Source organism: Heteronotia binoei, chromosome 1 (genome assembly GCF_032191835.1).
Source record: "Heteronotia binoei isolate CCM8104 ecotype False Entrance Well chromosome 1, APGP_CSIRO_Hbin_v1, whole genome shotgun sequence".
Taxonomy (NCBI): domain Eukaryota; kingdom Metazoa; phylum Chordata; class Lepidosauria; order Squamata; family Gekkonidae; genus Heteronotia; species Heteronotia binoei.
Genome location: NC_083223.1, coordinates 254,069,998 through 254,191,893, shown reverse-complemented (window position 1 = coordinate 254,191,893; position 121,896 = coordinate 254,069,998). Strand labels below are relative to the sequence as shown.

General features: G+C 45.4%; 4 protein-coding genes across 7 annotated transcripts in view; all 4 read left to right on the top strand.

Annotated features, from left to right (window-relative positions):
• The first annotated feature begins 1,374 nt into the window (after nt 1-1,374).
• On the top strand, nt 1,375-10,658 carry TSTD1 (thiosulfate sulfurtransferase like domain containing 1). The gene is made up of 4 exons (XM_060253484.1): nt 1,375-1,580; nt 4,246-4,368; nt 5,321-5,483; nt 10,257-10,658. The coding sequence occupies exons 1-4, from the start codon at nt 1,514-1,516 to the stop codon at nt 10,309-10,311; spliced, it is 408 nt and encodes a 135-aa protein (XP_060109467.1). The 5' UTR covers nt 1,375-1,513; the 3' UTR covers nt 10,312-10,658.
• A 9,974-nt stretch (nt 10,659-20,632) lies between these two features.
• F11R (F11 receptor) lies at nt 20,633-67,605 on the top strand. Of its 2 annotated transcripts, XM_060253445.1 has the most exons (10): nt 20,633-20,916; nt 52,963-53,016; nt 55,637-55,750; nt 56,299-56,439; nt 58,396-58,598; nt 59,717-59,819; nt 63,872-63,976; nt 65,000-65,009; nt 65,357-65,405; nt 66,746-67,605. In XM_060253445.1, exons 1-10 carry the CDS (start codon nt 20,841-20,843, stop codon nt 66,779-66,781), a joined length of 891 nt encoding a protein of 296 aa, XP_060109428.1. In that variant the 5' UTR covers nt 20,633-20,840; the 3' UTR covers nt 66,782-67,605. The 2 variants fall into 2 exon arrangements, with proteins under 2 accessions (XP_060109428.1, XP_060109420.1); XM_060253437.1 differs by lacking the exons at nt 65,000-65,009; nt 66,746-67,605 and having other exon boundaries at nt 20,800-20,916; nt 63,872-63,991; nt 65,357-65,409.
• Nucleotides 67,606-99,004: 31,399 nt separating this feature from the next.
• On the top strand, nt 99,005-106,813 carry LOC132581934 (intelectin-1-like). Its single transcript, XM_060253425.1, has 8 exons — nt 99,005-99,078; nt 100,445-100,511; nt 102,378-102,521; nt 102,698-102,945; nt 103,623-103,781; nt 105,241-105,361; nt 105,619-105,722; nt 106,556-106,813. The coding sequence occupies exons 2-8, from the start codon at nt 100,451-100,453 to the stop codon at nt 106,706-106,708; spliced, it is 990 nt and encodes a 329-aa protein (XP_060109408.1). The 5' UTR covers nt 99,005-99,078; nt 100,445-100,450; the 3' UTR covers nt 106,709-106,813.
• A 14,438-nt stretch (nt 106,814-121,251) lies between these two features.
• Nucleotides 121,252-121,896, top strand: part of LOC132581749 (intelectin-1-like) — a 12,898-nt gene continuing 12,253 nt past the window's right edge. Inside the window, exon 1 of one of the 3 annotated variants that reach the window (XM_060253151.1) lies at nt 121,252-121,370. The gene's annotated coding sequence lies outside the window, so the exon portion shown is untranslated. The remainder of the gene's footprint in view (nt 121,371-121,896) is intronic. The other 2 variants (XM_060253167.1, XM_060253159.1) reach the window with 2 other exon arrangements.

Below are 121,896 nucleotides of genomic sequence, written 5' to 3'. Positions count from 1 at the left end.
TGTCACCAAGTCACATGGGGGGGTGCTCGTTTGGTGCCCCCAGAAGGCTGGCACCCTAGGCAACCATCTAGTTTGCCTACTGGGTCAGCCCTGAATACTCCGCTCGCCTAGCTGGGACTACGCCCATTGAAATCTGCGGCGTTTATTCAGTACAGTCGGGTTTGACTTCAAGAGCAACATCAAAGGAGACCTGCCACCAGTGTGGTTTTTTTCCTATCACAGGTAGGAGGGAGAAACTGCAATCGCTGACATTCCCTCCTTCAATAGAATTGTTTTTTAAAAAATCTGTTGTGCTTAATTTATACAAAATCTGCGCTGTACACAACGCACCAGCCAACTTAATTTACTTCTACATTTTTCATATTGTATTCCCAAGCAACTCTCCCACCCAGCTGTATTCTTCCACATTTCGGGGCTTTTCCTCTTAAGCGGGGGGGGGGGGGGAGAGACACTTCTTTGCATCTTCAAAAAAGAATTTGTAACGCAGCTCTTCAAAAGCTAGCCCAACTCCGTCTACGGAACAGCCCGATTCTCTGCTCTTCCCAACACCCACCCACTCCGCCCCCAGCAGCAACTCCGGTGATTCTGATAGGAAGGGACACATGTGTACGTCACTCCTTCAATTTAGGGAATATGGCTCAATTCCCATTCCCCCTCAGAAACGTTTCTTTTCCCCGTCTTTGAGGAAGTTTCTAAACGTGTAAAATTTGCTGGTTTCCTCCACGGGATGCTGCTACTTGCAGCCTCCCCTCTTCTTTCTGTGTGTTAAATAAAACTCGGAGGAGTTAACAAATTTTGCAAAATGGGTTGAGAAGCGGCCGCAGCCTATCTTGAGAAATTAAGGCTGAGCCAGTTTAAGTCATTCCTTTTATTATCCCTCTCCCTAAAGGGGAAAGAAAGCCTCCCGGGTTTTTGCATATTTATTTCTGAGGCTCAAACTTCTCGTTCACTGGCACAGGTGAAGAATACATTTTTAAAACTCTTAATTTATTTTCCTTTTCAAAAAAGTTTTTGCAATTCCTCCCGCCTCCAAAATAGGAAAATGGGAGCCTTTGTAAAGAGAGGGAGGGGATCAAAGGGGCTTCCTCGTATGCCCCTCCTCGTTATTTGCTGTAGATCGCTACTGCTATTGTTTGTGCAGGATTCTTGACTTTTGTCATCAACGTCCATGAACTAAAATTTAGCTGGTGCGCTTTTTCCCCTCCAACCTGCCCTGTACAAAGTTTTTTTTTTTGGGGGGGGGGGGTGTTGTTACTTTGAATTAAGCGGAGGCTGTTGAAAAGCACTGCAGAAGAGCCGGAGGGGTGGGGGGGGGGGGAGTTGGCAAGGCCTGTTTGGGATGAAGCCCTAAAAGGAGACCCGCCAGCCTCGTCTCAAGGTTGAGAAATCCTGTGGCGTCTCGGAGCTTGCTTTGCTTTCGCGGTCTTTGGAGACGGTGCCTTGCAAGTGCAAGTGATTCTTTCGAATCCGATCTCCTTTACGAGGACAGTAAGGAAGCCGGCCCCTGCTGCCAATGAAAGCCTTGCGGAAGCTGCTGGGTGCGAATATTGCGCGGGTGAACATGAGCAGCGTGGAGAGAGGTAGGATCAAGATCGCCGTGGGAAAGTTACAAAAAAAAAATCAAACCCTAAACCCCTCTTGTATAGCCTCTGCAGAGGAGGTAGAAAATCAGCAGTTAAGCGTAGCTTTTAATATTTTACTTTGCAACTTTTTGTGTTGCCAAGTCTCCTTGCACCTTGAGACTTGCAGGCGGGGCCAAGGGGTGGCGCGGAGCTGTCTGTTCCCTACTGTCTCCAAGTCAAATCTGTTTCTTAACGTCTCAGCCAAATAGCATTCACAGCACATACCTACAGCTGCGTTTACTCCCCATTTCCTACATCCCACTAAGATCCTATACACCTCTTTCCATAACAACCGTTCTCTTAAAGAAATATATATATCCACACCACAGTGTGGTGGATGCTGAAGTTGCTTGGTGTCTTGTGAAAAGCTTCAACTTCCTTCTTCTGCACATTATGCCTCTGTTCAAGAGATGGGACATTTTTCTCCAGGTCTGTTAACATCCCTAGTGTTATCCTGTGAATCTCTTTTGATGACAGAAGAGCATTCCTTTGGTTCAAAGAGCCCTCCTTGTTAGAAAAGGCAACGTCTGGTGTACAAAGAGGAAGAGAAGAGAACCCTCAAGGGGACAGCAAGAAGACAATTAGATAGAATAGTGTGGACAGCACCTTCTCCCTCCTGTTACGTGTCATTCCGTGCCTGTCTCCATTTCTCGACTCTTAGGGCAATTTCTTTCTTCTCAAAAGCTCCACACTTAGTGTCTCTCTCTTGCTCTCTGTCTTTCTCAGCTACATATGGAGTAGGAACCTATCTCTCTCCTATCAAGTATGTTAGTTGCTAAATAAACCTTTTATCTGTTCTTCAGTCAGGTTGTGCACTATTGCTGTTAATTACTCTACCAGCACTCCTTTGGCAGAGAAGAATGTGCTGGTGAGTCACAACCGACTCATGGTGACCCCATAAACAGGGCAGTCTAGGCAAGAGGGGCCATGACTCATGGGTGAAGAATCTGCTTGGCATGCAGAAGGTTCCAGGTTCAATGCCTAGCATCTCCAGTTGAAAGGATCAGGTAGGAGATGATGGTGAAAGACCTTTCTGCTTAAGAACCTGGAGAACTGCTGCCAGTCAGAGTAGAAAATACTGACCTTGATGGATGAAGGATCTGATTCAGTATAAGGGGCTTAATGTGCTCAATAAGTGAGCAGAGATGGTTTGCCATTGCCTTCTTCTGAGTGGTGACTTGTCTTCTTTGGTGGTCTCCCATTCAAGTGCTGGCCATGGCTGACCTTGCTTAGCTCCCAAGCTCTGAGCTGGTGGAAGAGGAATATTTTTATGAAGGTGTTGGAACAGGCAATCTCTGTTACATGAAGAAGAAAAGAAGAAGGCCCTACAGGAGACCCAGCAAGGAGACCATTAGATAGGATAGTAATGACAGACTCCTCTCTCCTGTTAAGTTCTATTTCTTTCCTATCTCCAGATTGCTACTCTCTGGGCAATATCCTTTTTCTAAGTTCAGCACTTAGGGTGCATTCACACTACACTTAATGTGTTTTGCAACTGGATTTTTACTGTGTTAAGAATGAAGTAAATTTTACTGATTTAAGAATAGCAAAAATCCAATTGCAAAATATATTGTTTAGTATAGTGTGAATGCACTACACTAAATTGTCCCCCCCCCACTAGTGATATAGTAGAGCCTATCTCCATCTTTGCTTTTCACTATCAAGTATGTTAGTTCCTGAATAAACTTTTATCTACACTTTAATCAGGTTGTACACCTTTGCTGTGTTAATTACTCTGCCAACAGAATGGATCCCTAAGATCTAACACATTAATACAAAGCAGCTGTTAAAAGACACAAGAATGTGGCTGCTGGTAAAAAAACAAGTGGCAACTTTCTTGGCTCTAGATAGAAGTGCTTGGAAATCAAAGGAATTTCCAGGGCAGTTTGAATTCTGGAATCTCTTGTCTTGCAAAGGATCCCATTACCTAACACATTCCATCATGGTACCATGTTGCAGAGTGGTAAGCTGCAGTACTGCAGTCCAAGCTCTGCTCATGACCTGAGTTCGATTTCGGTGGAAGCTGGGTTCAGGTAGCCAGCTCATGGTTGCCTCAGCCTTCCATCCTTCTGAGGTCAGTAAAATGAGTACCCAGCTTGCTGGGGGTAAGGTGTAAAAAGTCTGCCATGAGAACGTGAAAGCAAAGTCACCCGAGTCGGAAATGACTGGTGCTTGCGCTGGGGATTACCTTTACCTTTTTACCTTTTAAAGTAGTATCACTTTCTCATGGAATGGCCAACTTTAACCCCAGCCCTCTACCTTGGCAATTTAATAGGGGAAGCCTTTTCCTGGGTAATGAGGTGTTGTGATGTGGCACAGGTTTCCGAACAAAAATTCTGTGGGCTACCTGCTGTTTGAAAACAGCGAAAAAGAGCTTGTAAAAAGAAAAAGAATGGGAGAGGAAGTATATCTGCAGGTGTAAATTTTACTATTTACACATGGTCATGGTTATTTCATTGGTTTTATGTCCTCCAGATGTACTGTGTTAATCCCATCCTTTGCATATATAAATAAATCAGAACTTGGAAGAAGTTCAGGGTTTTTAAATCTCAGGATAACTACGTATGTCGAGAAGACCCTGAGAAACAGGCAAACATGTTTGTTTTTTCTCCCTTTCTACAAGCAAAAGTGATTTCCTATGAGGATGTAAAGAAGCTGGTGGCCAAAGGGGAGGCCCAGATTTTTGACGTCCGGTCACCAGAAGAAGTAGCCAATGGAAAAATTGTAAATGCTGTTAATATTCCAGGTGAGAACAATATGCTACAATGTCTGTGGTGCAGGATGTTTGATGCAAAGTTGCATAGAATTGCAAGTGGGAAAGAACATTTCTGCAATGCGCAGGGCTGAGCTGTTCCTAAAGGACCAGGCCCCTTACCATTTTGGAAACCCACCCAACCCTTCCAAGGCTAATATATAAGGCAGGGGCAGCCAAACTTGCTTAACATGAGTCATATAGAATAAATGTCAGATCTTTGAAAGCAGCAAGATATGACCGTCAGATGTTTGAGAGCTGGAAGGAAGGAAGGAAAAATGGAAAGAGCAAATAGATGAGATGGGAGGGAGAGGTGGAAAGAAAACATATTTAACTGCATTCTCCAAGCTGACAGCTAGCTTGGCTTGGAGAAGTGATATAAAGAAACAAAAGCCTTCTCCAAGCTGGCCTATGCGACGATGGGGGCTTTGAAAGCCACACAATATGTGTGAAAGAGCCACAGTGGCTCCCGAGCCATAGTTTGGCTACCCCTGATATAAGGGAAGTTTGCTTGTCCCATTCTCTTGATGGAGCCTTCCATGTCAAACTCATTTCCTGGTACTACTTCAGTTTGAGAATTTGGAGCATGAAAGCTCCGTTTTGACCTGGGCAGGTTTCAGGACCTTTGGCGAGATGCTGCTTTCTCCTTCCAATGCTATGATTGCTGCTGCCCAGAGAGGAGAGGGCAAGCTGCAACTGCTGCAGGGGTGAGCCCACTCAAGGCTGTGAGCTGCATGCAGCAACTGCCCAGCCGTGTCACCCCTAATACTGCCCTTGGTTTTGGCGTTCTCTTGCTCAGTCCTCTCCCTCGTGCTGTAAACAGGAACAGGTTTAACTGCTCTTATTTTTACAAGCAGCAGTAGGCTTTTAATGGAACAAACAAGAGACACAGTTGCTCATGTGGAGGGTTTGCCTGACGTCTTTTAACCCTGACTCTTTTGTGCAGTGGCAGAGGTTGAAGAAGCTTTGAAAATGGACCCGGAAACATTTAAAATGAAGTATGGGGTGAACAAGCCACGGCTGGATGATGAAAACTTGGTTTTCCACTGCCAGATAGGCAAAAGAGGGGCCCGAGCTGCAGAAATAGCCTTGGCACTTGGCTATACCAAGTGAGTCTTGGTTTCCACAGTACCGTTTCTCCCACAAGGCCAACTGGTAAACTTGGGATTCAGGGGTGTGTGCAGTAGGGAGTGATAAAAGGAAGTACTTCTTCACCCAAAGGGTGATTAACCCATGGAATTCACTGCTACAGGAGGTGGTGGCGGCTGCAAGCATAGACAGCTTCAAGAGGGGATTGGATAAACATATGGAGTAGGGGTCTATCAGTGGCTATTAGCCACAGCATATTGTTGGAACTCTCTGTCTGGGACAGTGATGCTCTTTATTCTTGGTGCTTTGGTGGGGGGAACAGTGGGAAGGCTTCTAGTGTCCTGGCCCCACTGATGGACCTCCTGATGGTACCTAGGTTTTTTTTGCCACTGTGTGACATAGAGTGTTGGACTGGATGGGCCATTGGCCTGATCCAACATGGCTTCTCTTATGTTCTAGGCATTGGCTCCTTTTTGAACTGGTTTCTGCTGCAGCAAATAAATCAGTTAAGATGGCTGTTTATTTAAAAAAAGCCATTTTACAGGGGATGGGGATACACATAGGCTGCTGTTTTCCTTTTTAGGGTTGCCAAACCCACCCATCCTGGCCACAAGCAAGGGATGTGGGAGGTAGGGTTGCCAGACCCAGGTTGGGAAATTCCTGGAGGTTTGGGGATGGATCCTAGGGGGGATGACAGGAATCTCAGTGGGGTACAATGCCATAAAGCCCACCCTACAAATCATCTGTTTTCACCAGGGGAATTGATCTCTATAGTCTGTGGATGGACTGTAATTCCAGGGGATCCCCAGGTCTTACCTGGAATCTGGCATCCCCATTAGCTTTGAGCTCTGTTTCGACAAGAAAAGGTGGTTTCCACACAGGGATGGGCTTGTCTGGTTTCCTGTTGTGGCTGCCAATACAGCACAGCAGCAACGGAACTTCTACGTAGCAGGTTTCCTGCCCCAGTTAGCAGTAGAACAGAAGGGAGGGTTTGGTTTGTTTTCTTTCCTATGTGCCAGTGGGAAAGGCTGGCATTTTGCCACCTCTTCCATCCACAGGGAAGGGAAAATTGGTTGGGCAGGATATGAGGCTTCCACAAGCCTTCTTAGCACAAACAGACACATCCATTCAAAACTGCCCTCAATTGGCCACCTTTCCTCCAGGCCTAACCCACAAGTATACAGAGTCCAATGGTCCTGACAGAAATAAAGAAATATCTGTTTGGTTAAGCACAGGTCCCTACTTTTTCTCTCAGCTGGCCAGCATCTGGCCTAGGGAACCCTCAGGGTTCAATTTCTGTTTGTAGGACGACCTCCCAGGATACCAATATACAATTACACTATCACAACAAAAACCTCACCCTTTCAACAGAATCCCTCCACTTTCCTACTAAACTGAGAGCTTCCTGACCATTAGAGCAGTTTCTCTGTGGAACAGGCTTCCTCAGGAGGTGGTGGGCTCTCCTTCCTTGGAGATTTTTAAATCGAGGCTAGATGGCCATCTGACAGTGATGAGGATCCTTTGAATTTAAAAAGGTAAAGGTAGTCCCCTGTGCAAGCACCAGTTGTTTCTGACTCTGGGGTGACATTGCTTTCACAATGTTTTTGTGGCAGATTTTTTACAGGGTGGTTTGCCATTGCCTTCCCCAGTCATCTATACTTCCCCCCCAGCAAATTGGGTACTCATTTTACCAACCCCGGAAGGATGGAAGGCTGAGTCAACCTCGTGCTTGCTACCTGAACGCAGCTTCCTCTGGGATTGAACTCAGGTCATGAGCAGAGAGCTCAGAGGGCAGTACTGCGGCTTTCCCACTCTGCGCCATGAGGCCTGTGAATTTAGGGGGAGGTATTTGTGAGTTTCCTGCATTGTGCAGGGGGTTGGACTAAATGACCCTGGAGATTCCTTCCAACTCTTTGATTCTAAACACACAGTATCCCACCAATCACTTATAGTGCCTAAAACAGAATCCCTCCATATTTCCACCCTTTTCAGCATTCAGAATTTCACCAAGAGCCAATGCAGAGCTTTTCACAAAAACAGTACTTCATATATTTATATGCACACATTTATATGCATACACACTCTCTCTCTTAGGATTTTTTCAGTGTAAACACAGTTTTGAACACCTTCACCCAAAGCCTTTGACCTCTGAGGAGCAATGCTCCCTCTAAGCTGTGGAGTCTTGTGAGCAAAAATTCTACTTTGTGAGCTTCTGGCATTGAAGTTGTGAGCGACTGCATAAATTAGCTTGCTCTGAGGCAATCCTTTCTGAGCTAAGACAAAAATGTGTGAGCTGGAGGCTAAAAAACTGTGAGCTAGCTCACACTAACTCAGCTTAGAGGGAACACTGCTGGGGAGGGGAAATCCCCTTTCAAGGTGGGTGATTCACCTGCCAGATGCTCTGATTTCCATTGCATGGTTTCAGGATGGATTTACTGAGCAAACTGCCATTTCATGCACTCCACTTGAGTCTTTAACCTTTAGGGAAAAGATCCCTACAAGGCAGGCAGCTGCTTTCCTGAAAACGAACAAGTGCCCCTGTGGAGTTTGCTGATCGATTCATCTTACTCCCAGAGCTGACAATAAAACTCAAACACAAACATACCATTACACAATCTTTCATGCAAAAACTCAGCTTGCAAACACTTTCCCATAGACTGCCTCTTCTGTCAGCCTTGCAAACACACTATTAAATTTAGAAGGCAGCAAAAACTTTCTGGAGCCTAAAGCAGTGGGAGGATGGGATGAGGAAGAAAAACTCACCTTAGCCAGCAGTTGAGTCCTGGATCCTCTGCTCCAGTCCTGCTTTTGTAGATAAGGATGGCACTGACTCTTGGCTAAGATATGTTTGCTTAGAAATCAGAGGGTTAAAAAACAGATGTATGGGGGGGGGGAGGGTTTAGAGAGGAATATAACGCCTTTGAAATTTAACAAATCAGTCCACAAGATAAGAGGCCAGTCTTCAGGCTCACTAGGCTGATCCAGCATTTTATTTATTTATTGGATTTATATCCCGCCCTCCCCACTGAAGCAGGCTCAGGGTGGTGTTGGATAAAGAATCTATCTTAACCCAGCTTTGACAGCTCTGTAATGACAGCTGGTGATCTAGCCGGCATGCTAGGTCACAGTGACCTTATCAGCAGGCTGGTTTGAGCCGGCTGAGGACAGGTGAAGGAACCTGCTGAGTCAGCATGACAATGCACTGCCAGGATTGGCTGACTGGACTATAAATGAACTGTGTCTGCAATGCACAGGTCTCTTTCTGAGAATTGAATTGCTGGCGGAGCGTTTTGTTCCTGTGATCAATATATTGGACTGCACTAGTGAGCACGTATTGTATATACTGTAAATACACTACTTTGGCACTAGTTGCAGGTGTCTGGCTGATTTCTTTCCTGGAGCTCAGTGTCGGGCTCATCACACCGCTCACTCTGCTAGCGTCCGCACCGACAGGTGGCTCACAGCAAAACATTTAAAAGAATCAATCAATTCTAGAATTTGACAGTTAAAATACTGAACAAAAAACAATAAATAATTTAAAACAATTTTGGTGCTAGTGTCATTAATTTCAGGTGTCTTTAGCCCTCTTGGGTATCCTCTTATACTACTATAAATTCATTTGAAGGCAAGCCAAAATAGTGTTATCTTACAGCCTTGTGGAACTAGACAACGTCCCACAAGGCTCTTACTTTTGAGCAGGGGGTTGAACTAGATGACCTCTCTGGCCCCTTCCAACTCTGTGATTCTATCTTAAGGCTTTGCTAAATGTTTAATGGTGGAAAAAAAAGTTTTAACATAGTCTTATGGAATTCACTTTCACAAAATGCAGTAACGGCAGCTGGCTTAAATTATTTTACGAAGGTGTTGGACAAACTCACGAAGTAATCTGTTTCTGGCTGCTAGCCTGGATGTCTCTGTGGGGGGGAACCTTCATGACCTTTTTGTGGTATTTCCATCAATGTTTGGTTGGCCACTGTGAGAAACAGGATGCTGGCCTATGTGACTTTGGTCTGGTTCTGCAGGGTGCTTGTGGCCTGTTATTCGTAAGAGAGAAACTGATCTTTAAACTGATATTTCCCCCTGCCCCACAAGCTTCAGTTTAAGTGATACTTACTGTTTGAATCAAACATCAGTATATCTAATTCTTTACATGGCCGTATCTGTGGATACTTAAATCCAGAGAGTGACACCATAAACAGACAGAACATATCTTTCTATGAGCCTGAGAAAAGCCCCAAGCTTGCAGAAAAATCTGAAATCTAAAGTGAAAAATATACATTAGAGAGCCAGTTTGGTATAGTGGTTAAGTGTGCAGATTCTTATCTGGCCGAACCGGATTTGATTCCCCACTCCTCCACTTGCAGCTGCTGGAATGGCATTGGGTCAGCCATAGCTCTCTCAGAGCTGTCCTTGAAAGGGCTGCTTCTGTGAGAGTTCACTCAGCCCCACCCACCTCACAGGGTGTCTGTTGTGGGGGAGGAAAATAAAGGAGATTGTAAGCCACTCTGAGATTCAGAGTGTAGTGCAGGGTATAAATCAAATATCTTCATCTTCTTCTTAATCTACATTAGGGGGTGAAAAGCTCCCAAAATAGTAGAACCAGTGACTGTAGCTTTAAATAATGAATGTCCTCAGTGGCAGTTAAGCAACAACATTCTGTTTTTAAAAAGTCTGATGTGGCACTTCCAGAGCTGTTTTGGCCTTTGAGGGAGAACTTGTAACGTCCAAATTCTTTGTTTTGCCAATTTTTCAGCCTCATATATGGGAACTCTTTTTTTTTTTTGCCTCCTCAGGGCTCGCAACTATGCTGGAGGCTACAAGGAGTGGTCAGAGAAAGAAGGAAAGTGAGGTGTGAAGGAATCCAGGCTTCTTTGCAGCAGACTTCAGTCTCCAGGAAAGCTGGTGGCGTGCCGTGTCCTGAAGATTCATCTGCTGCTCTTTCAATTTTCTCATGCCAAAACAATGTCAAAGATTTTGCTGGGGCCCTTGACGGAACTGCAAAGCCTCATTGGAGTTAGAGCCCCCCACCCCGCCCAAAGAAATTATGCTTGGGATTACATAGGCCAAGACTTGAGCATTTTCAGTTGTAGCTCCATGGCTAGGAACACTCCCCGGGAGGGTGGGCCACCACAGAAAGATATTATGGAGTGTGAAATTCTTCCAGTAGATTATTTAATGACAGAAGATGAAATTCAGTATGCAATGATGTTTTTCTTTTTGTATTTTATGTGTGTTTGTATACACCTAGAAGTCATGGAGAACCAGTTTGGTGTAGTGGTTAAGTGTGCAGACTCTTATCTGGGAAGACTGGGTTTGATTCCCCACTCCTCCACTTGCACCTGCTGGAATGGCCTTGGGTCAGCCATAGCTATTTCAGAGCTGTCCTTGAAAGGGCAGCTTCTGGGAGAGCTCTCTCAGCCCCACCCACCCACCTCACAGGGTGTCTGTTGTGGGAGGAGGGGGAAGGTAAAGGAGATTGTAAGCCCATCTGAGACTCTGAGATTCAGAGTGTAAGGTGTGGTATAAATCCTATATCTTCTTATCTATCTTCTTGGTGACTGATCTTTGCTGGGGGCCTGGAGGATATTCAGAGAGGTGGCTGAATAGAGCCTGCCCCTGCCCTCCTGATTGCTGGAGGTCTCTCATCCAAGTACTTGCCAGAGTCAATCCTGCTTAGCTTCCAAGATTTGATGAGATCAGGCTTGCCTAGGCTGTCAAGGTCAGGGCTAGTATGAATTGATCTTTATTATAATTATGTCTGCTGTCACTTGATTTTTATTTTAAACACGCTAACATTCTTCTTTTGGAATTTCTGCACTATACAAGTGGGGACCTGCAAGACTCAAAGGAATTCTCCCCAAGTCCACCCAGCCACTGCTTGGTCTCAGTTGCAAGGCACTCTCCCTATCCCACCCAAATGCAACTGAACCGTGGCTGCATATCATGGTCCTCACCACTGTCATCACTGCTACTGAGGTGGCAAACCTGGTGATGGGCGGAATGGGGGAGAGAGCTGCTGCAAAGCTGGGGAACTGCATCATGTCTGGTTTGGGTTGCCAGTCCCAGTGCAGCTCTCGGCCCAGCGTGTCCTGTGGGTACAGATGCAGCTCCCAGCCTGCACTGCCAGCCCCACTGAACTATGGGCCATCGCAGGACCTTATGGGAGCTGCTGTGTACTGGCTGTTGGCTCCTGTAGACCAGTATGATTTTTGCCTCACCAGCAGTGGCTTTTCAGGGTCTCAAGCAGGGAAAGGCCTTTCCCAGCACCTGCTGCCTTGAGATCCTTTATCTGGGGATGCCAGGGATTGCATACTGAACATCTGCTCTACTACTGGATTATAGCTAGGGTTGCTAGCAACACTCCCTCTAAGCTGTGGAGTTTTGTGAGCAAAAATTCTACTTCATGAGCTACTGGAACTAAAGTTGTGAGCTACTGCATAAATTAGTTTGCTCTGGGGCCATTTCTCCTGAGTAAGACAAAGATGTGTGAGCTGGAAGATATAAAACTGTGAGCTAGCTCACACTAACTCATCTTAGAGGGAACATAGGTTGCTAGGGTTCCCTGGCCATTAGCTGGGGGATGGAGTTGCCAGCTCCAGGTTGGGAAACTCTGGGGAGTTTAGGAGGTTGAACCTGAAGAGGACAGGGACAATATCATTAAGTCCACCCTCCAAAGCATCTGTTTTCTCCAGAGGAACTGATTTCTGTAGTCTGGAGATGAGCTGTGATTTCAGAAGATCCCCAAGTTCCACCTGAAAGCTGGCATCCCTCTTAAGCCCAGATAAAGGCTGGGTGCATCACAGAAAGCCCAACTCCTTTGCTGAAGCTAGGACCTCAATCTCCCCCTTCTGGTGTTGAACTCAGCAGTAGCTGCTTTGGTGGTTTTCATGGTTGACAAATGATGTCTTAAAACACAATAGGTTTTTTAAAGAGCCAAAAGTGGTTTTGCTTCCCATGATGTAAATGTATATATCTTTTGTCCTGCTGTTTCAGCCTCTGGCCAAAAAGATCTGGTGTTGTTTTTTTTAAATCCCAAAACCTGCTGCACCTATTTTCAACACAGAGATGAAAGCAGAATTTGCCTACAACCTCACAAGCAGCAATTCTTGCCTGAACCACCTTTTAACTGGGGGGAGGGGGCAGACAAAACAAGGGAGGGGCCATGGCTCAATGGTAGAGCATCTGCTTGGCATGCAGAAGGTCCCTAGTTCAATCCCCAGCATCTCCCATTTAAAGGACTAACATAAGAGAAGCCATGTTGGATCAGGCCAGTGGCCCATCCAGTCCAACACTCTGTGTCACACAGTGGCCAAAAACCCAGGTGCCATCAGGAGGTCCATCAGTAAGGCCAGGACATTAGAAGCCCTCCCACTGTTGCTCCTCCCAAGCACCAAGAATACAGAGCATCACTTGCCCTGGACAGAAAGTTCCAACAATACGCTGTGGCTAATAGCCACTGATGGATCTCTGCTCCATATGTTGATCCAATACCCTCTTGAAGCTGGCTATGCTTGTAGTCGCCAGCTAGGTAGTAAGTGATGTGAAACACCTCTTGCCTGAGACCCTGGAGAGCTGCTGCTGGTCTTGAGTAGTCAATACTGACCTTGAGGGACCATGGTCTGATTCAAGATAAGGTAGTTTCATATGTTCACTTATCTGTATGAAAAACATACAAAGCTGAGTCAGAGTAGTCAAGCTAGCCCAGTATTGGTAGCAAACACCAGGTAGCAATACTCTGAAGTCTGAGATAGAGAGGTTATTCCTAGCTTCCATATGTGAGAGCCTATAATTGGAGAGGCCCCAAAGGATTGAACTCGGAATGGAACTAAGGAAATCTCCCTTTCTTCTTGGGAGAAGCACTGGCAGATGAGCAGGCAAGTGGCACTAAAGAGCACCAGTTGATCCCGCACACCTCCATCTGTTTCAAACTGTGCCATCTGGGGCTGCTCCTGTTCCTTGGCACCTGTTGCTTGCATAGTTACCCTCCTGGGTAGATGTTACCTGGCAGCAGCAATGTCCTCTTCTCCTTCCAAGGGATGCAGGGACAGTTCCCAGCCTCTGCTGCTTCAAAACAATGAGCAAGCTGGGAAGAGCAGCCAATGCCTACTCAAGCTGCATCATAATTGATGAGAGGGAAAAGGAGAAGAAGGTGGGGTGCATTTGTAAGCAGGACTTTTTTGTGTGCAGGAATGCAGTTCTGACTGCTTTGATGGCAGGGGGTGTGGCCTAATATGCCAATGAGTTCCTGCAAAGTCCTGGCTGTAAGGATGGGACAGACCTGAAGAAGGATAATCCCTTCAGGAGGTGAAATTGGGGAAAGGGTCGCTGAAAGCCATTTCCTGGGGTAGGTGGGTTGAATAAAAGTGACCATGAGTGGTGGGTCTTCGGCAAGTACTTGGGGATGCTGACTTCAGGCCTGATGTGAAGATGGTTCTGAAGCAGAAAGGGAACAGCTGGGAACGGCAGCTGATGACTCCCAAGGTGTGTGGAGGGAATTTCATGTAACAGAAACAACATAGTGCACACATTTCAGCAGGGGAATGTTTGCAACTGTGAATATATTTACATCTAGCTGTAAACGTAAGATTGATGGTTATGCAGAAGGACTGCCAAATGTTCCTTCTCATAGGGTTTGTCAGATTTCACACGCCTTGCATTTCTGCATGGATTCTAAATTGAAATAGGGGTGCCAATCCCCAGCTCGGGCAGGGGAACTCCTGGTCTGGAGTCCCCCCTCTCAAGGTTATCAGAAAGTGTAGAGGTGGGGAGGAAATGTCTGCTGGGCACTCCGTTATACCCTATGGAGACCAGTTCCCATAAAGTATAATGGAGAATTTATCTGGGGGGGCTGTTTTTTAAGATAGTGGCACCAAAATTTCAACATAACGTTCAGCGCTTCTCCCCAAATTACCTTCCAAGTTTCAAAAGGATTGGACCAGGGGATCCAATTCTATGAGCCCCAAAAGAAGGTGCCCCTATCTTTCATTATTTCCAAATGGAGGGAAGGTATTTAAAAGGTGTGTAACCTCTTTAAATGCGATGGCCAGAGCTCCCTTCAGAGTTCAATCATGCTTGTCACACCCTTGGTCCTGGCTCCACTGCCAAGGTCCCCAGATATTTTTTGAGTCAGATCTGGAAATCCTAAATTGGAAAGTGCACCATAATTGTTGTTATGGCTTTGCATTTTAGATGCCATTTTAGGTGAGGAAAATGATCTAACCGATAGCGCCCAAACTTTTCTGATGTAGAAATTATCTCCTGCCCAAATGGAAACGTAAGGAAGGGACTTTGGATTATGGTAGTGGCATGGCAAAAACAGTCCCCCCCCCCCCCCCCTATCTAAACAGCTTCAAGTACTCTGGAAGAGGAGTGAGGAAGGATGGCTCCACCTCAGTTGAATTTGGCTCACCAATTGCTGTGTCTTGCTAAAAAATTTCAAAGCAAGTTCCAACCAACATTGACCGCCAGAGGTCAGCACACTCTCATGGCTCCATCTGACACATGAAACCATTGTTTACTGCTTTGGTAACTTGTTGCAAATTGTGAAAGGATGGCTTTTTGTGCTAAACGTCTCAATGAGACATAACATATATTTCACAATATACGGTACCTGAAGAGAGGTGGGGGAGATGACATTACATGAACTTTTAGGGCCCAGCTGGTGATTAACCAGAAAAGAGAGCTTGGGGTTACAGTGACTAAATCAATGGAAATGTCAGTTCTTGGTGAGTCAGCAGCTATGGGGAAAAGTCTAGTTTCATGCCAGGGATTGCTAGGGAAATGCATCAGTTGGTCTCGTCTTGCTCTTGTATAGACCTATGGCATTTGTGCCGTTTGGAACATTGCATACAAAATTCTGGTCACCATTTCCCAAAGGAAGTGGAGGATGGCTATCATTTCATCCTCTGATTTCAGGCTTTCAAAGGTATCCGGGTGGTTACTGCAGAAAAGCAAGATGTTGGAATAAGTAGACTCTTGGTGTGATGCAGCAAAGCTCTTACGTTCTTAAGGATGGCAAGGTTTCTGCACCGTCTAAAAACTCAGAAAATGAGCATCACGTCACTTCTGCGCAGAGAAACCCAACAGGCAAGACGGACCAAGAATGTCAGAGCCCTCAAGGAACAGACCAATGGTCAACCTAGTCCAGCATCCTGTCTCACGGTGGCCAACCAGTTCCTCCATTGGTCCAACAACAGTACACAGAGGCTTTCTTTGGTTATGACAGCTGCCTATTTTCTTGTTCAGGACAAAAATTTTACCCTCTTGGCTTTTTGCCAGGTGGGAGGGTTCCCAAACAAAATAGACTAAGATGTGCCTTGCTGGATCAGACCGCTGGTTCATCTAGTCCAGCATTCTGTCTCACACAGCAGCCAATATGTTGCTCTGGAGGGCCAACAAACAGGCCAGAGGCCAAAGCCTGCCCCTGATATTGCCTGCTTTCTCTTATGTCACCCATGACTAGAAGCCACTGATGGGACTTCTTGCTATGAAGCTCTCTAATCCATTTTTAAAACTGTCTGTGTTCATGGCCATCACTCCTCCTATAATGTAATCCCTCATGGATTAATCAAGAAGCGTTTCCATTTGTTCCTCCTAATTTACTGTCTATGAACTTCATTGCACGCCCCGAATCCTAGCATTATGGGAGAGGGAGGGAAAGTGCTCTCTATCCGCTTTTCCCACTTCATGCATAATTATATAAAGCTTTATCATATCATATCTCTTTTGCCTCCCAGCAGAAGTATTTTTGTGTAAGACTGTGAACATATACATACTAGAAGACCTGTGCCTTAATAAAATCATAAACCATTACAATCAGTGGGGCGGATATTGAAGGAAACTTTGTTATGGGCAATGGAGAAAGGAACTGAGCTTATGAGAAATGATCTGTACAGTCAGGTACACAAAGATGACATGCCATGTCCATATGAGAATTCCCTCCCCCCATGTGTGGAAATTCCTTCCAGAAAGTATACAATACCTTGACCTGTACTTTACGATTGCATAACAATCCAAAGCAATCTGTGTGGGCTGCTCAGTTAAACTCCCAACTCGGATGTGCAAGGCTGCAATCTGAGGCATGCTTAACCTGGGAGTAAATCCTTTTGCGTGCAATGTCAGTGATTTGCTTCTGAGTAGACCTATCTACGATTGCTCCTTCAGTAAGCACTCCTAAGCAGATGTTCTTACTCAGAATCTTCCTCACGTCTATTCAATGGGGTTTACTATCAGGAAAATATTCTTAGGGTTGTGCTATAAATCCAGCATGTCTTGATGAACCTCCCATGATATGTGGTGATGGTTTTGAAAAGCATTTTAACATCATAATCTCCTATCCTTGAAATAATGCTGCACTGGGAACATATGAACACACCTTATTTGGTACAAAAGGAATGGTTTCAGGAAAGACCCTAAAACCTTAGCAATCAGCATTTAATAGCCTGAACTCACCATCTGGGTCTGCTGGTAAGTGAATAATAGAGTTGGAAGGTCATCTAGTTCAACTACCCACACAATGCAGGAAATTCACAAATACCTCCCCTCCCACACACACACCCAGTGATCCCTGCTCCAAGCTCAGAAGATGGCAAAAAACCTCCAGGGTGCCTGGCCAAACTGGCCCAGAGACAAATCGCTGCCTGAACCCAAAGTGGCAAACAGCATTTCTCTGGGCATATAAGAAAGGGCCATGAGAACTAAACAGTGATGCAACCCTTCCTGCCCTCCTTCCCATGATTTACATAAGTTCACAGAATCAGCATTTCTGTCAGACGGCCAACTAGCCTCTCTTTAAAAAATCTCCAAAAAAGGAGAGCCCACCATCTCCAGAGGAAGCCTGTTCCACTGAGGAACTGCTCTGTCAGGAAGTTCTTAATGTTTAGCTGAAAACTTTGATTTAATTTCACCTGTTGATTCTGGTTCGACCTTCTGGGACTGAAGGCTTCCCAAACCAGATTGAATCCCAGTTGGTGAATTCTTGCACATGAATGTGAATGCACATATCCTGCATCTGGAACTTAATAGATGTGCTTAATGTGCAGGTTGCTGGATTCCAGGCCACCATTAAGTTAAATTTGCTTCTTTTTTGGAAGAACGTGGGAAGGAAATCTACACCTGCTCAGATATCAAAGATAACACACCGTAACTGCTCTTTCCCCCTCCCCAACAGTGTGCAGAAGTTCTGTTCAACATGTTGACTTACAACAATCAGATGCTGCTTAGATAATTCCAAACGGAGACAATCTAAAACCAGAATATGAACATGCTTTAATTTGGTAGTGCACTCCCTAATCATGAGCAGTTGTATCTGTTATTCTTACTAGGTAAGATTATTTGTTTTGTTTTTTTTAAATAAATTGTGCCTGGTGAAATGTACAATCGCAACACCTAAGGAACTGGTGGCAAAATCCTAAACAGAGTTACACTCTTATTAAATCCATGGAAATGAATGAGGGGTCTGGAGAACAAGTCCTATGAGGAAAGGTTGAAGGAGCTGGGGATGTTTAGCCTGGAGAGGAGGTGGCTGAGAGGTGATATGATCACCATCTTCAAGTACTTGAAGGGCTGTCATATAGAGGATGGTATGTAATTGTTTTCTGTGGCCCCGGAAGGTAGGACCAGAACCAATGGGTTGAAATTAAATCAAAAGAGTTTCCGGCTCAACATTAGGAAGAATTTCCTGACCGTTAGAGTGATTCCTCAGTGGAACAGGCTGTCTTGGGAGGTGGTGGGCTCTCCTTCCTTGGAGGTTTTTAAACAAAGGCTAGATGGTCATCTGACAGCAATGAAGATCCTGTGAATTTAGGGGGAAGTGTTTGTGAGTTTCCTGCATTGTGCAGGGGGTTGGACTAGATGACCCTAGAGGTCCCTTCCAACTCTATGATTCTATGATTCAATAGGTGTGTTTCTGTTTAGGATCGTTACTGTGAAATACAAATTAGGAAGCCTATGAATTAAAGCCTATGAATTGTGAGGAACTCCAAAGGGATCTGTTGAGGCTGGGTGAGTGGGCGTCAACGTGGCAGATGCGGTTCAATGTGGCCAAGTGCAAAGTAATGCACATTGGGGCCAAGAATCCCAGCTACAAATACAAGTTGATGGGGTGTGAACTGGCAGAGACAGACCAAGAGAGAGATCTTGGGGTCATGGTAGATAATTCACTGAAAATGTCAAGACAGTGTGCGTTTGCAATAAAAAAGGCCAACGCCATGCTGGGAATTATTAGGAAGGGAATTGAAAACAAATCAGCCAGTATCATAATGCCTCTGTATAAATCGATGGTGCGGTCTCATTTGGAGTACTGTGTGCAGTTCTGGTCGCCGCACCTCAAAAAGGTTATTATAGCATTGGAGAAAGTTCAGAAAAGGGCAACTAAAATGATTAAAGGGCTGGAACACCTTCCCTATGAAGAAAGGTTGAAACGCTTAGGGCTCTTTAGCTTGGAGAAACGTCGACTGAGGGGTGACATGATAGAAGTTTACAAGATAATGCATGGGATGGAGAAAGTAGAGAAAGAAGTACTTTTCTCCCTTTCTCACAATACAAGAACTCGTGGGCATTCGATGAAATTGCTGAGCAGACAGGTTAAAACGGATAAAAGGAAGTACTTCTTCACCCAAAGGGTGATTAACATGTGGAATTCACTGCCACAGGAGGTGGTGGCGTCCACAAGCATAGCCACCTTCAAGAAGGGGTTAGATAAAAATATGGAGCAGAGGTCCATCAGTGGCTATTAGCCACAGTGTGTGTGTGTGTATATATATATATATATTTGGCCGCTGTGTGACACAGAATGTTGGACTGGATGGGCCATTGGCCTGATCTAGCATGGCTTCTCTTATGTTCTCTTATGTTCTTAAAGCTCTCAGGAACTAAACTACTTTCTCTGTCTCACCAGTCTCCTTCTGCAAGTATGCAAGATGGGGATAATGTTCTACCCAGCAGGATTGTTGTAAAATTATTAAAATGTATCTGTAGTGATCTAAAAAAATAGAGTATAAATACCATATATGTGTTAAAAATCCGTAATCCCTAGCTAAACACCTAGAAGATAAACTTATATTGGGACTGTACTATTGATTTAAAAAACAAACAAACCTGAATGCAAAAATATATCCCTCCAAGTGGAAAAGTAGCACCTGGAGGAAAGGATCTTCATCTTGACCAGCTACTTTTCTGGATGCAGGGAAAATATTTTGTCCTATTCAGGCCTCATTTTGGGCAGGAGCTCACAGACACGGAGCTCCAGAACTTCTAAATTTTATTGTGCTCTTTTTTTCTTAACCCCACCCCCCATACTTGCTTCTGGGCTTCATTGATCACAGTGCCAGATTAAACCCTGTGGAGGCCCCTAGGCAGTCGAAATCTTGGAGGGCCCCTCACAAATTATCTCAGAGACTGAGCACCTGCCCCACTGCCCAAGGCCCTCGCTGCAGCCTGCAGGCACCTTCTTAAAAGCCCCTTTTACTAAGCTGTGGGGGAAAGGCAAACTTGGAGACAACGGCAGCAGCTGCGCTAGACCAGTCAGGCAAAGAGCAGCTCAGTTGCTGACTGAGCATGCAGGCTAGGAGGGCTGCAAGCAGGGGGGAAACGGTGGGGGGGGGCGGGGAGCTGGCCTGGGGGCCCTAAAGGCGTAGGGGCCCGTAGGCCAGTGCCTACTTGGCCTAATCGTTATTCTGGCTCTAATTGTTCAAGCCCTCTGTGTGAATTTTGCTGAACTCTTAAGAATATTTCCCCCGGGGAAAAAATGGGAAAAGAACCAAAACATATAAAGCAGACAGATGGAAATCTTCATCATGCCAGTGGCACGATGCCACATAGGTGAAAGTAATTTTAAAAGTATGACGGGAGTAAGGTTTTATTATAATTCAAGAAGCGTTTTAAGGTAGATGCTGAGCAGATATAATTTGATTCACCTTCCAGTGATGTCAGGGCTGTGTGGTATATGCAAATCAGTTGTTAATTCACCTTCCAGTGATGTCAGGGCTGTGTGGTATATGCAAATCAGCTGTGCTAATGAGCTCCGGCACCTCTTTTTCCTACCAACACGGTCCCATTCTAGACTATAATGCGCGCAGCGCCCCCTGCCCACGAAAGGGCACGGCCTGACCACCACTCCAACACCGCCCGCCTTCCCTGCCCTCCTAGCAGCAAGCCTGGGAAGTTCCCCGGCCAGGAAGCCGCGAGAGAGCAACGGGCGCGGCCGAAGGTTTTCCTCCCGCCCCCGTCTTGCGTCGCTACACCTGTGCAAGGGCGGGGAAAAGGCAGCGACGGGCGGCTCGGGGAGCCAATCGGGAGCGGCCGCCTTCTCACCTGCGCGCTGAGCCCTCTCGCCTCGGCTGGCTCAGTTGGACCAAGGAGAGCGGGCCGGGTAGGACATGGCGGAGGCTGCTGCGCGGGGATCCCGACGCCGGCATCGGTGCTGCTTCTGGGTGTTGCTCTGCGCCGGATCCTGTGAGTTGGCGGGATGGGGGGAGGCATGAGGAGGGAGGGGAAAGGGGAAGCAGAGGCGAGAGGGGACCTAGAAGAGGAGGGGGAGAAAAAAGGGAAGGGGGCGGGGGACAGAAATCGAGAGAAACCTGAAAGCAGGAGTGGCAAATAAAAGCAAGAGGAGAGAAAGAGGTTAAAGGGAAGGGGGGGGGGAGGACAGGAAGCCCCCATTGCCCTAGACGGGAAGACGGTCTTTGGAAGGGTGCAAAGGAACTTCCCTCTAGAGGGTAGTAGGGGTCAATACGCCCTCTAAGCTGTGGAGTCTTGTGAGCAAATATTCTACTTTGTGAGCTACTGGCATTAAAGTGGTGAGCTTCTCCATAAATTAGTTTGCTCTGGGGCCATTTTTCCTGAGCTAAGGCAAAAATGTGTGAGCAGGAGGCTAAAAAACTGAGCTAGCTCACACCAACTCAGCGTAAAGGGAACACTGGTAGGGTGTGTGAGAAAGGGGACAAAGTAGGCGGCGCTGTGGCTTTCTGAGGGGGGCGGGGTTCCCCTTTAATGGTGTTCTGGGGGTCCCCTCCCAAGCCAGTGCTTTATTTTTCTGCTTCGACAGCCTTGGCTCAGTGCAGTGTATGAAAGCCAACCGAACAACTGTGCTTCTTACCTAACAGAGCAAATGCTTGAAAGTGGAAATGGCTGAAGTCCCTGCAAAAGCTGTCCCCTGGCACAGTAGCCAACATCTTGTCTTTCCAAAGAGTGTGAGAGAAAGTTCCCCAATTGTATGTTATAAAGATCGAGAGCCTAGTAAAATCTTGAAGACTAACAAAATTTGTGGCAGCTTTTGTGAGTCACTGTCCACTTCTTCAAATATCTGAACATATCTTGCTCTTTTCTGCTGTCACGGACAGACTAACACGGCTCCCCATCCTGATCTGTATGTTATAATAACAGAGTCCAGTGGCACTTTTAAGACCAGCAGAGTTTCATTCAGGGTATAAGCATGCACTCAAAAGTTTGAGCCATTGAACTCAAACTTTTTTCTGCTGCTTCAGATCAAAATGGCTACCCACCTGAAAGTATTTTTTTAAGTTAACTGAGAGGTATCAGTTCTTCATTTTGGCTCAAGTACATTCTCCTGTGTGAGAGAGTTTTGGGCAAACCTGCACAGATTTTCTGAAGGGAAAAGCAAAGGTTTCAGGTATGTTTCTGTTGTGTGTATCACTCTGCTTGACAAAGTATTGTCCAAAATGTTTTCTTTATCAAAGTTGTTTCTGTTTATTGTTGGCTTACTAGAGCAGTTTATTGACCCAGTTGTCTAGAACTTTGACTTCAGATAAGCAGAGCGTTTACATAGGTGTATGCTTATGTAGTATTGCTATGTGGCTGAAAAGGACTTTCCGTTTCTGTTCTTTCCTGTAGGTTGATTGATGTCCTGCAATGGCTCCAGTTGGAAAGAGTGATTTTAATTAAACTGTTTCCTTGTTGAAATCTTGCTCAATGCTCTGACTCTGCTAGTTGGTTTGCTTTTTAATAAAAATCTCCATTTAGTTACTTAAAAGTTTTTCCCAGCATGTGGTTGGCCAGTACGTGTGAGTACCTTGAAATAATTCTCAAAGTTAGTGTTGGATTTTGAAGCTGTTTGTTTGAGAGAAGGTAGCCATTTATTTTGGTCTTGACTTCCAGCTCTGTACAAATGTGCCAGTTCTCCTAAGCAACTGCTAACGTCACAACTTGGAGTTGCAGGTCTAGATTATTTTATATATATATATAGCTTTACTTAGAACTTAATCAGATTCTGCTGAATTTTCACAACTTTTTGTTGTTGTTGTTGTTGGAGCAGCTGCAAGCTAGATTTGGCAGTTGTTGTTCTCATGAGCCTCGAACCTGTGCTGCATTTGCCTCCAGATAGTTGAGAGAGGGCTTTTCAGATAAACCAAAGGCAAGCAGGATCGTGTTTCTGTACCCTTTTCAACCACACCTTAGGATTACTTGAACGAGAGCTGGCAGACTGCCCCGTACCTTGATCTATTTATGCCAAGCTGTCCAAACAGGTCTGCATTGGACGAGGATTCTAGAAGCCTAGTAAATAATATTTTTGTTCTTAGGACGTGATACCCATTATCTGCAGTCTCTTATCTCCCTTAACGGTTCTGAGAGAGAGGAGTATGGGAAAAAGCAAGCAGAGACAGTATTATTATGGTCCTATAAACTCAGGTGATGTGGCCGAGACTGACTCCAATAGTTGGGCTATCAGGCAACGAAACAACCGTCCTTCCTTTTCAATCTAGACAAGACAAAGTGGGAACAAACTGAATACTGCACTTTTGTCCCACCTTCTCTTCAAAAAGTCGGAGCAATGTATGTGGTTTTCACATCCTCTGTTTTATCTTCAAATCAGCCCTGTGAGGGTGAGAGAGAGTATGACTTGCCTAAAGTCATATAGTAAACTTTGTGGTTGAGCAGGGCATGGAACTCGAGTCTTCCTTTAATTTCAGTGACACGATGCCTGCTGATGTGTTTCCTGGTTCCTGCTTGGTTGCCTCCCAGCTGTCCAGATTTCCTCCCATGCTCCTTCCTTATCTCTTTTCAGATTTCCTCCTCTGTCACTTTTCCTTTCATCACCTTCTGCTGTTCTGCTTTTCCCAAGGCTCTCTCTTTGACCTGAATCTCTATCCTGCACCACTTCTCCAGCCAGCTTCAAGGTGTGATGGCAGGATGTGGAAGTTGCAGTGGGAGCTGTGGAATTAGGTATGGGGGGAGCCCAAACTCTGGCCATCTCCTCCAAAGTGTTTAATGTAGATGGTACCTAACTTGTAGGGTGGCCAGCTGCAGGTAGGAAAACACGTGGAGCCTGAGGAGGGTGGGGCTTGCATAGAACAGTGGTTCCCAACCTTTTTGGCTTCAGGGACCGGCCCTAGGGCTGGCCTGCCGATTACAGCCCCAGGGCCAGCAGGGTGAGGACACCTAATTCGGCGTGCCCCCCCCCCGCGGCGCCTCCCCCGTTTCGTCCTTCCTCCTTTGCCCTCTTGCGCGACCTCACCAACTCCTCTTCTCCCCGTTTTCCTCCTTCCTCATTTGTTGCCCCTCCTGTACAGCCTTGCTGCCGCTGCCTCCCCCCCCATTTTCACCATTTTAAAGCTGGGGAAGGGGCCGTGAAGTGCCTCCCAGGCCAACCCCCCTAGCCTATCAGCTGATCGGTGGGAAAACCGCAGTAGCAGTGGTGAACGACCTGCCCTTGCCTCCTTCCCTTCCCTGGCCTTAAAATGGTTGAAATGGGGGGGGGAGGCACCATGGGGGGGGCAGCAAGGCTGCACAGCCCATTGCAGCCTGGTACCGGTCCTGGCCCTGGGGTTGGGAACCCCTGGAATAGAATACCACCTTCCAAATAGCCATTTTTTCCCAGGTGATCTCTGATTAATCCCAGGAGATCTCTAGCCACCACCTGGAGGTTGGCAACCCTATGGTTACTCACTGCAGTTCTTCCCAATGTAATAACTGTTTTTAGCATTACATTGTTATTTGAACATTTTCTTGAAATCCCCCCATTGCAAATGTGAAATCCTTCCATTGCCCTCTGAACATTTTATCTAATTGAAAAGCTATTTTTATAATATGCATGGAAAGTGCTAAGGCTCCCCATGGCAAGCATTTTGTAACAGCTCCCACTATCTCAGAATCCAAGAAGCGCCTGCTGACTCACCAGGTTTGGGGACCCCAGCTGTAACTGCTACAATGCAGTGGTGATTCTTTTTGTATTTATGTGGTGGGTGGGTGTGCACACACCTGGAAGTCATGGCAACCTCTGGTGACTGACTCGTACTGGGGGACTGGAAAATATTCAGGGAAGTGACTGAATAAAACCTGCCCCGGCCCTCCTGACTGCTGGTATTCTAAGGAGGTCTCTCCCCCCCCCCCACCCCCATCCAAGTACTTGCCAGAGTCAACCCTGCTTAGCTTCTGAGATCTGACAAGACCGGGCTTGCCTGTGCTACCCAGGTCCTGGCTATACAGTGATGATTCAATGTGCCAAGTAGGAATGATGGTTTGCCTGTCTTGGGATATCAGCAAATACTTCCAACATCCCCAGAAGCCAGTGTTGACCACTCTCACTTTTAATGAGAACCAAGTTGTGGTAGCCGCCTTTGGCTCTGGGTGTGCCAATCACAAAGATATAAAGTAATTTCTGTGAGTTGTGTTTCGGGCTAGCTGAAGTTCCTTGGAAAAAGAGCAGGATTTTTTGTTTAGAACAGGGGTGGCTAAACTTGCTTAATATAAGAGCCACATAGAATAAATGTCAGTTGTTTGAGAGCCTTAAGACATGAACATCAGATGAAGGAAAGAAGGAAAACAGATGGGGAGGGAGAGGTGGAAAGAAAGCAACTTTAGATGCATTCTGCAAGCTGCCAGCTTGCTTGGCTTGGTGAAGTGATTTAAAGAGACAAATGCTTTCTCCAAACTAGCTGACAGGGCAGTGGGGGCTTCAAGAGCCACAGTTTGGTGTGAAAGAGCCACAGTTTGGCCACCCTTGGTTTAGAGCCTTTAATCTTGCTCTCTAGGAGTCAGGTTGTCTCCCAAAGTAGCAGGGAAGACACAAAACAATGCAGCAGGCAGGTGTGTAATAAATGGAAAGGCATGTGGGCCCCACCCTCAGGTTTATAAACTGCTCTCAGGTTTACCAGTCTGCAAGGACTGCAAAGGAAGGTGGTAGTTTGGGCTTGACAGAATGGTGGTTAGTGGGCATTTGGGCCTAGTTGGAGATGGACAGGTATGGGTATGGGATATGATGGACAAAAATACACTTCATAGGCATGATTTGAATCTTCACCTCAACCCTGTAAAAAATAGGTTAGTTTGATTTCTCTTCCTCCTTCAATGAAGAACAATAGCCTCTATGGGGTGGTTCTTTTAAAATCCTGTAATGTCAGGGCTTTGGTAGTTCTGATGACAGAAAGAAGAAGAGTTGGATTTATACCCTGCTCTTCACTCAAGAGTTTCAAAGCGACTTACAGTGTCCTTCCCTTCCTCTCCCCACAATAGACACCCTGTGAGTTAGGTGAGGTTAAGAGAGTTCTGAGAGAACAGCTCAGAGAGAACTTTTGACTGGCTTGAGGTCACTCATCAGCTGCATGTGGAGGAGTGGAGAATCAAACCCGGTTCTCCAGATTAGAGTCCGTGCTGTTAAACACTACACCAAACTGGCTCCCTCAAAAGCTGTCTTTTGAAGAGGTAGGTTCTAGGAACACGGCAGCGGCAGCGCCTAACTCTGTTTCCCAGCATCTAATATATGCTAAATTCAGAATTACAGTAAATTCTTCTATGTTTGGGCCTTCCATCCTATGCCTGTGGGCCATCCTAAAATGACCTACAGGTTCACTACAGTTTTGTGTCAAATGCCTCTTCTGAATTCCCCTGCTCTTTCAAGGCTTTAGGCGAAATACTTCCTTTTTAAAAAACAACAGATAAAGGTTAAAAGGACAAAAAGGAAGCTTCTTTTCAAACAGGATCTTCTGGAAATACAACTTGAATATTCTAAACAGGTTTCCCTAGAATCCATCCTGTTGACCACGCCTCTGGAATAGTGAGTTAACAACTGTGTCCTGGAAGTTCCTGCCCTTCATTGCGGGAGGAAGAGAGGTTGAACCTTAGTGGAGAGCTGTCTGTGGAAGAATGTCCCAAAATGCAGTTCTCTATCTATGTTCTGAGGTGGCACAGTGTGGCTTATCACTGCATATCCTGGCAACAAATCTGCACGCTTTCTGGATGGTGCTCCAGAGATTATCTGGAATCTTAGCATCTGTGCGTGGTAGTGCAAACTCTGAGCTTTTGAAAGAGTGGAGAACAGGATCCATCCCCTTCCCTCGTGCCAGCCCCTTTCCCATTCCTAGTGAATGGAGAGAGCTCCCTAGAGCACTTACAGACCCACTGGAGTGCCCTTGGTGGTGGGGGAAAGATTCATCAAGTCACCACCAATTTATGGTGACCCCTGATGGTTTTCAGGGTAAGAGACATTCTGATCTCATTGCCTGCCTCTGCATAGCATTTCTGGGCTTTCCTTGGTTATCATCTATCCAAGTACTAACCTACTTAGCTTCTGAGTTCTGATGAGATCAAGCTAGCCTGGGCTATCTTCTAGAAGAAGATGATGACTGCAGATTTATACCCCACCCATCTCTCTGAATCAGAGTCTCAGAGCTGCTTACAATGTCCTTTGTCTTCTTCCCCCACAACAGACACCCTGTAAGGTAGGTGAGGCTGAGAGAGCCCTGTCAGAAGCTGCCCTTTCAAGGACAACTCCTACGAGTGCTATGGCTGATCCAAGGCCATTCCAGCAGCTGCGAGGATCAGATCTAGATCAGGGCAGCATACCCTTACTGGATACCAGTTCATGAAAGCTTACGCCACAAAAAAATTGTAGACGCGACTGGAAAAAAATGCAATTCTTCCCCTCTTTTCTTTTGTTGTTTCCCATATGTCAAATTTTAGATTATGGCTAGTTCAAATGCTGCCAGTGACATTTTTGCTAGAGTTTTCCTTGCCTCCTTGCTTACTTTATACAACTTAAAGGTAAAGGTAATCCCCTGTGCAAGCACCAGTCATTTTCAACTCTGGGGTGACGTTGCTTTCACAACGGTTTCACGGCAGACTTTTTATGAGGTGGTTTGCCATTGCCTTCCACAGTCATCTACGCTTTCCTCCCAGCAAGCTGGGTACTCATTTTACCAACCTCAGAAAGATGGAAGGCTAGGTCAACCTTGAGCCGGCTACTTGAACCCAGCTTCTGCCGGGATTGAACTCTGGTCATGAGCAGAGAGCTCAGACTGCAGTATTGCAGCTTTACCACTCTGTGCCATGGGATACTTGCACAACTTAGAGGACAATTTATGGGCAGGTTCTGTGCTGAAGGTGTCAGTTGCGTCTGCTTGCCTATGGGTGGTTTTGGATTGATCTCCATGACTGATTTCCACAGGGTGCTCATTGTTGTGAATGCCACCACCCATAAATTGGATCTCTGCCCAGTTACGGTTGGTTAAAATATCCTGTGGAAAGGTGAGAGGCCCTTAAATAAAACTGATTATGTGTTTGATGTAAGGGATATTTCCTCAGCAGCTGAAATTAGATCTCTTTTTAAGCTTTCTTTAGCTAACGGATATGGGCAATTGTAGATCTCTGCCGAGTCTCCTTTCTTTGGGTGTGAGTGGACAACAGTTTGGCAAATGAAGTTCAGTGTTGGTAAGTGTAAGCTGATGCACACTGGGACAAAAAAAAATCCCATATTTTTGGCATAGGCTAATGGGGCCTGAACTTGCTGAGATTGAGAGGAGACAAGATCTTGGGGTTGTAATGGATACTTCAGAATTACCATTCCTTAGAGATTATTAGTGGAAAGCTCGAAGAAAGTGTCAACCCAGTGTTCTGCATTGGTGAAAAAGGCAAACTCCATGTGGGATTATTACGAAAGGGATTGAGACATGTCTCATTTTTACACATCTGTCTCTATATAAGTGTTATTACAGTCATGTAATAAATAAGCAATAGATAATGGTGAGTTTAAAAAAAAAAGGGGGAATTGAGAATGTAATGGCCAAGATTGTAATGCCCCTGTATAGACCTGTGGTGTGGCCTCATTTGGAATATTATTCACAGTTTTTGTCACCATATCAACAAAAGGACATTGTAGAGCTGGGAAAAGTACATAGTAATATAATAATAATAATAAATTTTATTTGTACCCCGCCCTCCCCCGCCGAAGCAGGCTCAGGGCGGCTAACAACACAGTGACCAATGGTACATTAATAAATAAAACATTAATAAACAACATAGTAACCAATGGTGCATTAATTAAAACCATTACATTAAGAACATTAAATTAAGCATTAACTTAACCTTAAAAACCAGTAGAACATTAATTAAAACAAACTATAACATTATCATTGACGCTATTCTAGTTAGTGCTAATGGCGGATATTCTTCGTTGTAAAATTGTACTTCAGCTGTTCATAAAAGCTAATTTTAAAAGAGTGGTCTTGCAGGCCCTGCGGAACTGATCAAGGTTCCGCAGGGCCCGCACCTCTTCTGGAAGTTGGTTCCAGAGATATGGGGCCGCAGCCGAGAAGGCCCGTGAGCGGGTGTTCTGTAGTTTAACTTCTCTTGGCCCAGGGGTAGTCAGTCTGTTTTTTCCTACTGACCTCAGTGCTCTCTGGGGCTCGTACGGGGAGAGGCGGTCCTTCAGGTAGGCCGGTCCTCGGCCATATAGGGCTTTAAAGGTAATAACCAGTACTTTGTACTGGACCCGGTATACAATCGGCAACCAGTGCAGCTCGCGTAGCCCCGGCCGTACATGTTCCCATCTTGGGAGACCAAGCAGCAGCCTGGCCGCCGCGTTCTGCACTAGTTGTAATTTCCGGGTCCGGCACAGAGGCAGCCCCATGTAGAGGGCGTTACAGTAGTCCAGTCGTGAGGTGACCATCGCATGGACATAGGAGGGCAGCCAACATGAATAGGGGGACTAGATCACAGGGACATGTCCTGCGATTTTGTTCCATCTGTTTCCAGGACCAAACTGAGGTGTTGGTGTCACCTTTAAAGTCATACGTGGCTTGGGACCTGCATATGTTAAGGACCATTTAACCCCCATATAAATTTATTCTACTGTCATGATCATTGTCAGGTGCCCCTGTCAACAAATGTTAGACGGATTGCAACCCAAGAAAGGACTGTCTTGACCATGGCACCAGAACTGTGGAAATGCAGTCTCTCACCCTCCCACCCCTGGAGATTAACCCGTTCCCTTCTATTACCAGCATGTGAAGACTTTTTTTTGTTACAGTGTTCCCTAGTACTCAGTTTTTGTTTAATTGTTGTTTTTACTTATATACCACTTTTAAAGTTGATTCTAATGTCTTTGAGTGTTTGCTTCCTTGAGGGCCCCAATTGGCATAAAGGCAGGATGTGAATGTTTTAAATAATAACAGTGATTCTCAAGGACTATTTATGTAGTTCAGGGCAATGTGTCTGTTGATTTTTTGTTAAATATGTTGGCTGCTTTTGACACTGTCAGCCACAAGATTTGCTGGATCATTTAGGGTCTGTGGTAGGCATGCAAAGGACATCTCCTAGTGTTGTTCCCTTATGGGAATAGGAGTGAAAATTTCTACTGGAGAAGCAGTTAGCAGCTGCAGACCCATTGCCGCAATAATTCAACTTGTTCCCTGTGCACCTTAGCACTAGTTAAGCCTTTGAATGAAGTTTTCTGTAGCTTTGGTACTGGTTATCCTCAATATACAGAGAGCTCTCAGCTTTGTTTCTTGGCTTCAGTCCTCCCAAAGCCGTCGAGACTGTCCTAAACCCAGTGTCTTGAAGATAAGAGCAACAAGATGAAATAGAATCCAGACGAGATGACACTGATGTTGGCTAGAAAGATAGATACTTGTGGGGATTAATTTGACAGCTCTAGATTGGGTTAAATTGTCTGTCACAGTTCAAGTAAAGAGCCTGGGGATGATGTTGGACCCAGACGAGTTGACAGAAAAACATTTTGATGCTGTTGCTCAGAGCACCTTCTTTCCATTAAATCTTGCTTGTTAGTTTGAATGCTGTAGACTCGGCTGACTTAGCTATGTTGATCCGCACAGCTTCAGCCTCCAGACTGGATTTCGCTGCATGGGGCTGCCCTTGAAGATGACCTGGAAGTTTCTGTTGATACAAACTGCAGCAAGCCAAGCTTTTGTCAGGAGCTAACTGGCTACTGGCTTCAAAGCCCCATTTAAGGTGCTAGTTCTCATCCTTAAAACCCTTCGTGAGCTGGGACCGTCATACCTACCAAAAGACATCTTCTCATCCACATGTGTGTACTACATCTACATGTATTCCTCAGTTGACTTGCTCATTACTGTAATCTCTGTCAGATTGCTTTGCTCCAGTCACAGTCTGGGGGAAAAGGCATTTTCAGTTGTGGTTACTTAAAGGCAAGAAAGTTGTAGAGGGCACCATCTTTTCTGATTATTCTGTAGGCTATGTAAGGACACTCAATTTAAGAAAGCTTTTTTTTTTTTTAAGGCTGATGAAGTATTAGACTTTGTGGTAGATGGCTATAATGAGTTTCTGTGTATCTTCAGCATGTTTTAGAATTGATGGAATATTTGTTGATTTTTAAATCATATTTTAACCTATTGCATTTGCAAGCAGCCTTGGGTCTTCGGAGAAAGGCAGTGTGTGTGTTCCTTGAGGTTGTCTTCTCTGTAAAGCAGAAGTCTGTTAGTCTTCAAGGAGCCACAAGATTTTTTTTTTTTTGCTTCTTTGTTTTAAGTGTGAATAGAATCCTTGGGGGAGGGGAGAAAAATTTAATTTGTCATCTTCTAGTCTGGACTGGTGGTATTGGCTATTTAATGACAAAAAAACCTTGAGCTCAGAAATTGCTCAGCAGGTGGCATTGAACTTTCTGACCCAGATATCTCTTAGCCAAAAACCTGGTTTTGGTCTAAATTCAGGAAACCATCTTTCCATTCTGAAGATGAGGCCTAACATTAGCTTGATTAACACCATACCTTGATCTCAATCGATGTCGTTCATGCTGTAGTACAGTTTCCCAATGTGGTGTTTGTGGTACCACTACTTCCCTTGGAATCTGCCAAGCTTTTTAGAAAATTGATGGGGACATTGTAAAGCAGGACTTCTTGTTGGCTGTTTTCATTCCAATGAAAGGGTTTTCCCACAGATCAGGAGGACTGGTAAGCAGGACTTTTTATTTCTGGGGGAACGTGGTGAAATGGAGTTCTGGAACATCTTTGTGGAAACAAAATTATTTTAAAATGTCTAAAAGTTCATGAGAGGCATCCATGTGTTTCTCCACGTCGCTCTTGAGAGTTCTAGCACCTCTTTTTCCAGAAAAAAAGTCCTGCTGGTAAGCATCTGGGCTTCCTTTTGTCATTGGGTGGTTCCATTTTCCCTCCAGGCTTCCTTCTTCCCAGAGAGTATGAGGGGGGTGTTCTATTCATCCCTGCCTCCTGTGGCAACCATTTTGGAGTGGCTTTTACCACACCTCTCAAAATTCCAAATGTGCCTACGGGCTTAAAAAGGTCCAGGACCCCTGCTGTAGTACACCACAGAGTTGGAACACTCTGTCCTTGTTCCAGGGTTCACTGCTCTCTGCTCTATTCACTTACTCTGCAACAGCTTGTTCTGTTTTTAAAACCAAGGTGCTTGTTCCTTAGGTGTTTCTATTGTGTTTCTACACAATATTATTATTTGAAATGAATCTCTCTACTGTGTGAAATGGCAGACTATGGGACACTTATATGTTCATGCATGTAAATCGGGGTCGCCAGAGAGCTTGGAAGATGACTATGCTGGTAACTCACATGATTTTAACAAGGCATTCCCCAAAGGAGAAAACAAGGGCAAGAGTTTACTTGTAGAAGGTGTCGGAAATAGTGTTGGCTGTTGATAAACATGTGCAGTTGGAGTGTGTAGCGTGGCTATAGGTTATCTTGATATGCTAAATGTAGGGAGTTAACAGATATACAGCCTCCCTTTGTATCAAGCACACCAGTACTATAGAAGGAGCAAAAAAGCTAGTAAGGCAGATAGGCCAGTTTCCTTTGTATGCTTCCTCTGGTCTGTTCTGCTGCTGTGTCTTTGTTTGCCCAGAATGCTATTTTTAGGAACTTTCTTTCTCTTGGCTACGTCCTTCTAGTTGTGCTTCTTTTCCTCCTGGCTACCTCTTTTTCTTCCTGCTTCCCTGCCAAACCTCCATGAGGGCATGATGTCTTTTCAGCATTTCTCTCCATCCTAGCTTAGAAGGCTGTTCTTCCTTTCCTATCACAAATTGCACATTCTTCTGTGTAAACCAGCTTTAAAGCTGATGACAATACTATTTTCAAATGGGTCGGTTGGTAGCAGCAAGATAAAATGGGTAACAGAACTTACTCTAGCACAAGATGACCCAACATCTTTATTTGGGTTAGGGTTGCCAGCCCCAGGTGGTAAATACCTAAAAAAAACCCCGCTTCCTTGTAAACACAGCCTTGAAACGCTCAGAGTATGAAACTCAGTAAGTTTAAAAATCTCTTCTAATCATGTTTCATACAAAAGTGAATGTCTTAGAACACGATAGGAAATCAATGGAAACAGCTCATCAAACAAAGAAGCATAGGATTGCCTGGTCTTACCTGACTGTCGGTGGGGTGAAGTGCGTAAGGTGCGATTACATCACCCGGAAGTGACATGATCACACTGGGCACATCGTGTGGGGACACTTTAGCATTTTGGTTAAAAACTCTATTGTGACTTAGAGTTTTTTACCAAAATGCTAGAGCATCCCCACACAATGGGCCTTTTCACACTTACCGGTGGAAACCAGAAGGGAGTCGGTATTGTGCCGCCTTGCAGTAATCCGAGACAGGGATGGGAGTTTTCAGACACATGTTTTTTTCCCCGGTAGGGTTCCGTGATTGAAGCAAGCCATTTCACACTGTTCCGCTTTTATCTCGCTTCCACCAGCGCTAGCCGTTTTTGCCTGCTGGCGCGCAATCTCCAGCTTATTTTTTTTTTGGGAACGTCAGGCAAAGATTGCTATAGCGTTATAGCGACATATCACAACAGCACCACCATAGAGATGGCTAGGCTCCATTGAGATAAGTTACCAAGTTTCAGTGGCGGCAATCTTTGGCATCTTAATGAAACCCAGGCATCCCTATGGTGATGCTGTTGTGATACGTCGCTATAGCGCTATGGCGATCTTAGCCCGATGTTCCAAAAAACGCACGCCGGCAGGCGAATAAGGGCGCGAAAACTGCTCCCGGATTAGATACTGGACATTTCACACAGTGCCCCATACCGATTTCAACCCGGAAGGAGGGGTTGAAAACTAGAAGAAGCTGCTCTTTGTTAGTAACGACTCAGGCATGCCTCACTACCGGGACAGTCGTGGGACTGTGTGAAAAGGTGACAGTATTCCAGTAGCAGCCAGTTACTGAGTCGGGTCTGTCTGAAATGCCAGCAGAAACCCATTACTGTTCAGTAACTGACCAGCTTCCATACTGGAATACATAGGCTGTGTGAAAAAGTTCAATGTCATGCCATAATCACGTTGGGCAAGTCATGCACCAAAGGAACTCTTCAGGGTCAGGGCTCCCCCATCTATCCTGTGCTGGCAGGTTCGAGGACCCCAGATTGGAGGGAAACCCACCCCCAGTGAAAGGGTGGGAACCCTAAAGGAGCAGAGAATCCCAATAGCCTCTGTAATTCAGTATAGGATGAATACAGTCTGTAAGATGAATACAGAGGCGTAAGCATTCCTCTTGTAAACTGTGAACTGATTTTCTGATCTTTGATAATCCTTGAAAAAGCATCAGCAAAACAAGACATTGTATTCCGGATTTTCTTGTCTCTGTCATTTGGAAATCATGGTGAACTAAATTGGGAGGGGTCGCAAATACGGTAGAAGACAGAAACATGGTGAACCATATATTGGAATAATAGAATCATAGAGTTGGAAGGGACCTCCAGAGTCATCTATTCCAACCCCCTAAATTCACAGGATCTTCATTGCTGTCAGATAGCCATCTAGCCTCTGTTTAAAAACCTCCAAGGAAGGAGAGCCCACCACCTTCTGAGGAAGCCTGTTCCACTAAGAAACTGTTCTAATGGTCAGGAAGTTCTTCCTAATGTTGAGCCAGAAACTCTTTTGATTTAATTTCAATCCATTGATTCTGGTCCTATCTTCTGGGCCACAGAAAACAATTCCACACCATCCTTTAGATGTCAGCTCTTCAAGTACTTGAAGTTGGTGTTCATATCACCTCTCAGTCGCCTCCTCTCCAGGCTAAACATGCCCAGCTCCTTCAACCTTTCTTCATAGGACTTGGTCTCCAGACCCCTCACCATCTTCGTTGCCCTCCTCTGTCCTCGTTCTAGCTTGTCTATGTCCTTCTTAAAATGTGGTGCCCAAAACTGAACACAATACTCCAGGTGAGGTCTTACCAGAGCAGAGTAAAGTGAAACCATCACTTCACGTGATCTGGACCCTATGCTTCTGTTGATACAGCCCAAAATTGCATTTGCCTTTTTAGCTACTGCATCACATCGTTGACTCATGTTCAGTGTATGGTCCACTAGGACCCCAAGATCCTTTCTGCACATACTACTCCTAAGACAGGTCTCCCCCATCCTATAACCATGCATTGGATTTTTCCTACCTAAATGCAGAACTTTACATTTATCCCTGTTAAAATTTGTTTTATTGATTTTAGCCCAGTTTTCCAGCCTGTCAAGGTCATCCTGTATCCTGTTTCTTTCTTCTACTGTATTTGCGACCCCTCCCAATTTAGTATCATCTGCAAGTTTAATAAGCATTCACTCTATTCCTTCATCCAAATCATTGATAAAGATGTTGAACAAAACAGGTCCCAGGACAGATCCTTAAGGCACTCCACTTGTCACTTCTCTCCAAAAGGATGAGGAACCATTCACAAGCACTCTTTGGGTGTAATCTGTCAATCAGTTACAATCCACGTAACAGTAACCGGATCTAAACCACATTTTACCAACTTGTCAACAAGGATATTATGTTGAATCTTATCAAAAACAATACTGAAATCAAGATAAATGATGTCTACGGCATTCCCCTGATCCAGCAAGGTAGTCACTTTCTCAAAAAAAGAGATCAGGTTAGTCTGACATGACTTGTTCTTGAGAAACCCATGCTGGCTCTTAGTAATCACATCCATTCTTTCTAAATGTTCCAGGACTGACTGACTGATGATTTGTTCCAAAACTTTTCCAAGTATAGACGTCAAGCTGACAGGTCGGTAGTTACCCGGATCCTCCTTTTTCCCCTTCTTGAAGATGGGGACAACATTCGCCCACCTTCAATCTTCTGGCACCTCTCCTGTTCTCCAAAAATTCTCAAAAATAATACCCAGAGGCTCAGAAATTACATCCACAAACTCTTTTAGAACCCTTGGGTGCAATTCATCTGGCCCTGAGGATTTAGTTTCATTTAAAGAAACCAGGTGCTTATGTACTACCCCTATGCTCATCCTAGGTTGAAACTTCATACCCTCCTTATATGTTCTGTTTTTGCCATGTTGAGCACTGTTTCCCTTAGAAGAGAAGACTGAGGAAAAGTAGGAATTGAGCAGTTCTGCCCTCTCTTCATTACCTGTTACAGTTTCACTTTCGTGCCCTTGCAATAGGCCTACCATGTCTTTGCTCTTTTTCTTACTCGGAACATAAAAAAGAACCCTTTTTTGTTGTTTTTATCATCTTTGACCAACCTAAGCTCATACTGAGCTTTAGCTTTCCTAATGTTTTCTCTACAAGCGCTGGTGATTTGTTTATATTCATCCTTGGATACAAGGCCCTCCTTCCAATTCCTTAAAGAGTTGGAATCATATTGGAATCATTTGGACTAATTGTGCACTTGGAACAGAAGAAATCCTTACCATAATAAAAGGATGCACCCAGCATTGCACTAGAGATTGTCTAAAGCCAGTTTGGGAAGAATAAAATTGTACGGCTGGCTTTCTCTTGCCTAGCCCTGTTCCTGGGAGGCTGTTTTGTTTTCCTTTTTTCATAGCACATGCAGAAAAGAAGCTCCGTATCTATGAGCTGGCGTTTACAATGCAAGTTGACCTATTCTCTTGAGAGTGTGACCGTGACAGCACACATACAATTGTTGAGTCACCATTCTCGGGGCGGAGTTCTTTGTGTTTCATGCCTCAATTGCTGATCAAATATTTGAGGATCTAGGAAAGTTTATGCTAGAGTTTCGCTCCTCTTGCACTGCCCTTCCCACTGAGCCAGTAATGCTAACAGATCAGTGTATTCACAGGACCCTGGGGGATGTTTTTATTTTCTTAGGTTGCAAGCACCTTGGGGCAGGGACCTGTGGTGTGTTTGATCAAGCACTATGTCTATTGAAACCATGAATAACAGCATTGCTGTGGATATAGATCTCTAACGTGGTTTTAAAATCTTGCTGGCTCTGCAGCTGGTTTAGTCTGTTCCGTTTTATTCAATCTAGGTTTTTAAAAATGAGATATTCCATGTTGTCCGTTTTCCTTCTAACATTTGGTTGCTTGGTGATATAAATTTCTGACAGCTCATCAGGATTTTTCTTCTTAAGTGGCCCCTCAAACACCCAATTATTACATTTTTAAAATTCCTCAATTGCATGTTTTTGCCATGAGCAACAAACCCCATTCCAGTATAGCTACAGCAGGAAGATTTTAAATATTTCTAAATTTATTAAATTACATTGTAAAGCACTTGCTGTTTGAATTGTTTGAATCAGGGCCTCAGGTCCTATGATACCTATTCTGCCAGTGTATTTAATAAGGGTTGCAATAGCTTCTCAGTTTGCCTCACAGCGAGCATTGAAAGGGTGTGTCTTAAGGGGTCATTAATTTACTTGGAACACTATTACCTCGGAGCCTCAATAGTTAAGAAGCCAGTCGAGCATGAAGATAGTTTCACAGCACGAAAGGATCTTTGTTCCACCCAAAGAAACAACAGCCTTGTTTATCTTGCTGCATTTTTTAGGAAACCATTTCCACTTGGATTCAGAGCTGTTTGTTCTGGTTCTGTTTCTTCCTTAAGTTCCAGGTATTTCCATGCTTGGATGACATAAACAGAGATCTGATTCCTGCTCTTAGTTGGTGTGATATTTATTGACCCTGATTGGACCCATATTGCTTCTTGAATATGGGGACCAGATTGGTTCTGAGATAAAAGCATTCCCTTCAGTTACAAGATGTTCTTAAGGTAGCAAGTGTAACAGCTTTGAGTTGCTGCTGTGAGGTAAATTTTGTATGGCGCCTGAAGAGTACAGAGATCACTGAAGCAGGAGGAATAATAAAACAACAAAGATTTATTTATGTACTGGTTCATGGAATCATAAAGTTGGAAGGGACCTCCAGGGTCATCTAGTCCAACCCCATGGTTTTGTGGTAGATTCTCTTTAAAGCTTGTCGTTACTAGGTCTGTTCATCAACAGTGAAAGGCCTCATAATTCTTTATGTTATGACTCAGGTAAAGTTTATCTCCTTCCACTCTGCCGCATTACCCATGGAGTTAGATCAAGATGGGTAGCTGTGTTAAGTCTGTCTGTAGCAGCATAGAAGAGCAGGAATCCAGTAGCATCTTAAAGACTAACATAATTTGTGGCAGTGTGAGCTTTATGAAAGCCACAATTTTTGTTAGTCTTTAAGCTGCTACTGGACTCTTGCTCTTTTCTAACACTGCCCATGAAATTGTCCAGTCTGTTACTAATACACTTCCAAAAGTTCAGATGTGCAACAGCCGAGTGGCTGGACAGGACAGTCTCCTGTCTGTCACACTCAGCCTTCTATTGGGTATGGAGCTGGAAGACCTCCAAGGTTGCAGTGAAATCATTACCTGTGACCAGAACAAGCCAGACAGCCCTTGGCCTTTCTCCTTCCATTGCAAGACTTCCATTTTTTGGGAGATCCAGACCGGTGATTTAAAAATCTGTGGTTTCTTTCTTGTCCAGAAATCAAAAAGTTAAACAAAAATTTAAAATCCTGGTTTGTAGGAAAATCCCTGACTAATGTTTGTCCAGCTGCTGCTTAAAGACTGCCAGTGAAAGTGCACAGTTTGGAAGTCATGACAAATTGCAGTTGGTTTTAAATTCCTTGATCTTGTCATAGGGGAGGAAGCCTGAAACTGACCACAGTTTGTTGTGAATAAATTGTGGTCTGTTTGTTACATCTGAATACAGCCGCCAAGTAGACATGATTGATCCTCTTGTCTTTTTTTGATCTTGCTGAAAATGGTGTGATTTTTGTGGACTTAGGGGTTGCTATGACTTTTTTTAATGTCTGACATATAAATGGCATTGGGCAAGGGTTGTATGCTGAACCTCATACTCACATCTACAAGCAGAGGCTAATGATCTTGACTTACTTTATAGGGTTGTTGTAAGGAACACATCAAGATAATGCATGTAGGTATCTTAATTAAAGTGCTACATAAATATTTAGGGTTGCCAGCTTCCCAGTACTTTCAACTACCTCTGCCTTGCCCTGTCTTGCCCTTTCTCCATCAAAGGTACTTGACGCAGTATAAATGATACCTCCTGTCAAAATGGTGGAGGCAAGTGCTGTCAAGTCACAGCTGACTTAATAGTGACCCCGTAGGGCTTTCAAGGCAGGAGACATTCAGAGGTGGCTTGCTGTTGCCTGCCTCCTCATCACAACTCTGGTATTTTTTGGAGGTCTCCGATCCTAATAATGGCTAGGGCTGACCCTGCTTCACTTCTGAGATCTGATAAGGTTGCGCTAGCCTGGACTATCCAGGTGAGACCTGCTAAAATAGGAGCAGCAAAATAGTAATCGTCATCCGTTAAATAGTGGTAGTGGCATTAAAAAATTGTTCTGCAGCCTCAACAACAGCAGCAATAAGCTGTTAAAAATGGCAATACAATTAAAAATTGAAACTAAAATAGTCAGCCTCAACAATTAAAATAGAGGCCAAATGTTGAAAACAAACACAGAGATGTAAACATAGAATAATTTTTTGCAGGGGGTATGTAAAACTGAGAGCTCAAGCAAACAAATATACATATTTTAAGCGCTGTCAGCAGTATAGCAAGCTTGGTGTCAGCTAAGCATTTTTGTAGAGGATTGCTCAAAACCGAGATGCTACCACAGAAAAATGCCCTGTCTTCTGTGGCCACTGGCCTTTTTTCAGGTAACTGTGGTACAATGTAGAGCTTCACTTGAAGATGACAGAAATTGGAATGGTACTATGGAGGTCATCATACAGAGATAAAATTATATCTGAAGAAACCCTGAATTTCAGGAGGGGGGGGAGTTCATCAAAATATGTTATAACAGTAGAATTTTGTTATATGAATGTTATATGAACATATGAAGCTGCCTTATACTGAATCAGACTCTCAGTCCATCAAAGTCAGTATTGTCTACTCAGAGTGGCAGCAGCTCTCCAGGGCCTCAAGCTGAGGTTTTTCCACACCTACTTGGCCTCGACCCTTTTTACTTGGAGATGCCAGGGATTGAACCTGGGACCTTCTGCTTACCAAGCAAATGATCTGCCACTGAGCCACCGTCCCTCCCCATAACATTTAATGGCTCTTCCTCCTAACTGATCTCTATTCAGACAAATGTTCTCTGCAGTTCCTTTGTGGCTAGTCCCCATTAAGATTCTGCCACAAAGAGGGATCACTTGTGTCCCTTTGTTGTTTGTACAAGTTTGAGGAAAAATAAGAATTCTAACTAGAAGAATATGAGGTTATTATACACCGCCCGGTGTGCTGAGTTATGCTAGCAATTTTTTGGGAGCAATGAAGTTTATTTTAGCTTGGTTGTAGACCCTGAAGCTTCCTCTGTGTGTGTGTGTTAAGTGCAAGTCACTTCCAGTTTTCGACAACCCTTTGAATTAAGATTCTCCAAAATGTCCTATTGGTAACAACCTTACTCAGATATAACTTCCTTTATAGAGTCCTTTATAGATTTTTTTTTTTACACTATGGCTGTAGATCCAATATGACACTGGACTGTGAGAAGATACTGAAATTCCTTGCCCTTAACCAATCAGAAGGAAATCACTTCAGTGTTCGTTACCTTGGTATGTGTGGGACTCTAAAGACGGCGTCAAAAGGAACTAAAAATCTTGGAAAACCAGTTGTGAAGGCTGAACAAGCTTCCTGTGACGTCCAGTCAGGCAGAGGTGTTCCCTTGTTCTTAGCCTCCTTAATCCTGGATGTTTTTGACTCTGTCAAAAAATCTTCAGTTTAGCACTGTAGGGCAGTAGGCAAAAGTCATGGCTGCTGATTTCTGGTGTTCCCCTGACCCAAACTGAGGGGGTTTCTAGGGTTCTTGCAAAGATGTTGATGCCTACTATCATGGCCTGAAGACAGCTGTATTTTTCCAGCCTCTGGTGTTCAGAGGATGCTGTCCCTGGATGCTGAGGATCCATTTAGCTGTCATGGCTAACAGTGATTGATAGACATCCCTCTTCCATGAACTGGTCTTTTGAACATAAGAACATAAGAGAAGCCATGTTGGATCAGGCCAATGGCCCATCCAGTCCAACACTCTGTGTCACACAGTGGCAGCCCCCTCCTGGTGGAACCAATCGCCGGAAGAGGTTAGGGCCTTGCGGGACATCGCTCAGTTCCGCAAGGCCTGTAAGACCGTTCTCTTCCGGCAAGCCTTCAGTCGACTGTAGGAGAATCCTGGAACAACCGTCGCCTTTTGAAGCCTTCTAAACCAGTGGCAGTGAGTTCCACAAGTGTATTTTGTAAAGTGGTCAGCAAGAATTCACAGGGATTGCATTTTTCTTTTACTAATTGCACAGAATTGAATTTGGCCCACCACTGACATGCAGGGAGGACACAGAACTGGCCCAAATAGCTTGCTTTAACTTGGTGCTTTAGACAGTGCATATTGTTCTTGAATCTCTAACACCAGTCCTGTGAGGTAGGCAACATCTTGAGATGACCAGAGAAAGGGAAGCTGAAGTGGAGGGATGAGGTTTGTATAGGTGGCACCCCCATGCACACTTTTAGCCCTTTGCACCGCAGACTTCAATAAGGAAAGGAAAAAGTTGGGCATGGAGATCTGCGAGCAATAGCCTCCTCCCGGTTAAAGGACTGAAATTCAGGCAATGCCATCAGCTGAAGTGGGTGGAAGCAAACCTGCAGGCTTTGTGGTGACAAAAGCAACCCTGTACTTTGCCTCTCTCCTGACTTTTTGACTGATGTTTCTGACATAGGAATGGAAAGGGTTAGTCACTGCCCCAGGAGCTGTGGCAATGACCCAGATCTCCTCTTCTTTCTCCCCTCCCCTTCCCCATCCTGCCTTCTCTGGTTTTTGACATTGAAATAATCCATTTGGAGATCCAAACCTGGATCTCTTCACACAACAAGTAGTTTGATTTAGTGACTAGGGAATGTGAGGCTGGTATGGCCGAGAATTGTTCCAAAGCAGGGGTGTCTTCAACCAGTGGCTTGACAGCTGCTGTGATGAAGCTCATGGATCTCCTAGAACCAGTGCAGGGTGTCAAACATGTGGCCTGCAGGATGGAACCAGCCCGTCAAGGATTTCTATCCGGCCCATGAACAAACTGGTCATTACCTTTATTGCCAGGTGACAGAGGTTGTGCATCACATCCCTGTATACTGTCCTAGTGCTAATGCGTAACAGGCGGTGGAAGTGGGAGGGTAGTCTTTAGGGAGATACACTAAGGAAATATGGTAAGAGTGTTAATGTTTTAAGCATGTTTGTATTTTGTGTTAAAAATGCTATTGGGTTTGTCTGTGCCCTTTATAAAGTAACTGGCATTGCATTCCATGGTGCACATGGCCCTGCTCACAAAGTGACGCATCAGATCCGCTGGTCCCTAACAAATGTTCTGGGTCCAGGGTGGCCAAACTTATTTAATGTAAGAGCCACAAAGAATAAAAATCAGATGGTCAAGAGCTGCAAGACATGAACATCAGATGGTTGAGAGCTGCAAGACAAGGAAGGAAGGAAGATGGGGGAGTGAGGTGGAGGTGGAAAGAAAGCAACTTTAACTTCAAATGCATTCTCCAAGCTGCTAGCTGGTTTGGCTTGGAGAAGTGATTTAAAAAGACAAATGCCTTCTCCAAGCCAGCCAACGGAGCAATGAAGGCCTCAAGAGCCACACAATATGTGTGAAAGAGCCACATGTGGCTCCTGAGCTTCAGTTAGGCCACCCCTGCTCTAGTTTTTTTTCTCCTAAACTTTCATAGGGGTTTTCTCTCTGTGCTGCTCCGGCTACATTTCTAGTGCTTTTCCTAGTCCCCTGTTTCATGGCAAAAGCTGGTATTTGAACCTCGTTTTCCCAGGCTCTAATGTTCTAAATGCTTCTCTATGCCAGCTTTCTGTGGTTCTGCACCAAGTGCTTATTTTAATTTGTAGAAATGGAATATATTCACTTGCCTACCAGTTTGGTCTATTCAGACTGATATCTGGTCTAAAAGGCAAAAAGGTCTCCATGATGTAGAAACAGAGGCTGTAGGAAAGTGAGGAAGGTTTTTTCCCCAAGACCATCTGAAATCCTTTCGTGGGACCTGAGGATTTTTGGCATGCAAAACAATGGCCCCTCCCTAAAGTTCACACAGTGAAGCAAGCTGTAGAGTGTTCACAGTTTGTCTCAACCTGTGTGCAATTCTGATTTTTTTTTTTTTTTGCATATGCCAAAATGCTTTCAATGTCTAATGGTTAAGGGGGTTTATTTTTCCAGTGTGGGGAAGAAAGATAGCAACCTTGGATGTCCATTGCATTTGTAAGAACAAATCCAGATTTGGGGAAACTGCAGTTCCTTATCCCTGCTAGTTAATATGTAGCTTCTTCTTAGTGCTTCTATAGCTCAGAGGTCCAAAGTTAAACAGCTGCAGGAGTGCTTTGTCATGAAATTCCTGGGACTGATCTAGAGTCTAGGGTGCAGGGTTTGTGTCAGTTCTTCTGAACTTTGGTGGCATAGTTTTGGTGTGTAGATGGAACTGTTGGTTGCTTATGATGTGCTGTGGACCTGCCGCGTTATGTGACTTGGATGCAAGGGAAATGTTTACTTTGGGGCCCAGCTACATGTATGTGGTTTTTAAAAAGTTCCCCGTGGCCACACAGCAGCTGTGGGAAATTGATTTCTTTTTTAAAGTCAGGAAAGCCCAGAGGGGCTCAGAACACCACCATGAGGGAAAGTAGGGCTCCTGCCCCCCCAACTGTTAATCGCCATGTGGAAATAGCATTGTGGAGAAGCAGCAAAGGGTTGCCAGCCTCCAGGTGGCGACTGGGGTTCTTTTAGAACAGGGGTGGCCAAACTGGGGCTCGGGAGTCAAATGTGGCTCTTTCACACATACTATGCAGCTCTTGAAGCCACTACCCCATCGGCCAACTTGGAGGAGGCATTTCTCTCTCTAAATTAGTTCTCCAAGCCATCTGGCATTCTAAGTTAAAGTTGCTTTCTTTCCACCTCTCCCTCCCCTCCCCATCTATTTGCATTCTCCCTTCCTTTGGCGTTTGTGTCCTGCAGCTCTCAAACATCTGACATTCATGTCCTGCGGCTCTCAAGCATCTGATGTTTGTTCTGCGTGGCTCTTATATTAAGCAAGTTTGGCCACCCCTGTTCTAGAAGCACAGCTGATCTCCAAGCAACAGGGATCAGTTCCCCTGGAGAAATTGGCTGCTTTGGAGGGTGGACTGTATGGCATTGTACCTTGCTGAATTCCCTCCCCTCGACTCCACCCCACCCTCCAGTCTCCTGGAATTTACCAACCTAGAGATGGCAACCCTAACAGGAATCTCCCCACCCCCCATTCAGCTACTGGGTGGTTGCAGGGAAATCCAAGTTGAGTCCTGAGAACTGGACCCAGCTCTTACAAGCTCAAGTGTGTAGTCTGACTCTTAGATGTGGAGGAGGAGGAGAGATGTTTAGATCAGGGCTGGATTGAATTCAAGTTTGCATAGTTTCCTGCTTTCAAATACTAGAAACCTGTGGTGTACAGATAAATGTTACATTTACAAAACAAGAATGTAATTGGAATCTCAATAGCTAAGGAATGACTAATTTGTGACTAAACCTCTTGCTTAAAAATTCAGGAAGTGCCTTTCTGTGTTAACACATCCACCTAGTCTGTCTGCATTTCCAAGAATTCTAGGAACAAATCATGTGTTGGGTGGTCTACCAGAGATTGATACCATTCAGTGGTGGGCCATGGTTTCCCTTCCCTCGTCTTCAGGGATGGCTTCAAGTTCTGGGAGAGGGGCAAACTGACCTCCTGTGGGCACACCTGCATATATCCCTCTCTTCTGGGATGGAACAGGCTAGCAGCTCCTTCCAGCCCCACCGATTCTGCCAGGGTTTCCTTTCCTTAGTTCTGCTCACGAATGGAAGTGGGGGATTGCTCCCAGAGACCACTGCAATATCAGCTGCAGTGGTGCTTGAACTATGGCGAAAGAACTGATCTCTGCTGGTTCCTCCTGGGTGACTCTCATGTGTGCCGTTTCTGGGTGGGTGGGTTGGAATGCACTGGATCATACACACTATGGATCACCTCACCACAATCACATTATGGGTAAGAAATCATGTTGGGGTCTCATCTTCCTGTAACCAGAGGCCAGTGGTGGAAATTAGGGTTGCCAACCTCCATATGGCACCTGGAGATCTCTTGCTATTACAGTTGATCACCAGACAACAGATATCAGTTTCCCTGGAGAATATGGCCGCTTTGGAGGATGGATTCTATAGCATTCTGTCCTGCTGAGGCCCCTCCCTAGGATCTACTCCCAGAATCTGCAGGTATTTTCCACCCCAGAGTTGGCAACCCTACTGTGGATCGTCCTGTGGCCTTGGAGCTGCGACAAGCCAGGATGGTCAAATGTTGGCCTGTAGCTCTGGCTTAGATTAGTCTTGCCTTGTTGTGTTCTCAGCAGGCTAGGCTGCTTAAATGTTCTCAGTACAAAAGGAGCATAACCTCACACCAAGAGCAAGTAGAGAGGAAACAAGGTGACCCCGTCGGGTGTACGGTGTGTTTCTATCCTAAGTAACCATCTGGGAGTTTAAGTGGAAGCTTGGTACTGGAACAACGTTTGCTTTGGTGTTGTCACTCTGTACTTAGCAAACCACCAAAAGGCAGAACCCCTCCTTGATGATTCTACAGCGAAAACATTTTCAACTTCTATCTTAGCCCTGGGATGCACTTAAAATTCCCAGAATCCTGTCTCTCTCTTTTGCATTTTTTCCTTGCCCTTTCTCCAAGGGGCTCTTTGTTTTCAATTCTGACCATTTTAATCTTCTAAGAATCCAGTGAGATAGGTGAAAATAAAAGAAAGCCACTGGTCCAAGCTCACACAGTAGACGCCACGGCAGGAGGTGGGGGTGGCAGACAGGCTTCCCCAGTTCTAGTGCCTCATCTTAACCACTAAACTCATCTGCTGCAGACACACATCATTGTCCACATTAAGGTGTTCATCAGCTTGAAGTGGCAAATGATAGACTTGTGTGTTTGGTTTTTCTCTGTAAGCTGTCACTGTGGAGCTTTCTTTGATAGATTCAGTTGTTGGGACTTTCTTCTTTTTTGTATTAACTTCTGACTTAGAAAATTGTATTTTTAAAGCTACTTTCTTGACGAAACTGCTGGGGTTACAGAAGACCATTGATAGGTTTACTCCAGAAATGTGGTGGTGGTAGAAAATACCATCGAGTTGCAGCTGACATGGCAACCTGGGGTTTTTTTCAAAGCAAGTGACCTTCAGGGGTGGTTTGCGATTGCCTGTGACCCTGGACTCCCTTGATGATCTCCCAACCAAATACTAAACAGGGCCAACTCTGCTTAGCTTCTTAGTTCTGACAAGATTGTGCCAGCCAGGTCAAAGTTACTATGAAAATAGGTGACATCAAAGTATGGTAGTATGTGATTTCTTTATTTCATGTTGTCGTTTGATAGGCCAGAAAGGGTTATCCTCTCTCTCCACAAATGATCTTGGGCTGCCTCACTCCTCTTGCTTGGATACACAAGTCTTTTTTAAAAGTCCTCCAGGCGTACAACTTATTTTGAAGACATTGTCTCAAAGTTTAGCCGCAGAGATTAGCTTGGCGGCAGTTTGTCAGGTAGAGAAGATGATGCTGTAAAGTCTCCGGGTGGGGCCTGGAGTTTACCTGGAATTTCTATTGATCTCCAGATTAGTTCCAGATAGTTCCTCTGGAGAAAGTGGCTGTTTTGGAGGGTATTATGGCTTGCTGAGATCTTTCCCCTCCCCTAACCCCACCATCCCCAGCTCCATCCCAAATCTTCAAGAATTTCTTAACCCAGAGTTAACAAGCATACTTTTTTTTTGCTTTTATATATATCCTTATTGGAGAAAGAATGTTATGATTTAACTATGCAAACACAATTATTTATATTATAACAAACATAATTTTACAAAAGCATTTTTCTTCACCCCCCATCTTCTTACTTCTCCCCACAATCACTTAAAGTTAATTTAGTAATCAAGCTACTCCTAGGGTTGCCAAGACCAATTCAAGAAATATCTGGGGACTTTGGGGGTGGAGCCAGGAGCAAGCTTGTGACAAGCATATTAGAACTCCAAAGGGAGTGCTGGCCATCACATTTAAAGGGACTGCACACCTTTTAAAAACCTTCCCTCCATTGGAAATAATGAAGGATAGGGGCACCTTCTTTGGGGGCTGATAGAATTGGGCCCCTGATCCAATCTTTTTGAAACTTGGAGGGTGTTTTGAGGAGAGGCACCGGATGCTATACTGCAAATTTGGTGCTTCTACCTCAAAAAACAGCTCCCCCAGAGCCCTAGATACCCACGGATCAATTCTCCATTATCCCCTAAGGGAATCAGTCTCCATAAGGAATAATGGAGTGCCCAGGAGACATTCCCTGAGAGCCAGTTTGGTGTAGTGGTTGTGTGCGGACTCTTATCTGGGAGAACCGGGTTTGATTCCCCCCTCCTCCACTTGCACCTGCTGGAATGGCCTTGGGTCAGCCATAGCCCTGGCAGAGGTTGTCCTTGAAAGGGCAGCTGCTGTGAGAGCCCTCTCCAGCCCCACCCACCTCACAGGGTGTCTGTTGTGGGGGAGGAAGGTAAAGGAGATTGTGAGCCGCTCTGAGACTCTTCGGAGTGGAGGGCGGGATATAAATCCAATATCTTCTTCATCTCCCCCCCCCCCCCGCTTTCTGATGACCCTGAAGCAGGGGGAGGGCCTCCAAACCGGAGGGTCCCCTGCCTGGGGATGGACATCCTTAGAGGAAACCCTCAAAATCATTTTAATGTCATATTGCTATAACAGTATTGTGGCCAAGAAAAACAAAAATGAGGAAGCCCCCCTGGTAGGGTTGGGAAAGAAACGGGCTCTCTAGAGAACATGGCTGTCATGTGTCTGAACTTCCCAACCCACATGAGAGCCATCCAGCCTTTTCTGCTGTCTTTCCCAGAACTTTGGCAGCAAAGCAGGCTTGGGAAAGATCGGGGTGGGGGAGAATCCTGGAAGTTGTATCAGAACACCAGGAGCCTGCATGGAAGCAAGGAAAACATCCACTTTCCAACAGCCTTCAACCTGTGGCATACAACCTGTGTGAAAATAGCCCTGTAATGGAAGTAAGACCAACTGAAGATAAGAATCTAAGAACTCTGCTGGGTCAGACCAGTGGTCCATCTGGTCCAGCATCCTGTCTCACACAGTGACCCACCAGTTATTCTGGAGGCCAACAACAGGGCATAGAAGCAAAAGCTTTCCCCTGATGTTGCTTTCTGGCTCTGAGATGCAAAGGTTTAGTGCTTCTGAATGTGGAAGTTCTCTTCAGTTGCCATGGCTAATAGCTACTAGTAGGGGCATGCTGTTTTTTTAACAATATTTTTTCAGTGTGGGTCTATTGGGCCTGAAAATAATTTCAGGATTTCCAAAAAATCCCAGATCCCAATACCAGTATTGTATTATGGTCTAGGTTTTCCCAGCAATCTCATTTTTTTCCGGTCCAGCAGACTTGAGAAGAAAAAAAGGGTTTTTTAAAAATAAAATAAAATGTAGCAGCAAAGCTACACACATGCACATGCGCGCGCGCACACACACAGCTGACAGGTGGAGCAGATTGCTTCCCAGTCAGCTGTTTGTTGGACTTTTTATTGCAGTCCAATGAAACAGGGAGCATTTAAAGGGATTGCAGAAAACAGCCTTGACAAACATCTGAGCCATCTCCCGTGGGCTCAACTGATCTGAGGGCTGGATTCTCCTGCTGCCTGGTTTAAAGGGGGCTGCACAAAAAGCCAACCAGCCCAAAGCTGACCCAGCTGAGAATACTCAGCTTCCAGCCAGCTCAGCTGATCTTAGGGATGGCTTCCTGTGCTGCCTCCAAGCCTGCACAAGAAGCCAGCCAGCCAGCCCAAAGCTAACCCAGCCGGAAGTTCTCTAATTGAAGCTGCTTCCCATCAGCTCAGCTGATCCTCAAGTTGGCTTCTGCAGTCTCTTTAAAGGGACTGCAGAAAGCCTGACAAACAGCTGAGAGCCAGGTGCATAAAATGCTTTAAATAAAACAAATACCAGAGAAGGAAAGCAAGATTCTAGTTTACTGGCACCTTAGAGACCAACAAGCTTTCAAGAGTCAATGCTCCCTTCATCGGACTCTCAAAAGCTCATAGCCTGGAAATTTTGTTGGCCTTTAAGACACCACTGGACTTGAATCTTGCTCTTCTACTAACATAGCTGCCCTCTGAAACCAGAAAGGGAGATTTGGGGGTGGGGGGAGCCATTTGTAAATTTCCTACATTGTGCAGGGGTTTGGACTAGATGACCCTGGAGGTTCCTTCCAACTCTGATTTATTGGTTACCTTCATTGTCTGTCTGTTGAAGCACTCCCTTTAAAAACTGGATTCTTAGGATTTGTTTTTCCTGTAAAGCAAGATTATGATGTTACTTAGCATTGTGCCTTGCTTACAACAGTCTTGAAAGGTAGGCCAGTATGGGCCCTAAATTACAAGCAGGGGCTGAGACAGAGAAATAGTGGCTTATCACAATTGTATGCTGTGATCTGCCCTGACCCCATTTATGGGAAAGGGCAGAATATGAGCCTCCTAAATAAATAAAATAAATACCTAAGAAGGCCAAGTGAGTTTGTAGCAGAGGTGAGATTGGAACCAGATTTTGGGGCAGTGACGCTCTGTATTCTTGGTTCTGAGGGGGACAACAGTGGGAGAGCTTCTAGTGTCCTGGCCCCACTAGTGGAGCTCCTGATGGCACTTGTTTTTTTTGCCCACTGTGTGACACAATGTTGGACTGGATGGGCCATTGGCCTGATCCAACATGGCTTCTCTTATGTTCCCCTCATTCATAGTTCAGTATGGCTGTCAACTTTGGGTTGGGAAATTCCTGGAGATTTGGGGGGGGGGGGGTTGTGGGAGGGACCTCACTGGGGTATAATGCCCTAGAGTCCACCTTCCAAAGCAGCCATTTTTTTTTAGCAAACCTGATCTGGAACCTAGTCTGGAATTCAGTTGTAATTCCAGGAGACGTCCAGGCACCATCTGGAGACTGGCAACCCTGTTTTCAGTTGCTTAGCCAATATTCCACCAGTCACATTTCTTGAAGCAGGAGAGATGTGTGTTGTTTAAGAGGTACAGTCCATCCCTGCCACACAATACGGCCAGTCAACAGAATGAAGTTTTCCTTTGGCTGGCTTTCAAGAGACTGCAGACAATCAAATGCAAATGCATAAAGAAAGGGTCAGCCTGCAGCAAGTGGTGCCCAGTGGGAAGCCCCCATGAGCAGTTGTACGATAAAGCCCTGTTGAAGTCATCTTCCGCTGGTGAGGTCACGCTATAAATCCCTGGCTTGAAGAGTGGAGAATAATCTTTTCTTGACCAGAAGAGGAAGTAACTTGCAAAGTGTGGAGGTGGGAAGGGAGGGGGGATGGAGCTTTCCATTAGCTTAGTTTCACTGACGAGTTTCTTCTGCCGCTCCCACTGGGTGCGTGGGAGGGAGGTGAGGCAGACCTTGGAAGTACAGGGAATTCTACCAGGTGGGCCAGAGGTAAACAGTCCCGTACCTCTTCTTGCCCCTTTCTGCTTCCATAGTCTTCCCTGCTAGACTGCTCTCTTTGGTAGCATCTTTGACCTGATGGCACAAGCCCATCTGATTATGCTGCTGGCAGTGCGCACAGTCCAACAGGTATGGTTTAGCGTTCACACACACAGTTGTTGCAGAGCTTTCTGGGACATGGTTCCTCAGATCCTGCGGTACAGCAACTTTCATGGTGGCTGCATGACTGGTCCCGCTCTCCGTTCTTGTAGATTATTAATATGTATTTTTATTGCTTATTGCTCAGAGCCCAGAGGAATAAGCCACAGATGCAGTTACATGCTGCCATAAGTTTTCTGCTTTTAGGCATCCGTCTCCCTTCTGATTTCACTAATCCGTGCAGTTATTAAAACGTTTGAGTCATAGTTTTTACTTGAGGGCCCTTCCTGGTTCTCGAAAGCTTGCACAAGGTTCAGGTCAATTTGGTTAGACTGAATAAAAGGTATTACATGGGTTTCCTTCCTGGCGCTGAATAAAGGCACATGAAAGAGGGGTGGGGGTGGAGGGAGAGAGGATCTACTCTTTGTTTTTCATGTCGGTGATGCGGTTCTTCTTGCCCCCGTGCCAATGCAAAATAGGTGCCTGCCAGTTGTTTGCAAGGCAGTGAGGTATTGGGTGTACTGCACATCAGAGTAACCTTGGTGGGATCAGGCCAAGGGCAGGCATATTCCGCTTTCAACAGTGGCCAGCTGGATGCTTGCAAACAGGTTACGTAATGGTCATGTCAATGAAGAAATGTCTAGTTTCTCTATAGAAGGGCTATTTTGAAGCCTCCTCTTGTGGTTTCGGGTAGTGAGGTTTTTGTCTAGCCAAACACTTGCCTGACATGCCTTATGGAAGGGGAGAGCAATTCCTACCTGTGTGTAGCTAAAATGTGCAATAGAGCATGAGTTCTGTTCTGCTTATTTCCCTTCATACTATAAAGTTTCACCCCATGGACCTTGCAGTGTGCCTGACTCGGCGCATGTGCAGAAGCACATAAAAGCAAACAAATCTGATAGTGATTGGCTGCCGCTTGTGTAGGTTCTGAAGCCAGCACTGCTTGTGGTAGGGAATAGCAGGGGTTAATATTTAACATGTGATTGGTGCGTCCAGCATCTAAAATGCTTCATGAACATGATCACAGCGATCCTTACAGCATCCTGGTAAGGTTGGCTAGTGCCAGCTCCATAATGCAGAGTTCATATGGTTGCCAATTTCCAGGTAGACCCCAGAGATCTTGCGGAATTACATCTGATATCTAGACAATAGGGGACAATGGCTGCTTTGGAGGTTAAACTCTGGGGCATTATACCCTGTGGAGCTCCTTCTAGTGTTGCCACCTTCTAAGGAGCACCTAGGAATCCCCTGGAATTACAGTTTATCTCCAGACTACAGAGATCAGTTCCCAAGGGGAAAAGGGATGCTTTGGAGAGTGGGCTCTAAGGCATTGTGCCCTGCTGAAGTCCTTCCCCCCCCTAACCCCACGCTGTCCAGGGGCCATTGCCAGATCTTTAGGAATTTCCCAAGCTGGAGTTGGCAACTGTACAGATGGGAGGCTGCACTTGGCCTGGTGGTTCCAAAGGGGTAGCCATGTTATGTTATTGCAGCAAAATGAACCGGGAGTCAAGTGGCACTTTAGGCTTAACATGTATTATAGCTTGAGCTTGTTTGAGCCAGAGCTCACTTGCTTAGCTGGCACAGTGAGTTTGCATTTCAGCTTGTTCTTAGCCTAGGTCTGAGGTCCAAGAAAAGGAGCTGCAGGGAGACAATAAAATTCTCAGCACCCTGGTCATATGGTGTTTGGGTTGTGAGGGTAACTTTTCTAGGGGAAGGGGTCCTTGGTAACTTTGACAAGTTCCCATTGTATGTGTGTGAGAGAAGGGTGATTGGGGAACTGTTTGCAAATCCGTCTCCAAATGATGCCAGTCTGTAACATGGTAGTCAGCCTCCTTGGTGAAACAGGTTGTATGAGCTACCCTGTTAATTGGCTGTCTTTTTATTTCTAGGTGGAGGGCAGGTAGAACTTTTTCAAAGGACTGTTGAGTAATTACAGTTGATTGATGGAGCCATGCTTCAGTAGAGAATGGAAGATGTTGCTTTAGGAATTAGTTACAAGGCAGGTTGGTGCGTTTTAAAAGAATGTTTATAGTAGCTTGGGTATATTTTTAAATGTTTATCTCTGGCTGCATTCAGTAGAATATTTGTATTTTAAAATTGTGTTATGGGCCAATGTGTTAAAAGAACCAACTTTTCTAAAGCTTCCCCGGCTAGTGGCTGTTAACCTCCTCGTTGTCAGGGTTGGCGAGTCACTGGAGTCATAGGCCTTTCTTTCCAGAAACATCTCTTCAAGATGCTGATCGATCTATATGACTCTCTGCAGGGCCCTTATATGCTTGTTGCTGTGTTCAAGCGCTGAAGGGAGTCTCCTTCTCTGTCACTCGTCTGCAAAGTGAGGTCTCTTGAAAGCCCTTTGTTTTCTCTTTCTCTCCACAGGGTCCTTGATATCAGGCCAGACCCATCAGGTGGTACAAGTTCCTGAGAATCAGTGTAAGTCCTGGGAACAAAAGTCTGCTTAACACATGAAGCTGCCTTATATCTTCTAGCCCACCACTGTCTACCCTCACAGACAGAGCTTTCGAAGGTCTTAGTCAGAGAGAGGTATCTTTCATAGCTCTTCTGCCTGGAGGTGATTTCGGGAGAGGACAAGTATTGAAATATTGTACAGGGGTTTTCCAGGTACTTTCAAACTGTTGCCCCCCCCCCCCCCCCCCCCGGCTTTGTTTCCACACATACTACTGGAAGGGTATTTTCAAGCTTTTTAAAAAAAATTAGTAATTGCTAGACTTCTGTAGTGGTATAACATTATATTGATCTATTGCCACAATTTACTGGCCCCTATAAATTTCCAGCTTTCATTCTAAAAAGTCTCTAAAGGTTAAAAAAACCCAAAACGATAAAGATAGTCCCCTGTGCAAGAACCAACTCATTACCAACCCATGGGGTTACGTCACATCACAACATTTTCTTGGCAGACTTTTTACAGGGTGGTTTGCCATTGCCTTCCCCAGTCGTCTACACTTTCCCCTAGCAAGCTGGATACTCATTTTACCAACCTCGGAAGGATGGAAGGCTGAGTCAACCCTGAGCCGGCTAACTGAACCCAGCTTCCGCTGGGATCGAACTCAGGTCGTGAGCAGAGCTTGGACTGCAGTGCTGCAGCTTACCACTCTGCATCTTTAGCCACTTCTAATTATAGATAATCATATCTCCAAAACAAAAGGATGGGAGATTTGCTTTTTGTAAATAAGAGGAAAGCTAGTACCCAGCTTGCTGGGGGGAAAGTGTAGATGACTGGGGAAGGCAATGGCAAACCACCCCGTAAAAAATCTGCTGTGAAAACATCTTGATGTGACATCAACCCAGAGTTGGAAATGACTGGTGCTTGCACAGGGGACTACCTTTACCTTTAGAATTCAGAGGGGCTAGTGTTGTTCTGCCATAGCAAGTGCACAATTAACTTAAAAAAACAACAACTTGGAAATAGCCCTCTGGTGGCCTGATGAGGGAAAACATGGTAGCTGTGAGGGCCTCAGGAGGGAAGTGGTGCCAATTTGAGCAGAACCTTGGATAATGGAGGACAGGGCAGTGCAACCACCTACTCATGCACTTATGTTGGTCTTCCCCAAAAGATCAGAGAAAAGAAGACTTGGGAATCAGAGCACTAAGGAAAGGGAAAGAATGGTTAGAGCTGGGGTCCTCCACAACCTTTTTGAGCCTGTGGGCACCTTTGCAATTCTGACACAGCCTAGTGGGCACAATTACAAAATGGATGCTATGGGAGATGTAGCCAACTGCAAAATGTCAGGGAGCGAGAGCACCATGTTGGGGACATCTGGGTTAGAGCATAATTATACTATGACATTTTGTGGATGTTCCCAGACAAGCAAAAAAAGCACTGCAGCTTGTTAGCTTGAAGATGAGGAACAAAACCTGTGCGTGAAGCAGCTTTTGACTCTGCTGTAGTGGAGAGCTGTGCTGTTCCTGCTTCATCTTGGCCTTTTAGAACCTCCACAGCCTACTCTAGTCTATCCTTTTTGGCCCTGAAGTACAGAAGCAAAAGTTAACTCGGCATGTTCCAGGTGTATACCTTATTCCACTAGCATGAACAGGGCTCTTCTGGCCATGGAGTACCATAAAACATTCTCTTTCCCGCCATCCTGGTCTCCAGAGTTTCCCTTGTTTGATTAATGCAGCTGGCTTTCCCTGGATGATCCTTTTCCTTCAACAGGAAATGTTCTTTGAAGCTGAAGTGGGGGGAAACAGTTCAACACTTCCTCTTCCTGCTTGATTATTCTTGGAAGCTTCGTGGGCTATTATGCTCCAATTTGTGGGTCTCTTCCCCACCCCCCTAAAAATTCTTTTTAGAAAACTCTTTGCCAGTGGTGGTAGCATAGTATTCAAGCAAGGGGGTAAGGAAAATAATAATGATGCCTTTGCTGTTGCATCTAATCATCAGAACAAAAAACCCCCCCAGCCTTCCATGCGCATAATGTATGTAATCAGAATCTAGAGACTGTATCAGGATTCATGTTAATTCTTTAAGGAAACAAGCTGTTTCATGCTGGTTTCCTGCTCTTCCAGTGCTTTTGTTATAACGAGTCAATTTATGATGCTTCCTCCCAGATACTGCTTTTAACCCCAGAAAGGGGGCGGGGGGCAGGGAGAGACCATGTTTTGCAGATTGTTCTTTCCATGTCTTAATATCTGTCCTTAAATCAGGATCCAACCTAGTGCTTCATGGCTACCACTGTGGTTTTCCCCTAGTCAGCTCAGTGAGCCTTGAACCCTGGGAAATCCCTAAAAACAGTAAAAAAAATCATTGCTTGTTCCACAGAATTGATATATACTTAGATGCATTTTTTGTGCTTGTTCCTATAGCTCGGAGGCACCTAGACCTGTCTCCTCCTTCCCTTCCAACATTATTGCCTCGTGCTAACACTTTGTGCTTGGGAACTCTGATGGAGTCATCATTCCACAGTTACTTCTGCAGAGCTTCATGCCAAATTATTATTTTGTTTACATTAATTTCTGCAATACGGTGTCCTACTTCAATGCCTCCCCTCATGCCATTTTGTTCTCATTCTTCTTTCCCTTTGTACATTTCTAGCGGTCAAACTGCCATGTAAAGCCATAGCTGGACAGGGTACACCAACACGCCTGGAGTGGAAATTCCAGCGTTCCGGTGCCACAGAATTTGTGTACTATCAAGGGCAGCTGACAGGTAAGTGGCTGTTTTGGTGGGTTGTAAAAGACTCAGCTTTCTAAAATGGGAGGACTTTCTAAACTGTGTCTTGGCTTTGGATTAAAAGACTTTTACCCAGCATGGCAGCCCCCACTGTCTTTCCTATTACCCACTTGTTTCTCCCTGATGTTTTTGTTCTCCAGATCAAAGAGTCAGCCCTAGCTTTCTTCTACCTTAATGGAGTAGGAGATGCCTCCAGGAGGCATCACCTTTGGATCTGCCAGTAATGTCCATTTGGAAATAGCTCCCCCCGCCTCAGTAGAGGATGCTTAGCGGTCTTTTCCGAAATGTTCCAAATGTCAAAATTCCGAAATGTCTGCCCATAAACTAAAGTTCGGAGAATCCTGTTTTGGAAGATGTATCTTCTCAACCTAGAAACCTTTTCCTCTGTTCCCTGATATAGAACAACAACCAGTCGTGATTCTCTGAGCATGTGTAGATTCCTTTACACCACTTATAAATTCTGGGGTTAGGCCATGAGCCCTGACTGAGGCCACACTTTAATAGAAGACCTTCTTTTTCTGCAGATCTCTACAAGAGCCGTGCTGAATTCAGTGGCAGTGACATTCGTCTCAAGTCGGTCACCCGCAAAGATATGGGGCAGTACACCTGTCAGGTTGTTGGCAACAACGGGGTTGCTGAAAGTGTAGTGGACCTTATTGTCCAAGGTAAAAGCAATGGAGGCCTCTGATGCTCACCCTTTGGTAAACCACTCTCTTGCAATACTCCCTCTAAGCTGTGGAGTCTTGTGAGCAAAAATTCTATTTCATGAGCTACTGACATTAAAGTTGTGAGCTACTAAGAACATAAGAGAAGCCATGTTGGATCAGGCCAATGGCCCATCTAGTCCAACACTCTGTATCACACAGTGGCCAACATACACACACACAGAGGCTAATAGCTACTGATGGACCTCTACTCCATATTTTTATCCAATATCCTCTTGAAGCTGGCTATGCTTGTAGCCACCACCACCTCCTGTGGCAGTGAATTCCACATTTTAATCACGCTTTGGGTGAAGAAGTACTTCCTTTTATCCGTTTTAACCTGACTGCTCAGCAATTTCATCGAATGCCCACTAGTTCTTGTATTGTGAGAAAGGGAGAAAAGTACTTCTTTCTCTACTTTCTCCATCCCATGCATAATCTTGTAAACCTCTATCATGTCACCCCACAGTCGACGTTTCTTCAAGCTAAAGAGCCCCAAGCGTTTTAACCTGTCTTCATAGGGAAAGTGTTCCAACCCTTTAATCATTCTAGTTGCCCTTTTCTGAACTTTTTCCAATGCTATAATATCCTTTTTGCTCTGGGGTCATAAATTACTTTGCTCTGGGGTCATTTTTCCTGAGCTAAGACAAAAATGTGTGAGCTAGAGGCTAAAAAACTGAGCTAGCTCACATTAACTCAGCTTAGAGGAAACACTGCTCTCTTGTGAAGGTTTCCCAGTATTCTTGTCTCTGGCAATAATATCTACCATGAATAGACTGTCCTTCAAGATGCCATAGATGACAATGGAGACTTTCTCATAATACCCTGAATTTCATACAAGAGGAGCTTCCTCAGCCTGCATACCTCTCCCACTCATTCATATTGCTGGAGGCTGTTGTCTGCTGTATTAATTAACTTGCAATTGCCACAGCCTTAACAGCTACTATGATTTAGGGAAGGAGATCCTAGGAAAACAGAATAGCTGCATTGACTTGTTTACTTCAGTTATACCTTGCTTTTTTCCCTAATGGAGACTCAAAGTGGCTTGCATCATTCCCTGTTCTCCATTTTACCTTGTGAGATAGGTTAGGCTGAGAGTGTGGGGCTGGCCCAAGGTCACCTAGCAACCCAGAGTGGGGATTTGGGCCTGGGTCCTTAGTCTGACAGTGCGACAGCCAGATCATGGCTTGACTATGCTAGCAAGTTCAAATTATATACCTCAGGAGCTGCAGCGTGTAAGGTGATGGGCTGTGAATTAGTGCTCATGTGCAGAAACTAGCATGCATGTGTGGTAGAGGCCAGATACATCTTGTTTCTCCATTTGGAGGTTTTCATGTCTCAAGATTCAGGCAAAGGAGCAGAGCTCTCAAAAATGGCAATGCTACAAGCTCCTGTTAGTGGAGCTGCTACAGGATAGCTCCAAAAAGGCCATGGTCATGGATTTATTTGCTGGGGACTAGACTAGGAAACCAGGACACTTTTTGACAAATAGGTACAGTTGGGGCTTACATTTAAAAATGATTAAAATCTGAAATTTGTTGCTGGAGCATGTAGTGAATGGTCACTGGAATAAACAGCTTTAAAGGGGGACTGTCTTCCATGAATCTATCAGTGGCTACTAGCTACGGTGACTGAGGGGAACCTCCATGTTCAGAGGCAGTCAGTCTCTGAATTCCAGAGTTGGGAAGCAACATCAGGGGAAGGGCTTGGCCTCTTTGCCCTGTTTTTGGCCCTCCGGAGGAACTGGTGAGCGACTATGTGAGGAAGGATGCTGGACTAGATGGACTATTAGGTCTGATCCAGCAAGGCTGCTCTTATGTTCTTAAAGTTGCTCACAGCTGCTGTGAGCCACCTCTGTTTGGAGAAGCATTCCTCCAATGTCCCTAGTTCCTGTAATGGCATCTCTTTCCCTTCTAGTTCCTCCCTCCAAGCCCAAGGCTGAAGTACCCTCCTCTGTAACCATTGGCAACAGGGCAGTCCTATCTTGCGTGGAGACGGACGGTTCCCCGCGGCCCACCTTCAGGTGGTACAAGAATGACATCCTTATGCCCGTGGACCCCAAAACGGACGTCCTCTTCAAGAATTCCTCCTACACGCTCGACTCCAGTACGGGGATTCTGGTACGGTCTCAAGCGAGGGCCTTTGGCTAGAGGGCAAAAGGCAACTCCATGTTTGGTAGTCACAGAAAGTGTGATCCTATAAAGGGGGTGTGGGGAGGGCGAGGCAGTAGGATATGTCTAACTCAGCAAGTGCAAATTCTTACAAATCATCTTGAAGCCATATATGTGGCTGTCTGGTCTGTTGAGTTCACTGTTGCCTGACTGCAGATGGTGAGGGCTTCCCAGCATCCTCAGCCTGAGAGAGGTTCTCATGCTAGCAGTGATGGGCATAGTGGGAGAAAAGGCAGGCAATAGAAGCACCATCTGAGTGAAGAAAAGGGGTGGCCCAGTAGTGTATAAAAGAGCCCCGTGGCGTAGAGTGGTAAAGCTGCAGTACTGCAGTCTGAGCTCCCTGCTCATGACCTAAGTTCAATCCCAGCGGAAGCTGGGTTCAGGTAGCTGGCTCCAGGTTGACTCAACCTTCCATCCTTCTGAAGTCAGTAAAATGAGTGCCCAGCTTGCTGGGGGGAAAGTGTAGATGACTGGGGAAGGCAATGGCAAACCACCCCGTAAAAAGTCTGCCGTGAAACGTTGTGAAAGCAAAGTCACCCCAGAGTCGGAAACGACTGGTGCTTGAACAGGGTGCTTGCACCGTTACCTTTAGTAGTGTACAGTGTATTTTGTGTGGCATGGAGCATTATTTTCTGTGCGCAGCAGTCCTGTTGCCTGGGTGGAAATGTGGATTAGGGGTTTTAGCATTTCATATCCTGCATCTTTTCAGGAAAATCCCTCAGGATCCAAATCTTGATCCTTAGAAATCACAAGCTGATTGCAGCTGTGTTCATAAAATGAAATTTGACAGTCAAGTTGTGTGTTCTGTGATAGAACAAGAAAAAAAATACTTTAAAACCATTGCAGGGACTGAATGGAGTCTAGTGTGGTTCCCTTTTCTCAATATTTCCTTTTGGCCCGCTTTATCCAGAGAGATCATTACAACAGCCATGTAAATCTTGAGGTTTCTGCTAATGCAGAAGTCAAAGGGACATGTGAAAGAGCATAGGTCATAGGATTGGATATGTGAGATCTATCCCAATTCCTGGGAATCTACTTGTGTTAACTGCTTTTCTTCTCTCTGTCAGACGTTTGAACCTGCAACTTCCTTTGATGCTGGTGACTACTCTTGCGAGGCTGATAACAGTATTGGGTCTTCCCAGAAGTCAGAAGCTGTCCACTTGGAGCCCAGTAAGTATGCCTCAGCTGGGGTCACCAGCCTCAAGGTGGGGCCTGGAGTTCTCCTGGAATTACAGCTGATCCCCATACATACAGACACTAGTTCCCCTGGAGGAAGTGGCATCTTCAGAAGGTGAAGTCTGTGGCATCACATCCCTGCTGAACTCCTTCTCCAGGCACTGCCCCAAATCGCCAGGAATTTCCCAAGCTGGAGCTGGCAACCCAGCATCTGAGGTTGCTTAGAGCCAACTGAGGCCAAGGTAGCCTTGGTGGATAGTTTTGCAGTTGGCAAGGACTAGAACGTGTGAGAAGAGATATTTGCAATGAAGGCAGGAGCTGTCATAAGAACATGAGTGGAATCTTGCTGGATCAGACTAACGGTCCAGGAGTGGCCAAACTGTAGTTCGGGAGCCACATGCGGCTCTTTCACACAGATTGTGTGGCTCTCAAAGCCTCCACTGCCCCTTTGGCCAGCTTGGAGAAGGCATTTCTCTCTTTAAATCATCTCGCCAAGCCAGACAGCTTAGAGAATGCATATAATGTTAAATTTGCTTTCTTTCCACCTCTTTCTTCCTCCCCCATCTGTTTGCCTTCCTGTCTTGAAACTCTCAAACATCTGACATTCATGTCTTGTGGCTCTCAAACATCTGCCGTTTATTCTATGTGGTTCTTACATTAAGCAAGTTTGACCACCCCGATCTAGTCCAACATCCTGTCTCACACAATGGCCAACCAGTTCCTCTGGATGGCCAACAACAGAGCATAGAGGCCAAGGCCTTTCCCTGAGAAGGACCTCAGAAGATCCCTGCTGAATCAGACCAGTGATCTGTCTAGTAGGCCAGCATCCTGTCTCAAACAGTGGCCAACTGGTTCCTCTAAAAGTCCATCAGCAGGCATAGAGATCTTATGGAGAACATCTGTTTGAGAAGAGAACCTAGATTACTGGTTCTTACATCACACGAGCAAACTTCTGGATCACTGTCCCCACCAGAGATTTCAGAAGCCATGCAAGTTTCAAGAAGCCTTCATGGCCAAACAGCTGGCGTTGAAATTTTAACAAAAGTAGAAAAGTGGGAGTCAAGAGTCCAGGGCAAGTCTGAACAGTGGCTGAAAGAAGTTCTAATAGCCAAAGCACGAACAAACACACACAACCCCCTCCCTCTCCTGTTTGTTTTAAATCTTCCTTTCCTGCAGCCCATTTTAATGCTATACTTATATATGTAACCATGAAGTTATGCTTTTGCCCTACAACTTAATGCTATGTGTCTGTGCCATGTTGTAAGCAGAAGCTCCTAAAGGGATGTTTATTGGGGAAGCTGTGATTGTGAAGAAGGGGTGATTGTACAACAGGTTTGATTCTAAAATGGATGCTGACAGAGGAGAGGCAATGTCAGCAATACTGGGCCAAAGTAGAAGGGGCGTTCCAGCATAGGATGACCTGATCCAGCAATGTTGTGGGGGAGGGTTGGTTGGTTGGGGGAAACCCAGAAAGCTCATGCATGTTTTTCATGACCGTATGAGAATTTCTGCGAAAATAGCCTGTCATCAAATTGGTAAAGATCTAAGAGTAGTTGTAAAATCCTGACTGGGTTAGGAGAATGGACAGATGAGCCGAATGAGGTAGAAAGATCGAGGGGTCTCTGGCAGGAAGTTAGAGAGAGGGGATTCAAGCCTCTCTCCCTCATTCCCTGTCATTCAGGTATCCATCTGAAGGAAGACCCCTCGCAAGAGGTAAGGCCTTTTTTCACCAAGTCATCTTTGGCCATCTTTTGGTACCCCTCTCCAGGGCTTTTTTGTAGAAATGTCCAGCAGGAACTGTGGAGAAACGCCATCTTGGTTGGGAGGGAACATGAAACTGCTAGGCAGGCTTTGGGGCCTAGCCGGCCCCAAACTCCCCCCTCCCTACCAGAGCCAAACCAGCAACTCTAGGGGGAAAGCCTCCTAGAGCGGCAGGAAGTTCTTTTGTTCTCTGTATTTGAGTTAGGCAGGAAGTGAGGGGGTCTGCAGCTGGCCTTCGAAGGAAGAGGTTGTGAGTTTGTGGGCTCCTGACTGGGAGAGGCCTACTCAGGATGAGAAGAACCCCAGGCAATCAGACCACGTAAGTCAACCACAAGGCAGGGCACGTTTAGACCAGGGACAGTAGGATGCGTTTATAACCACCTTTTCTTTGTCATGCTGCTTGCTGTGCGGGTGCTGTGCTGTGTTAACCTTTTACATGCAACTGTTTTTGTTTTGTTCTTCTTTTTTCTTTTCTTCTTTCCTTTTATTTAAATATTTTTATTGTTTTGAATGCTGGCAGTCAAATTCTGTACCACATAGATCCCCAACCGTTTTAGACCACGCTGCTTTAAGAAGGGGGCCCTGGGGAAGGGGGAAGGCATGCAGTTGGATAAAGTGCCAATCCTCCAGGGGTTCCCCAAAGAAGTGCTGTGGTCTCTGTGATACCCAAGTACAGAGTGGCAGAGGACTTTGAGGCCTGGCCTCAGAGCTGTAGAGGGGGATTGGGAGTCCTGTTTCTCTCAATCTGAACCCCTAGACTGAGCAGGTGGTGGCAGCGGGCCCAAGTGGCCGGAGGAGAAATAGCTCCCTCCAGGAGTTCGCGACTCAGCAGGGAGTTGACGGGACTGGGTCTGAAGGCAGAATCGGGCCGGTTCCGTCACAGGAACTAATTTGCATATTAGGCCACACCCCCGACATCGTCATTATTACCCGCATGAATTTTTGGTAGAAAAAGCCCACTGGGAACTCATTTGCCTATTAGGCCACACCCCTGCCATCACCATTGTTCCATACAGGGATTTTTTGTAGAAGCCCAGCAGGGGCTCATCTGCATATTAGGCCCCACCCCCTGATGCCAAGCCAGCAGGAACTGTGTTCCTGGGCGTTTCTGCTCAAAAAAAGCCCTGCCCCTCACTATGCTAGAGGATAAATTCATGCTTATGTACAAATAAAATCCCATGTAACTAGATAACTTGGTATCCAAGCCATTTCTTTTCCTGGAATTGTTATTCCTTGCACAAGATTGAAAAGATCCTTCTTCTAGCCAAGTTTAACCTGGAAATAATGCCGGTTAACAGAACCACAGGTTTATGTGCTCTGACTTCCCACCCACCCACCCCCTTCCTCTTTTTGTGACAAACTGTAGTTCTCTTTGGCCAGTGGTCTGCATTCTGGTTTGGAAGGGAACCAAAACTGTTCTTTGCCATTTTGGATATGAGAGGAAGCTTTATGATCTGCAAGCAAAAGAGGGAAGCACAGGAGCCAAAGGCTCACTCATGTAATTGTGGGCAGAGGAGCTGGCTGCAGTGGAGAATAAAAACATAGAATGAAAAGAGGCACTTCAGATTACTGGAACTGTGTTCTGGATTGCTCACCGCACTCCAGAATATGTATATCCTTGCTAATACTAGCTTCTTAGTTTAAGGGAGGCTTTTCAATAATGTTCTTCTCCTCTGTCATAAAAATTGCTAGGTGGTATTCGGCAAGCTGCTATTCTCTCAGCTTTGTGCAGAAACTCCTTTGCATATTAGGCCACACACCCCTGATGTAGCCAGTCCTCCTGGAGCTTACAGGGCTTACTGTAAACTCCAGGAGGATTGGCTACATCAGGGGTGTGTGGCCTAATATGCAAAGGAGTTCCTGCTACAAAAATAGCCCTGCCTTTTTGTATACAGGATGGGAATAACAGTGGCCTTACCTGGAAGGGTGGATATTGCAGGAATGTTTACCTTATTCATTTTGAGCATCTGTCATATTTTAAGGCTGGTGTATGGGAATGTTCTAAAGTGCTATAGAGATGGGTGGCATTAGTAGTTACATACTTTTTTGAGCATAGATGAAAAGGCTGAAGCTGGGAGGAGAGAGTGGGCTTCCAAAGGCTAGACAATGAATTTGGTGGCAGAGACAAGGTCTGAACTGGGAACTTTCTAACGGTATGGTGTGCATAGGGTGGAGGTCAGTATTGTCAGAGGGGACAGTCTTTACTGTTTGCTAGAGTGTGGAGGTTCTCGCAATATGCCAGGCTCCCTTTAAGAAGTGCCCTCCCAATCTTCCTTTGTCTGCAGGTGAGGTCAATGTGGGTGGCATCGTGGCAGCTGTGGTGTTGCTTCTGATTGTCTTCGGGCTAGCAGGCTTTGGCATCTGGTTCGCCTACAGCAGAGGGTTCTTCAGTAGTAAGTAGCTGAGTGGCTGGTTCCATTTCAGAGTTGAGGGTTTTGTGGCTTCCTCCTCAAGGGCTGCTGTGGAAAGAGTTCTGGGGAAAGCAACTGGGTTTGTTTTGTCCTGTTCTTCTTCCAAGTTGGATCCCACAGATGCATTTTGCTAATGGCAGTGTCTTCATCTCGACACTACTGTTAGTATGTGCCAGTCTGTGGTGGACCTTCCTCCTCTAATCTTGTGTTTTAAAATTAAACTGAATTTCCCCAGAATCTCAAAACTTAAGAAGTCAAAAACAGAGGTGCTTAATTTTCTAAAATTACCCAAAAGAGAGTATTTCTATACCCCCCTTGAATCTTTCAAAGGCATGGCTTTCCTAGCAACCCCATGCATGTCATTCCAGCAGTTTCGGTGCCGCCACCATAAGGGCCCTGTTCCTAGCTACCACTGTCTGGACCTGAAGTAAGACCAGGACAGCAAGTAGTGTCCTGTGACTTGATCTTAAAGGACATGTGGACTTGTATAGAAATAAGTAATCATTAAAGTTTGTGTAGATTAAAGCCAGCTCCTTGATTTGGACTTCGAAGCAGACAGATGTAGCTGTCATAGCGCTGCTCAAATGTAGCGCTGTTCAGCTTTCAGCTCATGTTAAGAGATGCACCTTCTTTATAGTTGAAGCTCCTGAGACCCCATTTGTTCTTGCAGTATTCTTGTGAAGTGGGCTAAGTTGAAATACTGACCTTAGTATTTCCACCTGGTGGGCCTAATGGTTGGGAATGGGAGCAGGAAGATCTGAACCCAGATCTCCTTGGTCCAAGTCCAGCATTCCTGGAATACCACACACAGTTTCTGCATGTGGGTCAGCAGGTTCAAATCCCCACTAGAATCATCCACAATGTCCTTGGGCCACAGCCGTGGATTCTCAGCCTAGCCTGTTTCCTGATGTGGTGAGAAGAGAAACAAAATGGTGTGGAGCGCTTTGGGCAAGGTTCTCCTCACTTGGCTAATCATCGCCTTTCCTTTTTTTCTGCTTTCAGAAAGAAGAGAGTGAGTAGACGTTTCTCCCGTTGTTTGGCTGCCGCTCGTGTTGTAGTTTTGCTGTCTACCACACAATTGTTTGGGTTTTGTTTTATCCACCCCACCCCACCTCATGCATGTACTCCAACTTATGACAATATCCTCAATATTGGGGGTGGGATTTCCTCTGCCTTGCTTCCAGGCACTGGAGAGTGTGGCTGAAGTGGGGGTGAGAAGAATGTCCTTTGCCATGCCACCTTCCTCGTGGGCTTCTGCACTGTCTGGTCATCCAGCAGTTGGTATGCCAGCTCTACTGTGGCCTCTTGCCACCCCCCTTCTTCTGCTTTTTAATTCTCCTTCTGTTTCCATCTGTTTAGCAGCACCAACAAGAAGGTCATTTACAGCCAGCCTTCCAACCGGAGCGATGTAAGTAAAGAAGAGGCAGGGTTACCAACGTTTTTTGCATTGCTCTCCCACAGAAAGCCTTCCTTCCCCTAGTTTTGAAGTGGGTCATGGTGGTGATGTAATGGGCTGGGGAGGTTGAGGCAAGTGGCACATTGCAAACCGCAGACCTGAATGAATGATGATGCAGCTTGGCTCTCTCTACTGTCGGTTTAGTCATCTTGGCAGGCAGGCGGTGACTGATGGTACCTGCTTCTCTAGGATGTCTGACAGTCTCCTACCAGCTGGCTTAGTTTAGTGGTTAAGAAACTGAAGTGCAGACTTGGAAGTTCTAGCAGTCATCTTACCTCATCTTTTATTGTTCTGGTCATTCCATAGTTCTAGACTTAGGTGTCTTCAGCTACACCCATATTTTGTTCTAGAGTCAAAAGCCAAATATCTCAAGTTGTGGGTTCTGGGTTGTTTTTGAAGCCTATAAGTTAAGTTTAAAGTTGGGTTGTTAGTATTTCTTTGCAATGCGACCTTCATGATGCATCATGGATAGGGATGGGCACAGAATGTGAAAATGGTGTTTCGTTTCATTTCACGTTTCGTCGGTTTTGCCCAATTTGGAGGTTTGTTTTGTTCTGTGGGTTTTGATTTTCTGAACAAATTGTGGCTTGTTGGTTCAGGAGCGCCGGTGTGCCGTGACATGCCCATCATGATGACGTCAGCCGGACGTGATGTTATCGTGCTAGGCATGTCGCTGGGGAGACACTCAGTGAGGACGTGACAGAGCATCCTCTGCCATTGTGTCCAGCACAATAACGTCACTTCTGGGTGACGTCACCACACCGGGCATGTCACAGAGCACAAAGAGGATCCCCTGCCCGATAGCAACACAGGTGAACCACCCAAAAAACAAGCTGCTTTGTTTTGCAAGTCATGCATAGTGCGAGTACCCGAACCAATTTGGAACGACCCACGAGTTGGCCCATCCCTAATCATGGCCTAATGTTGCTGTGCCAAAGCTTGCTAGAGCAAGCCTGAAGCAAGCCCCACTCTTTAGCTCTCTCTCTCTTTCTCTCTCTGCCCTATCCCCTCATCTGCAATATAAGACTGGCCTACCTTCTGGGGTTGTTGTACAGGTTATACATCTACAAAGTGCTTAAAATACTGAAATACTCAGTATTAAAGCTATTAGCCGTGGTTTTTCGTCCAGTGACCAAAGCAGCCATCAGTATTACATCACCATCCTCAGAGGTGGGTCTTTGGATAACATGTGGATAATGAGCAACAGAATCCCTGCAATGTCAGCGTTCTGAATTGTCACAGTCCTGTGCTGTCCCTCTGCAATTTCCTTAAATTCTCTTATCGTTTTCCAGGGTGAATTTAAACAGACGTCGTCCTTCTTGGTCTGATCTCTGCCCTGGGCCTGTCTTGAGGCGTGTATTAAGTCCAATCTCCTTGACCTGTTGTAAATGTTCTTTTATGAATCCTTGTAATTAAGTGTGATTTTTAACCTGTTTTTTTAATGTAAGAGTACTTTTTACAATTTCTCTCCCTACCCCCCCCCCTTTTTACCTTAATTTAAAGGACTGCCTTAGAGTTTATTTTTCAAGGCAATAGTTCGTAATCCTGCAGGAGACCAGAATTTCCAGGCCAGCCAAGGTGCTAAATGATGTCTGCCCAAGTACTCAAGTGGCCTTTGTAAATTGCTCAGAGATGGAGTGGGGGTGGAGTTAAGGGCACCCAGTTGTCCTGAGTGAGTCAGAGAAGGATGGTGGTTGAGAAGGCGCTTTGTAAGCTGCTTGGACCTCCCCAGCCCCCCCTTTCTTGCAAAGGAGATAAATGACTTACTGGAAAGCAACTGGTGGAATAGCTGCATTGGTAGAAGATGAAATGATCACACCTGTAGGGGTTCTTTCTGCAAGGGACAGCCTACAGTCACACCAGAAAGCCTAAATAGCATCGAGTGGGGCTATCAGAAAATAGAACGCCTTACGCTGCAGCCCACACTCTCTTGTGCAGAGTCTGGTAAAACCAGTGGCATGCCAAACTCTGCGTTTGGATCGTGGCCTTATTGTAAAGTCTTAAAACCATGAAGCAAAGAAGAAAGTCATTAGTTTCTTTTAAAACTCGAGATCGCTACCCAATGTGTGCCTTTTATAAATATCGTTTGACAGCCATGTGTAATTTTATCTGCTGACCAATTGGAAATAAAGCTGGTTGGTTGGTTTTTTTTCATTTGAGTCCTGTCATTTGTTTCTGCAAACAAAGCAACAAACATTTCCGGGCAGTATATATGTACATCAGTAAAACAGACATGGAGCAATGGGGGAGAACACTGCCATAACCTACTCAGTGTCTTTAAAAAGACAACAACATCACTCTTACGCACTTCTGGAACTACACTTCCTAAGATTTATTTTTTTAAATGCTAGTAGATGGATACCAGGAGTGGCCTGGGAAGTGACAGTGGCCCTGAAGCGAGTCAAGATGAGCAGCCCTTGCTTTTGCTACAAGCAAGTGCTGCAGGGCCACTCGGCTCCATGGGGCTGACAACAGGCATTAGCTCACCTGCTGCATCATCCCCCAAACTGGAAGCTGTGCAGGAGGAGACAGCTGGTGAGTTGACGCAAACAGCCGTGGCTGATAAGGGGCCATGTGGTGCCTGAGGCTCAGGCAGAGTTGCTGGGGCTTGGCTCTGCTTGCTCCCAGCCACCAACAGCCCTCTAGGACAGTGGCCCACTGGGCTAAAAGGAAGCTAACTGGCCACTCCAGCCTGATGGAAATAGTTGCTCCAGGTTGCTTCTACCCCAAACAACCAGTGTTGTTGGAACTAGTTAGTCTTGAAGGAGACCTACAGAGATAAAAAATTTCAGTGTAACCTATTTCTCAGGGTTGTTTAAGGGCAGAACCTTATAAGCAATCTCAAGGTTTGGGGGAGGAAGGACGGGATAAAATGTTGAGGACAGGCCAATGAGAGCAGGCCTGCTTGAGAAACCATCGAGCTGACCACCACCTAACGCCAACCCTGTTAAGAACATAAGAAGAGCCCTGCTGGATCAGACCAGTGGTCCATCTAGTCCAGTATCCTGTCTCACACACAGCCAACCAGTTCATCTGGAGGGCTAGCAGGGTATAGTGGCCTTCACCTGATGTTGCCTCCTGGCACTGGAGGGCCAGCTTCGTGTAGCAGTTAAGATTTCCCACTCCTCCACATGAAGCTAGCTGGGTGACCTTGGGTCAGTCACAGTTCCCTCAGCTCTCTCAGCCCCACCTACCTCACAGGGTGTCTGTTGTGGGGTGAAGAAGGGAAGGACACTGTAAGCCTTTCCAAGATTATTTTGGGTAGTAAAGAGCAGGGTATAAAACCAACTCCTCCTCTTTCTACTGTGCTATCCAGTCACTTCTGACTTATGGCGACCTTATTAATGTCCTTCAAAACATCCTATTGTTTAAGAGCCTTGCTCAGGTCTTGCAAACTGAGTACTGTGGCTTCTTTTATAGAGTCAGCACTTCTCATAGTGTGACCAAAGTATGATCGCCTCAGTTTAGTCATTCTAGCTTCTAGGGAGAGGTCAGACTTGATTCGATCTCGAACCCACTTTTTTATGTTTTGACAGTCCTCAGAATCTGCAAAACTATTCTCCAACACCACATTTCAAATGATTTCTTCCTATCAGCTTCCTGGCTTGGAGAGGTTTACTGCCTTTGAATATGGAGGTTCCCTTTCACTCGCATCCAGCCTGCCCAGGGCTTTAATCAGGCCCACAGCAATTTTCTTCCCCCTTCCTCTCCTGTCCTCATACTTGGAAGCTTGGAGGCCAACAGCGTTCCCACCTCCTTCTGCCTTGTCTTTGCTGGCTTCAGCTGGAATCTCTTCTGGGCTTGCAAAGCTACAAGGAAAACACAGAATGGATTTTCCATTAAGGACTTTGCGCCCAGATAGACTGATCTATCTGGGCCCAGAGACGTTAATGGAAAATCCATTCTGTGTTTTCTTTGCACCTTTGTGTAGTAATGTATTTCAGTGAAGTGGAGCTAAAGCAGTTTAACTTTTGCAGCATTTATGGCCAGCTGAAGCTTCTTGCAAATAAAAGATGGATGCTTTGAGCCAGTTTCTCTTTGCTGAATAGACCTGAGAACTGCTGCCTAGTGAATACTCTTACCTTGGAACCTACAGCCAAAGCGGAATATTGCACTGAAGAGCCATTGTCAATCTGAGGGTGGAGTGGGGGGAAGAAGTTTGCAATGCCCAGTCATGTCATGTTTTCCTAGGTTCAGAGCATTTTATATTTTTATTTATATTTTTGTTTCTGCTGTGATCCTTGAGCCTTTTCTTCGTGTTTTATTTTTAAAATTGCATTGCCAAATCCACTATTCCGCCGCCACCTCATTTCAAACAAAATATCGCAAGAGTTTAAAGCACACTTGTCTTTTGAGTTAATAATAACATCTTTAATTGTGTTTATCTGTGTCCTTTATAAAATTTACCACTATACATGGCTGCATGTGAATGGATGGGTCTCAGACAAATCTGAAACCAAAGTCTCACACAATTTCAAGTGAATCATGCCACTGAGAAACAACTTGCATTGAGCAAACATCTTGGCCAGTGTTTTGCAAGTTAATTATGTAATTGCTTTGAGAGGTGACTGGATTTTGGTTGAAACCGCAAGAGGGTGTGCCATTGATGCCAATTAAAATTTACCTGTAGCAATTTAAATTGGCCGTTGCCGCCACCACCACCCATAAATCAAAGAAAGCTTTATTTGATGCAGCAATTAAAGCTTCTGCAACTGTGCATTCTACCTTAATTATAGATTTTCTAAACTTCAGATTGTAAGTTCCTTGGAGGCGCATTACTGATGCACGGAGTGCTTTACAGAATAAAAATTAAGACCTGTGTCTTTCTGCATAGTGTATTGGATGTGTGTGTTTTTCCTTTCAGCAATCCATGCAGCTTTTCTTGGACCTTATGAGACACCTTTTAAGAGGCATGATGTACAGCAGTTGAAGCGTTTGGCTAGTATCTGCCAGACCCAGGTTCGAATCCCCACTCTGTTATGGAAGCTTGCTGGATGATGGGCAAGTAACTTTCAGGTTGGTGGCTGGAGAAAATGGAAGTTGAGAGGTCCCCACTGTGGAGGAAAATGGTTATATACATATGTAAATGAAGAAAGGTGTGCGAGAAACAACCTATTTGCATTTAAGAAAATACGTAGTGAAGACTGGCTGCCCTCTGGTGGTGCAGTTTAGAATTGCAGTTTATGGGTGGGCATCTGTTCCACAAATATACGGCACTTTTGATAAGGTAGACTGTAGGTCTCCAGAAGAAGAGCTAGATTTGAGCCCACCAGCATCTTAAGAGACCAACAAGACTTTCAGGGTTCAAGCTTTTGAGAATCATTCCTTTGTGCTCCTGTCTGACAAAGGGAGCTTTGACTGGGAGACTTCAACTACTCTCACACTGATTGGGCAAACACGAGCTCGAGTCAGGCTGTAGCAATGAGAGTCCTAGACATCTTAAATGACTGCATTGGAGCAGTTGTTCACAGAGCCAAGCAGAGGGGTAGTGCTCTTGGGCTTGGTCCTGAGTAGATCTCAAGATCTGGTGAGAGATGCAGAGGTTGTTACACCAATTGGAAAGAATTACCAGTGCTATTAAGTTCAGCATTCAGATCAGGAAGCTGAAAGGGGGGGGGGGGGAGTCAAATCCCTAACACAGAGGTGTCAAACGTATGTGTTATGAAGGCCAGATCAGACATAAATGTTACTTTGTTGGGCCAGACCATGTGTGCCATAAAATGTAATGCCAGATACTAGAGATTTAAACTTTGTAAATGTCAAAGGCAAATCCAATCAACAATATTTTAAAACCCAAAATACAAACAACAGCAAGTGATTCCTAGCAGTGAAAGCAATGATTTACTGGGGAACCCACGAAAGCCCCAGTAAATGTATTTCATCACATACAAGACTAGTTTGTTTGTTTGTTTATTGGATTTATATCCTGCCCTCCCCACCAAAGCAGACTCAGGGTGGCTTACAACAATAAAAACATTTACAATTCTAAACTTTTAACAGTTAAAACATTGGAACAGAGTAAACAGTAAAAACAGATTAAAACAATTTGGTACTAGTGTCAATTTCCAGTGTCTTCAGCCTTCTTGGGTATCCTTATATGCTACTACCAGTTGAAGGCGAGTCGAAACAGATTTGTCTTACAGACCTTGCTGAACTGGGCAAGGTCCCACAAGCTCTTACTTCCGGGAGTTGGTTCCACCAATAGGGGGCTGATATAGAGAAGGCGCTCTCTCTGGTGGTCTTCAATCTTGCCCCCCTTGGCTTGGGGATCAGTAACAGATCTGAGTACCCTCTGAGGAACATGTGGGGATAAATGATCCCTAAGACCTTCCCCCCAAAAAAGATACCATTAAAGGGGGTGTATTCTAGCTTTCCACACAAATTTAGTTTTTGAATATATAACATTTTCAGGAGACTCCTCCTCCTCCTTACCAGTAAATAAGGTAGTTTTTCAGCAACCTCCATGCACCCAGTATCATTCTCTTGCTCTTTGTTTCCTCCCCCCCCCCCATTCTACCTCTGAGGAGGCAGAAATTGGCTCCCCTCTCTGCCACCCATCCCTACCACCACCACCAACCCTGCGAGGTGTACCAGGCTGAGTGACCAACCCTGGTGACCCAGATGATAGGGTTCTGACTCAGGAGGAGTGGGGACTGAACCTGACTCTCCCAGCTCTCCCAGTTCTCATCGTCCTGTATTTCCCATTGAAGCTGAGGGGAAGATCTGACAGAGAGGCTGTTTCTGAAATATCCAAGGTGCACTTTTTGTCTTCACACGACCCCTTTCTCTCACAGGCTGAGAACAAGTGGGGGTGGGGAAAGGAGGTTGCTGTCTTCCACCCACCATAACACTCATTCTGACTTTTAGTTCTGGGGCTATTAAGATGTGCAGTGTCAAGCATGATATTTCTGGGTATTGAATCAATGCATGTAGTGGAAGCCATTTCCTCTCTGCCTCTAAATTCTTCTCTCTCATAGTTGCATTTCAAAGCTTGCTTCTCCCCCCCCTTTTTTTTCTTTCCTTCCTTTCTCACCTCTTGATAGATTATTTAGAATATGCAAGTAACCTTAATGCTGGAAGCAAGGTGCCTCCCCCGACCAGTTCCCATCCATACATCTTCTCAGAAAGACAAGAATGTCTGGGAACCGGAAGAAGTTGTAGTAACATAATGGTAGTTGATAATACCCTTTGAACCTTTGTTGCAATTTACATCCGCATGTTATGTTTTAAAGCTATCTTCTCCAATGCCTTTGAAGTAGCCTTTAAGAATCTATACCTTGTGAAATTTTGTATCACTTCCAAGGTATCACACCTTGGAGCAAGTACCGGATTATCAATAAAACAAGTCTTTGTATCAAACAATTGCTTGGTTATTCGAAATACCGATGCCTGACAGTGCAGTAGTGACAGCAGTGCCCTTTTCCCCCTTCGCCCTTCCACTAGCTTCCAAGGCCAGGACGCCTTTCCCTCAGAGTAACATGCAGAAGTCAGCCCAGTTGCCTCCCAATCCATACACTGGCCTTCCACCTCCCCTCTTCCCCATTAGCTCTATCCCTTTGTCACAAAACAATCACTCCATGTTTTCGCTTTCACTAACACCCGCCCCCCCCACAAGCGTAGTTTGAAAATACACTAAGCTAGTTGGTGTGGTCAGTAGTGGTGGTAGCACCAGCCACTTGGCTTCACCACCCCCAGTAGTTGCTTGGCAAATCATTACTGAGCTTTGGTTGAAGGAGGCAGGAGGGGAAAAACACCATGTTGCCATTCCCCCACTATTTTACCTCAGCCTCTTAGCCCAACTCCCTAGCCATTTCTTTTCTATATCTTGACAGCTTCAACCACAAACACCTCACAGTATGTGTCCACTCGCCCCCCCCCCCCCCCCGCCCAGCAGTCCTGCCTTCCCTCCCTTGCTCCAGTTGCTCACAGGCCAGGTGGGAGCCTTGTATGTTTGAACCTCTGGTCTTACATTCTGGTTGCCCTCTTCTGTACTTCCCTCAACTCTGCAATGCCCTGTTTCAGATGATGACCAGAACTGCACACCATATTCCAAACAGGGCAACACCTTAGCTCTGTACAAGGCCATTACAATACTGGCTGTTTTGTTATCAGTCCCCTTCCCAGTAATTCCTAGCATGGAGTTTGCCTCATCTTTGCTGCTGACATTTTCATCAGGTTTTCCATTCCGGCCCCAAGATCTTTCAGTCTTGGGCTCAGTAAATTCAAAACCCATCAGCATGTACTTAAAGTTACTATTTTTTGTTTCTATATGCAACACCTTATCTTTACTTGCGTTGAACTTTGTTTGCTATATTGTTGCCCACTCACTCAGTTTATAGAGATATTCCTGTAGCTTTTCACAATCTGCCTTGGTTTTTACCATCCTGAATAATTTACTGTCATCTGCAAACCTGTCTCCTACACTGGCTGCTCCCACTTTCAGATCATTTTATGAACAAACGAAATAGCATGATTTCCAACACCAATCTTTGTGGGACCCGAATGCTCACTACCCTCCATTGTGAGAGGTTCCTTTATTCCTACTCTCTACTTTCTGCTGTGATTTAACAGTTTTTAAATTATTCATGAACAGTGACATCTAACTACATGGTGTAGAAAAGTTTACAGACATGGCACACGGATGTCTTTTCGCTCAGTTTCTATAATCTGTTTCATGGCCCCTTGACATGTGGCTGTACTTGAATACAACCCACATTTCAGAGAGCTCTGAGAGAGAGAAGATAAGAAGGCTATAAGGGTGAAGATTGGCTTTCTAAACAGCTGGGGAAATTGCTGAGAAGTGTGAGTTGTGTGAGCTGTGTGATTGTTGAGAATTTCTGAATTTGTGTGGTTGCTGGGGAACTGCTGTTTGTTTGCTTTGAGGGGGATGTAGGTGATTGTTTCTGATTGTTGCTGAGTGGCTGTGTTCCTGGGGCAGACTGAGGCTCCACCCTCTTTGCATTATTAAGCTACACATTGCCAGAGGCACGAGCCTCTGGCGCGAGCCAAAGGGCAAGAGCTAAAGGGCTCTTGGCCTGGGGGCTCTGTAAGGACCAGGAACCCGGATCCCTATTTTCCTTGTGTTCCCAATAAGGTAAGTAGACCCTCCAGAAGGAGAGCCACATAAACACAACAGGATTTAAGGGGGACTGTATATTTTAAAAAGCTATCATGGAGATAGAATGCCAGCAGCGGGGTGGGGGCTTTCCAAGTGTTTTGCACTGAGTATCACATGTATGACTATCTGTCCACAGGACAGAGGTCTTGGGTGTGTACTCGATGCAAGGAGCTCCTGGTCATCAGGGAACGAGTTCGTACCCTTGAGGCCAAGGTGGCGGACCTGGAGATGCAAAGACAGTCAGTTATTCACTCGGAGAAGACTCTCAGGGACGTGTTAGATGAGCCCCACTCTGAACATGGCAGCCCCGCTGCTACCAGGGAGCATGAGGGTCGAGAGGGAACAGGGTACTGTGCTGAGGACAAGGGAAATGCACCCTCAGAAGGGACCTCTTCTTCAGTTGGTGAGCGGGTATCCTTTCATGCCAAGCAACTATCCCTGGGCAGGGAGGGGAGAGTCTTGGTAGTTGGTGATTCGATCCTTAGGCAAGTAGACAGCTGGGTGGCAAAACCGCGTACTGACCGTATGATGACTTACCTGCCTGGTGCGAAGGTAGCGGACATTACACGTGTTGTAGATAGTTTGATAGACAGTGCTGGGGAGGAGCCAGTGGTCGTGGTGCATGTTGGCACCAATGAAGTGGGGAAATGCAGTCGTGAGGTCCTGGAGGAAAAATTTAGGCTGCTAGGCAGGAGACGTAAGGCCGGGACCTCCAAGGTAGCCTTCTCAGAAGTGCTACCTGTTCCACGTGCAGGGCTGGAGAGACAGGCACAAATTAGAAGTCTCAATGTGTGGATGAGACGATGATGTAGGGAGGAAGGGTTTAAGTTTGTTAGGCACTGCGATGCTTTCGGGAACAAGTGGCAACTGTACAAAAGAGATGGTCTCCACTTGTTCCCAGAAGGAACCAGGCTGCTGGCGTTTAAAATCAAAAAGGTGGCAGAGCAGTTTTCAAACTAAATCTTGGGGGAAAGCTGACAGGAGATGAAATGTCTCTGGTTCGGGAGGACTCATCTCATACCGGGTTATGGATCAGAGTTGTCCACTGAGATGGTGACAAACAGTATGGACTGTCTGCCAAAGGCTCGAGGCAGCAGGAGGAAGGTTGCAGGCCTAACTTGCCTGGGAAATTATAGCTGTTTGTATACAAATGCTAGAAGTGTTTGAAATAAAATTGTGGAGTTGGAATGTTTAGTGTTGGGGGAAAACATAGACATTATGGGAATTCCAGAAACTTGGTGGAATGAGGAGAATCAGTGGGACACGGTGATTCCTGGATATAAGTTATATCGGAAGGATAGCGGGGAAAGGGTTGGAGGTGGGGTGGCTCTGTATGTCCTGTAAGACTGAGATCAGAGAATTAGATTCCCTTCTAGAAATGCTTTGGGTTGAAATAGAGGACCCAAAAGGAAATTTAACTATGGGAGTTTGTTATCACCTACCAAATCAAAAGATGATTATAATATGATGGAAGGGTTAAAGATAGTGGCTAAATGTAAAAACTGTGTCGTCATAGGTGATTTTACCTACCCGCAGATTGATTGTGTTCTGATCAAGAGAAAGAGATTGAGTTTCTAGACACTCTCAATGACTGTGCTATGGAGCAGATGGTCACAGAATCTACCAGGGCTGGGGCGATCCTGGATTTGGTCCTAAGTAATGCCCAAGACCTGGTGAGAGATGTAAAAGTGATTGCACCGCTTGGGAGCAGTGATCATAACGTTATTGATTTCACCATTTGTATAAATAGGAAGTTGCCCCAAAAGACCAGCACAACCACTTTTAACTTTAAAAGAGGTAAATTCTCTGAGATGAGGAGGCATGTGAAGAGGAAACTGAAAGGAAAGGTAAATGCAGTCAAAACCCTTGGGGAAGCTTGGAGGCTATTTAAAACTACAATCCTAGAAGCTCAGATAAAATATATACCACAAGTTGGGAAAGGTACAAACAGGTATAAGAAAAGTCCTGCATGGTTAACAAAGTTACAGAAGTTGTAAAAGGTAAGAAGGATTCCTTTAAGCGATGGAAAGCTAGTCCAAGTAAGATTAATAAAAGGGAACACAGGCTGTGGCAAATCAAATGCAAGACTGTGATCAGGCAGGCAAAAAGGGGCCATGAGGAGCATATTGCAAAAAACATAAAGACCAACAATAAAAATTTATTCAAACAGATTAGAAGCAGGAAACCAGCCAGGGAGGCAGTGGGGCCCTTGCATGACCAAGGGGTAAAAGGATTACTGAAGGAGGATAGGGAAATGGCTGAGAAGCTGAATGCATTTTTGCCTCCATCTTCATTGTGGAAGATGAGAAGTGTTTGCCCTCTCCAAAATCACTAATTTTGGAAGGGGTGTTGAAAGACCTGAGTCAGATTGAGGTGACAAGAGAGGAAGTCCTACAACTGATTGATTAATTAAAAACTAATAAGTCACCAGGTCTGGATGGCATACATCCAAGATTTCTGAAAGAACTCAAAGTTGAACTTGTGGATCTCCTGACAAAAATATGTAATCTTACATTGAAATCTGCCCCCGTTCCTGAGGACTGGAAGCTAGCAAATGTTCCCCCAACTTTAAAAAGGGTTCCAGAGGAGATCCGGGAAATTACAGGCCAGTCAGTCTGACTTCAATACCGGGAAAGTTGGTGGAAACCATTATCAAGGACGGAATGAGTAGGCACATTGATGAAGACAAGTTATTGAGGAAGATTCAGCATGGGTTCTGTAAGGGAAGATCTTGCCTCACTAACCTGTTACATTTCTTTGAGGGGGTGAACAAACATGTGGACAAAGGGGACCCAATAGATGTTGTTTACCTTGACTTCCAGAAAGCTTTTGATAAAGTTCCTCATCAAAGGCTCCTTAGTAAGCTCGAGAGTCATGGAGTAAAAAGACAGGTCCTCTTGTGGATCAAAAACTGGCTAATTAATAGGAAACAGAGAATGAGTATAAATGGGCAATCTTCGCAGTGGAAGGTGGTAAGCAGTGGGGTGCCGCAAGGCTCAGTACTGGGTCCCATGCTCTTTAACTTGTTAATTAATGATTTGGAGTTGGGAGTAAGCAGTGAAGTGGCTAAGTTTGCAGATGACACTAAATTGTTCAGGGTGGTAAGAACCAGGGAAGATTGTGAGGCACTCCAAAGGGATCTGTTGAGGCTGGGTGAGTGGGTGTCAATGTGGCAGAAGAGGTTCAATGTGGCCAAGTGCAAAGTAATGCACATTGGGGCCAAAAACCCCAGCTACAAATACAAGTTGATGGGGTGTGAACTGGCAGAGACTGACCAAGAGAGAAATCTTGGGGCCGTGGTAGATAACTCACTGAAAATGTCAAGACAGTGTGCGATTGCAATAAAAAAGGCCAACGCCATGCTGGGAATTATTAGGAAAGGAATTGAAAACAAATCAGCCAGTATCATAATGCTTCTGTATAAATTTATGGTGCATGACATGATAGAGGTTTACAAGATTATGCATGGGATGGAAAAAGTAGAGAAATAAGTACTTTTCTCCCTTCCTCACAATACAAGAACTCGTGGCAGTCAATGAAATTGCTGAGCAGTAGGGTTAGAACGGATAAAAGGAAGTGCTTCTTCACCCAAAGGGTGGTTAACATGTGGAATTCACTGCCACAGAACGTGGAGGTTGCTACAAGCATAGCCAGCTTCAAGAGGGGGTTGGATAAAAATATGGAGCAGAGGTCCATCAGTGGTTATTAGTATATTATTATTATACAGTATATTATTGGAACTGTCTGGGGCAGTGATGCTCTGCATTCTTGGTGCTTGGGGGGGGGGCAAAGTGGAAGGGCTTCCAGTCCCATTTGTGAACCTCCTTTTTTTTTTTTTGTCACTGTGTGACACAGAGTGTTGGACTGGATGGGCCACTGGCCTGATCCAACATGGCTTCTCTTATGTTCTTAACTCAGAAACCTCACCTGGTGCAAAATACAGCTGTTCACCTGCTAGCAGAAGTAGGAAGATTTGGGCATTTTACCCCTATTAATTCTTTTAGCCAGCTGAATGGGCTACTAATCTGTTTCTGAGTTCAATAATGTTAAAATAAATAAGAAGCTGAATATTTCCTTTTGAAGCCCATTACGACCAAGCCTGATATAAATCAGCTCTCCTGGTGAAGACCTGCATGTACTTTTAGATCAACCCCACATTCACTCCTTTCCGCTATGATTGCCTGTACTGGCAGCCTGCCAATCATGTGCTTTTTTGAACCTCCTGATATGTATGGTTCTCATTTTGTCTAGAAGAGACAACACATAAGTTACGCATATATATACAGCCTCTGTATACATTACATGAAACTCTGACTTTTCAGGGTTTTGGGTTGCCATAGACCCAAACTGAAACTCCAAATCAAGGGTGAACAAACTTGCTTAATGAAAGAGCTGCACAGAGTAAATATCAGATGCTTGAGAGCCACAAGATGTGAACACCAGATGTTTAAGGAAGGTAGAGGGGAAAGCGGAAAGAAACAAACTTGAAATGCATTCTCCAAGCCACTGGCTGGCTTGCCGAAGTGATTTAAAGGTACAAATGTCTTCTCCAAACCAGCCCACGGGGCAGTTGGGCATTCGAGAGCCACGCAATATGAGTGGAAGCGCCACATGGGGCTCCCAAGCCACAGTTTGGCCACCCCTGCTCCATATGCTGCCCCTTTCAGGTAAGATGGTACCACCTATATTGGGAGGATATATGCATGGATGGCAGGCTCCCGCCTAGTACTTGCAGTCCTTCAATTTTAAAACCAATTGTATCTCTTTCCAATCTAGGAGATCCTTTTTTAATATTCAAAAGGCATTCTTGCCATCTAGTGGAAGTTGAGAGTATGGACAGGAGGAAATATAGTTGTGGGAAAAATTAATCAGAATGGTGGTTTGGGAAATAAAAGATGTGCTATAGTCAGTATTAAGATTCCAGAATTCCTTATGCCTGTTCTTGACCTTTCACCTTTGGGCCTATGTGACCACAAGCACCATACCTCCCTCCAGGGAGTAAGCACAAAAACAATCAATGGAATGTGTATGCAGATATATCTAGGGGTGTGCATTCAGTTCAGCCGAACCGAAGAATAATAATAAATAATAATAATAATTTTTAATTTATATCCCGCCCTCCCCGCCAAAGCAGGCTCAGGGCAGCTTACATGGCATAAAATGCAGACATTACAATAATACAATAATAAAAATACACTAATTAGATAGCAATTATATATTACTCAATTAAATGTACTATTACATTAAAACCATCTAATTAAAACCATCAAATTTAAAACCAACAAATTAATTTGGTGCTACAATCTCGATGTTACTCATCTTGACACAATTTTACGTGACAACGGTACAGTAAATTTCACATTAAGAAAAAGCCAGCTGAAAGAGGGTAGTCTTGCAGGCCCTGCGGAACTGGTTAAGGCTCCTCAAGGCCCGCACCTCTTTTGGTAATTGGTTCTTCCAGTGGGGAGCTGTGATTGAAAAGGCCCTTTCTCTCATAACTTTCAGTTTGGCCTCCTTGGCCCAGGGATTGTCAATAGGTTTTGTGAGCCAGATCTCAGTACCCTCTGGTGAACATATGGGGAGAGACAGTCCCTAAGGTAGGCAGGTCCTCGGCCATATAGAGCTTTAAAGTAAATAACCAGCAACTTGTAAAGAATCCGGTTCACAATTGGCAGCCAGTGCAGTTCCCGTAGCCTCGGCAGTATGTGCTACCACTTAGGGAGTCCCAATAACAGTCTGGCTGCCGTGTTCTGCACTAGCTGCAGTTTCCGGGTTCGGCACAGGGGCAGCCCTATGTAGAGGACATTACAGTAGTCTAACTTCGAGGTGATGGTTGCACGGATCACTGTTGCCAGGTCGTCACGCTCCAGGAAGGGAGCCAAATGCCTCGCTTGCCTAAGATGAAAAAAGGCAGATTTAGCAGTGGCTGCTATCTGGGCCTCCATTGACAAGGAAGGCTCCAGTAGCACCCCCAAGCTCTTGACCTTGCACGCTGTTTCCAATGACGCACCATCAACAACTGGTAGGGGGATTTCCCTTCCCAGGCCACCATGGCTCAGGCAGAGGACCTCTGTCTTTGCTGGATTCAACTTCAACCTACTCAGCCTGAGCCAATCTGCCACGACTTGCAGCGCTAGGTCCAGATTTTTTGGGACACTGCCAGGCCGTCCGTCCATCAGTAGATAGAGCTGGGTGTCATCAGCATACTGGTGACAACCCAGCCCACACCTTCAGGCAATCTGGGCAAGGGAGCGCATGTAGATGTTGAACCACATCGGGGAGAGGACCACCCCCTGAGGCACCCCACAATTAAGTGGGTGCCTCTGGGACAGTTCTCCCCCAATCACCTCCCTTTGTCCCCGACCATCAAGGAAAGAGGAAAGCCATTGCAAGGTCAGCCACTGAATCCCCGCGTCGGTGAGGCGGCGGGTCAGTAACTGATGGTTGGCTGTATTGAACGCAGCTGATAGGTCTAACAACATCAGCTCTGCTGAACTGCCTCGATCCAGATGCCGCTGGAGATCGTTCACCAGGGCGACCAGCACTGTCTCTGTCCTATGGCCCGGGCAGAAGCCGGACTGGTGGGGATCGAGGATGGAAGCATCATCCAGGAAACTCTGCAATTGTAACACCACTGCCTTCTCAATAATTTTGCCCAAAAAGGGCAAATTTGAGACCGGCCGGTAATGTGCTGCCAAATACCCCCTGATTCAGAAGTATACGGCGCCATATACTTCTGAATCCAATTGGAAGCATAGGGCTCCCATATACTTCCGAATCGATATTCGGAAGTATTCGGAAGTCAATGTAAAAGGCGGGAAAGGAGCTTCTGCAGCCTCAGGGATGCTGCTTGCCTCCTTTCCCGCCTTTGGAAGCCTTTTCCCACATCTCCCATAGCCTCCCTGGAATCAGGAAAGGAGGGGGAGGGGAAAAGGAGCCCCAGCAGCCAATCCAAAGCATGCATTTGCAAAATATATTTTTTGCACACCCCTAGATATATCCCTTTGAAATCAAGACCCCAGACCCTAAAGTTAACATTTAACTACACAGATCCCCTGTAATAAAATGTAAATAGCCCCCTCTCCTCTCTAAAATGTAAAAGTGTATGTTATCCTGTTATCTGTCTAGAAGTGCAAATAAATCCCGTATCCTGCTGCATTAGTACATCAACAACATCTCAAAATTTCTGACGATGGGAACATCTCCCTCATAAAGAATTTATTGTGTGAGGTGCCAAACATAATTAAGTCATAATCAAATGGTGTGACTTGTTCGATCTTTACCTACAAAAACGGTACAAAATTTCTGTTAGAGGTCCCACTCTCAACAGGACAGCAGAGAGTTCATTTCTCGCTGACAGTTATGAGTAGCACCTCCAGAAATTCTTGATCTTATGCTTTATGTCTTTGTTTATTTTCTGTGTTATTGGGGAATTTAGATAAGTATTAAGTGAAGTTATTGCTTTACCAAGGTGTACTAGCTGATGTTATAGAAGGTTGTATTTAGGAATAAACTGTTACTTCGTTAAGATAGCCTTGAGTCCTTTCTTTAAGTTCAGCCAGCACCATCCTTTGAAAGAGCCTTTGGTGAGTAGGGCTAAAACAGTATGAACCCTTTATATACTGCACCATCCCCATTCCTGGTTGGAAAGCACCTACCAGAGCAATAAAGTTTCGTTCCGCAATAGTTGCTTGATACGTTCAGGCTATGGGTCTCTGTCTCTAACAACTGTAAAACAAATCCGTTCCTCATATGGTTCCCGTATTTTCAAGACTCACAGCTACTATGCCCTACAAGCACAAGATGGAATCATAGAGCTGAAAGGGACTGCCAGGGTCATCTAGTCCAACCTCCTGCACAATGCAGGAGATTCACAAATATCCACTCCCAGTGGCCCCTGCTCCATGCCCAGAAGATGGCAAAAAACCTCCAGGATTCCTGGCCAAACAGGCTTGGAGAACTGAGCAAGGTCTCTCAAAGTGCAGATGTCACTAGACAGAGAGTTCCACCAGGCTGGAGCCAGGGCTGAAAATTGCTTCCTGACCTAAAATGGGGGTCAGCATTCCCCAAGGCATGTAAAGAAAGGCTACAAGAAGTAAGCACTGATGCACAGAGCCGGCGTGTGGGAGCTGGCCAAGTAGGCGGTGGCCTAGGGGCACCATAAAGTGCCCCCTCTCCTCATGCGCCGGGGGGGGGGGGCGAGGCAGCGAGCACACTCAGAACCTGGCTCTGAGCACGTTCACTGCCTTCTGGACTTTGCTGAGGCTTCCCAAGGCTCGGGCAGCCTCGGCAAAATTGGGGGAGCGAGGCAGCGAGCGCTCTCAGAGCCTGGCTCTGAGCACACCCACTGCGTTCCAGACTTTGCCAAGACTTCCCAAGGCTCAGGCAGCCTTGGCAAAATCAGGGAGGGGGGCAAGGCAGTGAGTAGCTCAGAGCCCAGCTCTGAGCATGCCCACTGTCTTCCGGACCTTGCCAAGGCTTCCCGAGGCTGAGCAAAGTTGGGGGAGGGGGGTGTTGGGGGGGGGCATTGAGGTGACATCACTTCTGGGTGAGATGAGAGGTACCGGTGCAGGATTCTGCCATGGATGGCAGAAACCCTAGCGTAGGGCCTGCTGATGCAACTCTTCCTGCCCTCTCTCTCATGAGGGAGAACTGGCTGTACGGCCAGCAAAATCTTGATGAAAAAATGATAAGGCACCACCCCCTTGAAATACTACATCAAAACTAGATTGAAATTCCTCTTCTGCAGTGAGGCTTGCTGGATATAAGAGCAATGTGATGGATACGTGACTGTTCTGCACTTTTCAGTTTCATGTACCAATCCCTTCACAGAATTTTGTCTGTGGAAAGGCACAGCAACATCCAGACAGGAAGGATATGAGAATGCTGAGTGGTGTCAAGCATCGATATTTCTCAATAATCAGTCTTTTGTTATTTAATCAAAAGTTACTTTACTGTAGAAACTCCATAGCTTTGCCAAGGACAGAATTCTTGGAAGTAGTGACGTATACAGACTTACATAGTTACTTTATAGGATGGCTTCAAAGGATATCATACAAATGCAATCTGTGTCACGGGTTCAAAGGTTACTATATAGTATCTTATTACTAAGGAACATAGGCTATTAAAAACATCTCCCTTTCTCACACTTTCTCTGCGAGCAGATAAGACTTGCCTGTGTGAATCTGGGAGAGAGGCGCATCACACTGTTACCAGCCAGGCTAACCTAAACATCCTTGGGCCAGATGGATTTATTACTTGCCCTTAAATTGTAAAAGAGGGGGGAGCAGGGGAGGTTGGTGTTCTGCTCTTTGTCTTAGGGACCATCATGGCACACAGAAATATGCATGCTTGACAAGTGGGAGGGGTAAAATTCAACTGTTGTTCAGGAGATAGGGTCTAATAAGGATCAGTGGGCTAAAAGTCTAGCTCAGGCAGAGCTGACTGGTCATTTGATTGATGTTATGAGGGGAAGTGGTCTTAATCTAGAGCAGAGCTTTCCTAACTGTTCATGTTGGTGACACACTTTTTAGACATGCATCATTTGGTGACACAGTAATTCATTAGCAAACTCAGTTTAAACTAATTTGTTATAAGAGATACAGACATGCATTGTAACAACAAAATATATGAGGACACAACATATCTTACGAAACCTTTTTCATTTTTATCTTTTTAAATATATGATTGGTAAGATAATATATATTGTTGAATAACACCAATAACTTCTTACCATTTTAATGGGATGTATGAGATTGATGGGTTGAACACAGCTTCTGAATATTTGGTGGAATATTAGACAAGGACACTCGCATTTCATCATCAAGCATTTTTAAGTTTCCACGTTTCAGTGTCTTTAAGTTTCAGTGTAATTGAAAAGGAAACTTCACAAATGTATGTATGTAGTAGAATAATTTTAGTGCCTTTTTAGTTATATTTGGATGTATTTTTAAAATGCAAATCCAAAAGTTGTTACCCTCTTTGTAACGTACTCGAGGCGGAGACGAGAGTAGGGCAACATTGTTTATTAGGAGCACGTTGCAAGAGAGCGAACACGCGGGCCGGGTCCCACTTATATACAATCCCCGGTACAGCCTACAGGGTTGGTCAGGCCAATCCTGACCCGTTGAACTTCCCGCCACAGCTGTTGATGGGCGGGGAGATTCGCGTCCTGCGCTGGGGCTTCTGGGACGGCCCAATTGCCCCTGCGCCCGGTCGCATATTATTTACTGATACACTACACCCCTCCCCCCCTGGTTAATGAACATAGTCTTGCAGATATGCGGGAGGTCGGCGCTCTCTGGTGGACCGTCTGGGGAGGTCCTGTGGGGGAGGCGCCGCCACCGCATCTGATGCTGCGGGGGACCCTGGTGCGGACGGTGGCGGCCGGACTGGTTCTTCGGCACCTTCGGGCTCTGGCGGTTCCGGTGCTACCTGGGCCGGCGTTAGGGGTGATGGGGCCGCGTCCTCCGGTCGGTCCCCGATGAGCTCCTCTCCGGCTCTTGCCTCTTCTGTGTCCGCCAGTTCCTCTGGTAGCGTGCGGCGCCGCAATTGGTCTATGTGCCGCCGTAGTACCTGGCCCCCCTCAGTTGATATGTCGTAGTGGCGGGACCCGGTGACTCGTAGCACTCGGCCCGCCACCCAATTGGGCCCCCTTGCGTAGTTCCGGGCGTAAACCGGGTCGCCCGCGAAGAAACCCCTGACTGCGTCCCGGACCTCGGGGCTCTCGCGGGTGTCTGACGCCCGGTCAGGGTGTAGTCTGTCCAGCCGGGTTATGAGCTTTCGTCCCATGAGGAGCTCGGCCGGGCTAACCCCTGTGACCGGGTTGGGGGTGATCCTATTGTCGAATAGGAATGCCGCTAATCGGTGGTCCCAGTCTCCCTGTACAATACGGCCCAGGGCTTCCTTGGTGGTGCGGACCATCCGCTCTGCCTGACTGTTGGTGGCTGGGTGGAAGGGGGCCGACCTTATGTGCCTAATAAGGTATCGCTGGAGGAACGCCTGGAAGTCTGCGAACGTGAACGCGGTCCCATTGTCCGAGACTATGGTGTCCGGGATACCGTGTGTGCTTAAGACCCTGCGTAATGCTCGGATTGCGGCTGCGGACGAGGTGGACCCTACGGGGATGACCTCGAGCCACTTGGTGTAGGCGTCCACAATTATCATGAAGATCTGCCCCTGGAATGGCCCCGCGAAGTCGAGGTGGAGTCTCGACCATGGTTTCCTGGTGGACTCCCACCTAGTGGCGGGGGCGCTGGGAGGCTCGGGCCGCGACTCCTGGCACGTCTGGCACCTGCGGACCCAACTCTCTATTTCCCCGTCCATTCCCGGCCACCAGACGTAGCTTCTGGCCAGGGCCTTCATACGAACTATGCCGGGGTGGGTCTCATGGAGGGATTCTAGAACACGCCTTTGCAGCGGGGGCGGAATCACCACCCTACTTCCCCATAGTAGGCACCCCTTGTGGGCCGCTAGTTCCTCCCTCCTGACCTTATAGGGTTTGAAATCTTCCCCCATGTTCCCCTCTGGCCACCCCCTCACCACCCAGTCGAGCACCCGTGCAAGTGTCTTATGTTTCTGGGTGGCCTTGGCGACCTCCGCTGCGTGAAGGGGTGGCTCTGGGAGGCTTTCCATCAGCATGACCTGGTGTGCGGGGGCGGGGTCTGGACCCATTTCCGGAAGCGGCAAGCGGCTGAGCGCGTCTGCGTGACCCATAGCCTTGCCGGCCCGGTGTACCAGTGTGTAAGTGTAGGAGTTGAGGAATTGATTCCACCTCAACACGCGCTGTGACAGAATTTGGGGGGTTTGTCGATCTGGGGCCAGCAGACCTAAGAGGGGCTTGTGGTCCGTGGCTATGGTGAACCTCCGCCCGTACAGATACTCATGGAACTTGCGGACCCCCGCCACGATCGCCAGAGCCTCCTTGTCTATCTGCGCGTAATTGCGCTCTGCCGGTGTCAGTGTGCGGGAGTAGTACGCTACCGGCACCTCCCTCCCGTCCGGGAGTTGGTGCCCCAGGACTGCTCCCACCCCATACGGCGACGCATCGCAAGCCAAGATGACGGGGAGGCCCTCGTCAAAATGGTGGAGCACCGCATTGGACACCAGAACGTCCTTGACCGCCTGAAACGCGGCGGCTTGTCGTTTGCCCCAAACCCAAGGGGCTTTTTTATCCAGTAGGCGGTGAAGGGGCTCTGCTAGGGCTGCCTTGTGGGGGAGGAATGAGTGATAAAAGTTAAGGACCCCCAAGAAGCTTTGTAGCTCCGCTTTGCAGGTGGGGGGCGGAGCTTGCACGATGGCCCGTGTCTTTTCTTCCGTGGGGTGGATTCCCGCTGCGTCCACGGCGAACCCCAGGAACTCCACCCGCGGAACCCCCAGCAGGCACTTCTCCCTCTTGACTTTGAGCCCCGCAGCCTGGAACCGGCGGAGCACCTCTCTTAGGCGGTTGCCGAATTCTTCGGGGTCCGGGGCGGCGACTAAAACGTCATCGAAGAACGGCTGGACTCCGGGGATCCCTTTAAGGAGAGCGTCCATTATACTCTGGAAGATCCCCGGAGCGACGCTTACCCCGAACTGTAGCCTCCTCACCCGGAAGGCCCCCCTGTGCGTTACTATCGTCTGGGCCTCGGCCGTCTTATTGTCTACCGGGAGCTGTTGGTAGGCCTGGGCCAGATCCAGCTTCCCGAAGATTTTAGACCCCGCGAGGGCAGCCAGGACGTGGCTCACCACCGGCACTGGGTAGGGGTTATCCTGCAGTGCCCGGTTTATCGTGCATTTGTAGTCTGCACAGATCCGCACCTCCCCGTTTGGCTTTAGTGGGGTTACGATGGGGGTCTCCCAGGGGGCGTAGTCCACTGGCTCCAGGACTCCCTGGGCTGTGAGGCGGTCTAGTTCGGCCTCTATTTTGGGCTTCAAGGCGAACGGAACCCTCCTTGCCTTGAGCCGAATCGGCCTGACCGTGGGGTCTAGGGGCAGGGAGATGGCCGGCCCCTTGTAGCTTCCCAGGGACCCGTCGAATACTTCGGGGAACTCTTTGCAAATCTCCCCGAACCCGCTGGGCGTTAAGGTTTGCCCCACCCCCTCCACGCGTATCCCCAAGGGTTTGAACCATGCCAGCCCTAGCAGGGTGGCAAGTTGGCGCTTTACCACCAGGATGTCCAGCGGCCCGTAGAAGGACCCCCTCTCGACTTGCACCCGCGCCCACCCCGCAATTTGCACCGGGTTCTTCTGAAAGTCCCGGAGTATGAAGTTCGCCGGCCGTAGTTGCAGCCGCTGCCGGGGGCACAGTTCCCTCAGGGTCTCCTCCGCTATGAGGGAAATGGAGGAACCTGAGTCCACCTCCATTTGGCAGGGGTTCCCTTTGATGAGGACTGCCACTTTAATTTTATCAGGGGTGGCGAGGGGCAAGTTCAGTACCTGTAGGGACGTGGAGTCTGTTGAGTGGGACTCCGCTGACTCGTGGTGCGTGGTCTGTCTCCGGCGGTTGAGCTTGGCCCGGCAAGCCCTGGTGATGTGGCCGGTCTTCCCGCAGCTCCGGCAGTCCCAGGTCCGGTACTGGCAGTCTCTCCGATCGTGGGAGTCGCCGCAGCTGGCGCACTTTGTGGCCGGAACCCTCTCCGACGCCGGTGGTCGATCGGCCGCTCGGGGGCGTTGGGCCGCTCTGTTGGGTGGGCCGGCGGGGCGACGCAGCTGGTAGGCTTCTCTCTCCTCCATGCGGTCGTGGTCCAGCTCCTCGTGGTGGACGGCGTCTGACCGGGTCTTGGGAAAGGTCCTGGAGGTCCTCTCGAACGCCACTGCTTCGCTGAAGGCGCTCTGGAGGGTGAGCTCTTCTTTGGCGAAGAGCTTCTGCTGGAGCCTCTCGTCGCGGAGGCCCCACGTGAATCGGTCGGCCAGGGTGTCTTCCAGCTGGGGGAAGTTGCAGTTCCCGGCGATCTTGCGGAGGGCTGCCAGATAGTCGGCGGCCGATTCTCCTGCCGCCTGGTCCCTCCTGTGGAACAGGAATCTGCGAGCCACCCGTGAGGGCTGCGGCAAGAAGTGGCCCGTGAGGAGTCTGATGATCTCCTCGTAGGATTTCTCCGCCAGGCGGGCGGGCGCCGAGAGACCCTTTGCGATCTCGAACGTGGCAGGCCCGCATACGCTCAGGAGAACATCCCTCTTTGCTCCGGCGTCGGTGATCTTGTTGGCCCGGAGGTAGAACTCGACCCGTTCCGAGTAGGACTCCCAGCCCTCTGGATTTGCAGGGTCGAAGGGCTCGAGGTAGCCGGTGATTCCGCCCTGGTTGGCCATGGTGGCGGCGGCGGTCGTGACCGGTCGTTCGTTGCCCAAGATCTCCGTCGTAGCCGATAAGGCTAGGATCCCACCTTCGTCGCCAGTGTAACGTACTCGAGGCGGAGACGAGAGTAGGGCAACATTGTTTATTAGGAGCACGTTGCAAGAGAGCGAACACGCGGGCCGGGTCCCACTTATATACAATCCCCGGTACAGCCTACAGGGTTGGTCAGGCCAATCCTGACCCGTTGAACTTCCCGCCACAGCTGTTGATGGGCGGGGAGATTCGCGTCCTGCGCTGGGGCTTCTGGGATGGCCCAGTTGCCCCTGCGCCCGGTCGCATATTATTTACTGATACACTACACTCTTCATACATCATTAACAGATTTCGATAATTTTTTATGTCAGCTAATTCTTCTTCAGTAAGTGAAAAGTTCCTAATTGCAGTTTAAAGAAATGGATTTCTGATCCAATAATAGTCTTGGATTTCGACATCTGGGAAGTAATGCTGAACTTTCTCTCCGAGCAATGTTAAATGGTCAACAATTGCAGTTTAAAGAAATGGATTTCTGATCCAATAATAGTCTTGGATTTCAACATCTGGGAAGTAATGCTGTTAAATGGTCATGTTAAATGGTCAACAATTAACGAGCTGACCATGTTAAATGGTCAACAATTAACGAGCTGATATCACATTTTAGTTTGCAATCAGCAATTCTGGGAAACATTTCAAAATTTCCTTCTTTCACTTTCCTTTTCCAAATTGTTATTTTGTCTCTCATAGCACAATTTTTATCTACTGCTGTTCAGATGTTTTCTCCATTCCCTTGCATACTGCTGTTTATTTTATTCAAATATTCAAGTATGTCAGCAAGATATGCCAATTTTGAACACCAAAGCTTTGGATGGGGAGCAAAGTGGAAGGGCTTCTAGCCCCACTTGTGAACTCTATGATTCTATGATCAAAGGGATATAACAAAGAGAGACAATTACTCAGAAGGATCTATCCAGTGTGACAGTCATGTTTGTTTATTGTAGCAAAACAGAACAGCAGTCTGGTGACACCTTAAAGATTAGCAGCATTCATTCCAGCGTGAGCTTTTGTGAGTCATAGCTCACTTCCTCAGGAAAAAAAATGAAGATAATCCATAGGAGAGATGATCTGGGGAACTAGCATATCTCTCTCTCTTGGCTTGACTTCGCGAAGATTTAAGAAGGGTGCAGTAGTCCACGTCTGCTGCAGGCTCGCTGGTGGCTGACAAGACCAATGCGGGACAGGCAGGTCCGGCCACAGTGGCTGCAGGGAAAAGTCTGATTTGGGGTTGGTGCTGTAGCAGTGCGATTCTTCCTCAATCTCCTTTTGTCCTCAAGACCAGCTATGCGTGCGTTCTCAAAGGAAGAGACAGCCTGGTGGATGGTGTGCCTCCATGCTTTGCGATCTGAGGCTAGGTCAGACCACTGGTGATGGTTGATGCGACAGGTGCCAAGGGATTTCTTCAAGGAGTCCTTGTACCTCTTCTTTGGTGCCCCTCTATTTCGATGGCCGGTGGAAAGTTTGCCATACAGAGCAATCTTGGGAAGGCGGTGATTTTCCATCCTAGAAATATGCCCTGCCCAGCGCAGCTGCGTCTTCAACAGCAGTGCTTCGATGCTTGTAACCTCCGCCCTCTTGAGTACTTCAGTGTTGGTCACAAAGTCACTCCAGTGGATGTTGAGGATGGTGCGAAGGCAGCGCTGATGAAAGCGCTCAAGGAGTCGCAGGTGATGACGGTATAAAACCCACGATTCGGAGCCGTAGATGAGGGTTGTCAACACAGCCGCTTTGTAAACATTGATCTTTGTGCCTTTTTTCAGATGCTTGTTGCTCCATACTCTTTTGTGCAGTCGGCCAAATGCACGGTTTGCCTTTGCCAGCCTGTTGTCGATCTCCTTGTCAATCTTGGCATCTGAGGAGATGATGCACCCCAGGTAGCTGAACTGCTGGACTGTCTTCAGTACTGATTCACCCACAGTGATGCAGGGAGGGTGATAATCTTCCTGGGGTGCAGGCTGGTGGAGAACTTCTGTCTTCTTCAGACTAACTTCTAGGCCGAATAGCTTGGCAGCCTCTGCAAAGCAGGACGTCATATGCTGCAGAGCTGATACCGAGTGGGAGACGAGTGCAGCATCATCAGCAAACAGTAGCTCTCGGATGAGTTTTTCCATTGTCTTGGAGTGAGCCTTTAGTCGCCTCAGGTTGAACAAGCTGCCATCGGTGCGATAGCAGATGTAGACACCATCGTCATCATCTAGATCTACTGCGGCTCTTTGAAGCATCATGCTAAAGAAGATCGTAAAGAGAGCTGGCGCGAGAACGCAGCCTTGCTTTACACCTGTGCCTATTGGGAAGGGCTCCGAGAGGTCGTTGCAGTGTCTGACTTGGCCTCGCTGGTCTTCATGTAGCTGGATGATCATGCTGAGGAATCTCGGGGGACATCCTAAACGTTCCAAGATTTGCCACAGGCCTTTCCTGCTAACGGTATCGAAAGCTTTGGTAAGGTCGACAAAAGTCACATATAGACCCTTGTTCTGTTCCCTGCATTTCTCTTGGAGCTGCCTGAGAACAAATACCATGTCAGTGGTGCTCCTGTTAGCTCTGAAGGCGCACTGACTCTCTGGGAGGAGTTCTTCTGCAATGGTGGGCACCAGTCTGTTCAGAAGTATTCTGGCAAGGATTTTGCCTGCGATGGAGAGCAGGGTTATCCCCCGGTAGTTGGAGCAGTCTGACTTTTCTCCTTTGTTCTTGTATAGAGTGATGATGATTGCATCGCGAAAGTCCTGTGGTAGTTTGCCTTGTTCCCAGCAGGTGACAAGTACTTTGTGAAGTGTGCTATGTAGTACTGTGCCCCCATGCTTCCAGATCTCTGGTGGGATTCCATCAACTCCCGCTGCCTTGCCACTTTTCAGTTGCTTGATGGCTTTAACAGTCTCTTCTAGGGTGGGGATCTCATCCAACTCTGTTTTCACTGGTTGAAGTGGGGTGAGGTGGATTGCTGAATCTTGAACTACGCCGTTGGCACTGAAGAGAACCTGAAAATACTCCGACCACCGGTTCAGTATGGATGCCTTGTCTGTGAGGAGCACTTGGCCGTCTGCACTACGCAAGGGACTCTGAGCCTGATATGATGGGCCATATACTGCCTTCAGGGCTTCGTAGAACCCTCTTAAATCACCAGTGTCTGCACACAGCTGGGTTCTCTCTGCAAGCTTGGTCCACCACTCGTTCTGAATGTCTCGAAGCTTGCGCTGGAGGTTGCTACATGCAGCGCGAAAGATTGCTTTTTTCCCGGGACAGGAGGGCTGAGCAAGATGTGCTTGGTAGGCAGATCTCTTTTTCGCTAGTAATTCTTGGATCTCTTAACTAGCATATGGAACTAGCATATGGGCACCAAGAAACCCACCAGTAGGCACCATGATGTAATTAACAGGTAGAATTCACTGCTGCAGGAAGTGGTTGTCAAAAATAGAAAAAACACTGTGACTGTTGGCCATTAATTTAAATATCTCTTAACAATTGTGTCCTGATTCTTATTCAATGACTCATTCCATTGTTTATATAAAGCATTTTATAAATCAATAGGATTACAATTTATACTTAAACCATGCATAGTCATAATTACCACAAAGCCCCCCCCATGTATGCATAATTTATACCACAATGTGGGCAGAATATAAATGCATATATCACAATGTGGACAAAGTTAATTTCAAATGGAAAAACCTAAATAGTTCTGATTGAATAGTGCATTGAAAACTACAAGGAATCAATGGAAGTTCTGACTGATGAACACCTGGGTTTCAGCCTCTTTCATTGGTGGTCTTCCTCAAAATCTAATCTACTTCATAGATACTATCATATCATTCTTAGTCTGGAATAAATACAACAAAAAACCTTAACTAGATCACAAAGCTGCAAGAAAGTTATAAGCAACTACAGAATCTTATAGAAGAATCCCTAAATGTAAATTAAAACACAGAGGAGTCAATCTCAATATCAGAGCAGCAAAGCCTTCCACATTGAACATTGTTAGCAAAAGGTTCTCATTAGAGCCCCTCAGTTCCCCACCTTAAAAAGACATAAGTCCATTAATTTATTTGGGTGCATGCTCTCAATTTGGACATTTAAAGTTACAACCACTGTTTAACAGGATGGACACCAACACTGTGAATTTATAACATAACATTAAAAAAAAAATAAGCTGATGTTTCACCATGCTGTTCAATGTCTCTTCAAATTCTTTTCATTGCTAAATAGCACATTTTATAAAGAACAACACAAATCAAGGTTCTGGTTTAAACCATATGCATATAGGATTGAAGTTTATAAATCCAAGATGCTTCTTGGCATAATATTTTATGTACACTATTTAGATTATACACCTGTGGATTATATTTGAATATTACAAAAAACCCTATAAATCATCTTCCACATGTCCTTTTTCCATGAAATGTGGGACCAGTGGGACCTTATTTCGAATTCTTGCCTTGTGCTCCATGATACGTACTTAACTTGATTGCATAGTATTGCCTACATACAACAGATGGCAAAGGCACTGATATACATGATACAATATCTCCCTCACCTTTTTGCCACCTCTAGAAGGTCACTCCCCCCTCAAATAAAGGTTGTTCCACCCACTCTGCATCTTCCTTCACCCTCCCCCCTTAATTGGTGTACAAACTCCTTTTCCCCCTTGTTTTTAAATTAATTTTTTTTTTACAAGTGGCATGTAGATGAAGCAAAGACTTGGATTTATACCCCACCTTTCACACAGAGTCTCAGAGCAGCTTACAATCTCCTTCCTGTTCTCTCTCCACAACAGGCACCCTGTGAGGTAGGTGGGACTGAGAGAGCTCTGAGAGAACTGTGACTGACCAAATTTCACAGCTTGCAATGCCGACCCTGGGATACAGGGGTTGGCTTTACAATGGCTCTCCTCTTTCCTGCAGGGTCGGGGACAAAGGGTGGTAGTAGGGGAGGGACTATCCCGACGACACCCGCTTATGGTGTGCCGCAAGGGGCAGTTCTCTCCCCGATGTTGTTTAACATCTACATGTGCCCCCTTGCCCAGGTTGCCCAGAGGTTTGAGCTGGGATGTCATCAATATGCAGTTCTATCTGCTGATGGGTGGCCAGTCCATCTCCTCCCCAGAAGTTCTGTCCATGGCACTTCAAGCTGTGGCAGGGTGGCTCAGGCAGGGTCGACTGAAATTGAATCCAACGAAGGCGGAGGTCCTGTACCTAAGTTGTGGCAGTCCAGGATTCGAGGTCCTATTACCAACCTTTGATGGGGTGCTACTTACACTGGCGCCCAAGGTTAAAGCTTAGGGGTACTCCTGGATCCCTCTTTAACTATGGAGGCCCAGGTGGCAGCCACTACCAGATCAGCCTTTTATCATCTGCTAATAAGGCAATTGGTCCCCTACCTTGAATGCAATGATTTAGCGACAGTGATCCATGCCACAGTCATTTCAAGATTGGATTACTGCAATGCCCTCTACATGGGGCTGCCCTTATTTCAAACCCGGAAGCTCCAACTAGTGCAGAATGCTGCAGCCAGGTTGTTAACGGGCCTTCCCCTACGGGAGCACATTCAACCTGTGCTGAAAGCACTGCACTGGTTGCCCATTGCATACTGGATTTGTTTCAAGGTGCTGGTTCTTACCTTTGAAGCCCTATATGGTCAGGGACCTGCATAACTTAGGGACCGCCTTTCCCCACATGTTCCCTGGAGAGCACTTCAGTCCAGGTCAAAAAACCTGTTTTCAATCCGCAGCCTTAAAGAGGCCAGGCTCATGATAACTAGAGCTAGGGCCTTTTCTGTAGTAGCCCCACACTGGTGAAATGAGCTCCCTGAGGTCAGGGCCCTGCTACAGCTCGTACAGTTCCACAGGGCCTGTAAGATTCCACCAGGTATTTGCAAGTTAGATCATTGGCTACTACAGTTTCCAAAAAATATCTGGATCACCTCTTGCAATCTGCTCTAAATAGAACAGGGGTGGGGAACAGTGGCTCTCCAGATGTTTTTTGCCTACAACTCCCATCAGCCCCAGCCAACATGGCCAATGGCTGGGGCTGATGGGAGTTGTAGGCAAAAAACATCTGGAGAGCCATTGTTCCCCACCCCTGATAAAGAACATCTGATCCATTAAGATCTGCTTTATGGAGAACACTCAGCTGGAATAGCAAGACAACACACTTAAGATCATAGCACCTGAAATGACAATTTTCATGTTTTAAATTGCTTTTATTGTTTTTATGTTTTGTTATATGTCTATATTCATGCATATGCATGACCATGTGAGCCGCCCTGAGCCTGCCTCAGCAGGGAGGGCGGGATATAAATGGAATTAATTAAATAAATAAAAAATAGTGTCAGAGGGTTCTACTGCGCATTCTATACACTCAACATGTTTCCCCGTAATGAGATTGAATGATTTCCCCATTTTTCACAGTGGCTGATAACACAGCAGAGAATCCCCTAGTATTTGCAAGTTAGATCATTGGCTACTACAGTTTCCGAAAAATATCTGGATCACCTCTTGCAGTCTGCTCTATATAGAACAGGGGTGGGGAACAGGGGCTGCCCCCTGTTCCTTATGGTTCCCTTTCATTCATGGAATTAACACTAAAATGTATGCATAAACCTGAACTATGAGGGTTTAAATGGAAGGTGCTTGCTGAATGCTACCACCCAGCTGTGATAGGGCAATTGGGTAAATTTAATTTTTAAAACTGTGGATGCTACCCCCCACATGTCACAAGTGATGTTCTGCTCCAATTTAGAAAAGTGTGCTTTTAAAATCACAACTGCAGAACAAATACACCAGTGGAAAAGAATGGTGTGTGAAGTGGGCACATAATCTGGTCAAGATTAAAGGTTTACTGCTCTGAAAATCTGCAGTAAAATGTGTGTGCACAACCTTCCCAATATGCAAATTGAGTAGTTTCAGTGCTCAACAGCCTATATTCCCAAAACTCTACACATGTCTGCCTGAGTATGGGAACAGATAACAATATTTGGGTACAGGGGCAGGGCTGTTCCTGTAAACTTATTTTTTTCAAGAAGTGATTAGATCTCAAGAGATGGCATTAGACAATAAAACAATAAATCATAGGGCCCTAGCAGGAATTCAGCTGCTTTTTGTTGACTGTGGGTGTTCCCTCTCATTCTGCAGAGTGTTTCCTCCATTCAGATTCAGCCACGTGTAGTCCCAACATGCCTTTCCACCTCACCAGTTTATCCCCACACAAAACAAATGATCTGACATATGAAAAACGAGCTGATAACAAATGCACAGCAGAATTAGTGTGGACATCATATAGCAATCCCAATAACCCCCTCCCCCCTTCCCACAACAAGAACCACCAGATATTGAGGGATGGATTTTGCTAATATAGTGTCTAAGGAAGGTACTTGAGCTACTTCCTTTCAGGGCTGGGGTGCAGCAGTGGAGTTATTTGGTGGAGGGGCTTATCAGCAACACTGCAGCAGCAGTAGAAAAGAGCAAGAGCCCAGTAACACTTTAAAGACTAACAACATGTGTGGTAGGCTATGAGCTTTCATAAGTCACTGCTCACTTCTTCAGATGCAGCAGCAGAGGCTGGCACAGCTGTGGCTTTGGGACGATGCCCACAGACACAGGAAAGGGGAGGAAGAAGATGGTATGGTTGCTGAGATCCAGATCCAGCACATTCTGATATTTCCTATCACTACCTATAGATCAGCTATGACAATCTGATTTATATTAATAGAATTGTTATAATTATAATTGAATTGTTATAAGTAGCAGTGCATGTGGGTAGAACAGTGACTATTAGCCACAGTGTGTGTGTATATATATAAATATATATATAAAAATTTTGGCCACTGTGTGATACAGAGGGACTGGATGAGCCATTGGCCTGATCCAACATGGCTTCTCTTATGTTCTTATTTGCTTTCCTTCCTTTCTGTCGCTCTCAAACACCTGACGTTCATGTCTTGTGGCTCTCATCAATGTGCCTACTCATTCTGTCCTTGATAATGGTTTCTACCAAATACATGGAGGGGTGGAGAGAATGCAACTTTAAATGCATTCTCTAAGTCAACTGATGGGGCAGTGGGAGCTTTGAGAGCCACATAATATGCGTGAAAGAGCCACATGTGGTTCCTGAGTCACAGTTTGGCCACCCCTGGTGAAGACAAAATGGCAAAAAATGCATTATTTCTCCCTCCCCTCCCCCTTTATCCTTTAGTAATCCTTTCACATCTTGTTCATCCAAGGGCCCCACTGCCTCCATGGCTAGTTTTCTGCAATATGTTCCTCATAGTCCCTTTTTGCCTGCCTGATCACTGACTTGCCAAAGCCTGTGCTCTTTTATTAACCTCTTTTATCAACTTCACTTGGAGTAGCCTTCCACTACTTAAAAGAATTCTTACCTTTTGTTGCTTCTATTACTTTGCAACTACACAGGCCTTTTAAAAAATCTATTGTACCTTTCCAAACTTCTAGTATACATTGTATCTGATCTTCTCATATTGTAGTTTTAAATAGCTCCCAAGCTTCCTGAAGGGATCTGATCCCCCAGACCTTTCCTTTCAATTTCTTCTTTACACGCCCCCTCATTTTAGAGAAGTTACCCCTTCTAATGTTAAATGTGGTTGCATTGGTGTTTGGGGGCAAATCATTATTTTCATAAATGCTAACGTTAATAGCATTATGGTAACCGTTCCCAACTGGTGCTATTGTGTTTACATCTCTCACCAGGTCCTGAGCGTTACTTTAGGACCAAGTCCAGGATCACCTCCCCTGGCAGGTTGTATGACCATTTGCTCCATGGCACAGTCATTGAGAGTATCTATTAACCCAACCTCTTTCTCCTGACTTGAGCACATATTGACCCAATCACCTATTAAAATCACCTATTATGATATAGTTATTTCATCTAGCTGCTTTCCTTAATTCTTTAGTTGTTTTTAAATAATCCTCTAACTGTTGAATTGATGGGTAATAACAAGCATCCATGGAATAATGCCTGATGAAAGTTCAAGCAAGCAAATAGAACATTGCTGAAAAATATTAAGTATATTAAAGTCCTTATGTATAATTTTCCATATGCACTGTTTTAAACCAGTATGTACAAAGTCAGCATCACTTTTATAATATCTTCCCTCCAGAAAAATTTACAAATCATCACAAATAATAATTGGTTCCAAAATTTCCAACGGAGAGATGAGTAGCCTTCAAAAAATCCTTCCTTCAATAAACAAAGTTCATAATACAGTCCTTGATATGTTCTGAAATTCTTTCAAGTGGAAGGACCAGGAAATCTCTACAGTCTTCATAAGACGTCCCCTCTAGATTTCAAGACGTTTCAGTACTGGTCTTTCTTCAGTTATCAGGCTGTTAAAAATAGCTTCTTACACAGACTCAAGGTTCATAACTTGCAGTAGAATCAATGAGCTTCTTCACCTTCTTTATTATCCTGGCAAAATAAGGTGTGGGAATGTTTTGTTCATAGCAAAATTACAAGCTATTATCTCATGCCAAACTTGCAAAATTATCAAGAAAAATTTACAGCAGTATGGTTTCCAGTAGAATCCTATTTGACTCAGCAAAAAGGGGTTCCTAATAAGGCTCACTATCGGGACTTATTATTTTTCTGATGCATTCCTTATTTGTATCTTATCTGCAATACATCTGGTTCTCTGTATTCTGTTATCATCCTTTGTATTTGTCATTCCATAAACAATCAAAGTATTAAAAAAAAAGGAAAGCCTCATCAAAGTCTTTATCTCAAAATGGGTGTACAAGTGAATAAACCAAAGGAAGACATACTGATCTCTCTGGAGTTCTTATAAAATCTCTAGTTGATACGCAGCTCTGGAACAGGAGCCATCTATGACAACATCCAGTTCTCAGTACATTCTTGCATAAATCTTGGTTTTTATATCCAGACTGGAACACTCTGACATGGGAATCCCCCTTCCAAGGTTTTTTAAGCACCTTTTCCTGGAAGAATGGTGAAAATAATGTGATCCTTATTTGCTGTCTGTCCATTGTCAGCCTGTTGCCCTGTGTGCAAACAATTGTTTTCTCGTGACTTGGAGTTCCTCATTGGCTGTTAGAAACTGGGGCTTATAAATATCAAGCAAGGGGAACAGATTCAACAGAAGGCCAGAGCTTTTGCACTGAAGAAGAGGAAGCTGCTCTTCAGGTGAGACACAACTCAGGTGAGACAAACAGGCATGCTATTTAAAATCAATGGATGCATGTGAAATACTAGAAATAATTTTTTTTTATTATTATGCTGCATAAAATTCTACTACACCACCTTTCCCCTAGCATGCAATTCAAAACCAGTGTTGTATAATGGTAGATCCAGGTGGGTAGCCATGTTGGTCTGAAGCAATAGAATAAAGTTAGAGGCCAGTGGCACCTTTAAGATCCACAAAGTTTTATTCAAGGTATAGGCTTTTGTGTGCAGGAGCACTTCCCTCCATCCACGCTCCCAACCCTTCCTCGCCTCCCACCCCTTCTGCAGGGGAGGGAAGGAGAAAGAGGAAGTGTGGGGGCATAAGAAAGCTCCACCCACTCCTACAGAGGGTGGCAATGAACAGGTTCCCAGAGGGCTTCGCACTGAGGCGAGGGGCACCTCCCTTAGACCCTTACCTTCCATGTAAATATGTTTAGGGTTGTGATGTAAGATTATTTAATGTTTAATTGTGAATTGTATGTAACTGCATTGTTCTGTTTTATTGTTACATCATGGCTTATGCCGTGTCCTGTAAGCCGCCCTGAGCCTGCCTTGGCGGGGAAGGGGGGGTATAAATAAAAATTTATTATTATTATTAAGCTATGGGCTGAAAAATGGGGCATCAGCAGGGCTGGTTGGCACCCTTCTACCCCTTGCACCCTAGGCAGTTTCCAAGGAATACCTATTGAATGACTCAGCCTTGCTCCCCACAAGAGATTAACCATATTAAAAATAGTTTATCTTCTGCAAGGCTGCTTCATCAGGTGTTTTCAGGCTATACGATGAATTGAACAAATGAGTCTAAAATTACAAACTATATTCTGCATTTGGTAATGTGATTTTTAAATCAGTCCACCAAACCTAAAACTTCATCTCTTGAAACCTTTCTGATTCAGTTCTTCACACCTCCTTTCTGAAAATAGTGGGCTGGATCCAGGATAAATTTTCCAGTAACAGAAGCGAAGCTGTAGCTTCCACCAGTTCCCCCTTCTTGCTGCAGAACCCCAGTTGCCCTTTAGGTTGTCCTGGCTCCTCTGTTCACCATTTCAGGGAGATCAATGGGCTGCAATGAAAAGGGGAGGATTCTGTCCCACTGAACTTAACAGCAGTGTGGTCACTATTCTCAACTGGTTTAACAAGGCTTTTGCTTTGCACTGGCTTCTGAGCACCTCTGCAGACCAAATGCAGGGTGGCCTTGGACTCGGTTTGCTGTCAGGAGTGAGGATTCTAACTATAGTACAGAAATGGCATATAAGATTCAGCTTTCATTGCTATCCAAAGACAAAGACAAGCCATTAACTACTTGACTCTCTGATTTCCCCCGCAGACCACAATGAAGCAACTTGTTCTCCTGCTTCTGCTCTTTGCTTTCCTTCCAGAGGCCAAACTGTGTGGTAAGTAAGTGCTGGGAAAATTGTGGGTTGAGATACTGGCATGGGGTTAACGGAGAGTTCATCTGCAAAATAACAATGTTAAGCCACAATCATCACTCCTGTTCAGAAACAAAACTTGAAGCAAATGAGGAAGAGAGAACTACATCCATCACTCTGAGCTCTTTGCAGGGATCCAGATGCACAAGCTATGCTTTTGAGTTCTCAGGGCAGAAGTCCATACGATGGCAGTAGAATCCGTTGCTTGAAAGCAAATACACACAATGCCACATAGCTGTAAAGTGATGATAGATCCAGCTGGGCAGCCATGTTGGTCTGAAGTCCAGTAGTACCTTTAAGACCAACAAAGTTTTATTCAGAATGTAAGCTTTTGTATGCATGCATACTTCATCAGACAATGAAATGGGGTACTGTGATCAGAGCTACATAAAGCTGGTGGGCAGTGGTTTAGAATGCAAAATGGTGCAAAGTTAAAATCCAATGGCAACACAGTGTAATTAACAAATTGAAAGAACATTTGGTCTGGATGGCATTTGCGTGGGAAACCAATAAAAAGTAATAAAAGCTGTCTGTTAATTGCCCTATTGCTAGCAAGTATTTATTTATTTATTTATTTATTTAGTGGACTTATATCCCGCCCTTCTCACTGAAGTGTCTCAGTAGCATTAAACTAAGGACATTTTTTTAAAAAGATGTTCTTGTCCACCTAATTTACTTTTAAAAATGTAACATGCATTATAAACATCATTCTAGTTTGTCATAAGAAAAAAATACATTAAAATATAGTGAAATTGGGTTTAGTATATGTTATGAGAATAATGTTTTTTGTATTGGCATACTCAAATAAGGGATATTGGCTGTTTATCTCGTTACATATAAACAAGATAAACAGCCAATATCTCTTATTTCAGTATGCCAATACAAAAAACATTATTCTCATAACACTATTCTAAAAGAGAAATACATTGGAATATTGTAGTTATACAGTTATACTTGATGAGAATAGGTTTAGATACGTAATGAGATAAAAAAAACCCAGTCCTGTGATAAGTTGGAGTAGTTTCTACCCGAGGTACAAAGGGAAATGATGAACCCTTTGCCTGTATACGTTTTTCCTCACCCATGCCTCAAACCGCACCTCCAATCACCCTTCTTCTAGCTAGGTTTCAATCCGGAATACCACCCTGATACATACATTTTTGTTGCAACATTAGAAATTGAGATGTTGAGTGAGGGACGAACCACATTTTCAGTTTCTTCAAACAGGTTGCTAAGGTTTCAGGGAATGAAGTTAAGGACTTTATTAGGTTACCAGGCAGGTCTGTATACTGAGGGGAACTCTTGAATTGCATGGAATGTTAGATTATTATTCTGAAAGCACTGTTCACTTATTTTGGACTGGGTGAGGAAAGATCCTATGGAGTCACAAAACAAACTCTTGATTAAAGGGTGTGACACGGGTTGTTGTGTTTTTTTTGTGTGTGTGTGCTGTAGCTGAGAAAGCATCTGCTTGGCATGCAGTCTCCGGCATCTCCCGCTAGACTCAAGGATCAGGGAGAAGGTGATGGGAAATACCTCTACCTGAGATCCTGGAGAGCTGCTGCTGGTCTGAGCAGCCAATACTGACCTTGACAGACCATTGGGTCTGATTCAGAATTAGGCAGCTTCAGGTGTTCATGTGTTGTTTACCTAGAGCTAGCCAGTTCCATATTTCTATGCAGGGGCGCTGGAGATAACAATGTATGCTTAGCAAAGGTGTCAGTGCCTTTGGGTGACAGGACTGGAGCCTTAAAACTTTGCAGTACTCCTAAGGGGTTATGGTTGTAGATTCTGCCCCCCTCCCAAATTTAACTTTCGTTGTGTACACAGACCAAAGCTGCATCAGTTCACTGAAGCAAGACATCCTCAGCCTGCTAGTGAAATGGGAAGAGACTTCCTGCCTTCCAAACCCAGCACAGAAGAATCTGCCCCGAAGCTGCAGAGAAATCAAAGAGTCCCAAAGAGGGGCCACAGGTGAGAAATGAAGTTTCTGACCATTGGGGTGGGGGGGGGAATAATGCAACCTGTATTGAAATCCCATTTTAGGAGTCTGAAATGATAACATTAATCAATAAACAACAGCAGTGAATAACAACATACCACACTGTCTTACATTTTCTTTTAACATACAATCTTCTGGGCCTGTGCAGATGGACTGTATTTCCTGCAGACGGAAGATGGTGAGGTCTACCAAACGTTCTGTGATATGACCACCAATGGAGGAGGTTGGACTCTGGTGGCCAGTGTCCATGAGAACAACATGCTTGGGAAATGCACTGTGGGGGATCGTTGGTCCAGTCAACAGGGGAGCAACCCCAACTACCCAGAAGGAGATGGAAACTGGTCCAATAACTCCACTTTTGGATCAGCTGTAGGCTCAACCAGTGATGACTTCAAGGTGAGGAATTCTTGCAAGATGGAATGAGGATCAGACTAGAGGAAACCATAGACACAATACATCAGTAGTCCCTGACCTTTTTGAGCCTGCAAGCACATTTGGAACTTTGAGAGGGGATGGTGAGCACCATCCCACAAGGGTTGCCACTGGAGGTGGGCCGGATCTAAAATGGCTGCCACAGGATGCAGATCTGAATGGAATACCTCCCTCCTCATGCTTCCAAGAAGAAGAATGGAACCATGTGCTGACTAAGGAAAGCCCAGTGCTCCAGTTTCTCTATTGGAAAACCCTTTCATTTGAATGAGGGCAGCCAATAACAATGGCCCCACCTACCTTCTGAAATTTGGTGGGCACTATGGGTAGCACTGGCAGGCACCATTGCACACACGGGCACCACACTGGGGGACCGTGGAATACATTATCTAGGTTGTCTCTCTTTCTTCACCTAAAGCATGCTAGGAAGTCTGGCCTAGCTCACCTTTAAAAGTTTCCAAAGAATGAAGTGGTTTCAGTCCATGTCACTTTATGCCACAATAAATCATTATGAGGCTGCGTTGTGGCAGTGACTGTACCTTTCCCTGGCTAGTCTTGCCTTGCTGCAATGGCTGCTTAATACAGGATCTTCAATTCAATCCATTTTTTTTTTAAAAAATCCACCTTTTCCCCTTGTTTTCCAGAATCCTGGCTATTATGACCTTCAAGCACAAGATCTGGCCATATGGCATGTTCCCAACAAAACCCCAATGAAACAATGGCGTGACACCTCCCTCTTGAGGTACCGCACTGAAACTGGGTTCTTAGCTGCAGAAGGAGGCAACCTCCTCAGACTGTATCAGGTAATAATGGCTGCTTGGTGACTCTGCATTTGGAATTCAGGAAGTGAAGATTAGGCAGGCAGGCACTCATGAGGCTTATGGATCTTACACTCATGAGGCTTATGGATGGGGTTTTATATTCAACAAGTACTTGCCCAGCGAATATTCTGTAAATGAATGATAACGGAGGTAGCACAAGATACTATTGCACCCTCCTACCCAAGGAAGTAGGGTCATAAATAAAAATCTGTAAGCACCTCTTGCCCTGACCTGGATTACCCAGGTTAGGGATGCCCCTGAAGGGGACGAGAGTCTCCCGCTTTCAACCCCCATGTCTTCACTGTTGGCCAGCTGGCTGGCAGGGGGGAATTAAACCCCCCCATAAGAGAGGAACACCAGAAATTAATCGTAATTCTTTTATGTATTTGCTGCGTTCACTGTTAGTAGACCTGAGCTTGAAGCATGCTTCGATTACCCTCCAGGATCCTTATGCCTGCATTCTGATTGGCCGTTCTCTTAGAACTGGCCAATAGGGATGTGCGGCATTTATTCCAGGAAATGCAAATGAAGGATTCCGGAGAAACCAATAAGAGGGATTGCCACTGACTAAAGGGGGTGTGTTTAACTCAGCCACAGTGTATATATTGTGAAGTGTTCTGTCCTGTTTGTGACTGTTTCTTTTTGAATAAACTGTTGTTGCTTACTGAAGAGCTGACTGAACTCACTTTACAACATTCTACAATAGGGTTTTGTCCAAAAACCTGAGTGTAGCTCAGCAATGTGTTGATATCACTTCTGGGTCATGTAGGCATGTTGCATTAATTTCTGACGTTCTTCTCTGCTCTCTGTAAGTGTACCCCCCATCGGCTGCTCCAAGGGACCTGGCAACCTGACCAAGGCTAGCCTAGTCTTGACACATCTCAGAAGCCAAGCCGGGTTCACTTTGGTTAATATTTGAATGGGAGACCACCAAGGAAGTCTAGAGTTGTCACACAGATGCAGGCAATGGCAAACCACCTCTGTTTGTCCCTTGCCTCGAAAACCCTATAGCAGGGGTCCTCAAACTTTTTAAATAGGGGGCCAGTTCACTGTCCCTCAGACTGTTGGAGGTCCGGACTGTTGTGGTGGCTGCCGTTACTGTACAAGGCCGCGGGCCGTCAGTTCTCCGTCTTCTGCATCTCTCTCCCTTCCCCACACCACACACCCCAGCCAGGGAACTCACCTCACCATCGCCTCACACTCTGTCTCTGCCACCTCAGCCCAGTGCCGGAAGTGTGCATTTCTAATGCGAGTTTAGGTCGAATGTCACTTTCGGTCTGATTTTGCCATAACCCGGCGGGCCGCATAAACGTCCTCAGCGGGCTGCATCTGGCCCGCGGGCCGTAGTTTGAGGACCCCTGCCCTATAGGGTTGCCATAAGGTGGCTGTGAATTGACAGCACTTTCCACCACCAATCACCTCAGTTTGTTTCTCCTTTCAGAAATACCCTGTTAAATTTGGAATCGGCAGTTGTCCAGGTAACCATGGCCCAGCGGTGCCTGTCGTCTATGATAAGGGCAGTGCTTCAAAGACAGCTGAGTATTATTCTCCAAACGGGCGGAGTAAGTCTTTTTTTATTTGCTCAGGTTTTACAGTCAATTTCCAAAAATTGCATTGTGGCAAAACAAGTTGGAACCAACTTGAGTTTTGTGTGTTTTTCTCCCTCCTAATCTATACCTACTTATTCATATATTCATAATAAGACTCACTAGTAGATTACAAGACCTCTAAAAAGAAATACATGAGAACAGGGTATTGTAAAGAGGATGTTCTTCCAGTCTTTCCTTTTTGCTCTGATTTCTTCTTTGTGTTGTCTCAGATGAATTTGTAGCTGGCTTCATTCATTTCCGAGTGTTCAATCGCGAAAAAGCAGCAATGGCTCTCTGTGCTGGGGTGAAAGTCACCGGATGCAACACAGAACATGTGAGTATCCTGGCTACAGGCTCTCAGCCTCACCCAGGGATGATTCTAAAACCTCTTGTCAACCTCAGCTATGCTCCATAACACCTGTTAGTTGGACTCCAAATGGCCAGGTAGTCACCAAAACCAGCTGAGGCCAAACCTGTGCTGCTCAACAGACATATCTGAACATAATAACATAACAGAAGCCATGCTGGATCAGATCTGTGGCCCATCCAGACCAACATTCTGTGTCACACAGTGGCACAAAACCCAGGTGCCATCAGGAGGTCCACCAATGGAGCCAGAACTCCAGAAGTCCTTCCACCGTTGCACTCCCCATCAAGAATACAGAGCATCACTGTGCAGGCATAGTGTTCCATATATACCTTGTGGTTAACAGCCACTCATGGCCCTCTATTCCATAGGTTTATCCAATCTCCTCTTGAAGCTGTCTATGCTTATAGCTGCCATTTCCTGTGGCAGTAAATTCCACATGTTAATTACTCTTTGACTGAAGTATTTCCCTTTATCTGTTCTAAGCCTCCTGCTCATTAATTTCATTGAGTGCCCATGAGTTTTATTGTGTGAAAGGAGGGAAAGTACTGTCTAGTATCTGAATTATTAATACATTCCAAAACAGCATACAACTATTTTTGGTCAAATTAACACATTGGCATTCTCTGCTACTGACCTAATATACCTCTAGTCCCTATTTTATATGTATTTGCAATTCAAATTAAAATTTGCTGAGTTTAAATTTGTTCTTCACTGTCCAGTTCCAATATCATCCTCTGTAGGGCTGCCTGTTACTCCCATTTTGTGTCATTTGTTTTACATTTCTTTCCTGTCTTTAGCACTGTATTGGCGGAGGAGGCTATTTCCCAGAAGCGACACCTCGCCAGTGTGGGGACTTCACCGGCTTTGACTGGGATGGCTACGGGGCACATGTTAACTGGAGCGTTTCTAAAGAGCTAACTGACTCAGCTATGCTGCTGTTTTACCACTAATGGGTGGCTTTGTAGAAATGGAAGTACCAGAGGTACAGCCTTGAAAATGAAAATCTATCTTCTATGCATATATTCTTCACTGGAATAAAAAAAATTAAAAATTAACTGAGATGTTGTCCAGTTTGTTTTTCTGAGGATGCTTCCAGGTAAAGGATTTCAGTTGTCATTGTTACACTAGAACGGGGGTATGGAACGTAAGGCTCGAGAGCCGCATGCGGCTGTTTCATGACTTACTTGCGGCTCTTTGGCTGGCTGACTGGAGCAAGGAGGAAATGTCATTGCGGGCTCACGCTGTTCTCTCAACAGCAGCAGCAGAAGAAGATATTGGATTTATATCCCGCCCTCCACTCCAAAGAGTCTCAGAGCGGCTCACAATCTCCTTTACCTTCCTCCCCCACAACAGACACCCTGTGAGGTCGGTGGGGCTGGAGAGGGCTCTCACAGCAGCTGCCTTTTCAAGGACAACTTCTGCAGCAGCGTCTCTGGCTTGCGGTGGCAGCGCGGAAAGGAGGGGGGAACTCTCGTGAGGTTTGGGCGCAGAGCATCGTTGGAGCGGCACATTTTGGGACTGGCTGACTAGAGCGAGGAGTTGTGTGCGGCGGCAAAAAGGAGCATTCAAATTTGGGACCCCGCTTCAGCTGCGAGCTTTGCTGGGACTTTGGCTGGCAGGTTAGAGCCGTGCTGCGGGGGGGGGGGGGGTGAAAGTGGGGGGGGGGAGAGGGGGAGAAAAAGGAGCGTCTCTGGGGAAGGGATGGTGGTGCTGGTGTGGCTCCTCCTGCTGCCAGGCTCCTGAATGGGCAGCACCTGAGAGCAGGTGGGCAGGCAGGCCTCCCTCTCCTTTCCCTCCTGCTGCTGGGCTCCTGGGCAGGTGGCACCTGAGGGTGGGCGGGCAGGGGGCTCCCTCTTTTTTCCCTCTTACTGCTGGGCTCCTTTCCCTCACACACAAGGGTGGTGGCGGTGAGGAGGGAGGCCCGGGCCATGTGGGAACATCGCCTCCTCAGAAGGCCTGGCTGCCTCCCTTCCTCCCTCTGAGCCTCCTCCCTTCCCCCCACCCCGGACCCAGGCGGTGTTTGGCCCCAGCCTCCTTCAGGAGTTAGAAAGTAAAGGTCAATCTCTCCCCCCCTCCACTTTCCGCCTTACTTATAGAGGAGGACTATGAATATAAAGGTGCTTCTTTCTCCCCTCTCCCGTTTTAGAAGGTTTTTGGAGTCCGAGCTTTTACAGTTTTCCAACCTGGCAGCATGTGGACCTTTGCATAAATATATTTAACTGTCTGATTCAAGGTGTTTACTCCTAAGTAAACCACAGTAAATTACCTCATCCTTTTTTCCAACGCTTTTTTTGGTCTTTCTGTTATAGATGAGCAAAAACAGTGTGATTCTTTGTGGGTTTTTAAAAATTTCTTTCCTTCAGTTACATTTCAGTGAAGTGTGTGAATCTCTCTTCTCTCCCCCCCCCCACCCCCTGTCAGTTATATGCAAAGCCTTGACAGTTTTTAGCACATGCTGGGAAAGTGAAAGTGACTGATCTGCCAGGTAGATCATCTAAGTGACAGAAGGTGGCTGGTTGCCAGATTGCATCAGCCTGGAGCAAAGTCAGCATGACTCAGCAGGAAGCTGATTGGTTACCTGGCTGGACTTGATGTATAAATGTACAAAGACACTTCACTGTGTGTGCGAAATGTATGTTGGAGAGCAGTGGAGCACTTTGTCGGATTGGAGAGTGAGAGGTGTAAATAAATTGTATATAGTGGTTTTAACACTACTGTGTGCAAGCCTTCATTCTTTGTGTCACTAAAGACCACCCTCCTATGTACGGGCACATCAACAGGGTTATGGGCCCAGCATGCTTCTGCTGCGCCTGTAAGCTCTGAGAGAGGTGGTGAAGAAGGACGCTGAGGTGCTCCAGAAGCTGTCTTGGAGGTGAGACCAGCAGTGGCTGAACGTTGGAGGCTGAGCAGGATGGCTACAGCAGCAGCTGCCGTGCTGGTGGATAAACTGACTACCACCAACTACAATACCTGGTCGTTGAGGCTAGAGCATTTCCTGAAGCAAGAGGGACTATGGGACTGTCTCCTTCCGCTGATCCCACACCAGCAGAGGCCATTCAGGACCAAAAGGCTCTAGCCACTATCATCTTGAGTGTCTCAGACGACCAGCTGGTGCATGTTCGAGGGCACCAGACAGCAAAGGAGGCTTGGGAAGCCCTCAAGGCCGTGTATATCTAGAAATCAGCAGGCTCGCTGATATCTCTAACTCGGAGGCTCTACAGGAAACGAATGCTGGCTGGGGAGTCGGTGAGGGACCACCTCGACGGTATGTCTGTGTGTTTCCAGGAGTTAGAGGCGCGAGGGAAAGCTGTGGCTGATGAAGATAAGGTCTATTTAATACTCAGCTCTCTTCATGAGAGATTTGACATGCTGGTGATAGCCTTTGAGGGCCAGGATACAGATAAGCTGACTTTGCCTTATGTGACTGGGAAACTCTTGGCTGAAGAGCAAAGACAGCTGGAAAGTAAAGGTGAGCAGGCTGACCGCGACCGCAAGGAGGGGAAGCAGAAGCCTGTGGGAGACGTTTCCAGCTGGCAGGCAAAGCCGGAGGAAAGAGCTTTGCAAGTAAGGAAGAAGCGGTGCTATATCTGCAATCAAATTGGACACCTGCGTAGGAGTTGTCCTCAGCAGCAGAGGAGAGGCCGGCAGCCGTCTTCAAGGACACAGCAGGCAACTCTGGTGAGAACTGGCTCAGGGCTACAGAGTGTGCCGTGGATCGTTGACTCTGGGGCAACACAGATTTTTTGCTGCAAGCAAGACCAGTTGCAGGACAGCAGACCGGCCAGTCAAAAAACTGTAAGCTTGGCTGATGGCCGGGAGGTTGACGTGCTTTGCCAAGGCACGGTCCATTTTCCAGGACTAAACTACACCTTTAACAATGTGCTGTGTGTGCCAGATCTGGAGACTAGTTTGCTAAGCGTCTCAGTGCTGGCAGCAGCTGGTTTTACAGTGTCTTTTGATGCTAAGGGCTGTGAGATACTGAGAAAAGGTAAACTGCTGGCTAAAGGTGTGTTAAAAGCTAATGTGTATGAGCTAGACCAGGCAGTGGGAAAGGCACAGGCAGTGTGGAATAAGCAACCCCACAGCAGGTGCATTCACCGTTTACATAGACGCCTTGGCCACGCTAGCTACAATACAATAAACAAAACACTGGGTATATTGCAAGGGCAGAAAGTTGACAAATGTAATGTGTTTTTGGATTGCAATATCTGTAAGGAAGCAAAATCAAAGGCATTCCCAGTGTCTAAGAAGAGTGACCGGGTGTCGGTAAGACCACTCCAATTAGTCCACGCAGATGTTGTGGGGCCGTATGCACCCAGTGTATCAAAAAATAGATATGGCTTGGTTATAGTGGATGACTGGAGCAGGTTTGCGTGGGTGTATGCAATCAAACATAAGAGTGATGTTTTTCCTACTTTCAAGTACTGGGCAAAGAGAGTCCAAAAGCAATTAAACTGTAAGATAGCCGCTCTCCAGAGCGATTTGGGGGGGTGAGTTTATGAGTCAAAGCTTCTCAGACTATCTGAAGGAGGAAGGCATTAATCACAGGGTTGCCAACGTCTCCTCTCCGGCCGAAAACGGGGTGGCCAAACGCAGAGTGGGCCTCCTACAAACCATGTGCCATGCTTTACTGGCAGACAGTGCACTGAAGCTGGCATATTGGGGAGAAGCATTAAAAACAGCTTGTTTTATCTGTAATAGATGGTGGACTCAGGCTCTGGATGATATACCATATAGAGTGCTGTATGGCAAAAAGCCAAACCTAGACTACCTTAGGATCTTTGGGTCTAAGGCATGGGTCAATATTCCTCTGGACAAAAGGAGGAAGGGTGGTGCCAGAGCCAGGAAACTGTTGTTTGTGGGCTATCAAAATGGCATGAAATCCTACAGGTTTGTGGATGAAAACAATGTAATAAAGCTGAGCTGAGCAGCTTCGTTCTGTGAGGATGAGAACTGGTCAGAAATCCATGCAAATGAAATGCCTAAGAGAGCTGAACTGCAGCTATCTCTAGATAGTGAGGAGGGGCAGAAAACAGACAAGCTCCCTCACTGAAACAGAGAGAAGAAAGTGCTAGCAGTTCAGATAGTGTAAAGCAGGAGAGCTCTGAGGCTGAAATGCCTAAAATCAGGGTGTCTGCTAGGGAAAATAAGGGAGTATCACCGAAACGGTACGGCTATGACAGTGACATACATTATCTGGGCAATGGAGGTTATCTGCCTAATGGAGAGCCCAGGTGTTACCAGAGTGTACTGGACCTAAACTATGGTACCTCTTCCACGGAGGAGGAAGGGGGTAATGGAGGTTATCAGGCTAACGAGGAGCCTAAATGTTACCCAAGTGTAATAGAACTGCTTTATGGTACCTCTTCCAAAGAGAAGGAAGAGTCATGAGCTAAAAGCCTGAAAAAGTGAGGCTTCAATAAAATAACTGAATAACAAGCTCTATGTGTAAATAGACTGAGAATGTTAAAGAAAGAAATGTAACTCCAAAGACAAAGCTAGCTGCTACAAATGTGTTAAGCAAGAAATAAACTGTGACTGTTAAACTGAAATGTAAAAACTCAAAGCTGTAAAATATGGTAAAAACAGTGTGCCTCTGTACTAGAGATGGTACGGTAAATGCTCTGGCAGAACGGGCCAGAGGAGATAACAAATGATCAGCCGGGGGGGGGGGGGGAGGTTATCTAACTGATAAGAATGTGCTTACAATGGTAATTAACAAACAGAGCTAAATGTGTGCATGCCAACACAGAGTTTCAGAGGCTGAATACTGAATTGTAACAATTGTAAATAAGAAAGCAAATGTAAACTATGTATTAATGTTACTATGGAGAATATGGAATATGTAATATTGAGATATTGCAGCATGAGCTTAAAACTGAGGAGGGGTGTCAGTTATATGCAAAGCCTTGACAGTTTTTAGCACATGCTGGGAAAGTGAAAGTGACTGATCTGCCAGGTAGATCATCTAAGTGACAGAAGGTGGCTGGTTGCCAGATTGCATCAGCCTGGAGCAAAGTCAGCATGACTCAGCAGGAAGCTGATTGGTTACCTGGCTGGACTTGATGTATAAATGTACAAAGACACTTCGCTGTGTGTGGGATATGTATGTTGGAGAGCAGCAGAGCACTTTGTCGGATTGGAGAGTGAGAGGTGTAAATAAATTGTATATAGTGGTTTTAACACTACTGTGTGCAAGGCTTCATTCTTTGCATCACTAAAGACCACCCTCCTAAGCACGGGCGCATCAACACCCCCCCCCACACACTTCTAGGTCATTAGATTGACCAGTACACTGCAGAGAAGGCTTGGGAGATTTATTGTGCTTTTTGACCCCTGGTAGGCCAACCATGGACAAATCCAAGAAAAGAAAAATTTCAGAAGAAAACAGAACATTTATTGGAGCATGGGCAGATTCATTCGCTTTCACTACTGATGAGACTCAGGGCCAGATCTAGGGGGGGGGGCAGAGGGGGGTGCTTGCCCTGAGCGCTGACCGGGGGGGGGTACCAAATTGGATATGAAGGCCATTGTACTCTATGGGACCATAGAACAGAATGGTCCATAAGGGGGCGCCATTTTTAAATTTTGCCCCACCCCCCAAAAAATGTAGATCTGGTCCTGATGAGACTTGTTTACCATTATGTTTAATATGTGGTGAGAAATTGGCAAACAACAAAAAGTCGAATGTTGCAAGAAGTTTCCAAACTAAACACAAAGCCTTGCTGAAAAATATCCGGATGGAGATGAGAGAAGAAAATCTGTTTTGGAACTGATGCGGAAGGTTGATTTGAGTAAAAATCTCTTCAAGAAGTGGATTAAGTCTGCCAGTTCAACTACATATGCTAGTTTTGTGGCTGTTCAGGAAATAATCAGGCACGGGAAGCTGTTCACAGATGGAGATTATATAAAAGAATCATTCATGAAGATTTCAGAACATCTGTTCTCGAACTTTAAAAACAAGAGTGAAATTGTGCAGAAAATCAGAGATATGCCTCTGCAAGGACTGTCAAAGAAAGAACCATAAAAATGGCAGAAAACATCACCAGACAGCAAATTAAAGACATCAATTCAGGAATGGCGTACTCAATCACCTGTGATGAGTCCAAAGACAGAAGTGATATTGAACAAATAGCACTGTTCTGCCGATATGTGAGCTCTGCTGGGCCACAGGAAGAAATGATTGATTTGATACTACTAAAAGGTCAGACACGGGGGAAGACATCTGTGAGGCTGTCTTGGATTCTTTAAGAACTAAAGAAATAAACACCACTCACCTGCTGTCAGTGGCTACGTATGGGGCACCAAGTATGACAGGAGTGTAGAAGGGCTTTGTGGCTTTACTGCAGAAGTCGCTGGGTAGAACACTGATGATATTTCACTGCATCCTGCACCAAGAGGCATTGTGCACTCAAACATTTCCACCAGAATGCACAGAAGTAATGAATGTTTGGTCAAGAATTGACATGTGTTGGCTTTCAGCAAGTTTGATTAAAGATCTAGTTGACACAGAAATTCAAACAAGAGTTATTTCAGATCATAGCCCTATAATAGTAAAGCTAAAAGGTCAACGGAAAAGAAAATTTTGGAAATTAAATACTTCAAATTTAAAAGATAAAGACTTTCTTAAAGAATCTAAGGCTGAAATGGAATATTTTTTCAGACAGAATATAACACAAGAAGTAAAGATGCAAGTAGTTTGGGACACTGCTAAAGCCTACTATAGGGGCCTTGCAATTAGATATAGTGGCAAGAAAAAGAAAGAACGAACTGAAAATTTCCAAAATTTAATGTTACAAGCTGGAGATGCTGAAAAGAATATTAAAAAACAACCAACAAAATGTGATTTTTTTAAAAAAGTAAAAAAAACCCCAACATAAATTGAATTTAATTCTTATGGAAGAGATGGAGATTAAATTGAGGTATGCCAGACAAACCTTTTTTGAGCATGCCAACAAGCCTGTAAGGTGGTTGGCTTATAGGATGAGAAAAGAGAAGACCAAAAGAATAATTATGACATTGAAAGATGAGAGCAATAAAGAGAAAAATCAAAAGCAAGAAATATGTCAAATTGTGGAACAGTTTTATAAAAAATTATATGAAGAGAAACAAGTTCAGAAAACTGAACTAGAAAAATATATTAACCAAAATAATCTCAACAAATTTACAGAGGAATAGCAAAAAATTCTAAATGAGCCAATAACAATAAGGGAACTTAGAGAGGCAATGACATCTCAAAACAATGGCAAAACACCTGGGCCAGATGGCTTACCTGCAGAATTCTACAAAGCTTATGAAGAGTCTTTGCTTTTACCATTTAAGCGTCTTATTGAGAAGATTCAAGAGGAAGGTCAAATACCAGCTTCATGGCAAAAAGCTACAATATCTGATTTGAAAGATATCAAAAACTACCGTCCAATTTCCCTTTTAAATGTGGATGATAAAATTTTTGCTGCAATATTGGCACAACGTTTTAAGACAGTTTTACAATCTATAATACATCATGATCAAGCAGGATTTCTTCCTAAAAGATATTTGAAAGACAAGGTCAGAACAGTCTGTAATATTTTGGAATATTATGAGAGTCATCCAGAGAAGCTACTGGCTTTAATTTGTTTAGATGTTGAGAAGGTTTTTGATAATGTTCATTGGAATTTTATGTTACAGCAATTGAAAGGTATGGAGTGCGGTGAAAATTTTTTGAGAGTAGTAGAAGCAATATATTCCTCACAAAATGCAAGGTTGACAGTGAATGGTGAACAAACAGATGTTATTAATATTCAAAAAGGTACAAGACAAGGCTGCCCATTGTCACCTCTACCCTTTATCTTATCTTTAGAGAGGTTGAATAATCAAATAAGGAAAGATGCAAATATAAAGGGAACTGTGATAAAAGATGAACAATATAAACTCAGAGCCTTTGCTGATGATTTAGTTTTTATACTAGAACAACCAATGGATTCAATTGACTGTCTTATAAACAAGATCAAACAATTTGGCTATTATGCAGGATTAAAGATTAACTACCATAAAACAAAATTTTTGACAAAGAATATGACGATGGAACAAATTCATTTCTTCCAGCAAAAGTCAGGATTTTTGTATGAAAAAAGAATTAAATATTTAGGTGTTGTCATTCCAAATAGATGCAGCAATTTAAAAGCAGACAATTATGATAAACTACTCAAAGAAACTAAAAAAGATTTGGAAAATTGGCACGATTTGAACTTATCTTTAATGGGAAGAATAGCCCTAATAAAGATGAATATTTTACCAAGATTACTATTTCTGTTTCAAACCATTCCAATATTTTTAAATAGTGGATTTTTTCAAGAATTGAACAAGATGGTTGCCACATACGTTTGGCAAGCCAAAAAACCTAGAATTAAACTAAAGACATTGCAGGATTCTAAATTAAGAGCAGGCATGGGCCTGCCAGATTGGCAGTTATACTATAAAGCATCTGTACTTTTATGGGTAAGAGATTGGATACTTCTGAATGACAAGAGACAATTGCTACTAGAAGGACATGATTTGACTATGGGATGGCGCGCATATTTATGGTATCAAAGATTTGAAGGCCACTCCTATTTTAAGAATCATTGGTTTCGAAAATCCTTGTATCACACGTGGTCATGGTTAAAGACTAGAACCTACCAAAAAATTCCAAGATGGGTTTCTCCAGTAGAAGCATTTACCCATCCAAATCTCCTAAAACCAAATCAGAATTATAGGTATGACGACTTGTTGGGAAAAGACAACCAATTTGAAACCAAAGAAGAACTGGGAAATGTGGATATCAAAATGAATTGGTGGTTGAGAATGCAAGTTGAATCTAGATATGCCAAAGACAAGGTGATAGGTTTTAATACAGAACAATATGTGTTTGACAAAAAAAAATTGGGCCCACAAGAAAAGTTAATCTCCAAATTATATGCATGTCTACTTCAAATGAAGACACAAGATGAAATGGTAAAGGATTGTATGGTCCAATGGGCAAACATTTTTGGTTATAATATTGCATTAGAAGACTGGAAAGACTTGGAAGCTTAACGTTAAATTAACTAGGTCAGTAACTTTTAAAGAAAATCTATATAAAATGTTTTATAGATGGTACCTGACTCCACAGAAATTGTGTAAGATTTATACTAATATGTCCAACAAGTGTTGGAAATGTACTAAACAGATTGGTTCCTTTTACCATATGTGGTGGACATGTGAGTTTGTGAAAGACTATTGGAAAATGGTACATGAAATGCTACAAAAGGTTATGAAGACACAGATCCACTTCAAACCAGAACTATTTTTATTGAATATATTTTCTGAGGACTATTCCAAAGAAATGAGACACTTGTTGGCGCACTTTAACACAGCAGCTAGGATTCTTTTGGCGCAGAGATGGAAATCGCAAGAAATTTACTTTTATTGGAATTGTCAAAATTATTAGAAAACTTTAACAAAAGGTGTATACTATAAAATTTGAAAATGGATTATGTACAGTTGAGACAAAATAATAGGGGACAATTTATGTAAAGAAAGAATTGTAGAATTAAGCTTTTTGAAAGTATTTTTATGCAAAATAATACCAGAATGTATTGTGCTTTTCATTTTCCTATTCCCCATCCCTATCTTTTTCTGAAACTAATAAAACTCTTTGAAAATCTAGAAGTAATGAATGTTGTCAATAAAATAAAATAATGGCAAAAGGTTTAAATCACCGTCAGTTCCATTTGCTACTGGAGGAGGTGGAAAGCATGTATTCTGATCTCCTGTTGCATTCGTCCATTGGCTATCCAAAGGGGAGGTACTCAAACACTTTGCCGGGTGTCTGGAAGAGGTGAAAACTTTCCCAGGAAGCAAAGGACTCACCTTTCCTGAGCTGGAACAGCTAGAGTGACTGGAAAAGCTACACTTCATGGTAGATATGATAGTGCATTGGAACACACTGAACACAAGTCTTCAGGGGAAAGGAAGCACAGCCTTGCACATGCTGGAGGAGGTTTTGGCATTTGAGCACAAGTTGACAGTGTTTGCCAGAGATTTACAGAGGTACAATGTCTCACTTTCCCCTCTTTGAGAGAGTTCAAACAAGCTCACAATATGATAAATATGGAGTATTTGCATTCTGCAATCGCCGCAATGCAAACATCGTTCGGGAAACAATTCTGTGAGTTCAGAGAGGAAAAAAACACATTATTCTTCCCTGTCACTCTCCTGAACATCAATCCATCCCTATTGAATATGACTGCATTTGCAGGTGTAAGTCAACCAGATCTTGAGATGGAACTGGCTGACATAGCCGACAAAGATATATGGGTGTCCAAGTCCAAATGCTTGACAGCTACTCTTGAAGATGTTGCCCGTCAGAAGGCCATTCCTGCTCAGAATCACAAATGGAGTGATACTGAAAACCTTCCCAAACCGGACCAACTTGTATTTGAAACATGGAATGCCATCCCCAACACTTATATGAACATGAAAAAAATATGCATTTGGAGTCCTGTCGATCTTCAGATCCACATACTCATGTGAGCAGGTCTTCTCCCACATGAACTATATTAAAAACAAACATCGCTCACGCCTCACAGACGACAGTTTACAATCCTGTGTGAAGATGAAGGTGACGTCTTACAGCCCCGATGTACAGACATTGTGTGCTGAGGTTCAGGAGCAAAAATCACATTAACTTGGTAAAATAAATATTTTAATTGGGTATTGTTTTTCAAATATATATTTTACATTGTTCAGTGAAATAGTCCTTCTTTTATTCAGGTTGACAGCTGACTGCACACTCCAGTATGATGGCATACAGAAGCAGACAGCGTTTTTGGTTTGCTGCAGGTGGATAATTTAAGTCCGGCTTTTTATTTCATAAATATGAGGAGGACTCAAATAGACACTTAGTGTTTTATTTGTAAATAACTTTCAACCCAGCATCTTTTTTTCAGAGTTCAAAATGTTTATGTTGTGTGAAGAAATAAAAATTTGTTTTCTCTGCAGCAGTTCATTGATTGCATAAATGCAACACACTGTCATAAAAGTAAAAAATGATACATGCATTGTTATCTTCATTTTAGATGTCAAAAGGGTTTTGCGGCTCCCAGTGTTTTCTTTTCTGTGAGAAATGGGTCCTAATGGCTCTTTGAGTGCTAAAGGTTCCCTACCCCTGGCAGATATACACAATCAGTACAAAGATTGTGATAATCTTAGCTCATTTCACTTAAGAACATCCCTCAAAGATTCTTCTAGTCCAGCATCCAGTTTCCTATGGTGGGCAGCCAGACCAGTAGGAATGTCCATTTGGAGATGCTAATCACAATCCAAAGCAACAACTAGGGCAATCTTAGGCACAGGACATCCAGGTCAGCTGCCCCACGCTGGGGTGGGGTGGGGCTGAACAATAGATAGCTGGTTGCCCCACCCATCCCTACAGCTTAACCTCCTTGGAGCTGAGCTTCCTTGGCGAAAGTTGACCAACCGAGGCAACAAAATGGGAACATATGACTCATATGATATGAGCCTGTGATTTAAACAGGAAAAATGGGGTATCTAATATAATTAAATATGTTAAACATAAAGTCACATGTTCCCCACATATCTGGAGACCTATTTTTCCAAATATATCTCACATTTGTGGGGGGCTTTATTGTGCCTATCCAGTGTTGAGGGGAAGCACTCTGTGCTCTGGTTGCCAGCTTCTGATTGGGAAATTCCCGGAGATTTGAGGGTGGACCCTATAGAATAGGGTTGCCAACTCCCGGTTGGTAAATATCTGGAGATTTTGGGGGAGGACCCTGAGGAGGGTGGGGTTTGGGAAAGGGAGGGACTTTAATGGAGTATAATGCCATAGAGGTCATCTTCCAAAGTGGCCATTTGCTCCAAGTGAACTGATCTTGGGGGCCTGGAGATCAGTGGCAATAACAGGAGATCTCCAGCCATCACCTGGAGGTTGGCAACCCCTTGTGGACAGGACAGGTCTGGGGAGGGGAGAGGTGTTTATTAAACACGACTATTAAACTTATCTAAAAAGGTGACAATAGATGGCCAAATTGCTACCAAAGGTAACACCCAATTTACACAAAGGAACTTGGCTCTGGCTGAAGATGGTCTTCCTCTTCTTCAGTCTTCTCTTGGCACCAGTCTTTGTCTTGAGTTCCATTAGACAAAGGCTTAAGGGGTCTGGCAGGATCCACGCCTAAGATAAGCTTGATGGCTCTTATGCAGAAGTTGAAGCAGCTGTTGGATACGTGAGTCTCTTGCTTTGCTGTAATGGAGTCAGGAAAACAAGACGGATTCTGGTGGTGTTAGCCTTTGGTTCATGGAAACAGGCTGGAAACTGTTTGCCTGTACAGTTCATGGGCCAGCGTTGCTTCTTCCACTGCAGTGGCCAAGACTGGGCATGCAAGGAGCAGCTGGAAGCACGTCTGTAGTTCTGGCTAACACCCATCTAGAGATGTAGAATGCTGCTGCAAAGCTGAGGCTTACAGTATCCACATAAGCCTTAGAAACCGTGGGCAAAGTCCACTTCTTAGAGCAGATGTGTGCAAGTCAAACTCCAGGCACCTTGGCAACCATACTGGTGATCATGATGTCCATGTGTATGAAGAGTAGGGGGCTTTTTCTTACAGACTTGTGATAAAACTCTATGGTACCATAGAGTTTTACCACGATTCCTAGAGCATCACACCAGAAACACTCTAGGATTTGCAGTAAAACTCTATGGTACCATAGTCCTTGATCACCCCTGGCACAACGACATCACTTCCGAGTGACGTCATCACACCGGGGATGGTGCATGCTGACAGGGCTCTCCCTGCCAGTGGGTTGGGGCCCTCCCAGGCAGGGGATCCCCCACCCCTGGCCGGAGCTTCCCAGCCCTAGTCTACTTTGGGGGTTTTTTTTCGTGAAATATGACAAACTAGCATTACAGGTCAAGTATAACAGAGGAGGGACAATTGCTGTCAGAACCCTGCCTAACCTAAAAAACAGGAAGTTGCTTAAATGTTATCAACCTGTCCGGACTACTTATTTAGATATTTATATCCCTCTTTCTCCTGTGACTAAAGGTAGCTTACAAATCATACTGAAAGCATAATATGAATGTTCAAAAATATTTTTTCTGGCTCTACTGTATCCTATGAGGGCCTTTATAGTTAATGGGCCCCATAGACTATAATGGATAATCAATCTGGGGGTATCTGGGGCTCTGAGGAGGCTGTTTTTTGGTATTATATCCGGCTGTGGTCCCTCCCCTCCTCAGGCTCCACCCCTCACATCTCCAGGACTTTCCCAACCTAGAGCTGGCAACCCCAGCAGAGCAGACACAGCAAGCATGCCAACTGTTAGGCCAGCAGCCTTGGTGAGCCTGCTCTTCTTTCTTTCCCCACTGTTGACCAGGGACGTTTTTTTCCACCCAGGACACCCTTGTCAGGGTTGCCAATCCCCAGATGGGGGTAGGGAGATCCCCTGGTTCGGAGACCCTCCCCCTGCTTCAGGGTCATCAGAAAGTGGGAGTGGAGGAGGGAAATGTCTGCTGGGAACTCCATCATTCCCTATGGAGACCAATGCCCATAGAGTATAATGGAGAACTGATCCACAGGTATCTGGAGCTTGGGAGGGGGGTTGGTTTTTGACGTAGAGGCACCAAATTTGCAGTATAGCATCCAGTGCCTCTCCTCAAAACACTCTCCAAGTTTCAAAAAGACTGGACCAATGGGTCCAATTCTGTGAGTCCCAAAAGAAGGTGCCCCTATCCTTCATTATTTCCAGTGGAGGAAAGGCATTTAAAAGGTGTGTGGTCCCTTTAAATGTAACACCCTTTGGAGTTCAGTTATGCTTGTCACAACCTTGCTCCTGGCTCCACCCCAAAGACTCCTGGCTCCGCCTCCAATATCTTCTGACTCCACCCCCAAAATCCCCAGATATTTCTTTAATTGGATCTGGCAACCCTAAGGAGAAACCAGTCTCCTGCATGCACAGCCCACCTTCACCTCTTTGTCACCAGAGGGGGCACTTCACCCCCCTCCAGTGGTGCCCTGATGCCACGGAGGCATGATATGGTTTGATATGGTATCTGAATTGACGAATGATTGTTATAGCCACCATCACTGCCTCCAGAGGCCACTGCCCAGAACTGCTGCGTGCAGGGGAAAGTACACCTACTGACTATGGCATGCCTATTCATTTCTAAGCTCATACCATAGTTTGGGGTTCTATACTATGGTTAATGCAAATTTTGCTTAGTATGGAATTGAGCCACATGTTGGGTCAGTACTTGGACAACAAAGAGAAGTATTCTGTGAGAACATCCAGCCCTCTTGGTGAGAGCTATTATGAAAATACAGATTGCAAGATCCTAAGTGGTGGGAAGATTATTTTGTAATCTTGGGAAAGAAAGCGAGTCCAGTTCTGTTCTGTTCACTGCCCTCCTGCCCTGTGTGTGTACACAATTTCTGGCCACTCCAGCTGTCTGATTTGTTTATCAATGGTCCAAGGTCAATTTGGCTGTGGTAGAGACAAAGAGGCGGACAGACACAACCGATCAGGCCTTTCTTCCTGTTTAAGCCGTTTGCACTAAATCAGAAGCACGGAGGAAGGTTAACTGTTGATCAGGTGAGCTGGGAATATTCCTTTACACCTCTATAGCTACCCTGCTGTGCCATACTGTGCTGTATCAACGAAGCCGCAGGATTTTCCTAAAATGGACGTTAGTCTTCCATGAGGAAAACAGGTAGCTGAGAAGGGATTCACCTCTTTGCAAAACTGATAATTACAGATGGGTACCTGTGTTAGTTCTTAAGCAGCATAACAAAGCAGGAATTGAGTAGCGATCAGTCTTTAAAATACCACTGGACTCATGTTTTATTCTGTTAAGGCAGAGGAAACTACAGCTGCACACCAACATGACTCTCCTATTCAGCTGAAAGAGGTTTAGTAGCCTTACCAATTGCAAAGCAAACTCCTGCCTGTGGGGCCCCTCTGGTTTTTGTGGGCTGCTGACAAGGTATCTCCATGCTCTCCTCTCCAGGAAACTGTGGGGTGGGGGCAGCAGTGGCTCCCAGTTGCTGTTGACTTGAATCACCCACTACACAAAGGGCTGAGTTCTGCATCACGGCAATATAAGGAGAGAGGAGACAGC

Bases quoted from the DNA above. Each gene is read 5' to 3' on its own strand.
- TSTD1 (XM_060253484.1), top strand. From the start codon at position 1,514: ATGAAAGCCTTGCGGAAGCTGCTGGGTGCGAATATTGCGCGGGTGAAC. The intron at 1,581-4,245 runs GTAGGATCAAGA...CCTTTCTACAAG, and splicing joins CATGAGCAGCGTGGAGAGAG to CAAAAGTGATTTCCTATGAG. The intron at 4,369-5,320 runs GTGAGAACAATA...TCTTTTGTGCAG, and splicing joins AAATGCTGTTAATATTCCAG to TGGCAGAGGTTGAAGAAGCT.
- F11R (XM_060253445.1), top strand. From the start codon at position 20,841: ATGGCGGAGGCTGCTGCGCGGGGATCCCGACGCCGGCATCGGTGCTGC. The intron at 56,440-58,395 runs GTAAAAGCAATG...TTTCCCTTCTAG, and splicing joins AGTGGACCTTATTGTCCAAG to TTCCTCCCTCCAAGCCCAAG. The intron at 58,599-59,716 runs GTACGGTCTCAA...TCTCTCTGTCAG, and splicing joins ACTCCAGTACGGGGATTCTG to ACGTTTGAACCTGCAACTTC.
- LOC132581934 (XM_060253425.1), top strand. From the start codon at position 100,451: ATGAAGCAACTTGTTCTCCTGCTTCTGCTCTTTGCTTTCCTTCCAGAG. The intron at 105,362-105,618 runs GTAAGTCTTTTT...GTGTTGTCTCAG, and splicing joins TTATTCTCCAAACGGGCGGA to ATGAATTTGTAGCTGGCTTC. The intron at 105,723-106,555 runs GTGAGTATCCTG...TCCTGTCTTTAG, and splicing joins CCGGATGCAACACAGAACAT to CACTGTATTGGCGGAGGAGG.